This window comes from Myotis daubentonii, chromosome 6 (assembly GCF_963259705.1).
Source record: "Myotis daubentonii chromosome 6, mMyoDau2.1, whole genome shotgun sequence".
Classification (NCBI taxonomy): Eukaryota; Metazoa; Chordata; class Mammalia; order Chiroptera; family Vespertilionidae; genus Myotis; species Myotis daubentonii.
In genome coordinates, this window is record NC_081845.1 from 33,347,364 (window position 1) to 33,491,542 (window position 144,179).

At 38.6% G+C, this 144,179-nt stretch overlaps 1 protein-coding gene across 1 annotated transcript; it reads left to right on the forward strand.

The window, feature by feature from the left end:
* Positions 1 to 228: 228 nt before the first annotated feature.
* FRK (fyn related Src family tyrosine kinase) lies at positions 229 to 92,277 on the forward strand. The gene is made up of 8 exons (XM_059700632.1): positions 229 to 1,106; positions 44,817 to 44,938; positions 72,667 to 72,830; positions 74,548 to 74,716; positions 80,116 to 80,274; positions 86,131 to 86,312; positions 88,332 to 88,497; positions 88,900 to 92,277. The coding sequence occupies exons 1-8, from the start codon at positions 760 to 762 to the stop codon at positions 89,109 to 89,111; spliced, it is 1,521 nt and encodes a 506-aa protein (XP_059556615.1). The 5' UTR covers positions 229 to 759; the 3' UTR covers positions 89,112 to 92,277.
* Positions 92,278 to 144,179: the final 51,902 nt, after the last annotated feature.

A 144,179-nucleotide genomic window follows, 5' to 3' on the forward strand; every position in this document is an offset into this window, starting at 1 on the left:
TGGGCGGGGCAGGGGGAATCTCTGCCCTTAGTTCTGTGCTGGGAACCTAGTGAGACAAAGAGCTTCCTGGCTGGCCCGTGTGTCCGGGAGCAGGGGTTGCGGCAGCTGCTTCCAGAGTTTCACTCCCTGAAGGGGGCGCTGGTCTCTCTTGGGTGTGGGAGAAGGGAGAGGTCAAGAGGACTGGAATGCTCACTTAGATCACCGACCAAAAGAAACCAGGAAGTAAGGAGAGATTATTACAATCTGTCCATAGCTCAGGATGTGAAAGGCAGTAGCCTGGGCTGGTTGGTTATTCATTAGCAAAAAGGAAAGAGCACGGGGTCAGGACTGGTCAAACTGCAAAGACAGGCGGACCTGAAGTAGGGAGAGAGCTCCTGGCAAAGGCAAGATGTGGAGTTAACATCTTCCTCTCCTTCACTTTTTCTTGGGACAAAAGGCAAGGTGACTGTTTTCTGTTCTCAGACGCTTGTCTACGTAGAGCCCTCTTACTTTGATTCTTGTTGTGGGATTCCTAAGCAGACAAGAAGAAAGGGCATCTTGCCACTGAGCAGCTGGCCAGCTGCCACTCGGTGCTGCTGTGGGACAGCAGCTACAAGCAGGCTGGCGGGTCTCTCCAGGAAGCCAGGTGTGCCTGCCCGACAGCCTGGGAACCGGTGCTGATTGCAGAGCTGCCCGAGGAGGAAGAGAAAGTGAATCTGCAGAGACAAAGGGAAGAGGGAGAGAAGCCCCTCTCCCCTCCTCTCCAAAGGGGAGGGCAGCATGGGCAACATCTGCCGGAGGCTCTGGGGGTACTTGAAGCCCTGTCTCCCCTGCTTCAACCAGGAGACAGACAAACAGGTGGCGCCTGAGAACATAGAGAGCCCCTGTCCCGCTGAGGCTCCCCGGCCGCAGGGCTCCTACTTTGTGGCCCTGTTTGACTACCAGGCTCGGACTGCAGAGGACCTGAGCTTCCATGCGGGAGACAAGCTCCAAGTCCTGGATGCTTCCCACGAGGGCTGGTGGTTCGCCAGGCACTTGGAGAAAAGGGGGGCCCTCTCGGGCCAGCAGCTGGAGGGCTATATTCCTTCTAACTATGTGGCCGAGGACAGGAGCCTGCAGGCAGAGCCGTGAGTAGTGCACACACACACTCTCATTCTCCTTTCTCTGAGGGTGGGCAGTGAATTTTCCTACCTGTCTGCAACTCTATCTTTTCCAAAGAGCTGCCTAGAAACTATGAGGAAGTCCCCGCAGGAACCTTCTAATTGAAACACACCTCCCACTTCTAAACGAGAGCGAACTGGGCAGGTTATTGTTGTTGAAATGACTTCTAGTTCAGTGTGTATACCCACAGGCACTGGGTGTGTCTTCGTCAACATCAAAACATGCCTTTAATACCCTACTTTTTCCTTAGCTGTAAAATAAGTCAGGCCCCACTTTAACAACAGAACTGCACTTCTTTTGCAGGTATATTGTAGATCTTCCTTCCTTAAGCCAAATTTTGAAATCTAAAGTCCCCCCCCACGCCAATCTCTCAACATTTAAAGCATTACCTCTAGTCCCAAGTTGAATCGTAATCCTTTTCATTCTGATAGACACAGATAAGTCTAACTGACATAAAGTATCATTTAGAAGATGCTGCTAGTTTTTCACCACATTTTCATGACTAGACATTTTTCTTCGAGTCCTGGATAGGAAGTTATGCTGTGTAAATTATGATATCTTTTGGTATTTCTTATGATTAAAAACCTGCCAGCTACACATATTCAGTAAGTTTTAACCAGAAAATAATGACAAGATTTCCCCAGAGGAGGAGGTAAAGATTTTATTCTTATATTTGAATAAATGTTTTGAATTATGGTGGACCCAAAGAGGAAAATTTCATGAATTATTTCACTTATCCATCCATCAGCCTGGCTATCTATTCATTCATGCAAGTGCTAGGCACAGTAGTGGCATGTGAGTAGGAGAAGGGGAAAGTTATGGTAGTGGTGGTTGAAGATGAAGTAGATAGAACATGGTCTTGACAATGGAAACTTGGGGTATGGTGGGTTAAGAAGCAAGTGGGGTCTGTCATTGGTCCTAACCTCATTTCTGCCTGTTTCCAGTGAAACCCAAGACTGGAATGTCTGTCAGGACTCATTTTATAGAATGGATCCTTAGTAGAGAAGACCTTGGGATTCACTCATTTTCTCATGTTTTTCCCTATGCGAGCTGCAGTGTCCCTCACTGGCCCAGGGGAGAAAATGGTAGGGAAGACCCATGAGTGTTGTTGCTGTTTTCCAAACTCAAATACAAAAGTGTGTTTGGCAATTTTTGAAATTCTTTGCAACACTAAGAGCCTATAAATTTTGAGAAGGGTTTTTATTTTAGGCTCAATAGAGTTGAATTGAAATAGAGACTTTTGCCCTGGCTGGTATGGCTCAGTTGGTTGGAGCATCATCCTGTGAACCAAGAGGTGGCGGGCTGGATTCCAGGTCAGGGCACATACCAGGTTTCAGTTCAATTCCCAGTTGGGCACATGCAGGAGGCAACCAATCTATGTTTCTCTCTCTTCCTCTCTGAAATCAATTTGAAAAAAAATAGACACTTTTGAAGAGTAGAATTGATCAGTTCTCAAATGAGAAAATTACCCGCGTGAATATTTATATGATAATCTATAGGGGATATTATTTATTGAGTGCTTACTTACATGTATTTATATTTCATTACTATGATTTCTGTGGTATTATGTATGTTTTATCCTTATTGTAAGATAGGCCATTAGAATAAACACTAGAATATTAATACTAGTGCCTTGAACCCATAATCTACTACATGTAAATCTGTTCAATTCATTTAACTGCTTAGAGCCTCTGTTTCCTCATCTGTAAGGTCTCTGGAGTCGCCCAGACCTCTGGATTACCTGATGCTTCATGTGTAGTGGTTCAGCCACACTCATACTTGACATACTTCAAGAAAGTGTGTGGAAGACAAGCAATTAAACAATGACAGTGTTCTAAGGTTCAAGCACAGTGTCTTTACTTATTTAGATTCTCCGTAATAAACTGAACAAAAACCAACTCAAACATGGCTACTTTTTGATTCCCAGGGACTATCTATAGCCAAGAATACTTTTTCCCTCTGCACATAAGTCCTGATCCTTCCTCTTGGAATTAGTTCTCAGCAGTGTTCCCACGTGCCATTACTGTCCCAGGTCTTCATGGCGGGCTTCCCTTCGAATCTTCACATCCAGTGGAATAAAAACTTGCTGCTGCTGCTGTGCCTCCTGGCCAGAATGGGCCACTGTTTCCTGCCGGGTCCAGCCCCGGGGGTCCAGGGGTTCCTAAAGGTGTGGACGGAGTTGCGAAGAATGTTTTACACGGAGACAGCGTTCAGAACCCTCTAGCTCTCTTTAGTCTCCGTGGATCTTCCTGTGCCTGGCTGAGGCCACAGAGAAAGATCCCAAGGCAAACTGAGCCTTTATTTTAGTCAGAGGTAAACAGGTAGTGGTTACCAAAGTTACAGTGTTCTTGTGAGTTTCACTTGTTTTTGTTCTTGTTGCACTTTTCTCAGCCCATTAGCTTCCCAGGTAAGATCTAGGGAGCATCATAAGGTCAAGCCTAATTATGCTTAAGAGGACTGTGCCCTCTAAGCTGGGACTTGTTTGTGACTTTGCCAACAGGTCAGTCCGAGGTTTAATCCTATATCGGCTCCCCACAGTTTCCTTCCAAGTGCACATTGTGGCCTTCGCCTGTGAGCCCGGGTTCCTAATGAGGATCTTGCCACCAAAAGGCTAACCTGCTTCATGACTTTTAGTGCAGGTAGCTGTAGGCTCTAGAATACCACTTCACTACAAGCAGAAGTGATTTTATCTTAACAGTCTTCTGAGTGAGGGTGACCAAGTGGCCCACACAGCAACTCAATACCTGGAAATTATACAAAAACGACTTCCTTTAATATCTTTCTTCACTGAGTTTTTCAAACATTTTCTTCATTTGCTTTTCTTATGAATACTGTTTTTGTTTCAATGAATTTATTTAAATGTTTGCTTTGTCTCTAGAGATATATCCTGGTGTTACTTTTTGATGAATAAAAGTCAAGCATCTCATCAAACTGATATTGTCAAAGTAGACACAATGTTCTATATGATAAAGCAGGACTAATTTTTGTTAAGCAACTATTATGTCCTGTTCACTAGGTCTTGATGCTCCTAAAGGGGGAAAAACACACACACACACACCACAAGATTTGCCTCTATTAAGTCTGTCTGGTTAACTCAGAAAATTCCCTTTGGATTTCCTAACTGCTAGTATCACAGTGAGAATCTATATGGTAAATAAAAGTCAGAGCAATCTTTGAGTTTTTCTGGTGGATCTCAACTAGGTTCAAACATTAGCAGTATAGAGTTCTGATTGAAATACAATGCTGGTTGCCCATTATGAATCTGGCTTTGTCGTGACTTAGCTGTGTGACTTTGAGCAAATTATTTGACCCTCTGCCTCAGTTTCTTATCTGTAAAATAGGAATAAAAAGAACACCTTTTTTCATAGGATCATTATGTGACGTAAATGAGATTATTTGCGCCGAAAGTGTGCACTGTAGAGAAACTGACACCTAGTGAGGCCTTAATAATGTTATTTATGATTAGTTGGGCAGCTTCTCCTGCATTTGTCTACATGGACCGTATGCCTCCACTCTAGCCTCAGCTCACATGCTGAGCATCTTTCAGTGTTTCTTCCACCCTTCCCCTCACCTGTGATCTTGGGTGGCTATTCTCAGGCCTGCAAACCTCTCCCTCCTCTTCTTTTTCTGACCAGCTCTCCTATATCCTTTAGGTCTCACCTTGTTTGTTCCTCACTCCCTGCAGCCTTTCCTGACATTCTAGACTACATTAGGTGCTCCTGCTTAGAGCCTTTAACCTCCTTTGTCATTATTGCTTATTTATTCTCTGCATAACTATAAGCTCAGGATGTGATAGGTGGGAAGGGCAGCCATTCATTGCCTTGGACCCCAGAGTTTAGTGTGGTGCCTATGCATAATCAGCACTCATCAGTGATGGTTGGGTAAGTAAATGAGTGATTGCTTATCTACAAATCTCAGGTATTTTAAAGAACAGCTGACAGAGCCATCTCTTTCCTTCAACTGTTCCTCCCTGAGTTGCTTTTTTGCCTACCAAGAAAATCAACTGAGTTTCCTCATTAAAGGCATATGCTTTTTGCATTCTTTTCTCAATGAATTGTTCATGCCTTAACTTTTGGTTAGACTCATAGTCATAATAGTATAATTTCCAGGCTCCCAGAAATTAGTGGCTCTAATCTACCCCTGGAGAAAATACTTAGGGGTCACAGACACATGGGAATATTCTTTGTAATGTAGAATGAACATGGGGCCAGGAATAGATTGTGAATCTCATTGAAGTGGTATCTAAACATATTATACATATTAAACAATACTGTGGTTATATTTAGAGTGAAGGAATTACTGGTGAAAGATTTTAAATGGACAGAAAACCCAAACCCAACTTACAAATTTAATGTTATTGGTCAGACTTGTAAGTTCTGTTTTTGTGCTCAACATGCATAATTTCAAATTATTATGCAAATAAGATAATTTTCAATGTGCATATGTTGAAAGTTTGACTATTTTACTCAATACTGCATGAATAGATTTTTCACTTGTACAGTCTAAAACATTACCAAACAAAATAATTTTATGCTCTTTTTTACTAGTTTTCTTACTAATTAGCTGCTTATTTTTTTTGGTAGCATCTTCTGACTCCCATTTTCAATGGGCATTCTTAGCCCTGGAAGGATTGGGCCAGTTTTTCTGGGGAAGGTAGTTATGCAGATTAATAGCAACTTGAATGACCTGCTTACAGCTATTTTCCTGAAGCCTGCAAATTTAGTATTAGTTTATGTAGGTATTTCTCTGAAGATTAATGTAACAGAAGAATTTTGCTAAAACGCATAGATGCAAATGTAGAACACGTGACCTATATTTCCCACCTTCTTGCTTATTTGGCTTATTTCAAATGCTATAATAAACTATCTCTTGTGTAAGATCTTTTCGTCATGATGCCATTTTTTCTGCAAACTTCTTCAGTTAGATTTTCTCATATTTAAAATGGAATTAACTTAGTTTTAGAATCTTTAATATTTTTATTTCTTATTTTTATTCATGTGGCATATTTTATACTACATTTAAATTCAAACTAGGTTTCTGAGTTAGATATTTTAAAAATCAATACTGTTCCTTTTTTAAGGGTAAAAGGAGAATGCAATTCAAGAAGTACTATTACTGCCCTGCCGGTGTGGTTCAGTAGTTGAGCATGGAGCCATGAACCAGAAGGTCATGGTTCTATTCCCGGTCAGGTCACATGTCCGGATTGGAGGCTTGATCCCCAGTAGGGGGTATCCGGAAGGCAGTCAATCAATGATACTATTTCATTATTGATATTTCTAATCTCTCCTCCCTTTCTCTGAAATCAATAAAAACATATTTAAAAAGAAAGTACTATTATTAAGAATGTTTGCAATTTAAGAAATGTTATTAGTAAGAACTTTTGAACTTTATATTAGCTATCTAATTTGAAAGGCATTTAGAACCTTATATCAAAATAAATATTTCCATTAGCTCAAATGTTGCCTATCACATTGTTGCTGTGTGCTGGATGATTCAGAAGAATCCCATATGGCTCCCATGAAAGGCCAATATTGTTGATAAACTTGAAGTTACTCTAATGCTATTCTGATTCTTCTGTTACTTTTTGCCATTTTTGAATGTTAACTCTTAAGACATACCAAGATTCCCATTACAGGAGGAACATAATCCTATAAGCCTGTGATGCTTGCAAAGTCACTGCCAGGAAGTGATCTTTGGAGGATGCCTGTGTCATTTTTGTGAAGTAAGATTCAGACCACTGTCTCCAAAATCTTTTTGCATTTCCAGTCATTGAAGAAGGTAGAGTCTATGAGATTCCTGTATTCATTCAATACACTTTTTGCATATATTTACTTTATTAAAGGCACTGATTTTTTGTATAGTGGGAGATACCAAAATGAAAAAGACAGTGTGTCTTCTTTAGAGAATTTTACAACCTCTGGAGTTAAGACTGATACCAAAAAATGTATGTCTCTGTCCTTCAGCCACAGACCACCAGGACCCACTGTAGTGGTTTATTATTCATTGCAGGGAGCATGCACTATGGACAACAGCGGAGCATCTCAGTAAGAGTGTGTTAGAAAGGATGCACTATAGCATTTGGGGGTATGATTTTGAGGAGGGTTTAAAGAAGCAAGACTTTGCTGTAGACTGGTTGCTGTCAGGAAGTGGCAATTAATATAAGATTGGATATCTGAGTTTGAGATTAAAGCTATAATTGGTAAAGAAACAGCAGTTATTTGTATTAACCAAGATAAGTGAATGTTTAGGCACTTTTGTGGTTGGATAATGTCCATGTTTTTATGGGTGCTCGGACTGGATTAAGAATGGTCTGATCTTGTCTTTTGATCTGTCATGGTCACAAAGGGTCCTGTGTGATGTTGCTGTTTTGTGAGATTGTTTATGTTCAACAGGGAACAGCAAGGCCTAGCCATAAGTGCCAGGCCAAATCATGAATGTTAGGGGCACTTTTCTCTTTTTCTGGCTAGCAGACGTCAGATGCTGATGAGTGCTGTAAGAGTAGCACAAAGTGTCTGTCATGATGCATGTAGTTAAAAAATTGGTTAATGGATGAATGAAAAAACAAATACATGGATAAATGTGTGCTAAGATAGGAGAGATCAGTTCTGGTTTAGGGAAATCACACCTTTTTTTTTTTAGGGTTCAGCTCACATGACCCTCTTCCAAGAAGCTTTTTCTAAACTTCATAATTCATTCTCATGGTTTTGTGTTTCTTGTAAGTAGAGCCGTTAGTTAATAATGACTGATGTTTACTGAGGGCTTACCATTGGACTACTCACCACACAAATAAGTCCACTTGTATTACCTTATGCTAGTATATTACAGCCTTATGAAGAAGATACCTTTATTATCTGCATTTATCGATGAGGAGACTCCAGCTAGGGTATTTTAAGTAATCGGCTCAAGGCTACACAGCTAATAAATCATGGGACTGACAGTTTGTTTCCAGCCTGCCTCTAGAGCTTGTACTTTTATCATATAATGGCTACTTGTAAGATTTCTATCTTTCACATGAGACTGTGAAGTTTCCTGTATCATGTCTGGAAAACTAAGACAGTGTTTCTGCTCCAGAGAATTTATAATCTCAGGAGGTAAGACCACCAGTTTCCTCCTGAAATTGTCAATTCCCTGTAGTGAAAACACTGTTTTATTCAGTTTTACTAAGTGCTTTTTAATTGGACAGTTCAGTACAAGCTGTTGAATATGGAGGGTGGGAAGTAAAAGTATGTTCAGGGTTTGGTAAATTGCATCGTTAGTTGAAGTATTCATGGAGAGAGCAGTAAAAAATAAATCTGGAAAAAGAGGTGGGGACGAGTATTTGGCAAAGACCATGTGTACTAGGTTGAAGAGTCTGGATTTTGTCTGATAGGAATTACATGGAAAGCAGATCTTTGAAAAGACTGTGATGATGTGGGAATGAATTGGGGAAGTGAGAAGCCAGGCAGGAGTATGGAAGTTCCAAAGGTGCTCGGCATGAGGTTATAAGGGTTTAATTTTGGCCTGTTAAAAAAAGCAAGAATAAAGAAGATCAGGGATTGGAACAATCTCATGAATGAAAATCAGGAAGACTTAGGGAAAGGAAAATAATTAACTTTTTAAAGTACCTTTGATTTGCTAAGCATACAGAAATATATACATGAGCTAAATTAATTTTTATAATAGCCCGGCGAGGCAAGTTTTCATATTACTATTTTAAGGGTGAATAATTGAAACTCAAATGTAAATAAATCCAAGAGTATTTTTATCTGTTAAATAGATGCAGGAAAAGAAAAAGAGAGAGGATTTAAAAAATATGTGACTTGAGACATGGTGAAATATTAAAAGGAATATACATTTCATAAAGTAACTTTTATTGGGGCTTATGGTTGAATAGAAAGACAATACATTCATTTTTCAGAATGTTGAATTACTAGTACTTCATCTCAAAGAAAATGTCCAGGAGAAATTTAGAGATATAAAAAGTGGGGCAAAGAGACAAGTCTATTTTATAAAGGTGGATTTTGGAAGGCATTTACACAGAGGTGTTTATAGATGTTACAGGAATATAAGAACCCCAGAGTATTGTAGACGTCAGAGGACTATAAAAATCATAAAGTGAGAGACAAGAAACAGGAGAAGGGACCAAAGATCAACTCTTTAAAATGCCCATAGTTTAGGTAAGTGGTTTGTGTAGATTGTTCAGACCTCCTTTCATCCATACTCTTTGGTACTCTCCTCTCACACAAACTGTCAGTTTTTCCAAGTGATTTACTTTGGCTAATGGAACAATATTAAATGTGACAAAAACAGAGATTGAAAATCGCTCGCATGTTGGGGCTACCTGTCTAATTGCTCTTAAAGTTACACAACTAGCATGAAAAAACCCAAGCAGATCTGGAGGATAAGAGGCCTTGGAAGGAGAGGCCCTATTTGTCTCAGCTGACTCACCAGCTGACCAGAATCATGGTCGAGCCTAGCTAAGATTAGCAGAGCCCATCCCAATTTGCTTGCCTTTAGATTCATGAATTAACAAAGTAGTTGTTACGAAGCAAAACCTAATTAATGTAGGGAAGACAAAGAGACACTGAAGAAACAATGAAGAAGAATTCATAAAAGTAGAAAAAAACAAAGAACATCGTTTTCAAAAGAAGAAGATAGAATGTTGAGAAAGAGGTTTTAGGTCAAATGCCAGAGAAAGGTCAGAGGATGAGGAAGAGGGAAAGACCATTAGATTTACTGGAAGATTACTGGTGACACTAAAAAGCAGTGTCATAAAGTAATTATGGAGGATGGCATGCAGTGAAGAGATGGAGTTGTAATGGAGGACTTTATATTCTGTTCTGGGGCTGCACTGGGAGTTTTAGGCTAGGTTGAGCCACAGAAAGAGTGTTGTATGATAGGGCGCTACACATAGAACATGGGTCCGTCCCTGAATGAGTGTGAGGTCCAAAGGACTAGGTTTGTTTGGTTGGGTTTACAGAAGGTTTTATCCTCTCTAGGACAGAATTGGGTAGCTTCCAACCTCCTCTGGTGGGTTTGGATATTTGGTATTTGGAGGTTGGGGCAGAGTGAGAATAGGTTGAGGGTTCACCTTTAGCACAGTTTGGCCTCCCCAAAATTGTTAGAAAAATAAATGTTTTTTGCTTGGGTGCTATTCTCCCAAGTTTGGGGGTCATTCATGTGGAAAGATCAAGTTAAGTTCCAGGTATTAAAGTAGAAGCAGCAAATATATGTACCTTTTAAAGAAGTTTGTCTGCAAAGGAGAGAAACTTACTTAGAAATATGGAATCGCTTTGAAAGGTGCTAAAAATACTCAATACTTAATTATATACATGGCATTTACATTTTTAATACTTTTTTCCATGGTATAGTAATCGTACTGTTTTCAAAACAAAAAGAATGCACGCAGGTCCACTTATTCCATTAATGTTTTATACATAAAGCAATACATGGTCCTCTTTGGATTTCCCTAGAAGATAGATGGAGAGTGGGGTAGGTAAGCCCAAATTGCCTTCTATTGTATACTATGGTTATAGGATATTTCTTTGTTTAGTTTCAGGCTATTACAATACAGTGAATACAGTGCTGCTGTTTCAGATAAAAAGAATACAAAATGGACTCAATATCTTGTATCTGTGTATGCAATTGTTGATAAGAAAACAGGCAGATGCAGGTGTTGATGCTGAATCAGCTGGAACTCTCTGCTATCTCTTATCTAAAGCCTAAATTAAGGAAGCATATAAAAATAGAAAGTCATGCTATTTATTTAGTAGGTTCTGGTAAAATGGTAGAAAGCAAAATAGTTACATGATCATTAGTGGAGATAAAAATCCCAACAGATGATTTTACACTTACAATAATTTTTGTGTGTAATGAACCTCCGGATAGCTTTTAAAGCATAATTACCTATTTTCTAAAAATTTTAATATTGCACAATATTCTAGTTTGTCAATGGCTTATTTTAACTTTATTTTTTAAATAAATGTTTGATAAATACAAAAATATCTGCAACTTTAAGATAAGTTTTAAAGCATGATGATCAAGGAATCTATATATATAAAATATGCAAAATGTCCCCTTGGGAGTTCGACCAAGAGACTGGGAGTTCAATTGCTTACTATGACATGTACTGACCACCAGGAGGTGGCGCAAAATGAAGGAAGGCCCTGGCAGGCAGCCAGCAGCTGGGGAAAGAAGGCCCCGGCTAGCAGCCAGAAGGCCCTGATCGGCCCTGATTGCCAGCCAGACCTAGGGACCCTACCTGTGCATGAATTTCATGCACTGGACCTCTAGTATCCATATAACCAGCTAGCCCACGACTTAAAGCATTATCAATAATGGGCTTATAAGTTTCTCCCTTGCCCCATTCCCAGTTTAAAACCTTTTACCTAGAAAATATTGGTAGAAACTCAATTTCTAATAGCAAAAAACTGGAATCAATCCAAATAAGAGAGGGAATAAATTGTGTTTCATTTATTTATGAAATATTATACAATGGTGAAAATGATTGAGATGCATGCAACAGCATTGATAAATTTGGAAGCATAATATTGAGTGAAAAGAAAATTTTAAGAGATTGCATATTGACTCTATTTTATAACATCTACAAATAAAAAAAGCCAAATAATACATTGTTTGAGCATGCATGCTAGTAAAGTGTGAAATAAAGTATGGGAATTATAATACTCATTTGAGCGTTATAGATTCTATACTTCTGTAGACTATTTAAAGATATGATTAGAAGTCACTTATGTCATGAAAAATAAAGGATAGCAAATCTGTTGGCCAAAAGGTCAAATATAGATATTATGATTGGACATATGTAGTTCATGACTCTACCTTCCTCACCTAGGTGTGTTTACTGAATTATCCTTTACTATTATCCTCTTAACATAAGTAAGAACGACATAAAAAGATGCATCTTTGGCAATACCTGTTGTCATTACCCACTATGACTTGCATTGCCCTTCCCCACATACCAATGACAAGGATCCACCTGTAGAGCATGGACTTCTAGTGGCTCCGGAGATAGGCCCGAGACAGTTCATGAGCCCTCTGGAATCGTCCATACTATCTGTGTGATGTATATTTGTGCATTTCTTTAGGGTAAGGGATTATAATATTCTAAAAGAATCATATAAAAAATGTGTAAGAACCCGGGTTATAAAATTAGCATAGGCAAAGTTTGTTTGTTTCCCTTGAAAAATGAATTCACTTCCTTATAGTAGTTAACAAGAATTTATTACATAACCCTTTTTTGTTTGTTTGTTTTTTCATTCTTAGTTACCAGGAAGCTCAGAGTCCACAATAACCATGTATGACCTTCTCTGGCTTATTTTCTTCCTTTTTTTTTTTTTAATTCTCCTTTTTTATTCTTGTACTATAGAACATATATTAATTTAAAAATGTTTTTACTGACTTAGAGAAGGGAGAGAGATATAAAAACACTGATAAGAGAGAAACATCGATTAGCAACCTCCCATATGCCCTCCCACCAGGTATTGAGCCCACAACCTGGGCATGTGCCCTGACAAGGAATTGAACTGGTGACCTCTTGGTGCATGGGTTGATGCTCAACCACTGAGCCACACCAGGCAGGCAAACATATATTAAGTTTTATGGAGGTCTGTTATTATAACCTACTTTAATATATACACAATAATTATCAGCTCATATATATTTTATGCTTTAGAAATTTAAATTATAAAGAAAAATGTTTATATGTTTATATTTAATTTATGTACTAATTAAAAATCACTTTTGAAAATTATCTTTCTGAGCTTGGTTGAGAGACTTAATTGTAAGCCAAACATGAAAAGTTGAATACAATTAATGACTATTGGCCAAGCACCTACCTAGCTACTGCTCCCTTACCTTGCCCCAGTTTGCTTTCCTATCTCTAACAGTGGTTGGAACTCTTTCCCTTGTCTCTTATCTTGTTCATTTTATTTCTTTTCAGTTTCAACCAGGCATACGTTTTTTATCTGCTGGAGAATTCGACACAACCTCCTCCCCTTTCTCCTTGTTTCTGGGATTGTAGTCAGTGTGTGTGTATCTGCGTAAGGTTCCTTCTAGTTATCTCTTGATCTGCAGAGTGAAGCAGTGAAGTGCCCTTAGTAGGGGCTCAACCCTGTGTGAGACTCATGTGCATTAGAGGAGAAACATACAAGGAGACTGAGAAAAAAATAGACACAAAAGGATGGAGGAGACACAATGGTTGAAAATGAACCAACAGAAGATCCCATAAGAAAAAAAAAAAAAAGCGAATGTTTAAGGAAAACAAAGTGAGTGTGTGAGAAGGTAGAGAAATTAAGAAAAGGGATTGATTAGTTGACAGATAATAGTGTGGCTTGGTTTCTAGTTGCCGGAAGACTAGGTAAAGATACTATGCTAAGAATGGACATTGATTAGAAAAATGTGGACATGTAGGGAAGTGCATGATTCTAGGCCTCGATGATTGCAACTTAAAAAAATATCCCTGGAGCTTTTGCATTTGTGTTACATAAGGATTTATACCATGGAGGCTAGAACCAGATGCAACTTTTCAATTCAAGCTTCACTGTTGGGTTCATAGTGAAGAGAATAAAGTGGTAATTTAGTCATTTTCTTCCCTTTTTTTTACCTTCTTTCTACCATCCAAATGATATATTACACTTATTATCACTCACAATGTAAAAGGAAAACAACCCTCCAAATATTCATACCTACTGTACGGAGCGAAGCCAGGTAAGTCACTTCAGGGACCTAAAAATGAGTTGACCTCCTATATTGTGGGCACATTGGCTAAAAGCAACGCAATAGTGATACCAGAAGTCTTTTACATTTGCTACTGGAAATTGGATGTATAGGCAAAGGTGGTCTGTAGGGGATTAGAGGAAGTTAATAGCCTTGCTTGTGACTTAGCATGTGTCACAGAAAAAGTAATGACATATCTGGGTGTGTCTGACATTCTCCATTAGGGAAAACCTGAGGATTTGTTATTCCCTGATTTAATAATCAAAGAAATACCATGTTAATAATAATAAAAACAAAGTTTATTCTGTTAGCATGTTCACATGTAGAATATGAAATTGCTTTTTGAGGAATTAAAAGAATAAATAACTGAACATAGTGTTAGGGTCGCCAAAGGAGGTACACACGGGGTCAAAAGCGGTAAAGAATGATGAATTTATTAGGTCATCTGGAAACCAGATGGGCTGAGTCCCCAAATGGCGCCAGCCCCCAGGGCCGGGGAGTCGGAGATTTTAAAGGACTCTAGGAGGGATTTTTGGCTGGCACTGTCTGGGCCATTCCGGATCCTCGGCAAGTCCGAGAAGAAAGTTACTGGTCGGTTGCAAAATGATCTAAAGGTCAGTTTCCAAGAGGAGAGAGTATCGATTTGATTATTTGATCAGACCTAACATATATCAAGGCAGGTTTACACAAGCTTCTGTATAGTTATGTTGTTGACTATTCCTAGGACAGAGCTCACCTTATCTGTACATTTACATTGGCAGTTAAGTATGATATTTATCCTGCAAACCTATATCATTTATTTAATGGGAAAATACTATATTGTTTTTCTTTTTAAAGGAATATTTTCAGTTTATGTGACTTTGAAAGTCACTTAACAGAAGCCAGTCTTCCAATGCAAAGGAAGAACATCTCTCCCAGGAATCTTTGTTCAACACTTCTGGGAAGATAACATACTTCAAACAACATTTTTAACCTTCTAATTGCATTGTTGCAACTGACGAGATCATTGAACACCCTGAGTGATTTAGTTTTGGACACGGAGTATTACGAGAAAAATAAACCAGCTTGTTTTTTAAACCTATGCTTTTGTCCATTTGACCTATTTAGCAACTTTTGGTTGCTTTAATTTTGTGCCATCATAGAAGAAATAGGAATATAAGTAATGAATGGTTTAGTTTGAGCCAGCAGAAGTAAGTCAGTATATTTGCTAAGGGCAATCCAAAGTAACTGGCAAAGTTCACTGCATTCCTGGGCTTACTTTATCTACTGGATCTCCGCCTGCTGAAAGAGAGGAGCAAATTATCCCAGTGGAAAGAGGCTTTGTCCAAGCAAAGAAGGAAACTTTGTCATTTCTCCTTAGATTGCCGATCTGTTTTCAGAAACAAGGTATTTGGTGAGACAAACTTAACTAAAAAAGAGCTGACAGGTGGCCGGCCTGTTCCCTTTCTGTCCAGATACTTTCCTTAGAATGGAAAACCGAAATGAAATCCTGTTTAATGGGACTTAGAGGTAATGGTCATTGAGAAAGAGAACCAGATGAAGGGAAAGGAATAGATGGAACGAGGACAAGATGGAGGAAGAAAAATGACAGGAATAAGAGAGGAGAAGGCAGTCCTTCCATTTCTCCTACAAAGGACAGTCACAACTGTCAGTCACTGTGAATGTTCTTCTCTACTGTAAACAGAAACCATAGACACAGACATTCACCTGCTTACTCTTTATTCTTGAGTAGTTGTTGCAACATAAAAACTCTGTACCTGTTAGCTTAGCCACCGATATTGGGGGGAAAATAGTAAAGTGGAGAATTAGGACAACATTTCATAATAACTCTATTAGGAGATCAATGAGCTGGAAAGTTTGATTTTAAGTACTACTACATGGATTATATGACAGTTTTCTTAGCTTCATCCTTTTTTTGACTCAGGCATATATTAGCAGTTTATAACCTTGAAAGATACTTTTCAATCAATGTTATTAAGTAGAAGGTTTCTGAAAATATGTTTTTGATGGATGGGTAGGGATGAGTAGTGGTTGTGGTCATGTTGGGAAAGAATTAGCACGTTTAAAATGTTCAGCTGAAATTAAGTATATGGAGAATGATTTCTTATAAAAATTCTTGACCTCTTTTAAGTCCACATTATGATGTAAACTCTACTTACAAATAATTAAATTATTTTTCAGAACTATTTTTCAGCCATACATCAGAAAACAAATAAAATATACATTTTTTTGGTAAAATTTTTTTTATTGATTTCAAAGAGAAGGGAGAGGGAGAGAGAGGTAGAAACACCAATGATGAGAGAGAATTACTAATCAGCTGCCTCCTGCACACCCCCATAGGGGATCAAGCCCACAACCTGGGTATGTGCCCTGACAGGAATTGAACCATGACCTCCTGATTTATAGGTCGATGCTCAACCACTGAGCCACACAGGCTGGGCTAAAATAGACATTCTTAAAAACAACCCTACTCTTCCCCCAACACATTAATCTCTTTTCCTGTACAGCAAACCTTTGAAAACATTGCCGATATTCAGGGTTCTGTCTTTTTCTCCTCTCTTTTTGTTATTATTTTTTCACTATGGAAAATCTCTAACCTTTACAAAAGCATAGAAAACAGTACCCTCGTGTACTGTCATTCAGCTTTAACAATTAATTACTAGCACTCAGTAATCTCATTTCATCCTCATTCTCCTTCTTCTTATCCCTACCCTCACTCTACCACTGGGTTATTTGGAAGTAAATCCTAGAAATCATATAATTTGATCTGTACATTCTTCTATAGGTGTCTTTAAAAGACATGAAGTATCAACAAATAATTATAACGATCACTCCTAAAAAATAAAATAACCTTGATAATATCAAATATCCAGTCAGTGTGAAACTTCCCATAGTCTTATAAACCTTTTTTAATGCTTTGTTTGTTGGAATCTAACTTTTTTGTGTGTGGATTTACTTTGTGGTTTGTTTGTGAATGCAAATAAAATCCCTATATTACAATGGTTGATTTATCTCTTGATCTTTTTTAACATGGATCTCCCCTTCATATTTACTTCCTTTGCCTGTAGAGTTTTCCACAGTCTGGATTTGCTGACTGATTTTCTCTTGAACCCACTGCTATTAGACTGTTTACTCTTACCATTCTGGGAAGCAGCTCTTATCAAAGGTCACCAAGGAAACTCCACATTACAAAATCCATTGGTCAGTTCTTAGTCCTCATTTTAGTGATCTTATCAACACTATTTAACACACTAGATAAGTCCACCATCCTTCATATACTTCCTTGAATTGATCTCCAGGAGAGTCATTCACCTGTTTTCCTCCTACAGCACTGACCCGGATATTTTTTTGCTCTTTCCTTCTCTTCTCCTTGACCATTAAATACCAGAGTGTCTAGTCCTCAACCTGGCCCCTCTTTTCTATCTGCTCTCACTTTCTTGGTCATCTCATCAACTTGAGATATGTATGTTCATATATATGTACTTATCTATTTGATATTACTATATCCAAATGGAAGTTTCCAAATTCCAGACATTTCCAATACTTCTAAAATTGAGTTCCAGCATCAGTAGGTTGGATGTCTCCCCCTGCACTGAAAGGTTGCCAGTTTGGTTCCTTCCTGGTCAGGGCACATGAATGAATTGCGGGCTAGATCCTTGGTAGGAATGTGCAGGAAGCAGCAATCAATGCTTCTCTCTCACATCCATATTTTTCTTTCTCCCCCCCTCTCTAAAAATCCCACAAAGTCTTCCCCCAAGTTCTGTGTGAATGCCTTCAGCTGCTCACTCCAAATATCTTGGAATCACCCTGCCTCTGATTTTTCTCTCATACCTTACTTTTAGTCGATCATTTTGCCTCCATCTTCAACATATGTGCACAATTCAACCATCTCTCACCAGCCCCTTCCACCATCTGGTCTTACCCATCTTGATCTTTCAATCTGGCTTAGTGTGATAGTTTCCTAACCAGTCTCTCTGATTTGACTGATTGTTGCCATAAATATAGTCTATGCTCAACCCAGCAGGCAGAGTGACTTTTGAAATACAAAAACATTAAAATTACTTCTCTGCTCAAAATTCTCCATCAGCTTCCTCTCCCAGAGTTAACTCCCAAGTCTCCTCACCAGGATCCCTGCTCTCCACCATTACCTCGCTGACTTTATTCTTCATTTTTCTCTCTTTGGCTTCTTCTACTTATGCCACAAAACTTTTCTTTTTGGGGGAGGAGTGTAGGTGTAGCTAAAAATGATTTTGTAAAATTTTGTGTAGAACCTGGAATTTGAATTATTATTTGTCAATAGACGTGTAAGAAATAGGGAGGAAATGACTTGCTCTAATAGAACTAAAAAGCTGAAGAACTTTGAGATAAAATACCTGTTCTGCCCTGAACCATTGATCTCTACAAGGTGTGTCCAAATACCCCTAAATTGTTTGTTTTGATATTAAAGAGGAAATGTTTTTCTTGGCTCATGTATACATATGTACATTAGTTTATCCTAAGACTATTGGAGAACATAGCCACTTTCAGGTTTATTGATGGTGTGGAAAAGACTATTACTTTCACTTAGACTTTGGAATTGAAGAGTAGCCTTTTAATTAGCTTGTGCTGAAGTTTTATCTGTGTTTGCCATTTCAAACTGATTCTCATTCTTAAGTGGCAACCTATGTTCCATTGTACAGTTTTGAGAACACAGTCTTCCGTGTTCAAGAATGCTGAGTGCAAGAAGGGAAAATCTGGGAGTTGAACAAAATAGTCTCTTGCACTTCTACTAAAGCCAAGAAAAGGATGTGTTATTAACACTAGATTGCCCAAGGAAGTCATTTTGACTGCTTTTTAATTTCAATTAGAAAAACAATTATGTATATAAGGACACAATGTCTTAGAATTTTGTGACTTTTTGTACAACATATAAATGCGTTTATTAATAATTGTAGTTACCTCCCCCCTCCTTCATTTCTGTTATATATATATGTGTTATACCTATATTGCCCAAAAGCAGTCATTTTGACTGCTTGGGAAATTTTAAATAATCAAATGACTCTTATTATTGAATTGAGTAAATTTTTTATATGACCAGTTCGGCTCTGTATTGAAATAACAGTTTTCATTTTTTTTCGATTACCGTCACATGATAACATACAAGTACCTGATAAATTGTCGATACTTGATAAGTTGTAGTTGCTCAATAAGCTAAACTAGTACTTGTTATTCGAATCTTTATGCAGTGATACTTGTTCTAATAAGTTGTTTATTTTATTTCTTTTGCGCCCTAAATTCATGAAAGAAATGTCGAATAGAAGTGAGTTATTGGAAAAGCTAAGGAACATAAATGAAGAGTGCTCCGATATTATTCTTTCACAATGCAGTCATTTTGACTGCTTTTGGGAAATATAGGTATATACTAAGTTTCAGTCTTTCTAGTGTTAATAAACAGGTATCTATATTTCAGTCCTAGGCACTTCAAAACCCTTTTAAACAATAATTTTTCTTAATGAATTCAATGCAATATGTGTACATATAAAAATAAAACTAAATACACAAAAACAATTTGAGTCAATTCTATGTTATCATCATATAAAATTATTCTCTGTGTCTCAAATATATTTCTCCCTCCATTAAGACATTAAACACAGACATGAAATATAAATGAATATGTGTTTGCTGTAATGTTACCTGACATTTTAGTTGTAATGAAGAGGACTTCTAATATTAACCAACATTAATTAAAAATGTAAAGTGCTTTAAACATGAAGTGGAATAACAATATGGAGTAGAATAGGCACATTCATTAATACATCTCATGCTTATTAAAGATTTCTTTCTGAATGCTGCATTATTAAGCAAGTTTATAATGCCTATTACATGACTGTTGAGTTTTATGCTATACTTGTTCTGTAGATATTACTCCTTTCTTGGGTATTGTGGTGTTGGCAATAGGTTTCATGGTCTATGTCAACAACGTTGAGGAGGTACCACCTCTGGGTGCGAGGTGGATTGAAGGTGTGGTTCAGAGAAGCAAAGCTGCCTACTGTTTTTGATTTTGGCTATGTTAGTATTTGATTTTTTTTCAAAATGGACATGGTTTACTTTTTTCTGATTATGAAAACTAATAAATGCACATGACAAAATGTTTTAGACAACACTGAAAATGTGAAGAAAAATTTCCTCTCATCTGAACATCTAGAGGCAGTAACTGTCCACATTTTTATGTATATCTTTAAAAAAAATTCTTCTCTTATTCCATATGTTCTCTCGCTCTACCCCTTGCTCCTCTTTCTTTCTCTGTCTCTCTCTATATGAATTGCCTACATATTATGTAGGAATTATGTATATCATGTGGGAATTATTTATATATGTACATGTGTGTTTGTATAGGTTTTTATTAAAGAAAAGTGAAATCTTTATGCTGTATATTCTATGTGAACCTTCACCCTTCACCACAATGCTGCACCAGGACTTAATGTTATTTTTCCTTTCCACCTTTGCATTTCTATTAAGTGAAAAATAATATCATCATACTAGTTTACATTTGTAAACATTAGTAGAATTGAACATTTTTAGTTTACTAATTGGTCATTTAAATGTTTTCTTTTTGTAAACTGACATTCAAGTTTTGCTCCTTTTTTTCCTTGGATCTTTTCTTATTCATATATAAGAGAACATTATAAAGAAAGTAAGTCTTTTTCTCTCATATATGTTGCAAATACTCTTTTTCAATTTGTAACTTGCCTTTTGGTGTTGACTATGGCATTTTTTGAAATATAAAGTTTATAATGTTTACATAATATTAACTATTATTAAAAGTCTATAACTTTATGAATTTTACTGTGTTGATTTTCTCAGAAACATATTTATTTTCTTCCATGCGCTCAACACTGTGGGTAAATCTGAGGAATAAGACATAGACCATAGAATTCATTAAGGGATTTAAAAAAATTCTGTCTCTCCCAAGATTCTTTTTATTCTCACTCCATAAGGAAGAAAAATGTATTTTGGGAGTTTCTCCATTATTTTATCTCATATGCCAATTTAGTTATAATTTTAGAATCATAGTGAAGCTCTCTTAGAATGGAGTAATGATAAGTCATTATCTGCAAATCTGGAAAGAATGGAAAGATTGGTAGATTTTAGAGGGTTCAATTTACTACTTTGTTAGACTGACATCTTTTGCTAAATAGTCTATCAGAAGTCGCAGTGAACATATTTCAGGAATTTATATCTGAGATTTTGAGACTTTTTTTTCATATGAATGATCATGACATTTCTTAGAATGAATTTTATTCCTAATCCATTGTGTCAGAATTTGTACATAACTGATTAAAGATAATCATGATGTACTTTTGTGACAGTTTCATCTTCCCAGGTCAAATAGAAAGAAAGCTAACTGAATCTACTACTAGTTGATCTTAATGTTATTTTGATGATTAAAATGGAGATCACATGATTATATGGATCTCTATGGACCCTCATTCTGATTGGCTTAGATGTTCATAGATCTACTGAGTAGATTCCTTCCTTCTCCAAGTTGGGCTGATGTGGAGATTGGAATAGAAATTAAAAGCATTATTCTGAATGTGCTTTTCTTGTTTCTTTGATTTTAAATTAAGGTTCCAATTTAAGTCCACTTGCTACAAATCCCCTCAACTACTATGGCTGGATGTGATTTTTCACATTTGTGAAATTCTCTTAAGTATTTTTGATACTTAATCATATGTTGTCTTGTGTTGACATTTTGAATATTATTTAAAATATTTCCCAAGTGATACACATACACAACAGATACACAAACATACAAATGTCTTTTTAGTTTTCATATGCATATTTTTCTGTATAAAAGTAATCAGTCTACATATTTTTTTACTTCTATTCATTTTATGATACTATATAGTCTTTACATTAGTTTTCTAGTTTCTATAACAGTCTTATCAGTAATTGCTTTATAACTTATTTAACTCTTCTCTTAATAGTTAGCATTTAGGTTTCTCCGCCTCCTTTATTTTTATAGTGTTTTGAATAGCATAGCAATGAATATATTTCTACATAAAGATTTTTACATATTTTGTGTGATTTCTTTAGGATAGATTCCCAGAATCTGAATTGCTAAGCCAAAGGTAATGAACAGTTTTAAGGCTCTTAATGCTTACTGTCAAATTTCTTTCAAAAGAACTCCACTGATACCATATAGAATCATATTCTCTCAAAGCCACTGTCATTTCTGAATATCATCATTTTTCTAACAGGAAATGACAATTTTTTAAAACTTTCTATACTAACAAATTTGAACTTTTGCATATATACTTTTACTAATTATATTTTCCTCTAATGAATTTTTAATTTTTTGACCTTTCAAAAATTAGATCTTATTTTCCCCCTTAACATTGTGTATGGGATCTGTCAAAATAAAACCTTCATTCAGTGTATAAGCTTGTTAGGGCTGCTGTAACAAAGTACCGCGAACAGAAATGTATTGTCTCACAGTTTTCGAGGCTGGAAGTCTGAAATCAGACTTCCTTCTGAGAGTTATGCGGGATAATCCATCTTTTATGTCTCCTAGATTCTGGTGATTTTATGGCAATCTTTGGTTTGGCTTGTAGGTATATTGCCTGGATCTCTGCCATCATGTTCACATGACATTCTTCCTATATGTGTGTCTGAATCTACAGATTTCTGATTTTTATAAGGACATTAGTCATTTTTGATTAGGGGTCCATCCTACTCCAGTGTGATCTCTTAACTAATTATATCTGAAATGAACTTATTGCAAATAAGGTCACATTCTTGAGATGCAGGCAGTTAGGAATTCAACATACGAATTTTAGGGGGACATAATTCAACTCATAATATTCAGTAATTCACTTATCAATATGTTTATTGATATCTGTTGATTATTTAGGCAATGACCATTTATGTAGTGATTCCTACAATGTTAAGTAGAGACGAAAGAGACAGTTCCTGCCCTCATGGAGCTGAAAGTTAAGATGTGGAACCTACTGCTCTATGTTTCATTCATTCGGTTCCAGCTGCACTGGTCTCCTTCATGTTCCGGGGCAGAGTAGGCATAATCCTTCATGACTTTGTATTTTTTCTTTCCTCTGCCTGGAATATTCTTTCACTATATGTCTATGGGGCTTGCTCCTTCCCTCCCCACAATTCTCTGCTCAAATGTAGGTAAGGAAACTGAGAAATAACAAGTCTCAGGGCTGGAATGCATTTCCAGATACTTTAGTCACCCCTTTGCTCTCTGGGGATTCTTCCATTTGACATTATTCTCTTAAAAATAAAAATACTCTATTATAGTCTTAATGTACTCTTTAACCTGATTTTTCTTAAGAAGTTTTAATTTTCTAATTATTTTGTATTTTAAGTTAACTTTATTAATTCCAGATCTTGTTTTCTGACCATTTCAAACAAAGCATTGTGTAAATTCTTACTCTTAAGCTTATTGAATTTCTTGGTGGCATACCATAACCAGTTTTTATTTATGTCACAGACCCTTCTTACTACACTTTATCTTAGCCCAAAGGCCGAGAAGCAATCAGACCATTCTGATAAGAAGTTATAATTTAGATTTGTATGGTATAGCGTTGGTTTTCCCTGCCTTATCATAATGAGCCAGGCACTTCACAGTTCAGCTCCTCTCAAAGAATTTCTCCTAAGTCTCAAAGTGGGAGAGTGGGGGAAGGAGAGAGAATGATCCCTCAGGTGTCCCACAAAATGCTGTTTCTTTTGGTGCGTTATGCCTGGCCATGCTATGGTATTGCTAACTTACTTCCAATGAATCCAAGAACTCAGCCAAAAGCATTCCCTAGGTGATAATGTTTGGGTATTCTGCTCATTTAAAATATCTGTATCATTCATTTTATTTAAGCAACGTGTGGCTAGAATGGCTTTGTGTCTTAGCCAACCATCTTTTCATGACATGACATTGCACAGTTCCTGCTTTGGACACTTTTTATGAATATTATAATGATTTTCAGTTGCCTTTCCTGTAGATATTGGGTGGCTTCCCCCTTGAGACCTGAACCTTCTCTTCTTTGAGATACTATTAGATAAAAACAAAACAGTCCCAAATAAAGACCCTCCACAAAAAAGAGACAAGGAGACACAGTTTTTAAAGTGCTAAATGAGATGATAAATAATCCATATATTAATTAATAGTATATGAGCAGATGAATGATATATAATGAAGAATGAATATAAAGCAGACTAAGTGCCCTAACAGATCATAGAATTTAAGATTTGTTTTAAAACAAATATAACTTTATTTCTTGGATAAAGACATAGAAATGTCAAGGAGGAAACGGGTCAGAATTCATGCAATATCTGAAGTACTCATTTACAGTCACTAAATTGGCAGACTTTGGAATCAAACACAGAGAACTGTTCTTATAAGAGTATTTGCCATCCTGGATTATGGAGCTGATGGTAGATGACTCATAATAACAAAGAATTATGACACACATAAGCTTAGTAATAGTAAGGACATTGTTGAAAAACAGACTATAACAAAGACACATTCACATACCTTGGATGTTTGGGTCTTCTAATATGTCTGGTCTGTTAAAGATCAAAATTATAAGGGTGTGGCTTCAAGCTTTATTATTTCTAAAACGGGCTTTCTTACTTTATGGTCCAGGCATAAATTCAGGATGACTTCACCAGTACCAGTAGGAGTTCCCTTTTAGAACTAAAATGTAAAATAATTTTTATTGTTAAATACAGCATATATATACAGTTTAGTAATTTTCTAATAAAAGTGAAAGCAAACAATACATTTTTAATTTACTTCCCAGTCTTAATATTTCCTCTCTAAAAAAGAAGTGACCATAAACATAATTTTGAATAATATATTGTAGATTAGATATTTACTTTTTTGACTCTGGGCTTTGATCCTCAACTAGTGCTCTGGAAGTTGTGAATATCCATCTTACCTAATAATATACAAACATGTAAATTGACCGTACCATTGCTACACTATCCAGCCAATCAGGAGAGTATGCAAATTAACCCAACAAAGATGGCGGTTAATTTGCATATGTAGGCTCCAAGTGGCAGAGTGAAGCCTGATGGCCCTGGGCCTGGAGCAGCGAAGCCTGACGGCTCCAGGGCCAGCTCCGGCCAGAGTCCGGCCAGAGCGAAGGCCTGGGTCCCGGGTGCCAGAGGCAAGCCGGTGCCAGCAGCCAAGGGAAGGGAAGGCCTATTGCACGAATCTCTTCGTGCAACAGGACTCTAGTACCTTTATAAACAAAGAAACAGAAGGAGTCTCTGTAGTATCATTTAATAGATGATTTGGTGGCTCACTAATCCCAGTTCCTCCTATTCATGAAGTCTGACATTTTTGCTGCCCTTTGAGTTAAAGCCCCCTCTTCAGAAGATCTTTTTCAAAGGGATAGATATCTCACCAGGGAGGCAGATATTAATATCCTCAAGTGACTCACATTCCCATTCCCAGCCCTCAGCTGAGAATAGGACCCTAAGGTGGCAGGAGTGGGGCAGTTATATTCACACAGAGCTGTCTAATACAAGGAGGAGGCAGGGAGGGACATCTCAGGCGCCCATGGAAGGGAGATTTCTGAGGTCAAACTTTCCATTTGAATCTTTTTCACAAATGCCAATCTGGGTATTTTCAAGTCTAACTAAGCAAATGTTTGGATTATAAAAACAACCTAGTATAGTTTCTAAAAAATTAATTTTGTGAAGTATCCTATATATTAAAAGCCTAATATGCTAAGTGCCTGGGCATCTGGTAGGTCATTCAACCAATCAAAGTGTAATATGCTGATTATATGCTAAAGCCATTCAACCTCTTGCTATGACGTGCACTGACCACCAGGGGGCAGACAGTCGACTGGTCAACCAGTCGCTATGATGTGCACTGACCACCAGGGGAAGACACTGCAACTGGTAGGTGAGCTTTCTGCGGAACTGAGTGAGGCGAGCCAGACACACCCAGGAGCCTTCCCGCGGTCCCTCCCTAGCTGGCCAACCTCTCGTGTCCCTCCCTGGCCCTGATCGTGCACCGGTGGGGTACCTTGGCCTGGCCTGTGCCCTCTTGCAATCTGGGACCCACTGGGGGATGTGAGAGAGCTGGTTTGGGCCCGATCCTCCAGGCCAGGCCGAGGGACCCCACTGGTACATGAATTCATGGACCGGACCTCTAGTAGTTTATATAGAGTAAAATGCACAGATCTTAAGCTTATATATTTGGATGAAGTGGGATAAATGTATGCACCTATATACACAACACAACAATTAAGATATAGAACATTCTCACCATCTCAGAAAGTTCCCTTATAATCCCTTTCAGACTCCCCCTTTCCCTTCCCTGGACTAACACTGTTGTGATTTCTATCATCAGAACTTAGTTTTGTTTATTCTGGCACTTTATATAAATACAATCATACAACATTTACTTTTTGTGTCTTCTTCCTTTTGCTCATCATAATAATTTTTGAATGCAACCATGCTGTTACATGTATCATGAGTTTGATTTTTTAGTGCTGAATACTAGTTCATTGTATGGCTATACATTTGAGTTTCTCATTCTGTGGATGGACATTTGGCTCGTTTCCCAGTATTGCCCATTATAAGTGAAACTGCTATCAACATTATTGTGCAAGTCTATTTGAGGACATATGCTTTCACTTTTCTTAAGTAAATACCCAAGAGTGAAATTGCTGTGTCAGAGGGTAAATGTATGCAAATATTGCCAAGTAGTTCTCCAAAGGGTATGTACTTTTTTATACTCTTACAACATGTGAGAGCTGCTTTATTACCTTGCTAATGTTTGGTATAATGAGTGTTTGAGAATTTAGCCATTCTACTGGGTAGGAAATATCTCACTGTGGTTTTAATTTGCCTTTCCTCAATGACTAATGGTGTTGAGCAACTCTTCTCGTGCATGTTGGCCAGTCTTATATCTTCTTTTATGAAGCGTCTGTTCTAGTCTTTTGCCGATTTTCAAACCCAACCTCTAGGCCTACCTGGAATTAATTTCTATTGACTGCAATTTTATTCCTGAGTATGAATCTCACTTTCTTGTGTTTTTTTGCAATATTGCTAATTTTTGGTTGAATACAGGATATTGTCGTAGCTACCCTAGATTTTATCACATTCTTTTGAGAATTATTGGCTTTCTGTTTTAATCAGTAGTAAAGTTGTCTAACTGCAAACTTTGTCTCCTTCAATGTATATTACTGCTTGTACCTCTGATTCATTCTTTTTTCTAATTAAGTCTTTATTGTTCAAATTATTACAGTTGTTCCTCTTTTTTCTCCCCATAGCTCCCCTCCACCCAGTTCCCACCCCACCCCATGCCCTTAATGCCCCCATTGTCCTTGTCCATAGGTGTTTGATTTTTGTCCAGTCTCTTCCCACACCCCACACCCCCTTCTCCTTGAGAATTGTCACTCCCTTTTTATGGCCCTGATTCTATTATATTCAACAGTTTATTCTGTTCATCATATTTTTTATTCACTTGATTTTTAGATTCACTTGTTGATAGATATGTATTTGTTGTCACTTTGTTGTTCATAATTTTTATCGTTACCTTTTCCTTCTTCCTCTTCTTAAAGAACTAGAGGCCCAGTGCATGAAATTTGTGCACAGGAGGGGGGGGTTCCCTCAGCCCAGCCTGCACCCTCTCTAATCCGGGACCCCTCGGACATCCCTCTCACAATCTGGAACCACTGGCTCCTAACTGTTCACCTGCCTGCCTGCCTGATTGCCCCTAATTGCCCCCTGATGGCCTGGTTACCCCCAACTGTCCCCCCTGCCAGCCTTGTTGCCCCCAACTGTTCCCCCCAGTCGGCCTGATCACCCCTAACTGCCACCCCGCTGGCCTGGTCACCCTTTACTGCCCCCCCGCCAGCCTGGTCACCCCTCACTGCCCTCTTCTGCCAGCCTGGTCACCCCTCATGCCCCCCCACCCCCACCTCACTGCCCTCTTCTGCCAGCCTGGTCGCCCCTCACGCCCCGCCCCCCGCCCCCTCCCCCCGGCAGGCCTGGTCAGCCCACCCAGCCTGTTCGGTCATCCATTCGGTTGCGATGGTCACTTAGGCATATATATATATATATATATATATATATATATATATATATATATATACACACACACACACACACACACACACACACACACCCTTCAGCATTTCATATAATACTGGTTTGGCGGTGATGAACTCCTTTAGCTTGTTCTTATCTGTGAAGCTCTTTATCTGACCTTCAATTCTGAATGATAGCTTTGCTGGGTAGAGTAATCTTGGTTATAGGTTCTTGCTATTCATCACTTTGAGTATTTCTTGTGACTCCCTTCTGGCCTGCATAGTTTCTGTTGAGAAAACAGCTGACAGTCATATGGGTACTCTCTTGTCGGTAACTAACAGTTTTTCCCTCGCTGCTTTTAATATTCTCTCTTTTTCTTTTGTCCTTGGCATTTTAATTATGATCTGTCTTGGTGTGGTCCTCTTTGGATTCCTTTTGTTTGGGGTTCATTGTGCATCCTGGACTTGTAAGTCTATTTCTTTCACCAGGTAGGGGAAGTTCTCTGTCATTATTTCTTCAAATACGGTTTCAATATCTTATTCTTTCCCTTCTTCTGGCACCCCTATAATTCGGATGTTGGTACACTTGAAGTTGTCCCAGAGGCTCCTTACACTATCTTCATATTTTTGGATCCTATTTTTCTTTTTGCTTTTCCAGTTGGGTGTTTTTTGCTTCTTCGTATTTCAAATCTTTGACTAGATTCTTGGGATCCTCTACTCTGCTGTTGGATCTCTGTATATTATTCTTTATTTCAGTAAGTGTATGCTTAATTTCTAATTGGTCCTTTTTCATATCCTTGAGAGTCTCACTAAATTTCTTGGAGGTTTCTAGAAGATTCTTGAGTAACCTTATAACCATGGTTTTGAACTCTATATGCAGTAGTTTGCTTTCCTCCATTTCTATCATTTGTGACATGTTTCTTTGTCTCCACATTTTGGCTGCTTCCTTTTGTAGATAGAGTGGCTTTGTGTGTTAGGTGTCCTATAGGGCCCAGTGGCTCAGCCTCCCTAGTCACCTGAGGCGGACACTCTTGGTGCACCCCTTTGTGGGCTGTGTGCACAATCTTGTTGTAATTAAGCCTTGATTGTTGTAGGTATCACTGGGAGGAATTGACCTCCAGACCAATTGGCTGTGAGGACCAGTTGTGTCTACAATGGGAGAACTGCTGTGCTGAAAACACTCTTATGGTGCACGACTTGCTTCAGTGGGGCTTTGATGCTCACTGAGTCTGCCCCCTGAATGTGTTTCTCTTGGATCTGAAGAGTTGTAATCTGGTGTGGTCTCACTCTGACCACTGGGTACACTGGCTCTTGGATCTCCAAGGAGGTGAAAAGTCAGCCCCTACCTGAGGCCACCCAGCAGGAGCTACAGAGAGATCTGCAGATTCCTCCTCTTTGTTTGGGGTTTGGAGGTGCCCAGATGAGGCGCAACTGTGAAGCAATTCAGACTGCTGATGAGCCTTACGCCTTCTTTTGGAAGCTGTGGGGTTCTTTGACCCAGCTGTAGTTTGTTAGGTTTTAGATTGCAAAAGGCCAGGCCATTCATATGCAAAAGCCTCTGCACACAGCTTGGGTGGGGTTGTAAATTGGGTAAGATGGGGTCTCAGGGAATCACAGGGTAGTACAAATAGCAATGGTTGCCCGTGGGCCCTGCCTTGGATAGGTTCCTGGGTCTCTGTGTCCTGAGGCCCCGTGCAGGAACAATGAATGCTGTGAGCACCTCTGAGAGAAAGCTGCCCTCGTATTCTGGCCCGATGCCAGACAGTCTAGTTTCTTCCGGTATGAGTTTGGGTCCCCACAGCCTCGCCCAGAACTGGAATTCAGAGCAGTTGGGAGTTTGTATATCCCTCCCGATTGAAAAAGACACAGAGTACCCAGTTGCCAGTCCATTTTGTGCGCCTCCATACCTCCGCTCTTCTGCACCTCTGCACCTCTACCAGTCTAGGTGAGCTTTTCTCTTTCCCTCTAGTTGTCGACTTTCACTCAGCCAGCCTTCCCATGGTTCTGGATGATATCCGTTTTGTCTTTTAGTTGTAGTTTTGATGTGGTTGTGCGAGGCAGCAAGTTCAAGTGTTTACCTATGCCACCATCTTGGTTCCTCCCCTATCTGATTCGTTCTTATTTCACCATTGAGTATGATGTTAGGTGAAGGGTTTCTGTTGTTGTTGTTGCCCATTTACAGATTGAGGAAATTTTCTTCTTTTTCAAATTTATGAAGTGTTTTTACTTTTAATCAGGATTAGATGTTGAATTTTTCGAAAGTGTTTTCTGCATTTATTGAGCTAATTATATAGTTTTTCATTTTAGTCTATTAACATGGTCAATTACATTGATTTTAAATATAAATCAACTTTCTTCCTGGGATAAACCCTACCTAATTGTGATTTATTTTTTATTTTCTATATTTGTGAATTTGATTTACTAAAATATTTTAAGGATTTTTGCTTCTGTGCATATAAGAGCTATATTCTGTAATTTTATTTTCTTGAAATGTCTTTGATTTTGATATCAGGGTGATTCTGACCTCATAAAATAAATTGGAAAATATTCTGTCTTCTTGGGCAAAGTTTGTGTGTAAGATTTATATTGTTTCTTCCTTAAATTTTGGTGAAACTTACCTGTGAAGCCCAGGGGATATGAAGTTTTCTTTGTGGGATAGTTTTAAGTTATAAATATAATTTTTTAAATAAATGTAAGGTTATTAAGATATTCTATTTTTCCTTATGTTACTTTGGGTATTTAAAGTGACACAATTATTGCTGTAAATTTAATTTCAAGTAATTATATATAATGGGCGTGAAGATTTTAGGCAGCATAGAGATATCATGAGGCATGAAGTCCTTGTTCTTTACTTGTCAAACTAAACTCCTAAAAGTAGCACTTTAATTTGAAGGTGGAAATATGCAGTATATATTGTACTGCATAGGTTTTTTTTTGCATAGTCTCTGCCTTCTCAGACATTATATGTGAAATTTTGTCTGCACCATTGACATATTGACCATACCTGTCAATTATGAATCATTTCTTTTAAAAATATGTTTTTCCAATTACCTGATAACAAAATGATGTATGGTATGGTTAGGCAGTTTATATATTTTGTCTTATTGTACTTTTTATACTGGTGTACATGTATGTTTTTCCAAGTATAATATAAACTTATAAGCAAACATAGTCTGTCTCTTTTATTCCTAGCTTATGGAAGTCTCAATAAATATTTATTTCAATATTTTTCATTTTAGATGTTTCTCAGCATTTAAAACATTTAAAAGTCCATTCTTTAATTTCCAAAGAACAAGAACAATTTCATTTTCTAAAATTTAATTGATCATAAAATATCACTTTTAAAAACTACCATGAAACCATTGAAGTTTTAGTAGCTCTTTTTGTTAACTCCAATTTTCCAAACAAATTTTGGAAACCATTTGTATTTAGATCAATGAAGCATATACTACAAGAAATAAGATTACAAATATATTGATAATTATTGAAGTTGGTTCTTGGGGAAAAGTGGGTCATTATACTATTCTCTCCATTTAGGAATATGTTTGAAAATTTCTATAATGCAAAGTTTTAAAATGTCCAGTATGAGTACATATATGCACTCAAGAAGATGGGGAAATTGTGTCTTGTCATTGAGCATTCCTATGTCAGAAAGTATTTCTGAGCAAGGGTGGATCTATGTTTTCTGGCCTACAGCTAATATAATTTGGAGGGGGAGATTATCTTTTAGAAAATACTGTGTGGACAAAATTTAGTAGGAGGGGGAATATTTATCTAGAGCAGAAGAAGAAATCACTGCTAGCTATTTAAGGAATCTGACAAATAATAAACATTATAACAATAGTAAAATTTTAATGAATTGCCTTCTCTATAAATTTCCCCCTACATTTTTTTACTTTATTTTCTTTGACTTTTTATGTGATAATGATTTTGTAATGCCATTGTCTATAGAAAGAATAAGTGATAACTTTGTTTCATACTTCAAATGTTTGATTAATTTTTAATGATATTTTAGAAAAGCTTTTATTAAGCCTCATAATTCATATTTATAATATCATCTAAAATTTTAGGATAGTTTTACTTATTTAAATATTTATTTAAATCTTATTTGGCTTTCATTTTCAAAATTTGATTCTTATGCAACCAAGCCTACCCCTAAACAACAAACAGGAATTAATATTTAACTTCATAAAAGTATATCTGTGAGAACATTTTTAAAACCTGAAAATTTGACTGTTAGTAAGTTGTAACTATTGAAAGTGATTTATTCTTTGTACTGTATATAATATTTTTTTTAGGCAAAATATCAATGATAATAATGAGTAAATCTCCTCACGTGCCTTTTTTGTTTCTGGAAAATCAGTGAAGAGAAATTTAAAAATTGAAAATGAAAATATATGACCTGTTACACTAGTTCAAACCAATGATTTACCCTGTTTAACATTTTCTCAGGGGGGTATAAAAAAGGTAGCTTATCCACTCACAAATAAAAGTATGTGCCACCAAACATCCCAGTTTTTATTAAGGTCACATTGTGGGGCAGTTTTCTATGAATTTAGGTCTAAATTTTTTCATTTATTTTATTGATTTCAGAGAGGAAGTGGGAGGGAGAGAGAGATAGAAACATTAACAATGAGAGAGAATCATTGATCAGCTGCCTCCTACACACCCTACACTGGGATTGAGCCCACAACCCTGGTATGTGCCCTGACCAGGAATCAAACCGTGACCTCCTGGTTCATAGATTGACACTCAACCACTGAGCCATGCCGGCCAAGCTAGGTGTAAAGTTTTTGATAAGTCTATGACTTTCAACCTGGGGTTCCTCTTTATGCAATGGTTTATTTATATTTCTGACCCACTCTGTAAAATTATGAGTTGAGAACAAGTCCATATTTCCACTCCATTATCTGCACAATTTTAGAGAGGTCACATGGAACTGCTTTGCACATCTGCCAACACACTGTAACTGCTTATTATATGCATGACTTGAGCAAGTCATGCAATTTCTCTCGGCTCTAATTTCTTCCTCCACAAAATGGGGATATTGAAGCACCTTCTCTGACTACTCCAAGATTTGCCATGAGAATAAATGCCATAATGTAGGTAATGACAATGTGAATTATAAAGTGGAAGCCAAATGTTATCTTTACTGTGATTGTTACTGCTGTCACTTCCCTTTATGGCTATGATCACCTGGTTGACTGTGAGGATATTCATGACCAATAACAATTTGATCTTCTTTTGCTCTCTGTTCCAAACCTTCAGACAATTCTCTCTATATTCCTTTCCTGTGTTTTGAAGTTATTCTGACAGCTTTAACTTTTAACTGTAAGACTCACATTCCAAAATAATCATTTAATTCACTACTGTATTCATTTCAAGGTATTTATTGAGAGTATATCTAAAATCAGGTGCTATGCTAGGCTCTGAGAATTGCTGTGATGAGCAAAATTAGGGTTTTGTTCTCTTGGAACTTACAAATATAGTGGGGAAGTAGGAACTAACCACGATACTACTGGAAAAAGGAAACCAAGTCGTGTGAAGGAAGGAACATGGTGCTCCAACTCAGCTGGTCCGGAGAAAGGATTTCCAAGCTCAAGACTTGAGTTGTAATCCAAAGGACGAGTGAGCGGGAAGGAAGTGCTCATGGACTGAATCTACCATCACTTATACTTCAAAAGCCTGTTCCTCAGGCCTTTTTGGGGTCCTAATTCCAGGCTCTAGGATGGTCCTGTCCTGTGTTCTCATTCCAACAGCAGGTCTTTGCAAATCTGTAAGATTCAAAAGGTTCTTTCTGGGTTGCAGCTGATAGGTCAGAACTTACCAAAATCTGTGTATATCATTGAGTTCTTTCTTCAGTTAATCCCAGGTAAAGAAGTTAGTTTGGTGTCTTAGTACCTGGAAAAGTCTTTGAAATTTATGAAATGAAACCTTATTTATTTTCAATTTGCTAATTAGAAAGGTGACCATCCAGGCAGGCTTATTTTCTTAGAACATACACTTGTAATACAACTAGTTGACATGCTATTTACAGATAACATTTATGTTGTGTATCATTATTAGAGTTTATCCTCTTATGAAAGAGCAGATATAAGAAAAATGTGTAATTTTTATAAAACTGCATGATTTGAAGCATGAATATAACTGGAAGAAACTCTGCCCCTTCACTCTTATTCTCGGTGTGAACTTGCCCCTGATAGCAACAGTATTGCAGAATTCCAGTGCTGCCTTCTGCTTGGACAAGGGTGGGAGAGGTGCTCCACCTGAAGATTTGATTCACTAGAGAAAATGCTATTTTCAAAGCTCTGGCTGTTTGTGCTGTTGAGAATCCAGACTTGGCCTTTACTGAGCAGAACAATTTCACTTCTGTCGGAATGTACAGAAGTGATCTAGTTCGGAGTGAGGGTGGGGTGGAGGAGCAAATTGCATTGTGTATAAAAGAAGGGGGCTGGTGGTGGGGGTTGCTGTAAAAGCCTGGTTGGGAGGCATGAGGAAGAAAAGAGGAGTGAGCCTCAGCAACCTGGCAGGGAGCCCTGGGCCTGGGAAAGGATGGGAAATTCCCTCTTTGGGGACAGGGTGTTAAATTTCTGTAAAAAGATTTCTGATATGTGTTTGAACTTGTTTTCTAGTCTAGTTTGTGCTTAAATCTTTGCTCTTCACAAAGTTTACACAAAATTTGGACACAATTTATAATGTTTTGTCTGGGTTGACAAATGAGAGAGTAGCGTCCAGTGTGGGGCAGAGAGGACCAGAAAGAACAAAGGTTTGGGGTGGGTGATAGCCAAGGTGAGAGGAAGTCCCTCCCTCAAAAAACAGGGCTGTGCTTTTCCAAACGCAGTGCCAGGTTCCCTGCCTCAGAATTCTCTGCTGCACCGGGGCCTGCACCTTCCTGGGCTCCACCTGCTACCCGAGCATCTGCCTGGCACACACTCTTCCCGGGGATGCCCAGCAAGCCCTGGAGCGGAGAACTGAGGCCCTAGAGGAAGTTCAGTAGTGCTGGTGTGTGTGTGTGTGTGTGTGTGTGTGTGTGTGTGTGTGTGTGTGTGTGTGTTGGAATGGGATGGGATGGCAGCGGGGCTGGGGGCGGGTACTTTCCCTTTTCTCAGGTAGCCTTTCCCCATAACAGTTCCTGGGAGTGAGGCTGTGATACACCTGCACAACCGCCTTGCCCTCTAATTCTAAAAATCAAGCAGAAAACTAATTTCAGAAAAATCCACCAGGGCTGGCGGAGCCTTTCTTTTGTTTCCTGACAAATAGCTTGTTGACACTGAAAACAAAAGGTGTATTTTCTGGCACTGCTTCTGGCTTTTCCTTTCACCAGAATAACCTGCTTTGTCGATGCGTTCAGCTTCTACCATTTCAAAGTCCAGTGGGTGGCATTTCCGTGGGTTATAAACAATCTCCAGTCATTAATGCTGGCATTTTTATTGGTAAATATTAATGATAGCAATGTTTAGAGGGTCAAGCTTTTTAAAAAACTAGAAAGGAAAAGGAATGGGTGTGTCCATTATGGCTTTTAATAGGCTCTGTGTCTCACCCCTTATCTGCCTGGGGACATCTGCTTCATTCAAACCCCTAAAAAGGCAGTGCAACCAGTACACATCTGTGATGGTAGCTTCAGACAGACACACACACACACACACACACAGACACACAGACACACACACACTCACACACACAGATACACACAGACACACATACCAATGCATCCACATATTCACATCGTGTGTGTGTGTGTGCGTATGGATTAAGATTAGACAATAGAGATTTGTTCTTCATTGTGTTTTCCAAGTGTGAACAGCAATTTCATTTAAACATTTTAAATTTTACATGGATTTAAGAGATACCCATGAAGAAAACCTACCTAAATTATTCCACCGTAATCACAAATTTTATTTCTATTCTATGTATAGTTATTTTTCATCAAACGGTATTCTTCCTGTTAAACAGATTACTCCCTTTCTTTGGCTGAGGAGCCATAGCCCCCTTCTTAGGAGGATACTTATAGCTTCTGGTGTCTTGCATTTCCATAAACATCAGTGATAAAAATGAGTGAGGTTGATGGACATTGTTTATTTCTTAATTAGAAAAAATGCTAATAGGTCTTGGCCAAGCTGCAGTGGAGAAATCTGGATATTGGCTTCAGTCCTAGCGTGGATTATGATTCTCACTTGTGCACGCCTCTCAGTGCTTCTATCCAATCTGTTTCCACAGCTCCATTTATTCTCCTGATTACTTTGACTTTAGAAAAACCTTCTGGAATTCCACCTGGCACTTATCGCTGCTCACTAAGAATGATTTAAAAAGGCACTCTCCCCCTTCCTTACTCTGCTCCATTTTTTCCCTTTGAACTTGTCACCTTTGAACACAGTGTACCATTACTCATTTATTTTGTGTATTGTCTGTCTTTCCCCATTATCTGTGAGCTCCACAAAAGCAGGACATGTTGTCTGTCCCATTTACTGCTATAGTTCTGCAAATGAGATCGGTGCCTGGCACATAGTAGGTGCTCAATGAGTAATTGTTGAATGAAAAATGAATGAGTGGATTAATGTTATGATGGTCGGTTATGGTTATAGCTTCGTCACCAGCTGCTGTGTGAACCTGGAAAAAACACTCAGCCTAATTGAAGGAGATGAGTATTTTCTGTCACGGGCATCATTGGGATGTTAATGAAACACCAGATCCCCCCCCCCGCCCCCCGAAAAATGCATGTTCTCATTACAACACATTTACAATAAGTTTTAGAGATTTACTCATGGACCTTCGTAGAAATGTCTTTCTAGCTCTAAAATGCTCTCATAGAATAATTCTTCCTTGCTTTCACTCTCCACACTTTCACCTCCTAAATTTTTTCATTAGACAATTTTTAAAGAACAAGTCAAATTTTTATGTCATTTTTTGCTGATAAGCCCAGAACTCAAAATCCTCTACTTTGTTAAATCTTAAATGGGATATCTTAATATCCTCTTAATGTACTTTTTAAATTTTGTGAAAGATCTACTTCTCTTATGGAATTAGTAATTTCCACATGGAATTACCTGTAAACCTCAAAGAACTATATTTTCTTGCTTTTTCCTTTAATGACCTCTCTTCCCCCACCATCGCCCACCGTACCAATCTGCTTACAGAGACTTTGTGGTTCTTCACCTTTGACCTTCATTTCTTTGAAATCTTTATTCAGTGTATTTTCTTTAAGAAGGCTTCATTCATCGATACAATGTTCATTGTCCATTTCTCTGACTGCACACCCTTGACAATTCAATGTTCTTTTTGTTGTTTTATCACTTTTATTCCTACCTTGATTCTCTAAGATTCTCAAAAGAAAAGAAATATACTCTTCTTTTGCTCTTTTGCTTTTTAAAGATCTTTTATCCATATAGTTAGTATGAAATAAATGTTACTGATATATTTCAGCATAGAGAGTACATGTACAACCATATCCATATTACTGGGTAGAGTAATATGAGGGTTAAGATACATTTAAGATGTTTACTATTGCTTATTTTGAGATATAGGATTTAATGAAAGTAAGTGATGACATGGCATCATTTAGTGTTAAAATGATTGGTGCCATGCTAAAACATAGACATAAGTTCCTACTTTTGCTGGTGTCTATTGTGAAGAAGGGTACATGTGCTGTGTCAGTCATAAAATATTTTGAATATCATCTCTGGTATAGGGAGAGAGAGAGAGAGAGAGAGAGAGAGAGAGAGAGAGAGAGAGAGAGAGAAGAAGGACCCCCCCCCTTTATTATATTTGCTAGAGAAACCTGGATCTGGGAAACCCAGGATGGGCTGCCTAGTCCAAAGTATGCTATTATTAACCCATCTGGAGCAGGATGCAGGCACACACTACCACCTGATGGAACTCAGCATTTGGTCTTGTTTATTCCATGAAGGTAACCAACAACGAACAAATTATTTTGTACATTTTTAAAAGAACACTCTAGTCCTAGCTGGTTTGGCTCAGAGCCTGTGGACTGAAGGGTCCCGGGTTTGATTCCTGTCAAGGGCACATGCCTGGGTTGTGGGCTCAATCCTCAGCAGGGGGTGTGCAGGAGGTAGTCAATAAAAAAATAAAAAAATAATAACTCTATGCCTAAATACAGCAAGATGAGATAATATCATTCTTTAAGTACATTTAAAAATTGTTTTTGTTTTTCCTTCCTGGGGCTAGAAAGAAAATGATTTATGAAAGGAAATAACATTTTGGGGGGCAAGAAACTAAGTGGTCTGTCACATCTATCTGTGGTGTGTTGTGAAGTTAGGCATTTTTCTAGGTTATAATCAGATTCTTTCACAACCGTGGAACACCTCACACTGGTAAAGTTACCAGGTCATTTACCTTACTTCCTCTTTAAGGAAATTCCTTCAAAATTCCCCTTTTATGATGCTTATAGAGGTGAACAACAGCAACAAAAAAATCTTTATCAAGTGATGCCAGCAAGGAACTTCCTGGTTTCTATGTGACTGTAAGTCGTAGCACAGGTACTTTATTACACATTCTTTACATGTGTGAAGCCCCGATATGCTTGTGTTTTGGAGGATAGGAAAGTCAGTTTCATTTATGATCTTTACATTCATAGCCACGTGTTCTCTTTGGGAGAAGAGAGTGGTCAGATTGGAATCTGTGGTCTGAGGCCAATTAACATTGGAATCTGTGCTGCAGCTGGACAGGAGCATGTAAATTTCCCCCTCAACATTTTGCACTCCAACTGTGTTGCAGGCACAAATAAAAGGTTACGCAAGAACACAGGCACTAGCAACCTTTAGCATTCCATAGAAACAAAAAGACTATATGAAATGCCCATATCCAGGTACAATGTATTAACTGTTTCATCAAAAAGTATTTATTGAATTGCTCCAAAAGATATATGGGACCTAAAGCAGACTCAGTCTTTGTGCTGGGAAGATCTGCTCCGAGTGTGCACAGGGAATAATTTAAAATAAAAAAAATTTTTTTTAATGCAGCACTAGCTTTTGTATGCTACATGCCCAAACAGAGGGGGTAGTCATCGAGTATTGTAGGCATGCTGGGTAGGCAAGTGTCAGTAATGCCACTACAAATAGCATTAAGAATATGAATTTTGCTGGAGCAGAGAGATGATGTAGGGAAGACAATGTTGAAGAAATGGTTGATGTCCAGATGGTGGAGGGCCTAAAATTGTGTTGATTTCCCTAAAATTTGATCCATATCTAAATACTTTAAATGTTGATACTAAGCAACACAACATAAATTCTGGGTGTTTTTTGTTAAAGACTCATTTTGTCTTTTTTGTAAAATAAAAGTTAATGTGCTTCTAGTATATAGCTTCAGCTAGCCTTTTTGGGTTAGTGAAATGGCCTGCTGCCATCTGGTGGTAGCATGTCCTCGTCAAGACTGGCAGGCCAGTCACTTGCAAGGAGACTTTCGGTACAAACTTAGAGAAGTGATCCTGGACATATACCTCATATTCCCCCATGACCTCAAATCCAACATGTTGAAAAACAAATATATCATTTCTCCCTTAGATTAGTTATCTTCAAATAGGTGCTATTGAGCATGGATGTGGATAGCCATCAAGCACATTATGTATTTAATTTTTCTTGACCTCAAAACAAGCCTACAGGGTTGTTATTATTATTCCTACTAACATATGAGGAAATACACAGGCATAGGGAAGTTAAACAAGTTTTCCAAGAAGATGCCAACCATTATTACCATTATTATACTCTGCTTTCTAATATGTTGCCAGGTATACTGCCCTTCAGTCATTCACATTTCATACCCTTGTGTCATGGTTGATCTCCCATCCGTTTCACTGCTCATCCACAATCACTTGCCCATATTCCTTTGAGAGTTTTCTTGTATCTATCAGATCTAACTTCCAAAGTTTATAGTACAAACCTTTAAATCGTAGATTTTTGTAGCATATTCCTGACTGACTTCATTTTTAAAAATATTTAAATAAATTGTAACATGATATAAAGCTGCACCTTATTGTAAATGTCTAAATTATAGAGAATGTCATCATTTCATCATCTCTCACTAAGCTTCGGAGAAATAAGCACATATAAATTTTAGTTTGTTGGTTCTTAAAATATAAATAAAACTATAGTAATCCTGTTACTCTGCAATTTATCCCTTTTCATGAACGATATGTCTTGTAGATCTTTCTCTGTCAGTGCTGCAGAATTTATACACAATGGATACTAGATGAGTGTTTGCAAAATAAATCAAATCTTAGAGTTTAGTTACATGCTTATTGCTCTGTTTTAATCTAATTTAAGCATTTATTTCTCTGAGGTTATAGGTTATTGCAGGTCTCCTCCCTTATTTGGTTCTTAACCAAGATCTCTTTCATGGCAGGTATGGCATAGCAATAAAGATTATGTTCATTAAATATCAATAGTGTGTGTGTGTGTGTGTATGTGTGTGGTGTCATTTTACTGGATAATTTTTCACATGTAATGCCAAACTGTAACTTATTCTCAGTTGTCTTGTGAAATTTTCTGAGATCTTGTTTACTTCTGTACATCAGTAGTTCTGAAACTTTAGAATGCATCAGATTCACTTGGGGATTCATGAAAACTAGGATAGCAGGGGCCCATCCTCAGGCTTTCTGACTCAGTAGGGATGGAGTGAAACCTACACATTTTCATTTCTAACAAGTCTCCATGTGAGACAAATGCTCCTGGCCTAGGAGTTATACTTTCAACCTCCCACAACACCATGAGTCCTTCTGGGCACCCACTGTTTACTGCTCACAAGAACTACAGCTTAACAAGAGCATTGGACGTGATTGTGGCGGGCAGCCAGGCCTGGAATGTACATGTCCTTCCAGAATAGGCTCCAAAAGGCAGAATGGAAGAGGATGACAGTGACTCAAACCACAGATGAAGGAACAAGTTTCACATGTGCAGAGGGTGGAAAGAACTATTTTTTTGCCCGTAAGTCCCTAGAGCAGCACATGCTCTAGTGATTGTAATCGATGGCAGTAGTGTCATCTTTGAATATGAACAATCGCAGTATAATGTCACTACATCCTGACAGAAAACAAAGTTTTATTCATGCTCACTTTCTGATGGGACCCAGCCAAGTAAAATTCCAAGTGTTGAGTGAGCTGATGTATCCAAATACTGCCCATCCATTTGATTGTTATTATGGATTCAGTAATGGTGTGATTTGCCTCGTAATGTCATTGTATTAATCTGTTATACAAGAATATAGAATTGGTGAGTCAGAAAGGATTTTTTAAAGGTTATAGAGTTCCTCTTGACCAATATAGTAAAATTATTATATCTTAGTCATTTGATTTACAAAAGCTGCTTGCTTACACATAAGTTGGGCAGAGAAAATTCATTATTTATAGACTTGATTATCCAAAATACAAATGTAGTGTATGTACATAAAACTTATATAATGGAGTATTTATTCTTGAGAATAATGCACTATGTGAGATATAATAATACTTCTAAGAATTTAATCTGCTAGATAAATAGTAATTCTTGTAAAGTTGTATACATATTTACATATTGATCAAATATCTTAATGCATACTCAATGTACTCAGAATCAGGAAAATGCATAGAATTGATTAGTATATTTGATCCCTGTTGCTTCTTTGCTTGAAATATTTGTGTAAAGAAATCTTGCCATTTCTGGAAATGGAGTCTAAAAAAATGCCTGATTATTTTAACTATTCACTTACCTTTCACTAAGCCTTTATGCATTCATAAAAGTAGATAGTGTTTTTATATGTTTCATAAGCTTGACATAAATGGCATTATGATGCATCATTCAACTTCCTTTTGCATAGACTTGATGCAAATTGCATTATAATGTATCACTCAGCTCCCTTTTGCCTTTCAACAACTTATTTTTAACTGATGTATAGTATTCCATTCTATCTATAAATTTATCTATTTTCATATGATGGACATTTAGGTCATTTTTAATTTTTTAATGCTAGAACTCTTCAGTGGATGTTCTTGTAACATATCTCTTTTAGCATACAGTCTAGAAGTAAAATTGAGTGGTGTATGAATATTCACTTTTACTAGGCATTGACAAATAGCTCTCTGAAATAGTATTGCATAATTATATTGCCACTGGTATGGTATTAAGGTTCTTCTTTCACATTTTCCCACTAACTGATTGAGAATTTTTAATTGTTTGAATGTGAGTTTTAAATTTTGTCTAGCCTGAACAGTGTAAAACTGTATTTCATTGTTTTAATACTTAGTATACCTAATAGTCCTAATTACCAGCACAGATAGAAACTGGACTTTTTAAAAATCGTTGACAGTATCACAGATGTCTCCCATTCTGCCCCCCCCTTTACACCCCTCCACTCAGCCCATACCACTCCCTATGACTTTACCATCCCATTGTCCGTGTCCATCGGCTATATACATAAGTTTATAAGTTCTTTGGTTTATCTCTCCTCATCCTCCCACTCCCACATCGAGGTATGTCAGTCTGTTCCATGCCCCCGTGCTTCAGGTCTTATTTTGTTGGTCAATTTGTTTTGTTCATTAGACTCCACAAATTAGTGAGATCATGTGATACCTGCCTTTTTCAGATTGGCTTATTTCACCTAGCATAATAGTCTCCAGGTCCATCCATGATGTCCCAAAGGGTAGGAGATTCCTCTTTTTTATAGCTGCATAGTATTCCATTGTGTAAATGTCCCATAGCTTTTTATCCACTCATCTACTGCTGGGCACTTGGGCTGTTTCCAAATCCTAGCTATTGTAAATCACGCTGCTATGAACACAGGAGTGCGTATATTCTTTCTGATTGTTGTTTCGGGGTTTTTAGGATATATTCCCAGAAGTGAGATCGCTGGGTGAAATGGCAGTTCCATTTTTAATTTTTTTTTTTTGAGGGAACTCCATACTGTTTTCCATAGTGGCTTCACCAATCTGCATTCCCAACAGCAGTGAACTAGTGTTCCCTTTTCTCCATATCCTTGCTAGCACTTGTTGATTGTTGATTTATTGATGATAGCCATCAGACAGGTGGTAGTCATTAGTGTAGCCTATCAAAAGTTTTGAATTCTCTGACTTATAAGTGGGATTGCACTTTCTATTCCTTTGCATTTTAGCATGATCCTGGGATTTACTTGTCAGTGAGTTCATTCCTGAATAGAAGCTTTAAATAGAAGCTCTAGGAAGCAGCCTGTGATTTGACACATTTTCCAGTCCCACCTTGGCCATCATGGAAGTCTGGCAGTGGACATTCTCCAGTAGACCCGCAGATGGATATAGAGCAGGTCATCCATAGATGACCTTCAGTGGACATGTCGCTGAGTGCAAAACAAATCTTAATTGTCTTAACCCACTGAGATTTTTAGAATTATTTATTACTCCAAAATAATCTGGCATGTCCTCACTGATACAGTTAGTATGTAACTTGCAATTGGATGATTGGGGGAGTGGTAAACAAACACCTTGCATTCGTTAGAAGGTGATATTTATATTTAATGTTTCTTTTTCTTTTCAATATCTTCTCCCTCCTCCTTCCATCTATGTCACACATATTCCCCAATACTCATGACCTGCCAAACCAATTGGGACCAATTTTTGATGGCTTGTATGTACTCTCTCAGCCTGAGGTTCCTCACCCAGCTTGTATAGGGTGTCCCTCAAAAATGTATACATACTTTAATAGCTAGTAGCTCAGTTTTGAAAATGAAATGTATTTTTAATAAACACTGCCTTTATAATTAGTGTATATAAACATTTTGGGGGGGAACACCCTTAATTTCTTCCCTCAAGCCAGGATTTCCTTTCTTGAAGAGTTTACATTTTTAAAGATAGGGATCCCTGAAAAAAAAATCAATGTTTTACCTAAAATCATTACTGATAAAGATCAACTTTATGACCCTGTAGTGAGGGGTCATTAGTGAAAGGGGCTTTCTCAGCTTCCTCTTATTACCACGTTGGTGCCAACTGACTTGATATATATTTCAGACTCGCTCTGACATTAAAATTCATATGCTAATTTTTATATTACTCTGGAGTGGCTCAGTAGATATAATGTTGGTACTATTATGAAGATAAGGAAATAGGTAAATTTGAAATTAACATGTCCATATTTACACAGTAGGTCCATGACTACAGACTCTCAAACCCTTACTTAAATTAAAACAAATGTTAATCATTTGTTGGTTAATCCCATTCTCAAACCTGTGTGTTCGGTATCTGGCTCTTATATTCCCCGAATATTTGTCTTAAAGGATAACCGGCTAAAGATAAGAAGTAGAGGTGGCACTAATAAGATACTTCCCTGGCAGAAGTAGCTTTGTGTTTTTTTTTTGGTTTGTTTTTTTTTACATAATCTCCCTTTGGATGAAAGTTTTCTTCATGTTAATAAGTTCCTCCTAAACATGCAGAATTGTCTCCCATTATGGTGGGGGTGGGGAAATAAGTGAATGAATGTCCAGAGAACTGCATTTTTTTAAATTGTTCGTACCTTGAGATGGAAATGTATGAATCATTTGATTGGAATGCTTGCCTCCTAATACCTAGAAGGTGTTAGGTGAGGCAGAGGACAGTTGGAAAGTGATGGTGAGGAATTTTAGAGCGTGAAGTGCAGAAGGTGTATGTGGTGGACTCATCCAGAGGCTGTGGATTTGACAGAAGGATGTCATACCTGTCAGACAGAATGCAGGTGTGAGAAGGATCTGGGAGCCAGCAGCCACCGAATTCCTGGTTTGTAATTTTTTAAGGACTCCTCTGTGAAGGTTATAGACATCCTGAAAAATCACCTTAAGTGTCGATGCTTCTCTCTCTCTTTCCCTTCCTTTCTCTCTAAAATCAAATTTTAAAAAAAGAATATTAAACAGTTTTGATATAAGAATACTTTCTTGTAACTCCTTGAAAAAAGAATGTTGATTGGTTAATTGCAGTTTACATCTTTCTCTTTTTAGGTGGTTCTTTGGAGCAATCAAGAGAGCGGATGCAGAAAAACAACTATTATACTCAGGAAATCAGACGGGTGCCTTTCTAATCAGAGAAAGTGAAAGTGAGAAAGGAAGCTTCGCCCTTTCAGGTATGGGCATTGTTTTGTGTGATTTACGTAACGGTTTGAGAGTCTATAGTCATGAACCTACTGTGTAAATATGGACATGCTAATTTCAAATTTACTTATTTCCTTATCTTCATAATAGTACCAACATTATATCTACTGAGCCACTCCAGAGTAATATAAAAATTAGCATGAAATTTCTATCTATGGTTAGAAGTCTTCTATAAGCAGTTTCAAAGACATGCACCCTAGATATGAAATAAAAAACATGGGTCTGGCTGTGTTTTCTCACTTGCATTATCAAAGATCCTATCCTTCTAGGGGAATAATAAGCAAGAAGCAAACACTACACTGTTGTCAAAATTGATCTTGGCATATCCATTTTTTTTGCATTTCATTTGTCTTTGCCTGATAAATGGAAAATGAATGGAAGTGCTGAATGCAAATGCATTTAATTAACTCCATGGCATGTAACATTTTGTCAAAGGTAGTTTTTCAGCTCAGAGTCAAGTACATGTGTAGCTTACACTGCTCTAGGAAAGACGCGCAGAGGACCCGAGAAGGACCTTAAGAGTGACAGGTGCGTGCCTGTCTCCGCTTTCAAGAACGTGTGCTTCTTGGTGTATGTTCCAAGGTTGCAGTGTCCTCCTTGGAGATTACTCCAGTCCGTCTCTCCTGTGAGACTTTCTCCTCGCCCTTCTCCGACCTCTGTATTGCCAGTCCTTTGTGTCATTATCCCCTTTAAAGCATGTCTTTTGTTTCACCAACTAGACGTAGCCTTTTGGGAGAAGAGATTTTGCTTCCCTCTATCCCTATTGTCCTGCAACCAGTGTTTATTAAACAGAATGTCCATGGGCCATGCTGTGTCTGCCTGTCTCACCGAGCTGGATGTCAGGACAGCCTGCACAGCCTGATATGGAAATAGGTCCTGAGCCCCATGTACTGGGAACTCTGACTTGACCTGAACCAAGGCCAGACTGTGTGTGTTCGGTATCCATTGTCTTCCTCATACCTGATGGTCCCAATATCAGGGCGGATGGATTAGAGCTGAAGTGAATTAAGGGCAGTGGTACTGAGGCAGGCTTTTCAGGTTTTGTCCTTTGGTTTCTGTCGATTCTGACATCGAGTCAATAGGATATTACAGAATCATATGGATTCAGCCCTTCCCCACCCCCCTACACCCCCAGTGAGAGGGTGCTGCTCTGATTACCATTTTTGAAATGTTCCCAAATATGATGTGACACCGACCTTTCTAATTTTGTTTATACCCAGGGTGATACAATTTGCAGTGACTGACAGGTGATGGGCATTAGCCACTCAGAGCTGATGCCCGACCAGGCTGGGCCTCCACACCAGTCCACACCTGTATATACCCAGGTGACATAGGGAATGTTTTGTTATGTATAATAGCTTTTTCTCTGACTATGAAAGTAATATAAACATTTTTATGGAGACAGAAAAGATTAACGAAGATTAATTTACCATATAACCTTCTGAATATACATTTTAATACTGAAATACCTTCCTGTCAAGCTTTTTCTATGATTAACGTTTAAACATATTAATTTAAACAAACATACACATACCCAGAAAAACACATCCAGAGAAAACAAAATTAAGATCATCTTATAAATAAAAAATATATCCTATCTAATAAAAGAGAAACATGGTAATTGGCGTACGACCGATACCCTTTTCATTGGCTAATCAGCGAGTTATGCAAATTAACTGTCAGCCAAGATGGCGGCCGGCAGCCAGGCAGCTTGAAACTAACATGAGGCTTGGTTGCCTCAGTGACGGAGGAAACCAACGTTCCCCGCCTGCCGCTGCCTCTGAGCTGGCAGTTTAAGAAACTCTGTAACAAATACGCCCAACTTCAGCCAGCAGATTCGCAACATTGTAAGCAAAGGCCAGAAACCTACTTTCAGCCAGAGGCCTAAGAGCTGGAGCCAAGCCTCAAGCTAAAGCTGGCCCAGAATAAAAAAAGAAGAAAAAAGGAGCGGTTGGGAGCTTCAGTCACCCCCAGCCTGAAAACAGCCCTCAGCCCCTCACCCAGACTGGCCAGGCACCCCAGTGGGGACCCCCACCCTGATCCAGGACACCCTTCAGGGCAAACCAGCCGGCCCCACCCGTGCACCAGGCCTCTACCCTATATAGTAAAAGGGTAATATGCCTCCCACCACCGGGATCAGCGTGACAGGGGGCAGCGCCCAAACCCCCTGATCACCCTGCAGCTCTGTGCGTGACAGAGGGCAGCGCCCCAACCTCCTGATTGGCCATGCTCTGTGCGTGACAAGGGGTGGCGCCTCAACCTCCCCATCGACCCTGCCTTGAGTGTGACAGGGGGCAGCGCCCAAACCCCCTGATCGCCCTGCGGCTCTGTGTGTGACAGGGGGCGGGGCCACAACCTCCCTATCCACCCTGCTCTGTGCCTGATAGGGGGGAGCTCCCCCCCCCCCCCACGGGCCCTGCTCTGTGTGTGACGGGGTAGAGCCATAACCTCCCCATCAGCCCTGCCCTGAGTGTGAGAGTGGCGGCGCCCCAACCCCCTGATCCGCCCTGCTCTGTGGGTGATAGAGGGCAGCACCCCAACCCCCTGATGGGCCCTGCTCTGTGCGTGACAGGGTACAGAGCCCCAACCCCCCTGATGGGCCCTGCTCTGTGTGTGACAGGGGGTTGCTCCACAACCTCCCCATCGACCCTGCCTTTAGTGTGACAGGGGGCGGCGCCCCAACTCCCCAATCGGCCCTGCTCTGAGCCTGACCAGGGGCTGCACCTAGGGATTGGGCCTGCCTTCTGCCACCTGGGAGCAGGCCTAAGCCAGCAGGTCGTTATCTCCCGAGGGGTCCCAGACTGGGAGAGGGCACAGGCCAGGCTGAGGGACGCCCCCTCCCCCCCCTAGTGCACAAATTTTTGTGCACCGGGCCTCTAGTAACTATATACATGTATGTGCATATATATGTGTGTATATGTGCATTGTATATATACACATATGTGCATCTATATTTATTTGTGTGTGTGTGTGTGTAATATGGATCTAGGATTCATTTTTCCATCTCTCAGTATCCTGTGAACATTTTTTCATGTTCTGTATTATTTTTCTACATCAGTATATTTAGAAGCTACATAACTTTCCATTGTATGGGTGTGCCACCATTTATTTAACATATTTCATATTTTATACAGTTTCATTATTTCACGTCTTTTGCTATTATAAAATATGACACAGTGGACATCCTTGTAGATAAAATTTTGAAGCTTTAAAGATTTCCACGGGAATACTATATTCAGAAAAAGAAAAACAGTTTTGAAATCTCAATGTCTAATGTTAGGAAGAGCTGTAAGAGAATTTCTTGTATATGTTAAATGCATCCATGGTTGTTATTTGCCTTTGCCAATATATACATATCAACTTAGGTAGTCATTATCTAGGCAAAAGTAAATTAAATGTTTTAGATTGGCATTAAAATATAGAAGAGTAATATTTCCATGAGGAAAACAAACTAAAAGTAGAATTAGCTGAATCATGTCTTTGAATAATGTCCAGGCTACAGTTGACTATTCCGAAAACTCTCTAAGTAGAGTATTATGGGACAAAACAGCTTTTAGGCTTAGAAGAAAATTACAAGGTTATTGGCTGTTATGTGCTGAGAATACTCCAGCACTTGCTTATGGATTTGCTAAGCTTTGTAGGGCCTATGTGGAGACCAGCATATCATTATAGATTCTTTTTCAATAAAGTCAAACAATTTAGAGTCTTTCAAACAAATTATCTGATTGCTGTGTATTCACTGGGGGACAAAGTAAATGCAGACCATTATGTTCTATTCAAAGGGAAATTCTCTTTTTAGCCAGAAGAGGGCTATGCAGAAGAAAAATGGAAAGAAAAAGGTCTTCAGTATATCTACATTACTGTAAAACACACAAACAAACAACCCAATTGCTGACTGTTGACTACCACTAAGGATCTTCAGATAGACCACTCAAGGATTTATTTATTAGTGCAGTTGTCTCCTTAATCAGTCAGAATTGATGGCCTTCAGTATTGCTGACTGCTGTGTTGCTTAAGAAAGGCAGCTATCTCTTTTCTGTCTCTGTCTTTCCCACATCAGTTTTCCTGAGAAGCATTGTCTTTATTCCTTGGGCGGCCATGGCTTGCAGCTGTCAGGAAAAGGCTTATGATTTACTGAGGCTGGGCGGGGGCATTCCCGAACCAGCAGCCCAAAGTTGGGGTGGATGCTAATTGGATTGTGTGGTCCTTGCATGGCTGACGGCTGGCTCATGTGAGGTCTGAGTAGATCTCAGAAGAGAGTTCGGGCTCTGACACCTCTCATAATGGCAAGACACTAATTAGCTGTGAATTACAACCATGCTTTTGGATATTACATATTACATGTGGCAGCTGGAGAATCTGTCTTCATTAGATGCATGACAGGTAGTTTTAGTGGTTCTGCTGTTATTTGTCATTGGTAGAGGATTGTTTTTCTGATGAAAAATATAAAGTTATGACTGCATGTGAGATGGTTTGGCTATTTCTTGACTTCAATCAATTAGCTTAAAGGAAATTATTATTGCTGTTATCATTAATAATAATTTGGTGCTTGGCATCCTATAAGCATTTGTATTATTGTTTAAGGTATACCTTAAGGAAAATGCATTTTGAGGACTAAAATTGAGCTGCAGCTGAGTTTTTCAGAAGAAATTCTACATTGCACATTGTAAGGTTACTTTAGACAACTCTGCAGATTCATCTTCAATGAAACCTCCCCAAAAGTAAATGATAACAGATTGAATATAGTTGAAAAAATGACTACACTGAGGACATGAGGCAAAAAAGCTCATCAGCAATACTCAGGGAGATGCATCTAGGAGTGGAGATCACTTATTTCTATATTTGTGTATTTCTTCAACAAACATGCAAGGGACCTAGTATGTGCCAGTCCTTGATAGGTGAAGGGCAGCAAAGACAGCAAGGCCCAGTCCCTGAACTCAGGCTGCAGGAGGGTTATAACACAGTTGTCTTGCTGTGAGACAAGAGGGGGCAGGCGCCAAATCTCCCAGGGGGAGTCAGGAAGGTTTCACAGAGGAGAAAGCGTTTGGGTTCTGTACCAATTTGTGCTTCAAGGTAGCAGTGTGGGAACGATTAGTTGGGGCAAAGCAAGTGTACACAGGGGATGTCTGGTGTTTGTTGGAAAGAAAGTAGGAAGATAGAGCAGTTGTGTGTGTGTGTGTGTGTGTGTGTGTGTGTGTGTGTGTTCAGGACCTGAGGAATTTGGCCCTTATTCTGTAGAGCGACATCTTAGGCACAAAGTGGCCTGGTGTGACCTTTGACAGCATGATGAGAGATTTATGGATAATAGTCTGAGGAGGGGTGAGGGAGACAAACACAGTGGCATCACTTGCTGCTCTGTGAAATGACAGGTTCAAGACAGCAGAGTTTGTCAGCCTCTGCAGAGAGGGATGGGACCCAAGCTCCATGGGCTGCACCAGGGCTCCGCTCCAGCACAGGGTGTCCCCAGAAGCCAAAGGCCCCTCTGTTGCTCCCTTTTATTTTATGGGGCAAGTGTGGAAGTGGCCATAGGACTAGGAATAAAAGTCCGTGCTTTGGGCCTGGCTGGTGTGGCTCAGTGGTTGAGTATCAACCTATGAACTAGGCGTTCATGGTTTGATTCCTGGTCAGGGCACATGCCAGGGTTGTGGGCTTGATTCCCATTAGGGGGTGAGCAGGAGGCAGCTAAGCAATGATTCTCTCTCATCATTGATGTTTCTATCTCTCTTTCCCTCTCCCTTCTTCTCTGAAATCAATGAAAAAATTTTTTATTTAAAGTCTGTGCTTTGATGCAAAGCAGTGTGAGCTTGGATGTCAAATATTTGCAGCGTTGTTTGGAAATCCAGCACTGATAGGCTTTGGGCATTGTGGGAAATCGTAGCTCCTCCTTCATGGAAGAGGAAACCATGGGACCTGTGGGAAGCTGAGTTCAGGTGTAGCCCCTCTTGCTGGGCATAGTCCAGTGAGCCCAGAAAGAGCTCCGTGGATGATGGCCTGAACCAGGGAAGAGGCGGGGAAAATAGAGAGTAGAGAATGGAGGTGAGGAATACTTAGAAGATATGAACCAACAGGAATTGTTGGCTGATCATAAAGGGAGCAAGATAAAGGAGAAGGAAGCATCTAGGGTGACCCTCAGACCTCTGAATCGAGTGACTGGGCAGATTGGTGGCTCTAGCTGGGCGAGATTTACCAGAGGAGATGATGTACAGGAGAGAGGAACAAAGGAAATATGCTCAGTGGTGTTTGAGGCAATTGCAGGTGGACTTACAAGTAACCAGTGTCATGTTTTTGACTTGTTTCTTCTAATGTTGAGCAGAGTACTTACTCTGATAAATTTCCATTACAGGGAACATGAAGGTCCTATGAAATATGCAGGACTTTCATAATACGTTGTGATTGCTATGAAGTCCCTTACTGAGAATATAAAATATACCTCTGTAGTGACATAACTTAATTTTTAAATAAGTATTCTGGAATTCTCAGTACCAAATAAATGTTTTATCCCTCACAGTAATAGGTTTCCAGTGCTCGAAGTATTGCACAAATGGTAGAAGTGTCTTTATAGAAGAGATATCACTGCATTGTAAAGGCCCTTGGCTGGGGCAATTACATGATGATTAAGGACATCTTTGATGCTTGAAAATGGCCAGAATTATCTGAAGCAACTTTCTGAGTAATCTGAATGATTAACCTAGTGATACCATATATTTTATAACTTTGTAAGTATTTCTGCATGTCTTATAAATTAGTTCTGAGAGCAATTTAAAAAGTAATGAGAAAAGCAGTAGCTTCATTGGGGAAGATGAATAACTTTTTTTGTTGACCTTATGTGTATCCTTCATGTTGAACTTACATATTCAGAGATTCATTTATATTTATAAGTAACTCTCACCACAGGTAGAAAACGTACTTCTAAACTAGATCATAAAGTCCTTGAGCAGAAGAAAGATGCTTTTATTGCTTCTGTTTCATGCTTCTCCTCTATCTCCATAGTTCCCAGTATAGTTTATGCAGGTAGTAGATGCTCTAACACTCACCTCTCTACCCTGTATTCCATCAGGAACAAAGATAAGGCCATCATCACATTCTTAACCTCTGAAGTCTGGACCATGTAATTCTCCTATTTGCCATGTTTCAGAATTGTTTTAGAAAGATGATTTCCCACCTTGAAAGCTTAGTTGTGATCAGGTCATAAAACTATGGTAGAGGAGGCAAAATTGGAAAAGGATGTCAGTTGCAGTGTGGCTCTCTGTGTCTGCCTGGCACAGGGTTCAGACCCAAACTCACTTTCCACCAACCAGTGCCATGCCATTATTGCCCCCACACTTTTGGAGATCTGTTGACTTATGCTAATGTGGTAGTGGCCCAATGGCAAAAAGCTGTTGTTTCATTCTCAGTGCCCTGAGCAAGTCATTCATTCTTCCATTAAACTTAATGTGGACATAGTGGCCACAAGAGTGTGCCAGTAACTCTATTACTATACTGTGAATATAAATACAATTGTATACTAAGTAGGGGCAAATATTAAATGGCTGGAAAAAATTGCTCCTTGAATTTATAATGCAGTGAAACTTCTATGGATTCTGGGAACATTTTCATTTTGGTTAAAATGTTTTGCCTTTTAAAAAGTGCACATGCTGCAAAGAACTTTTTATGTTAATAACTCTAGTATCTCATATAACATGTATTAAATTTTAAACATGTTGGTGCCATCTTACAAAATGCCTTTTAATTAAAGTCATAATTTAGTTGTGTTCAGCTTAATTGCAAATATCATTGCCTATAATAGCAAGTGGCTTTTTTCATGAGTTATGGTATATCCCGTCTTTTCTTAACATTGCTACTGATATAATTTATAATTTAAATACCCTATAAAGTTAAATTAACATTTTATTATATGGTACATATATTTGTGTGTGTGTGTGTGTGTGTGTGCATGTGTGTGTGTGTGTGTGCATAAGCACAGATGCAAAGACAAAGAATCTTTCACTCTAGGGCACTGGATCATGAAGAAATCATCTATCTTATTGAAAATCCATGACTATTTCAGCCAGCGTGACTCAGTGGTTGAGCATCAGCATATGAAGCAGGGAAGTCACTGTTCGATTCCCGGTCAGGGCACATGCCCACATAGTGGGCTCGATCCCCAATGAGGGGCATACAGGAGGCAGCTGATCAATGATACTCTCTCATCATTGATGCATCTATCTCTCCCTCCCTTTCCTTTCCTCTCTAAAATAAATAAAAACATATTTTTAAAAAAGAATAACTACTCCCCTACAAAAGACTGTGGTTAAAAAAAAAATCTATGACTAGCATTTCTAGAGGCCAGAGTATTTTTTAAGATGGTTGTATTCTGATTTTTTTTTTCTTCTCCACTTATCTGTGAACACTACAAATTGACTCAATTGACTCATCTAAATTTCCTCTTTTGGCTTTGCTTACCTGGTTTGCTTATTTTAAAATTTTTTTCCCCTGCATGAGTCTTTTGAGCTACTTGGAAGGAAGCATAGCAAAGAAAATATCCATATTATTGCCCTTTGAATATAACTGTATGGTAAGCAATTCCAGATATAAAATAAATAAGTGGGATGTTGATAAGCCATATGGTGGTCGGTGAAATTGCTACCTTTTTGTAAGTCATGACATATTCTATACTGTTATTTCTTCCACTTTATTAGTTGCCAAATTAAATTGATCCTTTATTTGCTTTTTGTCCCATGTTATACTTCCGTATGAAGATAATAATCATTTGAGTTAGCATCCCTCTACTTTCTATTCTAGAATATACATAAGATATACAGAAGCAGAGGAGCCCTTTAAACTGAGTCTATCAATCAAGGATTTTTTAGACTCTGGGTAATACTCTTCTAACTTCAGGGTAAATGTAGGTCAACTGAAAAGTGGCTGAGCAGACTTTGACTTTTGCATCAGATCAGGGATATTCATGAAGGTGGGAGGACGCTTGGACCCATGACCAGAGTGTCCCCCTGTCTTAGAGAGGCAGGACATGCAGCTCCCAGGCACCCAGGCAGCCACTGCCCTCCTGTGTGGAACCGACTCAGTGATTTGAGCCTTCCCTAGGCATCCATCTGCAGCCCCCTCCTTTTCTACATCCAGTGGGACAGCAGCTTGCGGCACAGAAAATATTTTCAGGGTGGAAGGTGACCTGTGATGATAGTGTGTTGCAAACTGGGTGAAGTTAACCTTGTAGAAAGAAGGAAACAAGAACTCTGCTCTCTAGTGATGTGCTTTTCACACATTCTTCTAGTTAAACAAACAACTCGGTATTATTGTCTTTGTCAGTTTATACTGCTCTAACATGATCGGAGAGACTGGGTAGCTTAAAACAGCAAACATTTATTTCTCGCCCTTATGGAGGCTGGGAAGTCCAAGATCAAGGTACCAGGAGAGGTGAGGACTCTCTTCCTGGTTTGCAGATGGCTGCCTTCTTGCTCGGAGATAGAGGAAGAGATGGAGATAGAGATAGAGATAGAGATAGAAAATATATATATATCACATGCTCTTGGTCTGGTCTCTTCGTATAAGAGCACTAATCTCATTATGAGGATTCCACAATTATGACCTCCTAAACCTAATTACCTCCCAAAGGCCATCACACATCACATTGGGGATTAGAGCTTCAACAAATGAATTTGTGGGGGAAACAAACATTCAGTTCATAGCAGTAAGAATTCTGTTTCTTTCTGTGAGCAGACATGCTAGCAGATGAGAAGATCCACCCCTCCTCTAGCAAAGCCATGAGGACTGAACATTTGCTGGACAGTGGCAGTGTGTTTAGATGGTTGGTGCACTAACAGCCCTGCTGTGAGTGTGCTAAGAAGGGGAAACATACACCCAACTAAGTGGATGGACAGGAGGACAGTGCATAAATTCCCCCCCCCACCCAAATGCCAAGTTTCTTTTCATTTAATGATGACTATAATGAAAAAAAAAGAAAGAGAAGTTATGAAATTCTGCATACTCAATAACATTTTCCCACTTATGTTTTAGAACATAAATTCTTTGATAAGCCAAAGTGTTTCAAAGAACAGAGGTTTCAGGAGTTAAATGCATTTGAAGAACACCTCATATTACATCCTCTCTACCTTGACTTGACAAAGCACATTAAAGTCTCAGATGTCTTAAAGAAAAAATTTAATTTTTCAACCCAGAGTTTCCTGAACTAATTGATCACAGAACCTTGCCCCGCCCCCTATAAAACATGGTTTGGGAAAAAATAAAAGTATAAGGGATGATAAATAATAATCTTCAGAGAAGATTTACACTTTTGAGTCATATTCACTAAAAGAAACAGAAGAAAAATTTGAAAGCATTTAATTGAAATATAAGAAAACACTACTTCTGTGAAATTAGGCATAAAAACAATCTGAAAAGGCAACACATGGGAGATATCAAACAACAAAATTGTTACTTTAGAGATGTAAAGAGAAAACTTGAGATGCTTTCTGGAAAGAAAAATAGATGAAAATTTATGAGGGCTGATAATGCACAAAAAGGAGGCATTTCTTTGAAATTTATTAGAATAATTAAATACAACCAACAGTTAAATATGTAGTGGAAGAAAACTTTCCTGAGTCCAAAAAAGAAATCTGTGCTTATAGATTAAAAGGACTCAAAGTTGTTCCAAGCAAAATAAGTGAAAAAATGCATACCTAATCCATCTTTTCAAAATACTTTAATATCAAGAATAAGTAAAAAATTCTCTGAGCATTGTAGAAAAAATAATTACACAAGCGTAAGAATTGAGTTGGCCTCAGAATTTTTATCCACACCATTAAATATCAAAACTCAATGTAAACATTTAGAATTTTTTCCTTCTTTTCTGCACTAACTTTATTGATAAAAGTTGAAAAGTTAACTATGTGCCTTCACCTAATTCATGAATTGTTAACACTCTGTGACATTTACTTTCTCTCTCCATCATACATATGCCGGTATAGTATGTCTCTCTCTATAGATATACATATATGTTAGTTGCAGATACCATGTCACTTCACCTTTAAACACTTGGTATTAGTATGTATATCCTAGGATAGGGAGACTCTCTCTACATTACCACAATGCTATTATCACACCCAGACATTCCACACTGATACAATGATATTGACTGCTATACAGTACATACTCAGATCTCTCCAAATGGCCTTGCTAGCTCTTTATTTATTTGCTTTTTGATGCAATAAAGGAATATGCATTGCTTTTGGTTATTGCATCTCATTTGTCTCTTTTATCTAGAGAAATCAAAAGCCTTTAATAACTTTCCTTTGCAAACCACATAAATTCTTACCTATTTCTACATTTCAGCTCTTCATAGTCTTGCTGAAACCGGTTTCCAGCCTAACATTCATTCTCCCTTAAGTCAAACTATACTTTTTGCAAGATAAACACCAGCTATTACGTGATCATGCCTTGTACTCCCCTTCTTGTAAGTGTTGTTTTTACTTTCTTTGAGCAAGGTACTCAGGACTTAGCACAGTGTCTTACATGTAGAAAAAAAAATTGGGATCAATATTTGTTTACTGAAGGTTAAATTGTTTTAATAGTTTGCTACTGATTCTTTTCCTTGTCTCACTGTCTTTATATAGAAAAGAAATTTTCAGAAACATTGGGAGGAATATTTTGAACAATTTTTTTAACCATTCATTTGTTCATTGATTCATTCATTTGCCCATTCATTATAGAACTTTCATTTGTGTCTGTGATGTGGCAAAATTGTGTAAACAACTAACTAGTTCATGCTATAATAAGCATTTACCATGCAGACAGAGCACTTATATGCACAGTATTTTAAGAACCCAGAAAAGTTAACAATTATTTTCTGAAAGAGATTAATAAGGGAAGGCAGTACAGGCAAATGCGACAATCAACTCTATACCTAATAGTGAGTAAAAAAGTAAATGAAATATAGTGTGCATGAAATGTACTTTTCTGTTCAGATAATGCCTTTTCTTCAGAACTTTTTTTTACTTTGAAAGAGCAGATGATGCTCCTTAGATTAAAAATGAGGAATTATTTTCTGTGATGCGCTCTTGAACCCTTTAACAAGTAAAATGGAGATCTGAAATTGTTCCTCCATTACACTAATGTGCTTGAATAGCTTACAAGGTAATAGATTATAAATACTATAAATGTGATCATGATACATTCAATATGGGGTATATTTTTGAATAGCAAGATCGTGCCAAAGCTGCGATTTGAACCCAGGTTTCTCTGGACCTTGGGCCCTGATAACATATAAATTTAATAATTTCAAACTAGGAAAAAAGAAAATGATTAAAAGAAGAGTTGAGCAGTGGAAGACAGCGGGAGGCAAATTGAAGAAGGAAGAACATTTGGGAAGTCTTGGGGCTGAGTTTTAGATTGAACAGGAAATTAAAACATGTTGGCTCCAGGAATGAAAATTGGTGACTTACAGGCCTTCCGGTTCCTCCTTTGCACTGGCCTTGCACAGTTTAGTTCAGTGTATACTTCAGGGAAATAACAACTAAATAAAGATTTTCTTCTCAAGGCTGCCTCATTCTTAAATAAATTATCTAAACAACTTCTTTTTGTTACTCTAAGAGGCAAAATATGTTACTGAAAAAATGCTGTAAAATTAATCCTAACCAGAGTATTTCATATAGTGTTTGTACAAACAGGGACATTATCTATAATGTGAATACTATATGTGTGCATTTATTCTAGAACCGAAACACCGACTGGCTTCAACTTTCTGCTCCCCACACAGTGGTTCTCAACCTGTGGGTTGCGACCCCTTTGGGGTCGAACGACCCTTTCACAGGGGTTGCCTAAATATATCCTGCATATCAGATATTTACATTATGATTCATAACAGTAGCAAAATTACAGTTATGAAGTAGCAACAAAAATAATTTTATGGTTGGGGGTCAGGGTCACAGCATAAGGAAGGTTGAGAACCACTGCAACTTCTAGCCACTGGAGGGCTTTCAATCAAACATGTGCTTTCTCTTGTGACTGGTCAGGGAATAACATGCCAGTATCAAAACAGTACAGCAGGGCTTTGTTTTGTTTTCAGTTTTCATGTCCCATGAATATATAGAAAGGAGAAGAATATCTGCTTTTAGTTGAAAACAAATTTATAATTTTAAAATATCTCTAGCAACTTGTTCTACAAATGAAAACATACCTGACTGGCAGTAATTTTACTTGATTAATGTCAAAAGCTTGACCAAGGTTTAAATTTTCTTAATGATTTAGGTATAGAGTTTCTATGTGGTGATAGTTACACAAAATGTGTTCATTATGTAAAAAGTGAGTGAAATGAATACAGTTCAATTTAATAAGTTAGTGGCTCTAATTTTAAACTATATATTTAAAATGATATATGCATATTATCTACTTTATAACCATCAGCATCATATCAATCATGAAGTTACTTCTAATGCACCTTAGAAACGTGTTTTGCATTGTTACTAGACACTTTGGCACAAGAACTGCAATCTGAGAAAGTATTTTGTTGTCTGTTGTCTTAAAAGCCTGTGAGTGGCAAGGACTAAATTTATTTCCCTATTTGTTTCAGTAGGGTAGGGACTTCTTTAAGCTCCCTCTTTCTGCAGAAATATCTTCTCATCACCTGCAGGCACTTTTAAAAGTGTTTTTCTGGAAGTAAACTATGGAGGAGGCAAAACATAAAAAAAAGCAATATGGAAAAATTATATTCCTATTTTCATGTAATTTTAGTGCGCATAATTTTCTGCCATTTATGTGTATGATTCCAAACAAAAGAATGACCCAGGCCTTAACGCCTTAAAGAACTTGTGGTTCCTTCCTTCCTTCCTTCCCTCCTTCCTTCCTTCCCTCCTTCCTTCCTTCCTTCCTTCCTTCCTTCCTTCCTTCCTTCCTTCCTTCCTTCCTTCCTTCCTTCCTCCCCTCCTTCATCAAATATGTATTTAATGCCTACAGTGTACAATTAGTATTGAGAAGGCTAGGCTACAGTGGCAAACAAGGCAGTCTCTGCCCTCATGAAATGTACATTCTACGTGGCAGTGGAGGGGAGAATCCAACTAAATAAAAAAGACACATTCATATACCAACAATATCTATTTATTTGTGGTGTTACTATTTTTTTTTAAAGAGTAACCAAATAGTTCAAATCAAGGAAAACACTGCTTTTCTCTAGAGAATAATAATGGGTTGGATGGAGTAGAAATGAGGACTGCTTTCTTACATTGGAAATTTGAAAGCTATCTGGAGGCAGAATTGTATGTTAAGGTTATCTAGGTTGGGAAGATGAGCCAACCTGAGCTTCAGCTGGAGTTTCCCATTTAATGGCATTGCAGTTTACAGTTGATAATAAACTGCAGCCTGCTTGCTTGGGTTTGGGTTCTTCCTCTTACTTGTGCTGTGTCATTGGGCAAATCATTTAGCCACTCTGTGTCTCAGTTTTCTCGTCTGCAAAATAAAGATGAAAAATAGTATCTACTTCTTTATGGTATTGTTTGGTTTAGATGGGAAAAGTAGAAAAGCACTTAGAACATTGCCAGGAACAAAGCAAACAATATAAGTAGTTGCTGTTGTGATTAGCATTCAAACTTGAGCAATAATGAACTGTAGGAGCTCGTTCCATGACCCTAGCTTGGTGTCATGGCATGACGAAGAGACTGAAAGTATGGTCATGGCTTTGTGCAATGGGAGGAAAAAGACACTGGCTTTGTCCTTTCCTCTTTGAAATTGGTGGTGTAGCTTTTTTTTTGGAATATTTAGCTTGCAAAATGAGAGTTAGGCATGCTAATGGAGCTGCTATTGGAGTGGGAGGAATGCCCAGTGAACGGAACAGAATTCCAAGTGTCAAGCACATTGCTCCATGTATAACCCACCATGTTTCCAGGGATGTGCGCTTGTCACAATCATGACTCTCCAGAATTTTCAGGTTTCAACAAATGTAGAAAAGCACCAATAGGTTTCATCAAATGTTTAAGTTCATGTCTTCATTTTCTCTTTTAGAAAGTAGAAATCATAACTTTTCTCTACCACATTTGACGATATTTCTGTAAAGCTCCTTACTAGAGAGGTAGAATTAGAGAATTTGAACCAGAAGGGAGTGTCAGATCATCTAGTCAAAAACACTATTTTTATAATTGAAGCAATCGGAGGCCAGAGAGGGTAGGTTACTCATCCAAAATAACACAACTAGTATGAGTAAAGATAGCTTCAAAATTGAATCTTTTGTCATCTTTTAAATATTATTTAGGAGTCATGCAGCTTTCTTTAAAATGTTCTCTATTAGTCATTTTTTGCCCCTAAATCTCAGTGGTTTACTCTTGTTGCATGAGAGCTGGTGGTGGTGGTTGGCTGGGTGCTGTCTGGGGTAGCAGGCCTCAGTTCATTTCCATGAATCTTTCATTCCAGGACTCAGGCCACAGGAGCAGCTTCTGTCTCGGGTATGGCACGCTCATGGTAGAGGCAGAAGATTGGAGGCCGGGGAAGTTCTAGACTATGTTATGCCATATGTTATGTTTGCCCCCACTTCAAAGCAAGTCACATATCCACATCCCAAGTCAGTGGGATGTGGAAGGATGTTCTGCCTATTGGGTGCTATGGCCAAGGCCAAGAGAAAATGGTTTATTGACTTCATGTCTTGTATAAATAAATGCAATCAAATGGCTCAAAATCCAGTAGGTACAGTGTAAATATATGGGAGCAATACTGTGGCATGAATTCGGTAGCAGAAGTTGTACAGTGGGATATGAAGGATCAAGGGAGCTGCTCTTCTTGCTGAAACCAGGAGGCACAGAGGAGGAGATGCCTGAGCTGAGCCTTGAAAATTGAATTTGCAATTAATATGTAAACAGCATACATTTCCAGTTAGAATTAACAGTTTGTGACAATCACAGAAACAGGATAGAGCATGGTACAGTCAAGAAACTACAAGTAAGTGTTTATACTTGAGGACAGGACGCCACAGAGAACTCTGTTAAGGCATCTGAACTCTAGGCAATGGAAGAGCTTTAAAAAGAAGAACAAGTTCAGATTTACATCTTAAAAGCCTCTTCTGGTGACTGTGGAAGATGCATGTGGTGCTAGAGATGGGAAAGCAGCATATGAGCTTACTGCAGTAGTCCAGGAAAGAGAAATGGAGGGGACCCTCCACAAGGTGAGGGCGGGGAGTAGTACATATGGTAGGACACAATGCTTAGTCAGAGATGAGATGTCAAGAAGAAAGAGGAATAGAGGGGTGCCCTCAACTCTCTCACTTTACTGACTGGATTTCAGGATGGTAGTTTCATTCACTGAGACATTGTATTTAAGCTGGGAGGAAAACTCAGGGAATAAGGTAATGTGAATTAAAATTTTGGCTTGGGCCCTAGCCAGTTTGGCTCAGCGCAGAGAGCTCTGGCTTGCGGACCAAAGGGCCCTGGGTTTGATTCTGGTCAAGGGCACATTCCTTGATTGCAGGCTCCTCCCCAGCCTGGGCCCTTGGGGCTCGTGCAGGAAGCAACCAATCCGTGTGTGATGTGTTTCTATCACATCAATATTTCTATCTTTCCCTCTCTCTTCCATTTTCTCTAAAAAATCAATGGAAAAAATATCCTCGGGTGAGGATTAAAAACACACACAAAACTTTGACTTGGTCCCTCTGAGGTAGGTGCCTGCAGGGATGTAGAAGGCAAGAGTGAGGGCTGCATTGCAGACAGAGGCTGGGAGTCATCCCCCATTCATTACAGTCATCGGAATCTGGCAATACAGCCAGTAACAGTTGTAAGAGATTATGATTTCCCAGGTCAGAACCAATACGGAAGGAGCAGACGGAGGTGGAAAAGCCTGAGAAGTAGTAAGAAGAAAAGTAGAATAATGGTATTAGATGGAGTCAAATGTTTCCAGGAGGGAGTGTTCAACCTCTGTTTCCCTTTAAAAGGAGTCAGTTGCAGGAACAGCTTTGTCTGCTATTAATCATCACTTTATTATGAAACTAGAGGCCTGATGCATGAAATTCGTGCAAGAGTAGGCCTTCCTTCCCCCAGCGGCTGGCACCGGCTTCCCTCTGGCATCTGGGACCTGGACTTTCCTTGCAGCCCTGGCTTTTTCTGGAATGTCGTCCCGAAGGATGTCCAGTCTAATTAGCATATTGTGCTTTTATTATTATAGATAGTAGCAATAAGTTGACTTGCTTCCAGAGCTGTGATCAGTGCCCTGTGAGAGCTGCCTAAAACTATTTGCTGTTCGGCAATAGAAGGAGCCACTGGGTGGAAGGATTGAGAGTGTGGGATTCTGAGTCTCATTGCCTGGTTTTGAATCATAGCACTAATATTTAACTGCTTTGTATCCAGGGACAAATGACTTAATCTCTCTACACATTTTAGTTTCTCCTCTGTAAAATGATGAAAATAATATCCATATCCCATAGGGTTATTATGAGGATTAAAGAAAATATCACATAAAAAAGCACTTAGCACAGGGCTTGCTTAAGGCAGGGGCTCAATAAAAATCCAATTGCTTTTATATTATTTCATAAAGAATGCTTACCTTTTGCATAGACAGTTAGAGGTGTTGGCCCATCTTGCACTGGAACATGTGCTTTGAACTGTTTTTCTGGGAGTAGTGATGGATCATGCTGAGTATTCACAGTTGTTCACCTGATTCACCCCTGAACTAATAAGAGTCATTAGGAAGAGGATTGGCCAGCCTTTGAAGTATAGGCTGGGCCTAAGAGATGGTTTGTCTTTATGTAAAGTGTTTACTTGAACATGACCTGAACTATATTTTCACTGAGTGATAATGAAACTTATTCTAAACAGACAGAGGTTGCCCTGTATAACCTTCATTTAATATTTGTCTGAAATAAAAAGTAGGAACATATCTCATATCATGGGTTCTTATTCAATATGAAGAAATTTCAAAGAATAAGAGCTATCTGCTTTTGGAAATACAAATGAATAATGAGCAAATTACCAATAGTTGTCTTGCATATGTAAGAGACAATGAAAAACATGGAAGGAGACTATATTCTGCTAGGAATATAAATTACCTAATACACAAAAAGTCCTTTGTATTTTCATAGGAAGATAAAGATAGATTTCAAGGTATTTTAATTATAATACACTAGGGGCCCGGTGCACGAAATTCGTGCACTGGGTGTGTGTGGGGGGGAGTGTCCCTCAGCCCAGCCTGCCCACTCTCACATACTGGGAGCCCTCAGGCGTTGACCCCCATCACCCTCCAATCGCAGGATTGGCCCCTTGCCCAGGCCTGATGCCTCTGGCTGAGGCATCCGGCCCGGGCAGCGGGGACCCGCAGCTGCAGCGGCCCCACGATCGTGGGCTCTGCTTTAGGCCCAGGCAAGGGACCCCTAGCTCCTGGGACTGCCAGCTTCGACCGTGCCCAGTTCCCATCGCTGGCTCCACCTCTACTTCCTGCTATCACTGGCCAGGGCTGCAAAGGCGCCTGATTCTCCGATCATGGCTGGGGGGCAGGGCAAAGGTGGCCCCAGGGCCGCCTTTACCCTGCCCCCCAGCTCTTAGCTCCCCCCTGGGTTTCCGATCACTGTCAGTGGCAGGGGGCTTCTTCCTGCTTTCCCTTTTGCCTCCCTGCATTGTGCCTACATATGCAAATTAACCGCCATCTTGTTGGCAGTTAACTGCCAATCTTAGTTGGCAGTTAATTTGCATATAGCCCTGATTAGCCAATGAAAAGGGTAGCTCGTACGCCAATTACCATTTTTCTCTTTTATTAGTGTTGATTACATTTCTCAATGATGTCCATGTTCACTCTGTTTAACAAGCCTACTAATTACTAAAACTAGGAGGGGAGATGGAGAGGAATTCAGGGGAGCCTTTTTGAGAGTTAGGGGAGAAATTTTAGAGGGAGAGGAAGATGGCATTCAGACATCTACCAAGAAATTAGTAAATTTCTGTAAAAAACAGAAAAGAGGAAATAAGTAGTCAAAGGTTTCTATTGTTCCTACTGTCATTCATATGACACCCTAGATGGCTGGACGGGGATTCCAGACCTGCAAGCAACCAGCAATTTTAGTTCAGACCTCTATGCTTTGATTTTCTCATCAGTAAAAGCAGGATTTAGACTAAATTATCTTTAAACTTCCTGATCATTCACATATCATATTCTTGACAAAAGAGTAGAATTTGCAAAGACTGTTAGTCTACAATTGCTTTTTCTGAGGACTTTTTCCAAATTTGAAGCTCCTGAGAGGAGTGTCAAACCTCCCGCAAACAGAAACCCCAGAGGCGGTTCCACTGTTGGGTTCATTTCATTAGAAATTCTTTTTATGCTTAGTAGATGTGTCATTTCACTTGATTACTTACTTCATTTGTGCATGTGTTTATTTATTCTACAAAAGATTTTAGGTTGGCTTACATTGCTGAAAGAGTATAAAATAAAGGTAAACATAAAAAAAAGACAAAACCAATAAAAAAGAACTGAGAAATTGATCTTGCTAAGCCTGTAATAGGAGGTAATTATCACAGTTTAGAAGTCAGGTTAGCTGGGGTTCTCTGCCAGACAAGGCGAAAAGGGAAACAGTGTGTCTCATGGGCTAATGTAAGAGATGCATTGTGATTTCAAAGAGAAATGAGTTCATGGGAGCTTTCCATAAGGACTGTCAAGTATCATAATAGTGTGGACATTGTCTCAGGTGGTTAATTCTTTTTTAAAAAATATATTTTATTGATTTTTTACAGAGAGGAAGGGAGATGGAGAGGGATAGAGAGTTAGAAACATCTTTGAGAGAAAAACATCGATTCAGCTGCCTCCTGCACACTCCCTACTGGGAATGTGCTCGCAACCAAGGTACATGCCCTTGGCTGGAATCAAACCTAGGACCCTTCAGTCCGCAGGCTGACGTACTATCCACTGAGCCAAACCAGTTCAGGTGGTTAATTCTTATGTTTCCTCTCTAAACAAAGCTAGACGCAGTATGCATGCATTCTTATTTTAAAGTCACTATACTTTTATCACAATTGTTTTGGAAAACAGAGAGTAAAATACTCACAAATCTGCCAATCTAACACAGCTATTTTCATGTTAGCAAATGTAATCATCTTTGCCCTTACGCTGTTATATTTTTACAAGCAATCTCAGCTTGTGAGCTCAGGACATGTGAGCTGCCAGATGTATCCTCATGTTTGCAATTCTATTATTCTCTTAATTCTGTATCCCACTTATTTCATTTAACACATTATGTGGTTTTTTCTTGTTATTCCATAATTTTATGATTATATTTCTAACTACCAATTTTCAGATTTGTTATAATTTAACAGTCATTTAAAGCTATAAAAATACTGCAGTGAACATCTTTATACATATGGCTTTTCCTATTTTGGATGATTAACTCTGTTTAGTTTCCCATACAAATGCTTTCCTTAATTTTTTGTTGTTGGAAATGAGCCACATTAATGGACATTATAAGGACCAGCCCTTTGCAGTGTGTAGGTATAGTTAGAATGTTGATGACGGTATTTCTCAGTGCATTTTCTGTTTCTTTATGAGGACCTACATGAGAAATGTTTTTCTCATTTCAATACCAGGAAGAGTGTTGCTGCTTTTTTTTTCTTTTCCTTTCTTTTTTTTTTTTTTTTTGAGTAACAGTTTGTTAATATTTTTCTTCAGGGAATCAGGGAACTGAATGTGTTTCCCTCATGGCTATGAGCTCCAGAATAGCAGAGAGCCAAATCTTTGGCCCACATCTAGCAAACATGATTGGAATTTAAAGAATACCTCACCTGAAGCACACCAGTCATATTCCTGGAGTCATCATGCTCTCCTTCCCTTTTGTCCCAGTTCCTTCACCCACTTATTTAAATTTTTAAAAATATTTGATAATTTATGCAAGTCTCTGGATCTTGTTGGAACAAAGCAGGGAAATAACTAAATAAATGCATGTAAATATTTAGAATATTCCCTTAGGGTAAGTTTTGAAAAGTAGAAGCACTGGCTCTCATGTCGCATTAAATGTTAACCCAGTGAAAGATTTTCTGCAGGAAACTGAGCTAATATATAGTAATATAATCCAAGTGAGTAAATTCCTGGTGATTTATTGTAGGTCTAATATTGAGTGAGAAGTTAGAATCCTGAGAGAAATAAAGAGTCAAATTGTTTCTCAGGGACTTTCTCTGCAATAGCAGATGCTGCAATGGCAATTTTCCTGTGATACTGTGGGAGACACTTTTCTATTAAATTATCTGACAAAATACTGATGTACAATTATGTATTGTTAAAGAGATACTCCTCTTCTTAAGCTCTCATATATAGACAATACAGTTGAAATTCGAGTCTGAAAATTTAAGAACCAGCTTTCATATGGGTTTGTTCTGTTTTTATAATGATTTTTTAGACATTTTCCTCAAAAATATCATTACTATTTGCATAGATATATGGATAAAACTCATGATGTCTATGCTATATAATATCCAGAAGAGATAGTCTATTTTTGTGTGTGATATCTAGAAGAGATCGTCTATTTTTGTGTATAAAACCTTCATCTTTGACTGTGAAGGTCTCCTAGATCACTAATAATCCTGGAAGACCTCAGGTCATGAGAGCTATCAGATGTTTCCTCAAAGAGCTTTTTTTTTTTTTTTTCCTTTTTCCTTTTTCTTTTTTATTTATTTATTTTTTATTTATTTATTTATTTTTTATTGCTTAAAGTATTACAAAGGGTATTACATATGTGTCCATTTTATTCAAAGAGCTTTTTAAGTAAATTTTTTGACTCACCTAACATAGACCTTCTCTTAATAGTCTTCACATCACTCAACCTACCAGTTTAATAGTCAAGCTTACTGACTGATGTCCACAGCACACTGAATATACCTAGTGGGGAGGCAGGAGCTCTAAGGACTCACTAATTGAGTTGTATGCATAAAAAGAGTTAGTTCTGTTTGTTCCCTTTGGTTTTAGTGAATTTCTTTTTTTCCCCAGAAAAGGAGAGAACAACTCTTCAACCTTCAATATTTTAAGACAGATGTACTTTCTTCTTTCAAAACTGCTCAGACTAGCATCCTGCTCTATGTGCTACAGAATGAAATGCATGACATGTGTGTGCCTTGAATTCTGTTTTAAGGGGAGATGCAATATAAAAACTCAATTAAATGTTATTTACTTATGGGCATAGACCCACCCTAACATGATTTCTGAAGCAGTGGTATGGTAGGAGTTATCATGATTATTTTTGTAGTAGTTTTAAAAAGTACAAACAAGCCAGTGTTGCTCAATGGTTGAGCGTTGACCTGTGAACCAGGAGGTCATAGTTTGATTTTCTGTCAGGGCACATTCCCAGGTTGCGGGCTAATTTACCCAGCAGCCTATCTATGATTCTGTCTCATCATTGATGTTCTATCTCTCTCTTCCTCTCCCTTCCTCTCTTAAATCAATAAAAAAAGTAAGTACAAATAAACCTTCCAGAGGAGGTAAGTGCAGAAGTTCTCTTACACAGAATTAATAGTAATTTCTTCACTTCGCATGTTTGGTGGCTACTCTGTTATGTAGCCATTATTGTTCATCAGAGTGGAGACTTTTACTTTGGCTCTGGCTCTCTTTTGATGACAGTGCTATTTGATAATGCTGATATTCCAATGTAGCACTCACACAGTGGACACTTAGATATACCTATCATCCTTTGTGAATGATGACTTCAAACTGTCCCTGGGGGATATGTAGATAAGATCATTAGTCTCATTCTCTAGATAAGGAAACTGAAATGAAATTTCTTGCCTAAGGTCAAAGAACAAATCCCTGGCAGACAAGACTAGGGCAGTAAATTCTTGATTTTCAACACTTTGCTCAATCATCTAAGTCAAATTGTTTTACTCAGTATAGGACCAGGTTATTATCAGTTAGTAGGAATACAGCTATGCCCAAATGATGCCAGAGGACTAGTCAGAAAATGAAAACTAGCTCAGTTAACCATTTGTTTATCTATAAAATGCCAAACTCCTTGTTATATTGATATTTTTCATTGAGTGTACTAGGTTGTCTTTGAGTGATTCAGACACAGACTCTATACATATTGTATTCAAAAATTAATTTCTGGAAGTTCTGTTTTAAAAAAAATCTAAGTTTGGAATATATTGGATTTTATAATGATTTAATATTTTCTGAATAATATGTTAGTGGTATGGTAGAATGAGGACAGGACTTCGAAATTTCTATTTGATGAAATCTCACAGCACTCCTTTGTGTAGTGGTAGACAAACCCGTTTCTACCATGAGAGACAATGTAACATAAGATCTCACCATTAGGAGAAAGCTGGGCTTCTATGTCAACCTTTGACTACTTGAAAAAGCATTTGCATATGAAAATTGGACTGAAATCTCAACACTCTATTGATAACACATGAATTCCCCCAGAAGCAGTTGCTCTGGATAATCAGGTGACTTGGGTCTGGGTCCTTGTAGAAGTTTATGAGCAGAAATAGTTGATTTATTTAAACATTCAACAAACTTTTATTGTACTCTTCTTGGATATGTTCAGGTAAATTAATCAGTTGACAGGTGAAACATTTACTCCTAGGTCAAACAGCATAAATGAGTCAAGAAGCAAACTCAGGGTGTTTGGCCTTTTAGCTCAGTTCATTCAATCATGATTCTACTGTGTTTTTGATGGGTGATTCCATTATGTTTTATAGTTAGCCTTATATTTTTTGCAGTTGAGCTACTAAAATGCTTAACTAATTTGAACCCATAGTAATTCACAATAAGAATGACACAAGTATTATTATTCACTTCTGGTCTCTAGAACTTGGAGTAGGTTGGTTCAATAATAAAGATTACAGTGAACCAAAAAAGGAATAGAAAATTTATTTCTCCCTAGTTCTGAGACCCCTGAATTCAATCTTTATTTGGAATGTCAATGCAAATGTGTGGATTCACTACTAACAAATTAAAACCACTTTTAAAAAACAATCATATAATTTGGATTTGATTACTCAGGAATACAATATTAAAAGTGCCTCCATCCCGACGACTCTGTATTGAATTTTCTTGATATAGCTTCTGTGGTCTAATTTTTAAATTACATAAACCTTTCAATCTTGTTTAGATTGAAAACTTGAATGAACCACATAGAAATACCCTCACTGTCGATAACAGATGAAACAGTTATTTCTGTGTTATGTTGCAAAAAATTAAGAAATTGGCTATAACCATGAATGATTGTACTCTAATAGTTTTTATATCCTGGAGCTGAGTTCATTTTCCTCCCTTTAAAAATAAAATTCCAAGGAAATCCTGTCCTGAAAGTATTTGTGTAATTACCTATTTAATTTTTCAGCTGACATTTCAAAAGCTTATATTTCACTTCAAATCCAAGAGTCAGTGACATCATTCATGCATCTAGCAAATGTTTATGTTAGTTGTTACTCTATGCCAAGCTCTGGATTAAGACAGCAGAGCCTCTGCCCTTCACGGAACCACCTCTACTGAGGTGAATACCATAACAGGTTATTATAAATATATATATGCCATTAAGGAGCTGGGAGGGGTATATTCCATAAGGTGGGTGGGGAAGGCTGGTTCTGGGGATTTAAATTGAAACCTATGGGAAGATGTGTAGGAAAAGCTTTCAAGTGGTGTTCAAGGCTCCAAAGTGAGAACTAAGTATTGTGAAAGGGGATAAAAAAAGAAATAGGAATTTAGAGAGAAGAAGCAACAGCCATTAGTATGGTGTGGAGGGGGTCAATGGGAAAAAAAAAAAAAACCACAAGTAAACAAAGGGGACATCTGTAATACTTTCAACAATAAAGATAAATTAAAAAAAATGTTGGAACACTAAGGTGGAAACATTTGGAAATGTGGAGATTTCTCAAAGCCTGCTCTTGACGAAGAAGCTAAGGACCAGCGAGACTGACATGTTTTGGTCATATAAAGTTAAATTGTAATATGGGTCTCCCATCTCCCCATCTTTTTGGTTAAACACAATTACTTTTATTGTGCTTGACAACTCTGGATGTATTAGACAGAACTGGTTTTTACAACAGAGAGTTTAAATCTTTATCTGCAAATAGTTGGCAAACATTTATTAGGCTTTCTTTATAATCAATATCAATCATTGTGATTTGCATCCCTTTTTAAGAATATCACAAGGAGTATTTTGACTCTTCAGTCATCTATTGGCGTTAGTCTCTAGCTTGGAAATCATTAGGTCTTCAGTGGTGCACTAGAAAGGAATTCCTAAGCTTATGCTTAACTCCCATGTAGTCAATTTGGAACCAGATATTGTTCATCTTGTTTAAATATGGGGATTTTTTTATTGCTTTTTATCATTTCTAATTATAGACCTATTGGCTAGCTAGACATCTCAAGTATAATTTGCTCACTTTTCTTTCGATGGATGGCAAAGTTTGAATATTCAGAGCAATAATTTATATAAACTGCAGATATATTTTATATTTAGCTGCCTTTCTACTGGTAATATTTTTATTACTTTGTGGAGAAATAAGTTTGGGCTAATATTGTTTACCGCTCTCTTTTGATATATTGTTAACCTTTTAGTCCATACATAGGAATCTGCTACATACTTAGCTCTGTATCTTAATAAAATTCTTTTATTTAGTGATGATTTTACAGGCCAATTAACATTGTCCCAAAGTCATAATCAGTGGGAATGGTAATTTGACACAGAGAGTACAAGTAAGTGTTCCAGATACCTAAATATTGTAATTTAAGAAGTTTGTATTGTTTTTGGAGGCGCTAAATATACTCTTGCCCTCTGTATTTAAAAAAAAAAAGTTTAGTCTGGTATACATTCACAAAATGAATATACTCATGTACCCAGTACCCAGTCAAGAAATAGAATGTGACTAATACCCCAGTCTGACTCTTAATATCAACAGTTTTGCTCTTTTTACATTTTTAAATAATGGAACCACAATTTTGTGTTTGTGAGACTCATTCATGTTATTGTTATCTGTATATTTACATATCTTTATAGTATTCCACTGGACAAATATAAACAATTCATATTAGTCCATTCTATAGTTGATGGACATTTAGATTGTTTCCAGCTTTAGGTTCTGACAAAAATGCCACTAAAAACATTCTTATATATGCGTTTTTGATGAATATATTGTGTATTTTTGTTTATTATATACTTAAGAGTGGAATTATTACATTACAGGTCTGGTTATGTTGAACTTTAATAGATCATGATGAATAGTTTTCCAAAATGATTGTAAAAATTACAGTTTTATCCACTGTGTGGAGAGAGATAATTCTAGTTATTCGCTTCCTTGTCAATGCTTGACATTGTCTTTTTTAAAAAAATTATAGCTCTTCTGGTGTACACCAACAACTTTCCTAGGGAAATATTGTCCAAGCCTTTGACATACCCTCAGTAAACTTCTGTACTTGAATTGAGATGTCTTCTCAGTCTCCTTTCCATTCATGAAAGCATTGCTCCAACTTGACTGATTAATAAAGCAAGCGTTTCAATATTTAGCAAGGAATTCAGAATATCTCTATTCCTGGTAAATGCTGCTCAATACTTACCAACAACTTTGCTAAGTGAATGGGTCGCTATGAAGAGCTTCAGTAAATATTTTTAATACAAGTGCAGAAAACCAGATTCAAACTAGTTTAAAACAAAAATTAGGAAGTTAATTGACTCTTATAGCTGACAAGCCAGGCTTGGCTGGCCCCAGGGGTCAAGCTTCACATTTCCTATCAAGACTCTGTCTTTCCACTTCAACAGCTTATCTTCTTAGGCAACTCACCTCTTTCCCTGGAGGGGGAAGAATTTTTCTGAGAGTTCCAAACTCCCAGCAGTTAAACAGAAACAGCAACAAGACAACAACGGTAACAAATTTCTTCCTGTATTTCTAGAGCTCTCTCATACAAGTTCTGGAATTCAGTCTTCTTGGCTCTGACTGCCTTCCTTGGCTTAGGGTGGGCACCAGGTCCCCTTGGACCACATGCTCTTAGAGGAGCATTGATTCTTCAGGGAATATTGGGGTGCCATTGCTAGAAGAGAGGACAATGGTTAGTGGAAAGCAAAAGCAACAGAATATCCACTGCAAGTCGGATGACTTCAAAAGGGCAAGTGGTCTATTCCGCAATGCTATAGGACTTATCCCTGAGATAAGCAAAACGGCTGGAAAATTGAATACATAGACTATGTCATTTTAGGCCCCGGGGAACTGCTTTTATTGAAATGTGCTAGGGCATATCAGCCTGTATTGAGAGACAGAGAATGAATGGCCCTGCAAAATTTTGTATATTATTGTCTGATAGTACTGAGGACACTGATTAGTTTATTTCAGTGTCCATGTTATAGGATTTCATGGGAGAAAATTCTTCCTGGTCTTTGTATCAAGAAGAGTGGAACTATTTTCAAACACCTTTTATGATTTTATCTTATAAATGGTGCAATTTCTGAAACAGATAATGTTTCCTCTTCGCATTGCTAGGATGATAGAATCAATTGTACGGCATGTTTTAGTCAAATATATTACGCTGCAGTGTGCAGTTTTCTAGGGCTAGCCTCACTCTGTTATTTTTATCCTATATTTCCTTTAAATTATGATTTCACAACTCTTTTTTTCTGCTGTATGTCCTTTGTAAATAATTTGAAGTATTTTCTGAAACAAAGTTGACAAATAAGTAGAATTTGTGAAAATGTTATTCCATACATTCAAACTATCATCACAAAATAAGTAAATCTGCTTGGCTTTGGCAAGAAGTTACTAATGGGACTTATTTTGGGTTCCAGTTTTAGTTGAAAGGGTCGTGAAACACTACAAAATCAGAAGACTGGATGAAGGGGGCTTTTGCCTTACTCGGATAAGAACCTTTACCACGCTGAATGAATTTGTTAGACACTACACCAAGACAAGCGATGGCCTGTGTGTCAAGCTGGGGAAACCATGCTTAAAGGTAAATGCTTTAAAGCTGTGTTCATTTATTTTTGAAGTTAACTTTTCCCCTTAAGATACTGAATATTTTTCATGTGATTCATCAGTTCAGAAAAAAAAAAAAAAAGGTCATTTGGTTACCTAAGGCATGGATAGGTAGACTATGGCCCATGTGCCAATACTGTCTCACACTCACTTTTGTTAGTGAATTTTATGGGAACATAGACATGATCATTTACTTACAAATTCTCTTTGCTTTTTTACTGTAATAGCAGAGTTTAGTAATTGCAATAGAGACTGTATGACCCACAAAGCCTAAAATATTTACTATATTATTCTTTTCAGAAAAAAGTTTGCTAACCCTTGACCTAGAGCAATCACTGAAGACAGAAAATATTCATCCTTTGCACTAAGAAATTAATATGGTATCCTGCCATTGGAGCACTTAATGATATGGCTGGAGAGAAAAAAGTGCCAGAATATAATTCCTACTTAGATCTGCATTCAGGAATATTAATATGAAATTAGTAGGTTCATTATCTGGATGAGTTGTCTACATATAGATATCATTAAACTAATTGTTCTAACAGTTTGATTGTTTGACCTAAGCTGTTTGGTGGGAGGAGATAACACTTATAGACTTGTCTACATCCATCATCATTTAGTTGTTGGCTTGTTTTACCTAAATGTATTTAAAGTTATGCAGTGGTCATGTGCTGTGGCGGGGCAAGCCCTCAGCTTCTCCTCAGAGCCCAGGTCTCACGTACTGTCAGTGGGGTAGCCAGCACTGTGGTTTATACCTGGATGACTGATGAAAGCATGGTGACACCTGATCAGAATTTTATGGACAGTAGAAGCTGAAGAATTTTATGTAGTATGTATAGAATACGTTGAGTTAAATTCTGCCAAGTTAATATGCAATTTTGGTGTAAGTGGGTACATCTTAGATAGTATAGGAATGACCCCACAATAGTATCTAAGGCACATGCTAAGAAAAGCTTCCAAAGATACAGCTTATATCCAAAACATACAAAGATATAGCTTATAAAATACTCAATATATAGCTTATACCCAAAGATATAGCTTACAAAATACTCAGTTTGACTAATATTGTTAAATCCAGTGGGGAAAAGGGTTTATGGAGAAGCACCGGGTGGTAGAAGGTAAACTAGACTATGGACTCTAGGAGAGCAGTGGCCTGGCCTTTTTGGTTACAGAATGGAACCTAGCTGAAATATTTATTTATTAAGTGGACAAGTAAATGGATGAATGAACAAATAAATGAATTTCAAAAAAGATGAAAATTTTAATTATGCAAAGATATGTGATACATATAGTAAATGCTATAGGCCAAAGAGTTTGGGAAGTAATTGTGAATGAAGTGGAAACTTCAATTTGGCCTTAAAATTTAGCTAGGCAAAGAGGCAAAGGGAAATCATTCCAGACCCATGTGAGGGAGGAATTGGGGGTGGGGTGGGACAGATGGACAGCAGGTGCCTGAGTTAGGAGGATATGGGGGTGGGGGACGGCGGACATCAGCTTGAAGAAGTAATTACTACTATATAGATTCTGCCACAACTGCTTTTTATTTTAAAGCAATTAGAATACAATTTATAATATTTTGTGTGTTTTTTTTTATTAAAATGGTCTTTTTAAAAAAGGACATGGACTATTACTTTCATTCAAAAAATTGTTAAATCTTTTTTTCTTACAAATATTCTTATTATTCCATGACACAGATACAAGTGCCAGCTCCTTTTGATTTGTCATATAAAACTGTGGACCAGTGGGAGATAGACCGCAAGTCTGTGCAGCTTCTGAAGCGATTAGGATCCGGTCAGTTTGGCGAAGTGTGGGAAGGCCTCTGGAACAATACTACTCCAGTAGCAGTAAAAACGTTAAAACCAGGTACGAAAATGAGAACGTCAAAGGTTCAATGGCATATGTTGATTTTTATAAGTTCAACTTGCCGCTGTCCAAGAGGTCACAGGGCGGCCCATGCAGACATCAAGCAAGTGCTGTAATCACCCTCTGGCCCAGGTGACCGTAACCTGGGGCCAAGGCTTAGGGCAGTGATGGCGAACCTATGACACGTGTGTCAGAGGTGACACGCGAACTCATTTTTTTTGGTTGATTTTTCTTTGTTAAATGGCATTTAAATATATAAAATAAATATCAAAAATATATGTCTTCGTTTTACTATCGTTGCAAATATCAAAAAATTTCTATATGTGACACGGCACCAGAGCTAAGTTAGGGTTTTTCAAAATGCTGACACGCCGAGCTCAAAAGGTTCGCCATCACTGCTGTAGGGCAAGACCATGCTCCCTGGATCAGCTAAGTCTTAATATGTCCCCCATGTAAGATTTCAATAGGCATCTTTTCTCTAGGGTTAGGGTCCAACCCTCCAGTGTTCCTCCTCCCCTTTTCTCCTAGGTGTAGTTAAAAATGCTCATTTATGGAATATACTTAAATCAGTGGAAACTTGGAGTTATTTCAGGGAATGATTATTTTCTTATACACTGGTTGCGTATGGTCAAAAGACAAAATGGTCCATCTAAAGAGCTTGTATTTGAAAATGTAGGAACTATTTTTTCCTCTATCTTCTTTTTCCCTGTAGTGAAAATTGAAAGTATACTAAAATCAGTATTTATCCAGTCAGACATCATTTTCTTTATTTTAAAAATGAGGTAGGAGAATTGAGACAGATTAAATAACTTTCCTAAGACTTACTTGTCATACAACATTAAGGAAATTTTTTTCATTTCTTTCTCTTAATTGATTAAGGTATTACATATGTGTCCTTATTGCCCTCTTGCCCCCCCCCCCATGCTCTCACCCCCTTGTTGTCTGTGTCCATTGGTTAGGCTTATGTGCATGCATACAAGTCCTTTGGTTGACTCTCTCCCTTCCCCCGCCCTCTCCTGCCTTCCCTCTGAGGTTTGACGGTCTGATCATTGCTTCTCTGTCTCTAGATCTGTTTTTGTTCATTAGTTTATGTTGTCATTCTATCCCACAAATGAGTGAGATCATGTGATATTTATCTTTCTCTGACTGGCTTATTTCGCTTAGCATAATGCTCTCCAGTTCCATCCATGCTGTTGCAAATGGTAAGAATTTCTTCTTTTTTACTACAGCATAGTATTCCATTGTGTAGATGTATCACAGTTTTTTAATTCACTCATCTGCTGATGGGCACTTCGGCTGTTTCCAAATCTTAGCTATGGTGAATTGTGCTGCTATGAACATAGGGGTGCATATATCCTTTCTGATTGGTGTTTCTAGTTTCTTGGGATATATTCCTAGAAGTGGGGTCACTGGGTCAAATGGGAGTAACATTTTTAGTTTTATGAGGAAACTCCATACTGTTCTCCACAGTGGCTGGACCAGTCTGCATTCCCACCAGGAACACCCCGAGGGTTCCTTTTTTATTGAGGAAATTTTTAAACTATTCCATGCCTCAGTGTTATCATTTGCAAAATAGAGTTAATAGAGTTAAGGTCAAACTAGCAGGGTTGCTATGAAGATTAAATTAAGTCATTAGTGGCAATGCTTTACATATTGTCTAATTTATAGTACGCAACCAATCAAAACTATAATAATAATAAAACTATAATAATAACAAAGTCAGTAAAAGGAAGCTAGAATTTGAACTCATGTCTACTCCTATTGCATCACACCCCAAGGAAGTGACATTCTATGAAAGTGAAATGTTGCTGTAGTAGCTGCATATCTACTTCTAATAACGGGAAAGAATAGTAACCAAAAGCTAGAATATAATTCTCTGGGGGACCTCCATTATTTACCTGTCCAGAATTCTTAGAAGTTTAGAAAGCCACCAGGTGGCAGCACTTGAGCACCTGGGTGCTGCTGGCTAGCAGTCTTGTAAACACTATCGTTCCAAACTGACCAAGGATTGGATTTAAAAGTTTTGAGGTGAACATCTCAAATACTGCACAAACTGCTACACCGTAAGATAATTTGCAGCTTCAGCATTAGATAATGTTATATTCCTTTTGCTGACATCAAACCAGGTTTTTGGTGTTTGCTGTGATCAAATGCAAGATCCACACAAAAATCAATGTGGAACAGGATATGTAGGTGGCAGTGTTTTATCTGCTTCCAAGAACTGAGAAATTGTGCACTGCCCAGTAGTTGCATGCATTCCTTTAGTAATTAATTGTAGTTAAGAATACAATTTTAAAAATTAATTTTGTTAGGATACAAGTACATCTTAAGTTGTTTGCATGTAACTGAGTAATTAATAGGACAGTTAGGTATTCATTTTGGCTTAGGAGCCTTGTGAAAAATGTACTGAGACAGCGAGTGTGCCATGAACTGAGTAAGTGTGAGACCCTCTGTTATAATAGTTAAGAACATAAAGTTTGGTGTAGGACACACCTGAGCCCTAACGTGGCTCTGCCCTCTATGAGTTTGGACAATTTATTCAACTTTTTGAACCTCCTCATCTGAAGTGGAAATTATGTCAGTTCCTACTTCATAGGATTTTATAAGAACAAATTGAGTAAATTTACATCAAATATTTGCAGTGAGTTCTTAGTAAATGTTAGCTTCAATGTCCACTGGTGTACAAATTCGCCAGTGCAGAAGCCCAGCCTTGCCACTTACCCCTGCCAACAGAGAACAATGCAGAAGCACTTTTAAGTGGCCAGATGCCATGCCAGTACTCTAGGTGAGGGAGGGCGACCTGTTCCAGCACCTGAGATTTTTCAAAGTCACTGTGTGTTGATGATTTTGAATCCTAATTTGGTTGATAATTGACAGTAAACTTTGATGTCCAATCTAATGCTTTTCCAAAAAGAAGCAGCTAGCTATCCATCCTAACATTGCTCTTCAAGGGAGACCTCCTAGAGGTCAAAAAAGAACAAAAAATCAGATTTCTTATATCAAAAAATGTGCCGCAATAGTTTTCTCTCCAACAGGAATAATTATTATTGATTTACAGTGTAATAGCAGCAAACAGCTTTGGTGATTGGTTAAATGTCTTCACTTCACTGGGGCCATTAATCAATCTCAGCAGCTATTTATTGCTTAGCAGACTTCTATGCAATAAAGACGAGCCTGAAATCAACTCCCACAGTAGCTTTGACAGGCAGAAATTAATATTTAATGTTGCATTACAAGCGGAGTTGAGATCGGGTCTCCTTTGCTGTGCAGCTGGTCAGCCATAACCAGTGCAGCCAGCCCTCGCCTGCAGGGGCTCCTGACATACAGTGGTTTCAGCTATTGTGGACAGTCTGTTTTGGCACTGATTTGGGTGTTCTGTATTCCATGAATCTGATGCCCAACCAAAGCATCAGCATAGAAGCACATTGTATATCTAAGTTGGATGAATGATGATCATAATTTCTGCTATCACTGGAAACTCCATAAATCAGATTAATTTTGGGGGGTGGGAAGTATCCCACTATATCTGTATCTGATCATAGGCCAATCTAGTTGTAACAACCAAGAACAAAGTCCTTTATTATGGTTTGAGTGTCTCTTTTATATTCAGCTTCATTTTGCCACTATGATTCAAGATTTTAATAGTACTTGATTATATAGGGCAAGCAAATGGTGTGGATGAAATTGAGGAAGCTCAGCTAAATGTGATGGAAAAGAGAATAGGTCATTTCCCCTATCTTCCTTCTTTAAGTTTTTACCCCTTCCCCTCCTCAGCCTGAGTAAAATACATACAGTTGATTTGGTAAGTTTACCCCAGTGTATGCTATTTCTAATCATACAAGTAATGGTCAAGAGTCGTTCAATACATACTAGTATGTGTCAGGCATTGTTATTATCCTGATAATCATTTTATGATGTCAGTGAGATTATTAGCCACATTTTACAGATGGAGAAACTGAAGTTCAGAGATGTTTGGTAACTTTCTAAAGATCACACAGTGAGCCAGGATTTGTTCAGAATTGAGTTTAATTGAGCCTGGGTTCTGAACTTCTGGACTTTCAAAGGGCATATCAAAGGATAGATGGCCTAAATGCTTTATGTGAAATGATCTGCCGGTCACATGTAACTCTTCTTAACTTCACATTAGTAAACAGGTCAGAGTATTTATTACCTTAGAATGTCAGAGCTTCTCCATGCCTCAGTTCAAATATCAGTTGTGAAATCTTCAACATGAGACAATGATGAGTGGAACGGTCTGTTTGAGCAACAGTGGAATATTTGCACTATCCATAGTGAATACTGAGGTGTGAAATTATAGTGTTTATTCACTTACAGTAATCCATCTGAAACATCATATCCCACAAGAAGTTAAAGATTTAAAAGTTACTGATGAAATGTAAACTCCAGATATCCTCTTCCTCTCAGATTTTAGTTGATGGTAGCTACTTGGTACTTTGCATGGTGAGTCAGAGTTGAGCCATTTAAATGCAATTAATTGTAGATGAGTCTTCAGAATAGGCCCCAATACTGTATCCCTTATCATATGATCAAGCTATTAAGACTCTGTGGAAATATTAATATAGAAGAAAATGTTGAATATCAGTTTCAACTTAGACACAAATGACTGATGGAAAAAATACTAAATTTTGAGAGTGGCCTTTGAATATTTTCTACTTGGTCTATACCAGGGGTCCTCAAACTACGGCCTGTGGGCCACATGCAAATAAAAATATTGTATTTGTTCCCGTTTTGTTTTTTTACTGCAAAATAAGATATGTGCAGTGTGCATAGGAATTTGTTCATAGTTTTTTTTTTAAAACTATAGTCCGGCCCTCCAACGGTCTGAGGGACAGTGAACTGGCCCCCTGTTTAAAAAGTTTGAGGACCCCTGGTCTATACCATATGTTCCTACAGAAATAAAGACATAAATACAGCCAAATGTCATTGCTTTAGGATTGTTAACCACCTGTTCCTATAATGGGTACCAAGGACAGGGAAGCTATCAGTCTTCCCTGGATCCTGGGCCAAAAATATTCAGTGTTCTCCAGTATTCATGTTAACAGAATGTTTTCTCTTTGTGTTCTGAAGATGCCTGCCTTGTTTTATCCATCAGACTGTCAGTCTCTCCTTTTTTCTTTATTTTTCACATGGACCTGAATCAACCTTTCTTCAGCTACAGGTCATAACACATAAACTGCACACCCTGATGCACCAATACATCCAGCACTAGGTTGCTCTGGCTGAACTGAATCTCTTCTTTGATAAATCTGAAGATTTGTGACACCAATGCTCTTACCTTACTGAGGGGCAGGAAGCAATCTTGGTGATTCCCACTAGGCTGCTGGGAGGATAGGGAAGCTTCAATAACTTAAAGTGATTTTCCCCTCTTCTTGTTTCAGATTCAATGGATCCAAATGACTTCCTGAGGGAGGCTCAGATAATGAAGAACCTAAGACATCCAAAGCTTATCCAGCTTTATGCTGTTTGCACTCTAGAAGATCCAATTTATATTATTACAGAGTTGATGAGACATGGAAGTCTGCTAGAATATCTCCAAAGTAAGCTAAAGACTTAATAAAAGGAAAAAAGAGCGTAATTTCGTTTAGCAAGTCCTATAAATGTCAATTTAGCAAGCTTTCTATAACCCAAAGGATATTTACTATGTGTATATCGGTGAGAATGAATGTCTTCACATTGAATTGCCCAACTATTCTTTAATAGGATATATACTGTGTACTCAAAGGAAGGAAAATATTTATGTAGTGGGAGAACAAAGTGTTCACAATAGACACATCAAAGTACTTAAATGTAATGTGGAAAATTGAAGAATAGATGTTTTGCATCATCCTTTGTTTCCTATAATAACTAATTGAACATTATCAGTCATGGACCAAGATTTTCTATGGCTCAGAATTAGGGGATATAAAATATTTTCAGAGAAAGAGAGGGAGAAGTAGCCTCATTTTTTTTTTTCTTTGCCATTGTTTGATTAAGTTGTAGTTGTTGGTGTTTAAAATACTTTCACTGTTAGGCAATATTATAATTTTTGTACTAAAAAGCAGAAATATGCTATTGCTTTATTTTTACATCTGCTTCCTATAGTCAGAGAAGACTTAAGGGCATTGTAAAACTTGGATGTTTATTAATGAAAACTTTCGTAAGCAACAATATAGTAAGCCTTAAAATGAGATGTTCAAAGTAGTTGAGCTCAAGAACTGAGAGAATACAGTTGTCTCTTGAACAATGTGTGGTTATGGTGCTGACTCCCCACACAATTGAAAATCCGTGTATAATTTTTGACCCCCTCGGAGTTAATTATTATAATTATCCCTCAGTAGCCATAGAAGCTTGGTTTTAGGACCCCATGCAGAAATAAGAATTCATGGATGCTTAAGTCCCCCATATAAAATGGCATAGATCAGCCGTGGGCAAACTACGGCCCGCGGGCTGGATCCGGCCCATTTGAAATGAATAAAACTAAAAAAAAAAAAAAAAAAAAAAGACCGTACCCTTTTATGTAATGATGTTTACTTTGAATTTATATTAGTTCACACAAACACTCCATCCATGCTTTTGTTCCGGCCCTCCGGTCCAGTTTAAGAACCCATTGTGGCCCTCGAGTCAAAAAGTTTGCCCACCCCTGGCATAGATCAATGCATCCAGTTGGCCCTCTGCATCTGTGGACTCCCTACTGCAGATCAAAAACAGTACAGGTATTTACTGGGAAAACAACAACAAAAACTCAGGGATTTGTGCAGTTTAAACCCATGTTGTTCAAGGGTCAACTGTAATTCATACTTAAAAAAAGAATTTTCTATACTTTTTGAAATGTTAGAGTGGGATTGATATAATGTATAAAGAGGTAAAGGGAGATGAGAATAATATGATGAAGATAACAGAAAGATACAAGTATTCTCTTATTTCAGGTGAAGCTGGTAATATTAAATTGCAAAACTAGATTAGAAGAACCAAGAACGTAAGGCCTGTTAAATGCTATTACAAGCAAAAACATGCTAGCTCCCTTGAATAAATATATAAAATTTAACAGCATCAGAATATGTTGTGCACTATAGAAAGACTAAGTTTAACCAATGAACCGTTTTCCTTATTCCCAGGGACAAACATACGGAAGCCATTTTGGTTCATCGTTAACAAAAATACTTTGTCAAGGTCACTTATAACATTCACAGTGTTAAGTCTAACAGCCAGTTTCTAGTCCTCAGACTAATTATCAGCACTTTCTTTGGTGGACACTGTCTCCTCTGGAAGCACTTCCTTCAGACACTTCACTCAATGGCTTTTCCTCCTATGCTTCTTGCTGGTTCTTCTCAATTTATATGATCTCTCTCATGTCTTCTCAAAATCTTAGAACTTTTCACAATTCTTTTGCCATATCCCTTGCTAATCCCAGCCAGTTGCATTATTTAGTAACATTTATATATGAAAAATTCCCCAATATATATCTCTTCATTACTTCAGAATCATATATCCAACTGCCTTCTTAACTTCTCTACCTAACTGCAGTGCCAGTCTGAATAATGTAGGTATGACGCAGTAAGGAGCACCCTTCAAGTCCCACAGACTTAACAAGTGTTTCTTTTGCCTATAATACATGTACAAAATAGACTGACTGGTGCCTCGGCTCTTTTGATCACCTTGCCAGGGGCAGGGGATAGGACTAATCTTATTCTGGCTCTTAAAGTTTTTGACCCTGAGTGACAGAGGTGACTTTTCGTGCCCTCTTCACTTGGCCTAATCAAGTCAAATAGAGTAGGGGAGTGTGATTATCTAAGGTGTTTGAATGGAGACAAAAATAAATGTATGTGAACAGCCCTACTACCTATGTCTATTAGACATTTTTAAACACGTCCCAAACTGATCTTCTTGTATTATTCCCAGTAATCTGCTACTCTTGTGATTTTTCTTTCTTTGACAATGTAAACAATTGGACCTAATTTCTTGGACACATTTCTACTTCTTCTCACATCCCATGTCTAACAATCCAGTAAATTCTATTGTCTTGCTTTCCAAATATGTCCAGAATATTACTACTTCTCAATATTCCCACTCTGGTCCAAGCCATCATCAATTCTCTCCTGGGTTCTGTAGTAGCTTCTTCACTGGACTCCCTCTTTTGGTTCTTGAACCCTTCATCTCTTTTCAATATAGTAGCTGGAGAAGTCCTGTTCTGATGTAAATCAGATCATGTTCCTCCTCAGCTCAAAATTTTCAGTGACTCCTATTGGTTCTACTCTCTATAACCCATAACGTACTGAGTGACCTGGTTCACCATTGCCTCTCTGCCCACATCTCCCACAACTTGCCCCTTGTTCACTCTGTGTCAGCTACACTGCCCTTCTCTGCTAATCTTCCAATCTTCCAGATGTGCTTTGTTTCAGGTGCTTCACACTTGCTGTTTTTTTAGATCTGAAATTGTTTCCCATTACCTGTCCACATAGTCCACTTCCTTCCTTTCTGAAAATCTTCCTGAAAGATCTTCAGACGTCCCCATTATGGTGAGTCCTTCACCAATCACCCTGTACATTCTAAAATTTAATCTCCATCTATTGACTCTTTATATTCCTCTTTCCCACTTTTTGTTTTTTTCGTTTAGCTGTTAACTATACCGCATGACACTTATGTAGCTTATTTTTAGTATCTTCTAAAGTATAACTCCATGGGAACAGAGACTTTTATTTGTTTTAGTGCTAGAACAACTGCATATAAATCGTGTGCACTACTTAATGTACAGACTGACTGAATGGATAAATTCATGGATAGATTAAGTTGGGGCTATTCTGAACCTAATAAGATTGACTTGGGGTCAAACTTGTTTTGAGGCTCTTAGTATCAGCTTGAAAAGACCCACTTATTACCCTGCAGACTCCCTTGGCATTGAAAATTTCTGTGGCATGTTAATGTGTCTTACTCGGGGCTAAGCATAAACCCTGTTGGGACATGAGGTCAAGTTTACCAAGGCTGCCATTCACCAGGGTAGTTAACAGCAAGGAGGGGTAGTGAAGATATGCTTATTATAGATAATCCCTTCCCAATCAAGAGGACTTAATTTGACAAGTGATCTTATAATGAAATTTCTACTCTTAAATAGCCTATAATGATAAATATTAAGATGAGAGACTCCTGAGTGAAGGAACATAATTGAAAATATTTTCTTGCTACAGATGCAAATTGTCACATGTCTGTGAACATTTATATCAGTTTTGACATCTGGCCATTTTATTTGAAGTGTGTTCTGAGGTTGAGTTAGGCCGTTCTAGGCCACTATACTTTTTCAGGGTAGGAAATTTGTTATTACTCAATTTCCTTCTCTATTGTGCCTGTCAGTGAAAACCTTTTTATGTCCACTGTAATAGGATTAGATGTTGTATTTGATAGTTGAAATAACATACGCATTTTTCTATAGAGCCATCTTTATAATCCCTAAGCTTAGCTGAATATTTTTGCAATAAATTTTTCCAAAATGGGAGAGGCTTGTCAAAAGACTTCAGCATTGAGGATAATTGATGCAGGTGTTTCTTACTGAAATTTTGAAGAGGATAACTATCTGCATTATTTCCTAGTTTAGTTGGGCTTGTTTTCTTTGCAATAATACTTATAGATCGGACATATGTTAGATTGTTTTCTTAAAAAAAATAAATCAAATCTTAGCACGTTGCTCATCATTTCATTGACAGTTCACTAAGTGGACTGAAGGAGACAGGAATGTTTTCACTTAGATATCCTTTAACTGAATACAACTTGTTGCTGTTTGTGTGAATGGAAGTTTCTCTGGAGTCCCTGACTTTAGGGTGCTCAAGAGGGATGTCACCATGTCCTCAGCTCCCATCCAGCTCTCAATCCCTTATACTCCATCTCCAGTGAAACAGCTTTTCCTGCCACCAAAGTCACCAATGACTCCCCTAGTTATTATATTTAGCAAAGGATGTTTAGTCCCTATTTTGCTGGACTTATTTGTAGACTTTGACAATGGTGATGACTCTTTCACACCCTAAATGTTGCTGTTTCTCATGTTGCTTTCAAGCAATTTTTTTATTTTTAATGTTTCACTTGTAATGTTTAACTCTGACACATGAACTGTGACTGTTAAATCATTATCTCTAGTTGCCTGCTCTCCCCAGAACTCTAAACTGATATGCTTGTTTTCTTTTAGGCGTTTAAATTTGGGTAATCCACATGCACCTCTAGCTTTACAAATGCTAAACTCTTTAATTCTGATTAGGCAGCAGCAATGATAACAAGAATAGGTGGGGTTTTCTGAGTTCTTTCTAGGTGCCAGGCATGGTTTTAAGTGCTTTACATGTCTTAACTCATTTTAATTCTCATTTTAACAACAGTTATCGCTATGTAGTTGAGAGATGAGGCACAGGAGTGTGAAGCAGCTTACCCACGGGCAGGAAAGAAATGTGAGGTAGAGCCCTCATCCAAATGCTGGCATTCTGGCTTCACACCAGTCTTTTAAACCCCTGCACTATAGTTGCCTCTCAAGTCAGGAGCTGTGCCTAAGACTCTGGACCATGAATCCCACACATTTTTCACAATATTTGGCTTATTCAGTCAGGGATAATGATGGTTTAGATTTATATGACAGTTTGTAAATTATTCAGAAAGCTGAACACATCTACTAAGAGTGTGGCAGCTAAATACTACCCAGGGATGGCTGGTCCCATTTCACAAAGTCATCACAAAATAACACTAACCTCTATTAGTGATCAAACTGACCCTACTACATGAATTTCCTCTATTTAGTAGTACAGACCTTGAGCAGTAGGAGAAACAAGGTCTATCAAAGGGATGCCCAATGACAGGCTAAAAAAGGGAAATTACAAAACGTATCAAACGGAATGGAGTGCAAGTTTAATATATACATTTTATAACTACTGGTAGACCCTTAATTTCTGTTAGTGAGCTAGTTCTTGAGTACAATGTGATGAAAGAATGCGAGCTTTTCATCAGCCTAGCCATTCAAATTAGCATTGTTTTACAGGTTTAAAGACGAAAACAAACTATGCAATATTTGAAAGACATCCTGAGGTGACCAAGTAACAATTTCCATGAGGAGATGAGACAGTGATGTGAAGTATGGAAAATGGCAAAACTTGGACTCTTTCAGATATTTATAGCTGCTTGGATCATGTGATATTATTGCTTCTTTCTCTGTGTAACATTCAGGGAAGAGCAGACTGCAGCCTTGGATTGCGTTTGGATTCTGAAAATTATTGCCTTATTAACCGGTTACAGGAAATAAAAACTTTTATATGATTATATATATTTTTGCTCAACAGATCAGTGCTATGGTACTTAATCCCATGGAGAGCTCATTTCATCAAGATTCTCAGAATTTACTTCAATTGTTTAAATGTTTCCCAAAATAAATCTTTTTTCTTATTGCCTAGATGATGGTGGATCAAAAATCAATCTGACTCAACAGGTCGACATGGCGGCACAAGTTGCCTCTGGAATGGCCTATCTGGAGTCCCAGAACTACATCCATAGAGACCTGGCTGCCAGAAATGTCCTTGTGGGTGAACATAATATCTACAAAGTGGCAGATTTTGGACTTGCAAGAGTTTTTAAGGTGAATTTGCTTTTGTTTTAATTAGTTTTTTTGTAATGGGTCAAAATCCTAACAGACCAGTAGACTAATAGGTTTACTGTTATTCTTTTTTTTAAAAAATACTCACCTGAGGAGTGAGGATATTTTGTCCATTGATTTTTAGAGAGAGTGGAAGGGAAGTGGTGGGGGGAGAGAGAGAGAGAGAAAGAGAGAGAGAGAGAGAGAGAGAGAGAGAGAGAGAGAGAGAGAGAGAGAGAGAGAAGCATTGATTGGTTGGTTCCCGCTCATGTTGAACCTGGGTCAGGGATTGAACCTGAAATCGAGGACTGAAAATCGACCTTTCAACCCTTCGGTCTGTGGGCTGATGCTCTAACCACCAGCCAGGGATGTTATTCTTTAAGACAGTGTTTCTCCAAGTTTCTCTGTGGTCCATAGAACACTTTAATAGCCTAGGGTAGTGATGGCGAACCTATGAACTCATTTTTTTGGAAGATTTTTCTTTGTTAAATGGCATTTAGATATATAAAATAAATATCAAAAATATAAATCTTTGTTTTACTATGGCTGCAAATATCAAAAAAATTCTATATGTGACACGGTACCAGAGTTAAGTTAGGGTTTTTCAAAATGCTGACACGTCAAGCTCAAAAGGTTCACCATCACTGGCCTAGGGCCTTACAGACAAACTACCTCCTGTTTATAATCCTTCACCAAGGAGAAAGAAATAGAGGAAATAATGATTAACCAGATGGGAGAGTATATAATTAAGTTTGTAGTTGAATTAATGATCTATTTTTCAGTACCAGTAGCCTTTGTTTGTCTGCGTCTATTTCCCTTATTAAGAGCAGCACACTTGGTACAGTTACCTGACCTACTTTTGCTCACTTTATGCCAGAGTAATATTCACGCTTCCAGCAATCATGGTCTTTTTAATTCCTGGTCCAAAAGACATTGATATAGACTATATACTATTCGGTGTTGTTTTTCTCCTTCTCCTTCTCCTTCTCCTTCTCCTTCTCCTTCTCCTTCTCCTTCTCCTTCTCCTTCTCCTTCTCCTTCTCCTTCTCCTTCTCCTTCTCCTTCTCCTTCTCCTTCTCCTTCTCCTTCTCCTTCTCCTTCTCCTTCTCCTTCTCCTTCTCCTTCTCCTTCTCCTTCTCCTTCTCCTTCTCCTTCTCCTTCTCCTCCTCCTCCTCCTCCTCCTCCTCCTCCTCCTCCTCCTCCTCCTCCTCCTCCTCCTCCTTCTTCTTCTTCCTCTTCTTCTTCTTCTTTATAATGTTTTATTATTATTATTATTGATTTCAGAGAGGAAGGGAAAGGGAGAGAGAGAAACAGCAATGATGAATCATTGATTGGCTGCCTCCTGCATGCCCCACACTGGGGATCGAGCCCGCAATCTGGGCATATGCCCCGACCAGGAATTGAACCGTGACCTACTGGTTCATAGGTCGATGCTCAACCATTGAATTATGCCAGCCAGGCTAGGTGATTTTCTCTAAATTTAATTTTTTATTTCTACATTGTACCCTAAAATTATAGGTATAGGGCATGAAACATAATAAATAAATGATTCTCTTTTGATCTTCATGAATTCATCATTTCTTTTTGTAAATTAATTAGGATCCCAGTGAGTTAATATATTAATTTAATTCATTTGGATCCCACTTTTCAGTGTTAGAATGTAATTATCAAAGTCAGTTAATGCCAGCAGTAAATAATAAACAGACAGGCTTTGCTTTAATTTTTTAAAAAGAATTTGCTAAAGACAAGATGTAAAGCCAGTATTATCACACACAAATTCTCCCATATGCAGTAGAATGCTTTCAGTGCTATTTTTAGCACACAGTAGGCTTTCAAGTATTATTTTATTAATAACTTCTCACAGATTTTTTTTTAGGCTTGTATCTCAGCTTTGGAATTTGCTACTATGCTCATTTTGAATCTTTTCCCTCTAAATTTTAATGCGAAGCAGGTTATAGATGAATGAGGGTGGCAAAAATATACATCACTTTAACTTAGCTTGATTTCTTAATGCGTTAACAGGTAGATAATGAAGACATTTATGAAGCTAAACATGAAATAAAGCTGCCAGTGAAGTGGACTGCACCTGAAGCCATTCGTACTAATAAGTTCAGCATTAAGTCCGATGTGTGGTCATTTGGAATCCTTCTTTTTGAAATCATTACTTATGGCCAAACACCTTATAGTGGTGAGTAATTAATTCTGAAGTAGGCCTTTCTGCTGCAGATCCCTTATTTAGTTGTGACTTTAACAGCTTCACCCAGACTTAGAGGGCAGAGTGGTGAGGATGACCACCTCACCTGTCTTTGGGAGCATAAGAGGTAAAATCTGATGATGATGATTTGCATTAACGATGTGGTTTATTGCCTCCTCCTCCTCCTTTGCTCTTGAATTGCAGTCTTATAGACATTACTTGCCACAGGAATTAGTTTAACCTCTGCAACCTGGGAAGAGGATGGTAGACCTCATATATTCACCGTCAAGGAAATCAATTTGCTTTGTAATCTAGAGAGTATAAGTGTCCATTAACTTAATAACCTTATCTTTAACTTGTTTTATTTTTGTTGTTGATTTTATTCAACATTTTTAGGAATGGCAGGTGCTCAGGTAATCCAGAAGTTGCTTCTTAACTATAGACTCCCTCAACCATCTAACTGTCCACTGCCATTCTACAACATCATGTTGGAGTGCTGGAATGCAGAGCCTAAGGAACGGCCAACATTTGAGGAACTGTATTTGAAACTTGAGGACTATATTGAAGCACACTCCTCATATTCAGATACAAATAGCTTTGTAAGATGAACAGTAAAGAAGAGAATCAAATAATGAAGTAGAAATGAAGTTCAATAATCAGTCCAGAGATACAACCTTATTAACCAGCTGCAAAATGAGTTTATCTTGACATACTCAAGTGAAAGATCAATTCGGCCATGTATTATTAAAAAAAAAAATTACTTGCACATTTTATTGACTGGACAACACTACAGGACAGTCTAAGATGGCCTATCATTTTCTCACTGCCTGAAAAAATCAAACACACTAAACAAAGTTATTTTTCTTTTTAAAAGATACTTACATTTCTATTTATTGTTTGAAATGCCGATCAACAGGATCAACAAATGATAGTCAATTTTTACTCAGTGACTGTTGTAGCATTTTCCTGTTTACTGATTAAAGTGGTTATTCATTATTCGTCAGATTGCTGAATCCCATCAGACTGTTATTATGAAGGAATTTGATTGCTTTGCTGCACAGCAGGACCCGTGCTTTGAGATTTTTCCCCTCTTTTTAAATATCCTGCAACTACAATGATGGTAAAGCCATGTTAAATGACTTGATTGTACTTGGAGTAATTGCCCATATTTTTTCCTGTGCATAAAAAATGAAGCAGCTGTTGAGAAAAAGAATTAAAATTTCTCTCATTTTGTAGAAGGAAATGATGGAATTTTCTATACCTCAGTATGTGTCATCTGAGAATCATCTACATTAGTTTTAATCTCTTAATGTTAAGAATCAGATTGCAAAGCTGATGAGTTATTATCTGTGGAAATATGCAAGAAACATCTATTAGCCTGAATATCTGAGAAGTAAGTATCAAAATAGTTTAGAAAAACAAGAGGAGAGCCGTAGGATTGCCATGGCCTACAATTTCTGAAGAATTAAAAAAACAACAACAACTTACCTTTGACCTATAGACCAGAGTTTAAAATTGACTACGAAACAGGTCAAGCTCTGAATAATGTCTGACCTTGGTTATGAAACTATATTTTTTGTCTGGTAAGATAAGAGGGTTTTTAATCATCTTAAATGTGTATTAACTTTGGTAAGAATATTACTATCTTCTTAAGCAATGGGTGTATTAAATTTTGTTCTTCATTAGGTGGTTTGGGACAGTGCTAAAAGGTAGTTGCAAAATCAAATGCATATTCAAAGATTTTCTGATGTAAAGATTAATATGAACAAAACAAGCCAGGAGAAAACAGAAGTGTATTCTGTCACTTCTTTTAAAGGGGAAGAAGAACACATCAAAGAGTTACAGAAACCCCAATTCAAAGTGGATTAAACAATCACTAAACTTGTAAATTTTCTAACTGGAACACAGGAGGTAGGGACGACTCTAGGCAGAATGCCATTAGCTGCAGTTCAATGATCTTAACTAAAACCCAAGTCCTTTCCCACTCTTCCCTCTGCCACCAGCATTGTCCGAATTCTCACAGTCACGGGTTGCTGCCAGTAGCAGCTGAAGCTCCCTGTTCTCTTCTCATTTGGTAAGAGAGAATGGGAAACTGCTATCTCTGCATTTTCATCTTACATAAGAAGCATTCCTTTTCTGTCCAGAGAAATTGGGGTCATATGCCCAGCCCTGGACCAATAATAGGCTTAATGTGAATGCTAAGTGCCAGTTGGTTGGAAATGTGGTCATCTTTTCTGGAGACAAGTTGGGAGGTTAGCTTATCTGAATAAAATTAGAAAATATTAGATGCTGGATATTATTAATTAAAGAGAAAATTCCCTGAGAACTTTATATAGCTGATATATATATATATATATATATATATATATATATATATATATATATATATATATATAAAGTAGGTGTGTGTACATTAACTCAAATTTTTCTGAAACTAAAGTGGGTCATGTGGAGTTAACTATTATAGATCCCCTTGATGCTTTTATGAAGAGAAATTATTTATAAAATCAGGTAACCACTGATATTTTTAATCAGTTGACTATGTATAGGACAAGTTCAATTATTGAAAGTCATCCTGTCTAATTGTGAACAATGAAATACTATATAACTTATCTTTTTGTAGCAGCTAATAATAATACATTTTTTAGTAAGATCTGATTTTTTAAATGTATAAAGATGATCCTTTCTTGTTTTAATACCACCTGAAATCCATTTAACTTTCTACATTTGATTCTTGGAGATGTTTATGTTCATGGTTCTGTCCAAGCAATGTATTATTCTTGTTTTTACCTGATTGATCGCTGAGAAAAATAATGGATTCAGTTATGAGAAGCAGTAATAGATTTTTTTAAAAACTGACATAAATTTCTTTTTCTGTATAGAATAAAAGGATCAGGAAAAGATAAGTTGAATTTTCCTACAATGAAGCCAGCTCTTGTTAAATTTACCACCCATAAATTGTAGCAAAGCACTTTCTATGTAATGTTTTATTTATGTGATTCAGTTACTTGGAGGTGGTGGTGAGGGATGTGAGTACATAATTTCAATATGGTATTTCAAATATCTTTTGACAAAAACTTAAGAATTTTTGTAATAGAAAAATTCCAAATTCCGTTAAACCTCTTTTAAGAAGGTTAGGAAGGAAATAGGTTTACCTTACATAAGGTCAAACGAGGCACAGGCACAGACTGGACTCCTAATAGTTGTGGAACCTGAATATTGTGTCATTGAAAAACAAAGGTAAAGTCAAAGTGACCAGCAATCTCCAAACTGGGTTGGAGAATGGGTTTTATAATAATGTTATGGTCATAAGGAAACCCCTCTGATGTGTGGAAATAATTATTGTGTGAAATAATTAATGTGTGAACTGTTTGCTGTGTGAAGACCCCAATACTCTGTAACTTCCAAAATGTGGTGAACGCCCCACTATCTTGATGTGAATGCCCTAAGCCCTTAAAACATAAACACCCTGCTCCTAGCACAAGGCACACCATCTGGCCCACACTGATAAGACACAAGTTGTTTACCACCGGCTATATAAGCAACAGATTTTCTTCAGTGGACATCTCCTGCCTGATGAGAGGAGGACTCCATGTCACTCCGTGAGACAAGCCCCTGATTGACTGCTCTGCCGTGCGAGCCTGAACCAACTGTGGCCACCTGTCTGTCTCCATCTTTGTCGTCCGTCTTTTGGTGTGCATCGCTGGGTGGCCTTTGCTGGAGCCTAGGACCCACTAGGAATAGGTAAATAAACCCTGTGTGATTGCATACTAATTCTGTCTTGTGTGTTCATGTGTTCCAGTTTGGCTCAGCTGTCTAGACATTGAAGTACCAGGGGATAGGCTGTTATTGCTGACTCCTGGTCACCTGCGTTTGTCCCACTAAGTCTAAACAGATAATTAATTAGTTGGTGCATAATTGGGATAATGGGAATGCTTGAAGGACGCCAAAGAACACACCATGAAGGAAATATCAGGCTTGGCCCATTCATAACATCTACCTATAACATGTGTCTGCATGATGATCACATGGTCTGTCTGAGCCTTAAATGACCCATACTCGTTTGATTCTCTGATGACCCAAAGGGAACCATTGCCATTGGAAAGATGCCATTCTGTCACCCAGCTGGAGCTTCCTGGAAGAAGCAGGGCCCAGATGGTGATCCATGGCTTTGCCAAGCATATGCTCTACCTGTAGTAATGTTTTCTATGGTCTAGTTGAACATATGGTTTCTAGACCTGACAGCCTGATGGGTAATGTGCCTGTAGTAACTTTTCAGGATTTTTTGAAAAGATATATTATGTGAACCAGAGTGGTGGTAATTTAGACACTTACTTAAATTGTGTCACTGTATTCATCCATTGAGGAAAGCTACTCTTAAAAAGAGTAGATGAGGTTTGTATACATGGGTATTGGAATTGCCTGTGGGCTCGTCTGGAAATGTTTAGTTTTTATATTTCCCAGCATCATTACAGAGAAGTTTTGGTCTAAAATCTTCAACATGATTAAAATTAAAAAAATAAATAAAATCTTCAACATGATTAAAAAGTTCAGTGTCATAGGAAAATAAAGAAAGCTGGGAAGTTTGGGGGAGAATACTTACACATCTTTTAAATCCATGACCCCAACAATATTTTAATGTTCATAGTCATTCTTTCACTGCCTATATTGTCCCATTATATTCCTTTAGAGTTTTCCTTTTTTATATTAAGGGTGTGATAGCAAATCTTTTAAATTATTTAATACACTAAGAAATATTAAGAAATAAACTGGAGAATAAAAAAGGTATGCAAACCCTGAATTTCAGAATCTTTAACCAGCTTAGCTTCAATCTGTACTCAGATGGTACTATTCACATAGGAGTTCTAAGATTAAGTCATAAGGAATGAGACATCCAATTATTTCCATTTACTCTTCTTGCTTGGGTTTATCCATTGGTCATCTAAAGAAACAGACTTCACGTAATGTCTTTTTTATCCTCATGGAAAACAATCCACTCTTTCAGAAAAGGGTAGCAAACATCAAACATGCCTTAAGTATCTCATATGTGTATTGTTGTGCAGGGGTCTCAAGTCATATGACATAATAACCACAAAATCATAGGGAAAAATGGTTAAAAGCAACTAAAATTGATCCGTTTGGAAGAAGTTAAACATTTTCTAGTAATAGCTTCCTGAAATTTAAAAATGGAGGCTTTGATTGCACTATTTTTGAAACATAAAGTAGCTTATTAACCAAATTATGTTTAAAGTATATGACCCACATGTTTTTCAGAATAAAATATATTATAGCTTTTTTGAAATCTATTTTTAAATCTTTTTAAAATATACATTTAATTATAAATTCAAACAGTGAGAAACAAAGCCAATTAGCTAGATTAGTATACTTTGAAGTTACACGGTGAGATTTTTGTCTCTAAAATATGTGTTTCTATATTGCACCCTTTAATAATATTTATTGTATTACTGTATGCAATAATTGTATAATTACATGTGAAAATATATTACATATGATTAATTATATGTAGCAAAAAAGGATTAAAAAACCCTCTTTTAATTGTGCCACTTGTTATAATGCTATTACTTACCATGGCTCAAATGCAACTATTTAATTTTCAAAATGTTGTCTATTTCTGCATTCTTTACAATACTCAGAAAAGGACTTTCCATGAAAATATATTTTACCATAAGAGTTCTATCTTTATTCACATGGAATTTGGTCATCATGCTAGTTATCTCAGACTACCCTCAGATTCCCCCAAACCATCTAGAAGTCCTCCCATTTTGTCTCCTCACATCTCAGAATAGGGCTCTACCAACATCTAATGCAGTGATGGCGAACCTTTTGAGCTCGGCGTGTCAGCATTTTGAAAAACCCTAACTTAACTCTGGTGCCATGTCACATATAGAAATTTTTTGATATTTGCAACCATAGTAAAACAAAGATTTATATTTTTGATATTTATTTTATATATTTAAATGCCATTTAACAAAGAAAAATCAACCAAAAAATGAGTTCGCGTGTCACCTCTGACACGCGTGTCATAGGCTCGCCATCACTGATCTAATGCATCCCATTGGCTCTGTTCTTCCCCTGTCTTGGAATGGTTAGTCTTCCAGGCTGGTATGTTGGGTGGGATGAACTGCATGGCTGATGACTGTATATTAAAGTTTTGGATTTTAAAACTCAAGAGACAAGAATTTGACTGTTGTTTATCTATTTTTTACTGTAATTATCACCCCTTTATATGCCTCATGGTCTGGTAGCCTGATGTGGGGGAACCAAAGCATAACAACTATCTGGGGGGAAATCAATGAATATCTTAAACTATCCAATCACACATGGAAATTAAACAAAAATTACACAAATAATTACTTAACTATGTTTGTGTTGAGTGTTACCATTGTAAAGAAGAAATATGGGATGCTATGGGAGTGCTATAATGAGTACCCATAACCAGGTCCAGGGAGTTGAGAGGAGTGCAGAAAGTAATGTTTAACTGTGGTCTGAAGGAAGAAGAAGTGTTCACTAGCTCCTGGGAGATGATAGGCACAGCAAAGACAAAGACTCTGCATTGACAAAGAGCATGGCACCACTGAAGAACTGAAAGAAAATCAGTTTTCCTGCTGTGTATGGAGCGAGGAGGAAAGGTACAAGTTAGGGCGGGCTGGGCAAGCCCTGTCTCAATCATGGGGATTGTGTAGTAATATTCTAAATCCTCATGGGCAGATATAGAAAGCTTTTAAACTGGTAGCATGACCTGATTTGAATTTTTGAAATATTATTTTCACTAATATATGGAGAATGGATATGAGGAGACAATTTACTAGAAGGACCAATTGTCAGGGGGAGAGATGATGGTCAGGTGAATGGAGGGCAGAAGACAGAGAAAACAATAAACACGTGTGAGACTTTGGAGGTGGAATGAGCAGCACCTGATCACTGTTTGGAATGGAATAGTTAGGAATCAAGGATGACTTCACATGTCCTCTAGGAGCAACAAAATATGGAAAGACAAAGAAGAAGCAGGTAAGGGGGATGGCGATCCTAGGAGCTAGTTAGCTGGTTAGTTATTACGAAACATCCAACTTGAGATGTTAATTAAGGAGTTGTATATTTGTACCTGGAGCTCAGAAGAAAAAAGTATGAAGCCAACCATAAGGTAAGGAGGAGTTTGCGTAAGAAAACCACGTGAGGGAAGGAGACCACTGAGGGAGAGAGTGGAGAATGAGAAACATTTGCCTCTGAAGAGATGAGGCATTAAAAGTTAGGTGGAAAAGACGAAGCCAGAGAAGAGGTGGGAAGTCAGGAGAGCAAAAGTTTTCCGCTAGCTTTTGGCAACTTGGCAACCCTTTGGATGTGCACTTTCACTGGAGAAGTGGGATCTACAGGGAAACTGAGGTGGACTGAGGCACAAGCTAAAGGTGAGAGGGTGCAGCATCTATGGCCCTGGTGGCTTTTCCCATATGTGGTTGTGAATATAAGAGAAGACAGGCAGAAACTAATAGTGACTGTGGGATTCAGAGCGGAGTGTGTGTGTTCCTAAAACTCAGAGAGACTAGATCTTGTTTGAAAGCTGTTAGTATGGTTGTTGGAAGTTATTTCAGCAGGAGCAGAGAACATAGGGTAGGAACATTTTGCAACTCACATACTGAAAGAATAACTGCTGTTCTGCTTATTGAATGTGTATGGGTTTTATAATATGGATATTTAGTTGTTAAATGAAATATTGTTTTAGGGGGATTAAAGCCAGGAATGTAGCAAAAACTTATTTTGGATAATACACCTCTTATTGCAGGATTATTTGTTTATGGTTTACTTTCTTACCTGTTTTCCCAAGGTTGATCTTGTTTGCTACTATTCTGTGTGTAGATTGGTAGCTTTTCTTTAGAAATGTGTTGCCTGGCAGGTGTGGCTCAGTTGATTGAGCAGCGTCCCAGGCATTGATCTCCAGGGGCTTGCAGGAGGCAGCCAATCAATATTTTTCTCCCTCCTTCTGTTTCTAAAATCAATAAAAACATACTTTCTTAAAAAATGAAGTCTTATCTGGATTATAGAAACAGGAATAAAAAGGGAAAATTCAAGTAATTCTGAGTAAAATATCGATTAATTTTCCTTGAATATGGGTGTCAGGCCTAATTGTTTAAAATGAAATAATATGGCTCATTGCAGATGAATGATGAAACCCATTTAAGAGCATGCTAGAATAGTGCCAAGGAGGTGGTAAGAAGCTGAGGTTTTAATATTTCAGGAGGAATACATTTGAACCACCACGAAGAATATAATTATAAGAAAAAGTAAGAGGGGGAAAAGGAAAATAAAACAACAAAAAAAGCAAGTCTATTTTAAGAAAATGTATCTTCAAAGTCTTAGGAGAAATGTTTTTAGGAGATAAAGAAATCTGGTTAATCAATTTATGCATAATGCAGAAACATTCTTATTTGACTTTAAAATATCCTTAGTTCAAACCTTAAGTTGTAAGACCTGAGTCAGACGGAAGTGATTTTGCAATAAAATCTTTCTTGGGCATTATCTTCATCAATCTGTTTTCACAGAAGGACAGACTTTTAGAGCTGGTAGGAACCTTGGAGATCATATAGTCAGTCTCTCAGGAATTCCTCCCCTTCTTTTGGAGCAAAACTCAGAAGCCAAAATAATAAAAGGCAAGAGATATTTAGTCATTTGAGAGATTTTTTTTTTCAAATAAAACTGCTTGTTAGACTCTTTAAATCCTTGCAGAATTGTTTGCAAATCTTCAAGAAAAGGCTTGGCATAAATAAGATTGCCTCAAGTTAATTGTCTTTTCCTTGTATTTTAGAGAAACTTGTGGCACTTAATTTAGAGGATGGCAAAGAGAAAATTCAAGACTTGATTTTGTGGCTGCACATTAAAAATATTTTAAAGCATGCAAGATATGCAATGCTGTGCAAATAGGAATGCCTGTAATGAAGATATTGATTATAGATTACAATACAATACTCCAGCTTTAGAGAAATACAAAATTGCATAGTTCACTTCTCACTGAATCCTAATTATCTACGTAATATTGAGTGCTCCTTACCAAAGTATAGCTAAGGGCACATAGCTCTCATGAATGTTACTTTTTTTTGATATATGGATATATATGTATTTTTATAATGCACACTGAATATCTTCCCATATACCCAATTATATTTCAAAAGAACTGAAAAACTTTTTATATATCTTTGCTTGCTTTCTTCGGTTATTCACTCTTTTAACAAAGAAGTGTGAATAGACGTCTGTATAATTAATTTATTAAAATTATAGGCATTTAGATTGTTATTAATAGAAAATATTAAAACATTTTCAATACTAACTCAAAAAAGTGACAACTAATCATAGTTCATTTTTTCAATCAGGATAGTTATTATCATACCAGTGAAAAGTTGTGCAATTTCTTCCCACGGTACTTTAGAATTTTTAGGTCAGTGAAACTGATACGTTGTTTGTGGCATTAATTCTACTTAATTTGGAACCTTAGAATAATTTTATTTTTTCTTATTAAATTTTAATGCATTTTCAGCATAAACTTTAAATATATTAATATGTCAAATGTTGATTTTCTGTTAACATTTTAAGGCTATCTAAATCACACTGATACTTTTTGGTGGCTCTGAAAACCAGTTGATCTTTACATTATTATCTGTTCAATATTATGATTTGAAGTTAATTTGTTGACTAAAGAATACTTATATCTTTCAGGTTTATTCTATTATGATAATTAGGTTTCTAATACTGTGAAGAAGACTTAGAAAGATTTATTTAATGATACAATTATATTTTCTTTTTCATTTTTGACATCACTTGTTTATATTCTGACTGTATCTTACATAGTGAGAAGGTTTTAATAAAGGACAGCATTACTTGGTTAATACTGGAAAAATATCAATGGAAGGTTGACTTTACATTTTGTTGGTCTTATTGTTTTGGGGTTAAGATGGATGAAAAAGTATAGAATGTTAGAATCCTGGGATAGTTCTGACAGACGGCTGTGCTAAGAAAGTTTTTGCCTTTGGGCCCATTTAAGAAAACACTCGATTTACCTACAGAGTAAGCTTTAAGAGACATGATTATAACTACTAAGTAGTTCCAGGAAAAAGGTGAATGTTCTCTGAGGGATTTAGGATTTTTCTTCTTTATGCATCCTACAGGGGTTGTCCTATTCTTCCTACTTCATAGTCCTTATGTGTGGCAGAGGGTGGGAATGTGAGCACAGGAAAAATATAAAAAAAGAACTAGAAAGAAGAAAAATGTAGGTAAGCAGCAAGATGGTGAGCTAGTCTGAGAAAATGAGTTCTTCCCTCTTGAGACTACATGGTCAGATTTATAGCCTCTATTTCAGTCTTAGCTAGAGATTTACTGATAGATCTTTGCCAAGTTAAATCACTTAATTCTATAAGCCTTTATTTTGCTCTTGGTAAAATATTATTGTTAGTATTTATGAATTGCAATGAGGGTTTCATAAACATAAAGCCATGAATATTTCATGAAGATCTTGAGATATTTGGAGCTAAGTATGTGTTAGCAAAGACAGCCGACTCTCAAATAGCACTCAATGGGGTATGTGTGGAGAACTTAGTTCTGGACTGCTATCCCCTTGCCACATCATATATTTCTGAGCTGTCTCCCTTCACAAGTTAGTCAGGGTGTAGTTAAGGAAAGCAATCTAATTTAATTTTAAGTTGGCAATCAATCTCCTGCTATGAAGGTTGAGATATAAGGCGGTAGGGGAGTGGTAAAGGAGGAACTGCTTTGAGCTTTCATTCAATCATCAGTCCAACACTTATTTAGCATCTGTTTCTTATAGGGATCAGGCTAGAGCTTGGGAATAAGAATATGAATAATAGAGGAGGCCCTGTGTGGTTACATGATAAGGCTTTGGATCTAGACTCACTGGATCTGAATTCTAGATTTAGTTACTGGTTGTCAGCCTTGAGCATGTTACTTAATCTCTTGCTTGTTACCTGTTTTCTTATGTGAAAAATAAGAGACTACAGACTTGTTTTTAGAATCAAGTGAGAAAAAGCATTTTAAAAAATTTAAACAGTACCTGGCATATGGCTATATACATGCAATACATATTAACTATGAGGATCCAGTCTTTGTCCTCTACGACAGTCAGTCATCTATGGGGAATATTGAAAAGTAACTAATGACTTTAGCATAGTGTATGTAGCAAGTATTTTTACCCAGACATACATAGGCTCTTATGGCTTAGGAGACACACTGAAATCAGACAGTAAGAAGAGGATGTCAAATACCAGGTTTTGAAGGGAAATTGCATGCTAAACCGAGGACCCTCTTTTCTGGCCTGAAAAAATATTGTATACAATGTACAGGCTTCTAGTCTGAATTTTGGGCTCAAGAGATCTATGTGCCAGAAGTTCTAATTAGGGTTTTCTACCCGTGACCCCTCTCTTAAGACATGAAAGAACTTAGTTTCACATTTTTAGCTTTTAACCTTTTTAGTCTATCAAATATTTAGTTTAGTTCATAGGGATCCCTTTATCTCATCAAAAATTTAAAAGTTAGTTTTATGTTTAATATATTTTTATCTACCTTCATTAGCTATTTTCTCAAATTATTATACTTTCTGAATTTTATTGCTCTTTTAAAATTTAATCTATTTCTTTAGAGAATTTCTTGGCCCTCATAAAATATGTTTACTTGCCTCATTTTTCCCCTTCAAATCTGGCATGTAATGTGGAAGAGAAAATGCTGATTTAGGAGAGCCAGTTCTAAGGTAGTAAATGCAGCAGAATGGGGCTTGGTAGGGAGAACTCAGTATGTGGAGGAGGCCTGTTTCCTAACTCCATTATCTTGAGCTGACCGAATCACTCTACCTGATTTTTAAAATTTTCTAAAATAGGAGAATCACATGGAAGAGCAAATATGGAAGTGGCTGGCACACAGAAAGTTCTGAACGATACAAGTTGAATCTAGTTCATGCTCATGAACAGACTACCTTGCAGTTTGCGATGGTTTCCTCGTCCTAGATAGAGCTAGCCTCACATCACGGATGCCCAACTTGTAGCATAGTGTGGGCACATAGTAGGCGACCAATACATATTACCTGCTTGAATAAATGAAAGTGAGGCAAACCTCCACAACTAAAATTACAGCTTTTGGTTTCTCAGCAGATGGTGAGTTAAACATTCCTTGAAGGGAATACTAAAGACGCTGTCATTTGCTTATAACCAGATCTGCTGGTGTAACTTTCTGTCTCCAGTTAAGACATCAGAGTAAATGTGAAGAATGTAGCCTGAAAGCCAAATCAAAAGATGATTTCCATTAGTCATCTACTCACAACTCTATTTCTACAAAATAATCAGATGGTGTTGAATCTTCCTTTGAAATCTTTCCTACAGGGAAGGACAGGATAGAGTTCCTGACTCATCCTTTAGAATACCTGCTTCCGGGGTAAATAAAAACATACGGATTAAATTCATTTTCCTTCAGGACTGAATATTTTGAGGAATCTTTATCTCCATTCCCTGCCCGTAATGTGAAATCAAAGAAGTTACCTGTGGTTGGAATCAATAGAGACAGAATTTAGTGTGAAGATGGATCATTTCACTTACATAAGCTAGATGAAAGAAGAACTCTTGTTATCTCAAATTTCATCCATGCTAAGAATAAAATTAAGTACACATGAAGCCTGCTATTGATGTCAGGATAGAAATGGTCTATTGAATGTTAAACTGAGTAGTTTCCACACTATGAGCTGCTTCTATAGGCAGATCTTCCTGAACCATAAAGGAAATTTTCAGGTCAAACACATTTATTATTATAACCTAATTCAGTTACCCTCAGGCTAAGTTTTCACTCAAGGTCTGAGGATGATTCACTATTAATTCTTCCCCATTTCAGGGATGGATGTTGTAGAGCAAGTTAAGTGATCATTCATTCAATTTTCAATCAAGATCTATGTATTGAGTGCTTTTTATGTGCCAAGTATTTTCTAGGCTTTGAGGATAATGGGGCAAACAAAAGTTTCTGCACCATATTCTAAGGGTGATTCATCTCTTAACCTTACTCTGACCCAGTATTCCTGCCTGAGTCCTGCACTTTCTACAACCAAAAGGACAATACCATGGGCATGTAAAGGTGAAACGGAGCTAAAATGTCTGTAATTATGTAGTTAATCTTCTAAGTTCTAAAAGACTCTAAATGTCTATTTACACTGCTGTGTGGCTGAGTTTTTTCTCAAACCAAATTCCAAGGGCTTCATTGTTTCAAATCGGTCTCAACATCCCTATGCCTAGAAAACACACTTGACACTCCCATCTTCTGGTTAAATAAAGATTACCAGATTTTTTTTTCTTCCTAAAAAAATTCCAGATACATTTATAAAATGATCTAAGTGCCTATGGTTATTATTTTTTTAAAAAAATGTAATGCATCAAAGCTTAGATTATCATAGTTTATATTAAGGGAACTACTGTAGGGCACTGTGGGCAAGTTATAGGTCTTATAAAAGAGAAACTAAAATACCAACCCTGTTGATGTCTGGACAAGCATTTCACTCAGTTCTACTCTGAGGATGGATCTAGCTGAGTTTTTTCAATTGCAGTGTTTGTGTGGTTCTAACCACCGCCACAACAACAAACCTCTGTGATCTTTTAAACATCTAATCAGTAGACCTAAGCTGAGAAGGGCCTTATGAAACTTCTTGCTGCCAAACAACTTAGAGCCTGTCTTGGATTGTGCATCTCCAACACTTTGCAGACACCCCCCATATGGGGATTGTACTCTAGACAGCAATTGTGCTGCATATAGGTACGTGTGACTCTCCTAGAATTACTCAGTGTACAGCCCACTCCATCTCCCAGTAGAAATGGGTCTCTAAAATCTTCAGGTTTAAAATTGACCTCCTTTTGTCTGTTATGTTTTTCATTCCTCAACTTTTCTGACTTCTCTGATAAAGCAGGATATTTAGATATTTGTTTAATTCACCCTTTCCCAAGTTTGTCTTTAAAACTAGTGAGACTCATTTGCTTAACCATATAGTGATCACTATCAAATGATTTCCCCCCTTTTTATTATATTTATCTTTTTTTTTTTTTTACCGTGGACTCAAAGGCAGATCTCTACCTCCTAATAAAGTCAAATGAACAGCTTAAGCCTCAAAATGGATGAGAAATTTGTTTCAAGTGAAATGTGGGCGAGGAAAGTGGGTTATTGAAAATATTCACTAGTAAAATTATGGAATTGGCACATAAAAATAGTAATAAAAATGGGGCGGCGCTCAGCAAATGTCATGTTCCTTCTATCAAACCTCTTTTTCTTTTTTTGTTCCATAAAAGTGGGTATTTTTTAAGATTTGCTCCCGTGTTTTCTGTTTGGACTTTCTGTTCATCTCTAAAATCACTTCTGCTAAAGTTCTGGTCCAGGGTTTGGCTTGAAATATCATCTGTATCTAGATTCAATAACTAGGAGTGTCCACCAGATACTTCACCGGTTAATCTCTGCTTGCCATCAGGGTCTCCCTCCCCTGCTTTGTGCCGGAGGAAGCTGCATCACCCTGGCTCATTGCTTTGGCCTCTGGTTAAACAATGGAAGGATGGGAGGAAAGTGAGTTGGGGTAATGATTTCTCTTCCCTCTCACGGCTGAACCAGGATTCAGGCTTCAGCTCCTGCTGGCCTACACCTTCTCTACCACCATAGCTTTCAATGGGTTCTGGGAACACCACTTCTTCCTCCTGCTTCTTTGTATCTGCAGCTTCCTTCTGTTGCTAGTTTGTGTGACTCTCTATTCCTTCTGAGTCCCTTAATCCTGCCTACACTCTGGATCCAGACAGAGGCAACTTCTCACTGGGTACCAAGAATCATGTTAAGTGTTAGAGATTCAGTGTTGAACAAAACAGGTAATTTTTTTAGTCCTAGTGTGTGGGTATGATCAATAAACTAGTAAACTAAGAGTAAAAACAACAATTACCATTTGTGGTGAGATTTATGGTAGCAATAGGCATATAAAGGACAGGCAGATGTGGGGATTGGATGGTGAGCTAATTTAGACAAGGATATATGTTCCTGTGGGGATAACAAATGTGGTAAGACATCAATGATTATAAGCTAGACATTTGAAGGACAGTAGGAAAAAATCAGCAAATACAAAGGGCCTGAGGCAGGAGTTGGTGATACTTCAATCTGTATCTGAAAAGGCCTCATATTTAAATTCTCTTCTTACATCTGAAATCTTTCATAGATAAATATTTATTTATGGGACGAAGAGTCAGATCATGCTTGCCATGTACTAGACACCGTTGTAAATATTTCACATGATCTCATTTAATCCTCATTAAAATCTTTTAAAAAAGACGCTATTTTCTCCACTTGATAGAGGAGGAAACTGGCACAGAGAACCAGTGTCCTATTGTCATCTCAGACTTGGCAGACCCAGGGCTAATTGTATTCTGTCTAATTCTATCAGCGTTATTACACCAATGGGATTTTTGCTATCTCAGTCACACAGCATAGGAACTTTGATATTGCACTTGGTTTTTAAAATCTCCCCTTTATCAGGCATGGATTCTTGTCAATCGTCCCTTCAATACATCTCATATATGTCACTGTCTGTTTATTCATATCCTAGTGCAAGCCCACTTTCTCTGACCTGGATCATTGGGTTACTGTCCTCCCTGCCTCAGAAGGTGAAAATCTGAAGAAGCTGCCAGATTGTTTCTTTCTAGAAAACCTTTTATAAAACCATTAAAGTCCTCACAATTCTGACCCAGAGGACACGATTAGAGTGCTTTGCAATCTGGCTCTGTTCTCTTTGTCCTTAATCTCCTGTTTTTTCAACTTGGGTCTTCAGTACCTGATTTTCTGATTTCTCTACTATTTTATGCACATGGAGCATTCAGAAATTTCATGTGTATCATTGACATCAACTATAAGTTAGGTGAACATATTAGTTGTAGGGGGGAAACCTTGTTAATTTAGAAATCTGTTAATATTTGGAAAATTTAATTAATATATTTACAAACTGATTATGCACATGTGACTAAGAACACATTTATAAATATGAGAACTGACTCACTCTTCCTGTACCCACAATGTTGATTATAACAAGGAAGTGTGTTGTGTGTGTGTGTGATTATCATGATTTTATTTTCTCTAGTCATCAGCCCTTTTGCTAACTTGAATGCTGTGTTCAACTGTGAAAAATATATATAAGGGAATTAAATCCATTCATGTAATATATGTTAATTGAGCCATTATTATGTGAAAATCCTGTCTTAAGAGCTATGTGGATTAGAATAATATGATATGCCTCCCCCCCCCAAAGCAACTTAGAATCTACTAGAGTCAAAATGAAGCATATCAAAGTTCATCTGAAGTGTTACTGGTGAATAGTGGGAGGAGGCATTAGAGGAACCTAGGTGCCCAGATAGGTAGAAACCATTGATTAATTGATTCAGTACTTGTATTGAACACTTTGAAATGGAGTTTGAATTTCTTTCCCGTTAGCCCAAAGCTGCTCTCTGGTTCAGTGCTTAATCTTTACTTATACCTCTTAGCATTAAGAAACAGCCAATATTTATCTGAAATTAAGGATTGAGAAATCAATGTTTTAAAAATGTGCATAGTAACCAATCTCTTAGGGTATTTATTTGCTTTCAGAATCACTTCTATTTCAGTCAATGCAAAAGCTCTAGGATTTATTATCCTTTCTCAAGATCTATTTCCTTTTCCCCAACATAACATGTTCTTGTGGCTGCATTACTTAGTCTAGAGTTCCCCAGGAGTTCCAGGAACACAGTCTGGGGCGGCTTTTGTTTCTCTCTGCACCTCAGGATAGTCAGAGGACAGGAGAAGGAGCTTGGTATTTCAAATCCTTTAGAACTAATTGGGGTGGCCTTGTGCACCTTGGTTTTAGTTCTCCTTTGAGGTCTTTCCATCAATTTAATGTATGTATATGCCTCTTAGTTTTTCTCATTGTCTAAAATAATCACTATTGGAAGGTGTGCGTGCATGCGCACACACACACACACACACACACACACACACACACACACACACACACCCTTCCCAAAGACCAACATTAGCTTTCATAGGCAATACAGCTTAAACTAATGTGTCTCAAATTGAAATGTGTGCTGAGGCAAGCCAGAAAAATTAAGTGAATGTTGGGGATTGTGACAACCTCTACCCATCTCCATCCTTTTGTTACTCCATGGGAAGGAGTTTCCAGTGTTGCCATACAAATTAAATGATGCCAAGAAAAGTCAGAAATCCATATTTAAAAAAATAAAAATAAATAAACTTTAAGTACTGTGATGGTTAATTTTATGTGTCAACTTCACTGGGTCGTGGGGTGCCCAGACAATTGGTTAAACATTAACCTGAGTGTGTTTTTAAGAGCATTTTTGAATACTCAGACATTTGAATCAGTAGACTGAGTAAGGCAGACTGCCCTCCTTAATGTGGGTGGGCCCCATCCAATCAGTTGACAACCTGAATAGAACGAAAATACTGAGTAAGAGGAATTCTTTTTGTGTGATGGTTGAGCTGAGACATTTATCTTCTCAAGCCTTTGGATTTGAACTAAAAAACGGGCTTTTCTTGGGTCTCAAACCTGTTGGCTCTCAGACTGAAACCTAGACTATGGGCTATTCTGCTTTTCAGGCCTTTAAACTGGACTGGAACTGCACCATTGGCTCTCTTGGGTCTCCATTGTCTTCATTATTGTGTGCACATCAATTCTTTTCTCCTCTCTCTCTCTTTTCCATCTCTTGAGAGAGAGAGAGAGAGAGAGAGCGAGAGAGAGAGCGATCCTTCATGGCATGCCTAAAGGTCAGTTCCATCATTTCATACTTTACATTAAATATCCATAAAAGAACAGATAAAACGTTTTCCTAGCTGCTTCATACTTTTCAAAGTTCATTGTATTTCACAATAAAAATATGATTTTTCAAATTAAAATGTAGAGCAGTGTCAGTGCCCTTTCTTTATCCTGCCTCCCCTTTAGTGATCATTCTAGGGCCTCTGGCAATATGAATCACTCAGTTACCAGGCCATGCATTTCTCAGTGGTTGCTCCCTTAGCTTCATAAACTCCCTGCCAAGGCCTGTTGGGACTGGTACATTTTTAGACCAGAGGCCTTTTTCTCCTCAGTTCCCTTAATAGGTGTCATTGGGAAGTTGGGGGTGGTAGTTTTATGATTCCAGTTAAGTAAGTAAAGAGACTTTATTTTTAAACAAACCAAACAATATACATTAAAAGGGTTGTTGATCTTCAAGCTAGTTTCTTGTAAAAAAAAAAACTATGCTACTCAAATAATATTTTTTTTTTATAATTGCTCTCTAAAGCAATTTTGCAAGGTAATTTTTTTACAATGTAAATTAGTTACTCTCTCTTTTCTTTCTTTTTTTAAATCACTGAAAGCATGATTAGCAAATTAAAATACCCACCTTTTCAAATAACTTTGGTTTAAAATATGAATTTAAATATTCCATTCAAGAAAGAAAGATTTGCTATGACTAAAATTAAACAGAATAGACAGATGGCTAAAATATTTTAGGCAATGGCCATACATCGGAACAAATGCATATTATGAAACAATGACGATTCTGAAGGGCTCATGTGGTGTGGCTTTGGTGTATTTGTTTAGAAAAGCCTTGTTAGCTTCAAAGAAGGGTCACAAACTCATTGAATGGCACAGGTTGGGAGTAAGACAACGGGAACTGTGGTGAGAATAAGAATGCGGCTCTGCCAGGAGCAGGCAGCTGCTATTCAGCAACAGCAAGATGTTGTCAGGGGAGCTTTTGAGGCCCATGTGGACAAATTGCTGATAACTCAACATCAGTAGAGAATGCAAATTGTACATTGGAGAAGTTTACCTGTGAAAGGAAGAAAATAAATTAGGATGTTAGCAAGGTCCAGGGAATTGTCTTTAAGGTGGAAATAAGGGGGGAGGATAATTCTGAAGTTAGGATATGAATAACATAAGTGGAGCAGGAACAGAGAAGATGTGGAGAGGACAGGACTGAGTAACATGGAACCAGGAAACCAGGAAGAAGGAAAAGTTGTAGAAATGAGGAAGGGAAATCTTATCCTTTGGGAAAGAGATTTATTGTGATAAAGTGAGATCAATTATTTGGATAAAAATAGAAAACACTCATCGAATTTGTGCATGCTACCAATCTGGGAGGAGTAGCTAATATGATTGATAATGGAATTAAGATTCAAGAAGTTATGTTGGAATGTGGGGATGATTAACTGAAACAAACAGAATGAAGTTAGTGGTGATAGATACAAAATTTTTCTTTTATACTAAGATAAATCATTTAAAGTACAGATGGAAGAAAAATTACTTAATACAATTTCATGTGGAAAAGATTAGCATCTCTTACTTGATAAAAAGCTTATGTATTAATGATGCCAGGGCATATGAAATCTCTAAAATTGGGGCAGAGAGACTAGTCCATAATTGGAGCATTAATTAAACTATGATACATTCTCAAAATTGGGAAAGATTTTCAGGAGATATAGGGTGTCCCAAAAATGTATAAACACACTTTGAATAGTTATAAAGGCAGTGTTTATTAAAATACATTTTATTTTCAACATTGAACTATCAGCTGTTAAAGTGTATATACATTTTTTGGGACACCCTTGTATTATTAAGCAAAAAAATGAAGTACACATACTATACATAGAATGCTACCTTTTATTTATGAAATGGAAGAAACAAGGAAATAATAAATATATAATCATATTTATTTTTATTTATACATACAAATTCCAAAATAATAAAGAATAATAAAAAGATGTGGGTATTCATATCAGGCAGATTGGAGATGGAATAGACCGGGGCAGGGTATGAATGAAGTTTCTTAAAGTTTATTTGACCATGTGAATGTATTACCAAATTAAAAACATATTTTTTTAGAAATGAGACTGGTGAGATGGGTGGTTGAAATTTACAGCAGAGAAGATAAGATCCAGGGACACTCTCATAATTATGTTCTTCTTAACAATAGAGTTTGCATTTAATTTATGTGTTCTTTTCATAATATCTTCAATAATTGTCACATAGAATACTATCCATAGAATATTTGCTTATCAAATGAACAAATTAATGAATACAGGAATGATATGACATGAACTGATATCTCATCAAATGTACTAATGACTCTTATGTCAAAAGGAATTAGCCCTGTTTCAGTTCTCTGTGATCAAAGTAGAATGAATGAATGAATGAATGAATGAATGAATGAATTAATGAATGACAGATGCAAGAAGGGAAAGAAAGTTTGTTCTTTCAACTAGTATTTTAAAAAGATTATTTTGTAGCAGGTACTGGGATTATCAAGTAGAATTAGACAGGCTTAAACTTTCAAGACGTTCACAGTTTTGAATCAGGGTGTCACAGAGATAATCATAGTATAATGGAACGGTCACAAGACTAGAGACCAAAATAGGAAGTTTGGAGAATGCTGAACAAACCTAGGATGAAGGTGTATGTGTAGATCTGAGTGGCCATAGCTTTTTCCTGGAGAATGGCCTATCTGAGCTAAATTTGAAAATAAAGAAGGGAAAGGAATAGGGGGAAAGAAGGACTAATCCAAAGTGAGGGAGGGCAAGAGCAGAGCAGAGACTCAGGTGAGAGAAGTAGATGTTGTGAGGAACATCAAGCGTATCCTCTAGGTGGCAGCATTGAGGTCAGAGCAGCACTGCAACCCTGAGCTCAGTATCAGATGTTTCCAGCAGGCTGCCTGATCTGAAGAGGGAATGGGCCTTTCACATTCCAGCCCAGGCTGGCTGCCTGATTATGGCACATCGCTGTGGAGAATAAAAGGGAATGCAGACTTATACTCTATATACATAAGGAAAAAAACATTTAAAATACCAGAGTCCCTCCCCTGCCCATTTGCAATTTCACTTTCCATTGTTTCTGTTACCCACAATCAACCAAAGACTGAAAATATTAAATAGAAACTTCCAGAAATAAACAATTCATAGGTTCTAAATTATGTGCCATTCTGAGTAGTGTGATAAAATCTCATGGTCTGGGGATTTCCCTGGCCCAACCTAGGACCTGAGTCAGCGTATCCACGCTGCAAAAGTTCCTGCCTATTCATTACCAGCTTGGTTATCAGATCTACTGTACTGTCGTGGTCTCTTAGTGCTTGTGTGCAAGTCACCCTTATTTTACTTGCTAATGGCCCCAAAGCGCAAGAGTAGTGATGCTGGCAGTCCCAATTTGCCAAAGAGAAGCAGTAAAGTGCTTTTTATGTGTCATAAAGTCCATAGTAGCCTAATACTACTATGTCCTAAGGCCTGTCATTGATCTCTGCACATAGGTGTTTCATCTCACAGCATCACAGGACCAAGGGTGAGTACAGTATCATAAGATCAATATACTGTTGTAATTGTTTTATTTTATTATTAGTCATCGTTGTTAATCTCTTACTGTGCCTAATTTCTTTTTTTTAAATTAAATCTTTATTGTTCAGATTATTACATTTGTTCCTCTTTTTCCCCCCCATAACTCCCCTCCTCCCAGTTCCCGCCCCACCCTACGCCCTCACTCCCCACCCACTGTCCTCATCCATAGGTGCACGATTTTTGTCCAGTCTCTTCCTGCATCTCCCACACCCCTTTCCCCCCCAAGAATAGTCAGTCCATTCCCTTTCTATGTCCCTGATTCTATTATGATCACCAGATTATTTATTCACTTGATTCTTAGATTCACTTGTTGATAGATGCATATTTGTTGTTCATAATATGTATCTTTACCTTTTTCTTCTTCTTCCTCTTCTTAAAGGATACCTTTCAGCATTTCATATAATCCTGGTTTGGTGGTGATGAACTCCTTTAGCTTTTCCTTATCTGTGAAGCTCTTTATCTGACCTTCAGTTCTGAATGATAGCTTTGCTGGATAAAGTAATCTTGGTTGTAGGTTCTTGGTATTCATCACTTTGAATATTTCTTGCCACTCCCTTCTGGCCTGCAAAGTTTCTGTTGAGAAATCAGCTGAGAGTCGTATGGGTATTCCCTTGTAGGTAACTGGGTTTCTTTCTCTTGCTGCTTTTAAGATTCTCTCTTTGTCTTTTGCTCTTGGCATTTTAATTATGATGTGTCTTGGTGTGGGCCTCTTTGGATTCCTTTTGTTTGGGGTTCTCTGCGCTTCCTGGACCTGTAAGTCTATTTCTTTCACCAGGTGGGGGAAGTTTTCTGTCATTATTTCTTCAAATAGGTTTTCAATATCTTGCTCTCTCTCATCTTCTGGCACCCCTATAATTCTGATGTTGGTACGCTTGAAGCTGTCCCAGAGGCTCCTTACACTATCTTCGTATTTTCGGATTCTTTTTTCATTTTGCTTTTCCGGTTGGGTGTTTTTTGCTTCTTCGCATTTCAAATCTTTGACTTGATTCTTGCGCTCCTCTGGTCTGCTGTTGGGTGTCTGTATAATATTCTTTATTTCAGTCAGTGTATGCTTAATTTCTAGTTGGTTCTTTACCACATTTTTTTATCTTTTCTTGGTGCACCCCCTAGTGGTCTTTGTGGGCAGTCTTGTTGTAGTTAAGCCTTGATTGTCGGCAATACCAGGGGTGATTTGACCTCCAGGCTAACTGGCTATGAGATTCAGCTGTGTCTGCAGTGGGAGAGCTTCTGTGCTGGATCTCTAGTGTGGTGCTAATCTAGCCTTTGCCTGAGGCTATCTGGCAAATGGCTCTGGGCAGGGCTTGGGCAGGGCGGGTCCCTGGGGATCTACAAGGCGGGTGGAACAAGCAGTTATGGCTGCTCTCAGTCCCGTCCGCAGAGGCTCTGCCTCTCAGAGTCCCAGCAACCGCTGCAAACCTCGGAGAGAAAGCTGCCTTCGAGTTCCGACCGAAGCCAGACAGTCCCACTTCTCCCATTTGAGTCTGGGTCCCCAGACTCGCCCAGATCTGGAGCTCAGAGTCTGAAACTCCCTCCCGATTGAAAACAACAACCTCGCCCTCCGCCGCCAGCCCGCTCCGCGCACGCACTCCGCACCTGAGTATTTCACTTCAGCACTGTGCCTCCTCTGAGTCTGGGTATGATATTCTCTTTCCTCCTAGTTGTAGAATTTCCACTCAGACAGCCTTCCTGTGGTTCTGGATGATGTCTGTTCTGTCCTTTAGTTATATCTCTGCAGTGGTTGTTCGAGGCAGCAATCTCCGGCGTTAACCTATGCCGCCATCTTGGTTTCTCTCCCTCCTGCATTCCTTTCACTTCCCTCACTCCCTAATTTCTAAATTAAACTTTATCATAGGTATGTATGGTATAGGAAAAAGCATAGTATGTAAAGGGTTTGTTACTATCTGAGGTTTCAGACATCCACCAGGAGTCTTGGAACAAATCCCCTGTGGATAAGCGGGGAGGAGGGGGGCTACCGTAGAACTTAGTCTTTTAAAAGAACCATATTCCAGGGAAAACAGAGGGTGGAGACCATTGCATCCGAGTTCCCTGGCTCATCAAAACTGCAGGTTTTCTTTCATACAAGTGCGACTTAAGATCACTTCCCATAGCCTGCTGGTTAGCAGTGCAGGGAGGCGCATCACTCAGGAAAAGGAGAGGAGAACTCAGGATACAAAGCATAGGGAAGCTGGACTTGAAGTGAGTAAACTTGAAAAAGGCCATATGCCAAGGGTGTGATCACATACATTTAAAAAGGGCCTTGCAATCAGGAAGCAACTATCATTTTGTTGATGCCTGGACTTTCTCAAAGGGCAATTATATAGAGCTGTCTTCTTATGGGGAGGGGGAACTTTTATTTGCTTCAGGAAGAAAGTGAAAAGAAGGAATCTAAGCACAGTGTAATTGTAAGGGGTAAACTCACAGTCGTGTGTGATCTTTACAATCTTGAGTTCAGTAACATGTTAAAACCTGACTTAGAGCTGTTCTAGCCTCATTTCACCCCTATAGAAAGAATCCCTGACAGGAAGGAGGGTCTTGTTTGCCTTTTCTCTCCAGGACTTCATTCAGGTGCTTGCTACCTAGTAGGGACATTAATTAAGTTCTTTTTGTGAACAAATGAGGTAGAGGATTACCAATAATCTTTTATATTTATACCAATAAATGATAGTTTTTTCTGTTAACTAGCTTCTATGAATCTTTTAATAGACACACACACACACACACACACACACACACACACACACACACACACCCCTTTTATAGACACAAAGCTGAGGAGCAGTGAGATTCAGTAAATAACTTCCCCGAGAACACATAGCTAGTCAATAACGCAACACACAAGACTTTCTAACTCACTAGCTCATGATCATGGACTACTGTACTGAGAGCTTTATTTGGCTTCTTCTATTATTCATTCTCTTTCTACCTATTTTATTTTTAAAAGCTGCACTGAGGAAACAAGGTAGGTTTTCCCCCTTTAAATTAAGCCCTAAGGTCCTTGTGCTTGTTAAGAAGGAATCTCAGGGTAGCAGCCTGCATTTCCCATGGGAAGCCCAGATCTGCTTTAGAGATTTGTTCTATAATTTGGAGACCTGGTTGAAGCTGACAGGGTAGTGAAAAGGGTACAATCAACTTCTTGACATGAAAAGAAAGACCGTGAAGAGGTCAACTCCCCAGAACCCCTGGATGCCAACTGTGGGACAGAGCTAACAACTTCCAGAGGGAGTTGGGCCTGCCTTTCCGCTCCAGATGGCTCCTTGCAGGATGGAGAGCCCAACAGTGGGGGGTGTGGAAGTGGCTGTCCTGGAGGCAGGAACAAGCCACAACAATGAGGGTCCCTTCCAATACCAACTGGGGCACACCATCCCTAAAAAGAAGGATCCAAACTACTGTCAGCTCACAGTGGGATGCTGTCTCTCACACTGCTCCGCTGGGCTCACACAGGCACTCCTTTGATGTGAAGAATTGTGAATGCAATAAACACAGTCTTGCATATGTTCATTCTTTGGCAAAAGTGTGTATACTGATCGCTAGCATTCTAAGGTGTGTCATGATAGTTAAACACTCAAGGTGAATGCTTTTTTTTTTTTACATTATAAGAGAAGCTCCAACACGGTGCACACAGGGTACTGTGTTAATGAGCTGCCAAAAATGTAATTTAACCAATTTTGGCTGTTTTCCTATTATGTATGTTATTTTTTCCACATTTTACCTAAGGGATCATGCTTATAAATTCTGCAGTAACACTGTAGCCATCATTTCTTGAACTTCTCATACAAAGAAGGAAAAACAAATATAAAACCCACAAAGTTGGTTTTACTTCACAAGCTACCATCTTCTGTTATCTATCTTCCTTCTACACAGAAAACTTAAGAGAAACATATTACTTTTCAAAAACATTTACTTTAGTTTTTCTAAGATTATAATTATGGTAACATTCTGTTTTATCTTTTGTTGTATTACTAACCTCAAAGACCTTACACAATTGCTAAGACGTAACATATTCAAAAGCCGCTATTTGACTTATCATTTCATTATTGCTAATTTGTCAAAATGCTATAACATTATATTCTGTTAAAAGAGTTTTTAAAACAAGTTATTTCGTCATTGAAATAACTTGTCCTACTTTAGAGCCAAACTCTTTCCTCAGGGAGGTTGAGTGACTTGCAGGTTGGCAGGTGTAGAGTGGACTATCAGCTCCACAGGCCCCAGACTCTTCGTCTATGGCTTTAATCATTGTGTTATCTTGTTTCTCCGAGGGGGGAAATCTAGTTCCCTTACTAGGAACCCATATAAGGCCACTTTCCTCCCTATTTAAGACTACTCCCTCTACAGCAAGCATGTCAAACTCATGGCCTGCAGGCCACATGCCTCATTTATATGACCCCTGTTGTTAGCCTTTGAGTTTGACATGCTTGCTGTGCAGCGATTTAAAACAGGAGGAGAAGAGGAATGAAATAAGTTAGTGGAGGTGGGAATAGACGAGCCCCTGAAGGGGCTGGTCCTTGACCGATTTCTTCTTCTTGGGAATATCCCTCTGGTGGCTGCTGTGAGCTGGAAGCACCGTTTCTCTCAGAGTTGTCTCCTCTGGCTCCTCTAGAAGAAATGAGAAGGGTCAGGGGAAGCCAAGAGGCCAAACAACCCACCTCCTGAAGAAAGTGGGGATGTGACAAGAAAACTTCATTCAATCCTCCAGAAAGTCCTCCTTGTAGCTAGAAATGACATAGAAAACAATCCTGAATGAAAACCATGGTCTATTGGTATCTGTAATTTGTAAACAATTCTATTTATGTATCCTTATGAAAGAGAAGAGAAAACATGAAAAATAAGTAAGTCCACATCAAGTCTAAGTAAGTTAAATAATTTTGGATTCTTAATAAGTAATTTAAGGAAGGCAAAGCTATTTGAAGTCAATATCAGTGACATTTTTGAAGTTGATTCCTATGTAACAATCATATCTCCCATGAATCTATCTTGATGTCACTCTCAGAAAAGTGTACTAAAATGGAGGAGCCATGAATCTAATTGAGTTGATCAATTTTATGTGTTTTTTTTTTAGACTAAATGAGCTTATAAAAAACTTCAAAAAAGAAAATTAAAATGTTCTCTGTAGAATGTTAGCATTTAGTATCATATCTGTTACTAATTTGTAATTTGCTTCCTCCTTTGGCTTACCTTTCATATTTGTATACGAAGAATTTGAAGAGTCGTATTATGCCTCATTGCTCATTTTTATGCCGTTGTGGCAAAATATTTGTCTGCAAAATTGTTTCAGCATGTCTTGAAGTTTTTTTGTTTTTGTTTCTCAACAAATGCCCCCATTTTGTATTTTATAGGCATTATTCTAGAGGAAGATATTCTAGCATTAATAAAACTTTTCTTTAAGAAAGTATAATATGGTTGGGTTTGTATATAGTTATATGAAAATGGGCCTAGGGACCCCTGAATTCGCACTCAGAGCACTGTGGTATGTTTACCACAACCAATATGCTATCATTAAAGATGGGGACTTTTTAGAACTTCAGTGCCTACATCCAGAGACATGATTCTGGATTTTAGGGGTGATCATTTGGTGGAAGACATGTTCTCTGGCAGACGGTCCTTTGCCAGGATCCTTCATGATGGCTCCCATGCCAGCAACACTGACACTGCCTACAAGCCAGTGCTAGGGAAAATCCTTATTAGGAAAAGGAATGATCATTTTTTACCAGCTGAGGAAACTAATACTTTTTATCCTTTATTCCCCTCTACCCATTATGGATAAACATGTTAAACCACTGTGTACAAAGGACATGCAGCTCAACTGTTTGCTAGAGGCATGCATTCCATACTGAGCATGGGTTAGGTGACGGGGCATCTTTCTTTCTTGAGAAAGTAAAGGGAGATAAAAAGCACTAGGCGCTTCTGATCCTGCCTGTTCCTATTCTAGCGAACAATCAAGTTTAATTCATTTCAGCGTCTGGCTTTACCTTTTCATGTTTTCTTCTGTTTTCAGTGAGAGCTGGTGTGCAGACCAGCCATAGTGCTTGCTTGTTCTTTTTAAATCGGAACAAATGTCTCCATTCCCACCAAAAGGCTTGTGTATTTTTACCCTTTCTCTTCCGAATGATCTGTCAAAACTCAGAAAGTCATGTGAATGTTTTATGGTCAGACTATCCCAGCTACTTCGGGAATGGCGGCACCACTTCACTCATTCACGATGCGTTTCCGCTCTACTTTTGCCGGAGTCTGTAGCGTTTCCGCAGTGAAAACCCAGACAGCAATAGAGCTTCCGGCAGCATAGCAATCTCTAGAGCTTTGTCCACTTCTAATCCTGCATTTCCCCCCTTTACATGAAAAAGTCAATCAATTTCCGTTTTCCAGTGCGAGTGGGAACCATCAATCCCTTCTCACACCGAGGCTAGGTTTCAAGTTCATTTCATGGTTCAACTTTCACACTTGTTTTTACCTATCGGGTTTATTGACCTTGTTTATAATTAGCAGCTTATTTTATATTAACTTGATTATTAAGGATTCCACTCATAAACGTCTTGTTTCTTTACCTTGATAATAATGTGCTGGCTGACAAGAGAGTGCATACTTCCTCTGTCAGTTTACCATAATCTTATACAATCTGCACGTTAAAGACTCAAGTATTTAAGTTTCTAAATATCATCATGAACAAAATTTGCCTTCATTTAAATGTGATGGGGTGGAAAGAAGGAACGGTTGGCAGCCAAGAGGCCTTGAATTGTGTCTCATTTTTGCCCCTGCCCTTTTTTGAAATGATAGTCAAGGATTTCATTCTTCATCTACAGGGCAAAAATCCTAATGCTGTCTGACATCTCACAGGATGTGTGTGAGGATAAAAGGGGATGCAGGGTGTAAATGTCTCATAAATAGAAGCTCTTTGCCGGATCCTCACAGACTGTAAATGACTCTCGAGCTCTTGCACATTGTGGCCTCCGCATCAGCCTTTCCAGGCCCTCGTGCTCTGAGTGAGCAGAAGTCTACCTGGCAGTGCCTTGTTAGAAGCAACTCAACCCCGTGACCCTGGAAGTGCTAACACACCTCCCAAGCAAGGGAGCTCAGCAGGGCAGGTGCAGTTTGGTGCAATCTTGTGTCAGAAAGTGTGAAAAGGATTATGTAAGAGAAAACCAAAGGATGTCCTACACCGAGCCTTGTCATCTTTTTCTAAACTTTCTCATTCTGAGGCAGTAAAAAGCATATAAATTTTTTGAAGAACCTTAAATTTATAGATCTTTCGGTAAATATTTTTTAAAATAAAAAGGCATATACTTTTATTTTTATTTTATTTTATTTTCCCCACCCCCACTGATTTTTAGACAGAGTGGAAGGGAGGGAAGAGGGGGAGAGAGAGAAACATCGATGTGAGAGAGACACTTCTATTGGTTGTCTCCCACTTGTGTCCTGACTGGGGCTGGGGATCAAACCCGCAAATGAGGTAAATGCCCTTGACCAGGAATTGAACCCTTGACTCTCTGGTCTTTGGGCTGATGCTCTAACCACTAAGAAAAACAGGCCAGGGCTACACTTTTCTTTAGGTATAACTTTCCAGGGCAGATTCACTTCTATGCATAATTTAAAGCCTTGGGGTTTATAAAACAAAAATCTAGCATTTACCAACAGGAGCATGTTTTCCATGTTGAAAATGGATATTTGAAATTTTCCTTTACATATTATTTTTATATGTGGCACTAACTATATTGGAACCACTGTATATACTTGATTATCTTATAATTTATTTATTTAATTGATCCGAATCTAAATGGTTTGTATATAACAGTGTCAGAGATTTCCCTGCTTTATTTCTTGCATTCTATTTTCTCCTTTACCAAATGTGTTATTGCTTTGATGTAGCGGTGGTAATTAGTGAAGATCTAACTTACATACATCTTGTGTTTGCTTGCAGTCTGTTTATATTATGGTCACTTTTGGGCTTATCTCTCCTTTGATGCAAGAGACTCAATCATGTTTTCCTAAAACACATAATTACTTGAACATAGTAGTTGCTCAATAAATACCCATGGAAGGAATGAATTACTAACTGTACTATGTACTGTCCTGAAGACTGATTTTTCTAAATTATTTTTATAATATTTTCCTCTTAGCTATTTATTGTGACATAGCTTAAACAGTCCCAGCTCCTGGGCCTGCTCGGTGTGAATTCATGAAGCAAGTGATTTCATGTATGGGTGTCAGTGTCCTCACCTGTAAAATGAAGATGCTGATATAGGAAATTACCATGTTTTCATAAAGTGATCCCTTTGTCTTTATCATCACTCAACTCAGTGCCAGATGCCTGCTTTGTATGCTGTTATTACTACATGGAATCTCTCACGTACATCAGCGTGCACACACAGTCATGTGGAATTAATGATATTCTCATTCTACCTGTATATAATTTCCCTAGGATTTCCTTATACTTCCAAAGTAGAAATTAGGTGGAAGCAGGATGCGTGTGTGCGTGTGTGTGCATATACTAATGGAAACATGTTTCTAAAAATAGCACTCGTTATCTGTAGGTGGACTGATTGTTCTTATTTAACTGAAGAAAAGGAAATCAGTTCATTGCACCAGCGAAGGATGATTTGCAGAGTTCTGGAGAACTCTCCAACCATCTTCAAATTAGGATGCTGAGACATGGGAGACCCACAGTATCTTGGAGAAGATAGTTGCAGAGAATAGGGAAGGAACCTATCTATATCTTGGGCAGAAGATATTCTTCAAAATATGTGATGCAAACAACAAGGAGATGACTTGTATTAGCTTAACCTAAATAATGGTACTAAGCAGGTGCAAGTGCCATAACTTTAACATTTCTGTAATGGACTATATAAGATTGTAGACAGAGTTTATTATTTCTCACTGATGGTAGTTTGTTGCTCATGGAGTCCATGGTGATGTCGTACAGCACACGCTCCTGCCCACAGTGTGGTGGGAGGGAAGCACCCCGGCAGCCGGGGCAGGATGCTTAGCCTGCAGGGTGAGTGCCAAGGCTCTGTGCCTCAGGGTTCCCGCTGTTCACGCTCAATCTTGGTCTTGGTTCAGGAAGGGCCACCCCTCATCTGCTGCTTGCAGGAGAAAAAGAACTGCTTACCATTGCTTAACGTAAAATAACCTATTTGGTTTTCTACACTGTGATTTATTGAAGAAGCAAGCAAACAAGAGACTCTGCCTTTCCAGAGGGAAATAAAGTGAATAGAGTTAGCAATTGAGGTAACTGTTATAATTTTTTTAAAAACAAAACAAAACACAACACCTCGATGAAGAATATCAATGGTCAGAGTTATAGAAAGTAGGTTATAAATATTGGGTATCGAGGACTGCTAGGAATATAATTGTGACATCTCCCTCTTGAAGGAGGCTGGGCACTGAGAAACGTGCTAGGCTTTTGGCAGAAAGTCGCTGGCTCAGTCACTGTGTGGTTTGGTCCCAGCTGCAGGTTGATTGATGGCACCGCATTGGAGAGCATCTTAGGGGAGCTGTTTACCCCCGTCTTCCATCTGGAGCTGCTGGGATATAGTTCACTGTGATGATGGCTACTGAATGAGCTGCACTGGCAGGACCTCCGCGACAAGGAAAGATGGTGGCTGGGGAGCCAGGCCAGAATCAAAGGATGTCAGGGAAATGAATGGAGCGAAGCACAAAACAGCCAACTCTTCTCAAACAGGATGGGGAGGCAGTTCAGAAAGAAAGATGGTGCACAGCTTCTAAAATGACAAAACAGGGAAATACTATGTTCCTTTGTTCTTTCACTTACAGAGGTTGCTTTCTAGAGATTTAGTTCTGATCAAGGAAACATGCTACTTATAATTGAAATATAATGAATTTGCTACATCTACCTATTGTGTAAAATATGTTTGACCACATTAGATTATAACCTCTTTTAGGGAAGGCATCCAATATTTATTTGGGCACAATAACAACCAATATAGTTAAGTGCGTACTTGATCCATAGCTTCCCTAGGAACCTGCAATTATTATGTATTAGGAAAATGACAAGAAACAAGAGATATCTATCTATATCATCTCTCTCTCTTTCTCTCTCTCTCTCTCTCTCTCTCTCTCTCTCTCTCTCTCTCTCTCATCTCTATCTCTATCCTGTTCTCTTTCTCTTTCTCTTTCTCTCTCTCTCTTTCTCTTCTCATTCTTTATATCTATATCATCTATCTCTACCTCTACCTCTACATCTACCTGTATTCATATCCATATCCATATCTAATTCATATCCATATCTAATTCGTATCCATATCCATATCCATATCTATGCCTATCTATATCCAGCGATCACCAACCAGTAGTCTATGGACCACTGGTGGTCTGTGATGTCCTAAAGGTTGGTGACCACTGGTTTAAGGAAACCTTTGGAGCAGCAGTTGCCAACCAGTGGTCCGCAGGCAACTGGTGGTCCATGAGGTCTGAAAGGTTGGCAACTGCTCTCTATCTCTATCTATCTCTATCTATCTATATCTATAATCTATTTCTATCTATCTCTATATACATATTAATATATATATGTATATAGAGATAGATAGATAGATAGATATATAGATAGATAGATAGATAAATATATATATATATATAAAACCCTAAGAGACCAGATGACCAGATGACCGGCTGGTAGCTATGATGTGCACTGACCACCAGGGGGCAGACACTCAACGCAGGAGCTGCCCCCTGGTGGTCAGTGCACTCCCACAGCAGGAGCACTGCTCAGCTGAACAACGGGTGCCAGATTCTGTGCTCACTTCTGGCAAGTGCAGCTGTGGCAGCACGAGCCTCTCCCATGAATACTCCCCCTGCACACCCCCGACAAGCTGGCAGATAAGGCTGGGCTATGGTGGTGCAGAGTTCCATTGATCCCCACAGGCCAGGCCGAGGGACCCCACCAGTGCACGAATCTGTGCACCTGGCCTCTAGTTATCTATATATGTAAAAGCCTAAGTGACCGTTCGACTGTTCAACCATTCGACCGGTAGCTATGACGTGCACTGATCACCAGGGGGCAGACGCTCAATGCATAGGCATGAAAACATGGAACAGACTGATGAATCTCAGAGGGACGAGGGGGTGGGAGGGTGGGAAGAGATTAACCAATGATCTCATGCATACTAGTGGCCCGATGCATGTACAGGTTTGTGCACCAGTGGGGTCCCTTGGCCTGGCCTGAGGGCATCGGGCTAAAACCAGCAGTCCGATATCCCCCAAAGGGTCCCAGATTGTGAGAGGGTGCAGGCCTGGCCAAGGGAGCCCTCCAGTGCACAAATCTGTGCACCAGGCTTCTAGTATATGTATATGTGTACATATACAAAATGGTTATATAATGTATAAAATTATATATAATATATAAAGTTATATATAATATATATTTTTAGTTTTTCCTATTTTATGGGAGATAGTACAGAAAAGCACCTGCAAGTGATGAACACTTGTAAGCACACAATCTGCCAACCACACATGTAGCCAGTGTAAGTCCTCAGTATCGCAGGGGTGGTGGGAGGCTCCTGTAGAAAGGGGAGCATGTCTGGGAATGAAGCCAGCAGGAGAGTGTCTAAACAATCTCCTGTGGAAGGGAGTTGTGAGCAGAGCTTGAAAGGGGGAAGAGATGTTATTTTCTGTTTTGTATTGGGGGCGGGTTTCTTCTGCTGCCTATGCATTATCAGTTTGGTACTCTAGTTTTGCACTGTGTTATTATAAAATTTTATTTTTTTTAAAAACAATAAAATCCAGTTCCTAAACTATGCTGATAGTTACAGAGCATGGCATATAAATATCCCAGAGATGAAAAAAAAGAAAAAAAAGCACAACTTTTAAGAAGATTGGCTACTTAGGCTAGGTCCTTAGTTGGGTTAGAATTGGGCAGTTTGATTGGTGGAATAAACTCTGTGAGCCTTACTAGTAATTTGATAGATGAAATTATTGCAGCAATCAGGTGCAAATGATAGTTAAGAAAGGTGCATGGCATTCCTCAGGATTGTTTAGGGAAAGGAAATATAAAGGAGGGAGAAGTGAAGTAGCAAGAACTCAGCTAGAGTATTTACACACCTTGGTTCTAATGCAAGTGAGGAAAAGACCCACCTGAGATAATATATATGTACTAGAGGCCCAATGCACGAAATTTGTGCAAGGGCCTTGGCCCCGCCCACCACTGACACAGGGTGGGGCCTCTGCCACCTCTGTCTGGGCCCCCACCTGCTGCAGCTTTGTCCAGAAGGAAGGACGTCCGGTCTAATTAGCATATTACACTTTTATTATTGTAGATTATTATTATAGATGTTATCGCACTCTTTTCTGAAAGTCTTGTTCATTTTGCTATATGGAGTTTATAGATTGATTCCATGATTCTCACTACCCAAGTTATGCCATGTATTATCACTTGCTCCCTATTCTTGCACAAAGTTAATTTAATACTGTATTTTTTTGCAATAAAATACATTCTTAAAACTATGCTGATTAGGTAAAAAGTAGGTCTTATTTTGCTAGCACAATTGCACTGTGTATTCTTTTGCTTTATAGGCAATATTTTTTAAGGCTTGCACTGATAAGACACTAAGATTCTCATTAACTGAAGCAAGTGCAAACAAGCTTGAAATAATTAACACTTGAAAATCAGTAGAAGGTACCAACTAGGCTCCCAATTTGTGTCCATTGCTTTGTATTTGCTTGCTCTTTCTTTAATCGCTCCACCACAATACCATGATGCAGAAATGAAAGTTGATTAAATAACTTGCCTGAGGCTATATAGTTAATACCAGGGTGAGCAGAGATTTGCACTCGGCTCTCTGTGGAAGCCCATCCTCTTCCCATTACTCAAATATGCTTGAGTTTTTCCTATGCTTGATTATTTAAACTTGAGTTCTCAGTTCTTTGACATTCTCCTAGATTCTTGTTAGCTACCTACCCCAGGGAAAGTGAAAGAAGGTAGAATGTAAAATTTATCAATCTTGTTACTTAGTATAGTTTTTGTAAAAGTTTTGCTGATGAGGACATTGAAACAAATGCCTAAAATTAGAAGTGTGATTAATAATTATAATTTTTATTTTTAAAATCTCTAATGTAGAGAATTGTGACTTGAAAGCAGGAGACATTATGTAAAACCCATGCATTTAAAGTTACCAGGTTAAGGAAGAGGGTTTTTTTTATTCTTCCTTAGGCTCTCATAGAGTGTGACTGATACTATTTTATTAGCTACAAGTATTGCTTGGTATATTAAACATTTTAAAGCATTACAATGTGTTAGTTGACTAAAATGTGTGTTTTTTAAAGAGTTATTTTTTATTTGTGACCCAATATGTGGTCTATTTTTGAAGATGTCCCATGAGCACTTGAGAAGAACGTATATTTTGTGGCTTTGGGGTGAAGTGTTCTGAAGATGTCAATTAAGTCCATCTGATCTAATGAGTCATTTAGGATTGCTGTTTCTTTGCAGAGTTTTTGTCTAGCGGATTTATCCAGTGATGTCAGTGGTGTATTAAAGTCCCCTACTATGATTGTATTGTTGTTGATCTCTCCCCTGATATCTTCCAGGAGTTTTCTTATGTATGTGGGTGCTCCTGCATTGGGTGCATATATGTTTATCAGGGTTATATCCTCTTGTTGTATTGATCCCTTTAGTATTATGAAGTGGCCTTTCTTATCTCTTGTTATGGCCTTCACTTTGAGGTATCTTTTGTCTGATATAAGTATTGCTACCCCGGCTTTTTTTTTTTAATTTCCATTTGCCTGGAAGATATTTTTCCATCCCTTCACTTTCAGTCTGTGTGAGTCCCTTCTAATGAGGTGGGTCTCTTGTAGACAGCAAATATATGGGTCATGTTTTTTTATCCATTCAGCCACTCGATGTCTTTTGATTGGACCATTTAGTCCATTTACATTTAAAGTTATTATTGAAAGGTACTTGTTTGTAGCCATTTCTATTTTTTTTTTTTTGTGGCTGTTTTCTTTCTGGGCTTTTTAGTTCTTCTTTTTACACCAGTCCCTTTAGCATTTCTTGCATTGTTGGCTTGGTGATGATAAACTCCCTTAGCCTTTTTTGTCTGTGAAGCTTCTTATTTCCCCTTCAATTATGAATGATAGCCTTGCTGGATAGAGTATTCTTGGATTCAGTCCTTTGCTTTGCATCACTTTGTAAATTTCTGTCCATTCTTTTCTGGCCTGAGGCCACATTGAGCGCTGACAACACTGACTCTGAGCGAGCCTGGTTCCCACCAACCCACAACAACCACACATCTTAGTGTCAGAGCTCTTCAGTGACACTAGGGTGGTGGGAGGCTCCCACTGCACACAGCCCAGGCCAATGAATTCGACGTTTGAACCATCGGGAGATAATCAGAATGAAGAGACAAAACAACACCCAGAGGAAAGACAATGAGGAGTCACCAAGAAAGGACATTAATGAAGTTGAAGCATGCAGCATGACAGAAAAAGAATTCAGAATAATGCTTGTACAATTCATTCACCGGATGGATGAGAAAATCAACAACCTATGCAAGAATCAGGAAGAAATGAAGAGTGATATAGCTACAATCAAAAACACCATGGAAAGTTTCAACAGCAGACTAGAAGAAGCAGAGGACCGAATTAGTGAATTAGAAGATAAGGCAAAGAAACAAGCTCAATCTGAACAGCAACTGGAGAAAAAAATTAAAAAGCAGGAGGAGAGCCTAAGGGAGCTTCGGGACAACATGAAATGAAGTAACATATGCATAATAGGGCTGCAAGAAGGACAAGAAGAGCAGCAAGGTTTAGAAAATCTATTTGAAGAAATAATGTCAGAAAACTTCCCAGATATGGGGAAGAAAAAAGCTACACAGGTACAGAGAGTCCCAAGCAAGATGAACCCCAAAAGACCCACACCAAGACACGTCATAATAACGATGGCAAATGTACAAGACAAAGACAGAATCTTAAAGGCTGCAAGAGAGAAACAGAGAGTTACCTACAAAGGCTCCCCCATCAGATTATCAAATGATTTCTCAACATAAACACAAGAGTTATTTTTTAGATGAGCTGCTGTTTTAATTTATTATTAACTTCTGAAATGTTATGGAAAATTATTTTCTGAAAAAAATTCTGGAAGCGTTTTAATTTGGGGTCTATTTAGTATATTTGAGTCACATGTTGTGGGTGGAATTGTGCACTCCCAAATATGTTAATGTCATAAATCCCAGGACCTGTGAATGTCACTTTATTCGGAAACAGGGTTATTGCACATGGAATACACTAAGATGAGGTCACACTGGATTATGGTGGGTCCCCATCCAATGATTGTTGTCCTTATAAGAAAAGGGAAATTTGGTCACAGACTCAAAGTGACTCACATGGGAGAATGCCATGTGAGGATAGAGGAAGAGATTAGCATGCTATGTCTACAAGCCAAGAAACACTAAGGATTACTAGCAATTACCGAATCTAGGAGAGAAGCATGGAACAGATACACCCTGAGAGCCAACAGTGGCACCCACGCATGTTGACACCTTGTGGGTTTTTTTGGGGGGGGAGGTGGGGGGTAGAAGAAGACATTATTCCAGCCTAAAAGATCTTTGCAAAGAAAATATGAATTACTTCAAAGGTTCCTGGGAATGCAATTGAATTATTGTGTTATTCTTAGTTCAGTGTTTACTATTTTTCACAAGGCAGAAGCAGTGGTCTTTCTCTCTAAAAGTATTTGTCCTTCACAAAGCATAATATAGTGAGATAACTAGAAGATAGATGGATTTTCCTTCTGTTCATCACAGAGCCTCCAAATTCAAAACTTAGCATTGTTAAGACTGATCAGATTTCTCTTGAACCTCACCTATACAAGTGGCAAGATTTCTTAGGGAAGAACCATCCAAAATCTCAAAATCTAGGCTGGCTGATACACATTCAGTTTTCTCCTAGTTGATGACATAGCCAACAACAGGACAATGGAAGGAAAAGTCATTTTTTTAAAAAAAATTGAAGAATAATTGGCATATAGCATTGTATTAGTTTCAAGTGTATAACATAACAAATCAATATTTTAATATATTGCAAAGTAATCACCACAATAAACTTAGTTAACATCTATCAACATATATAATTACAGAATATTTCTTTCTGTATAAAATTGAATTTATTGGGTGACATCCTGTCTAATAAAAGAGAAACATGGTAATTAGCGTATGACCGCTACCCTTCCCATTGGCTAGTCAGGGCGATGTGCAAATTAACTGCTAGCCAAGATGGCGGCCGGCAGCCAGGCAGTTTGAAACTAACATGAGGCTTGCTTGCTTCAGTGACGGAGGAAACCAACGTTCCCCGCCTGCCTTGCTGGCCTCTGAGACTGTAGTTTGAAACATTGTAACAAATACAGAAGCTAAACAAAACCCCAGAAACTTGCTTTCAGCGAGCTGGAATCTCAGAGCTGGAGTTATACATTGTTTCGATTATAGAACCCAAACAAACCAGATACCTGCTTTCAGCAGCGGAGGCCTCAGAGCTGGAGCCAGGGCTAAAGCTGGCCCAGAATAAAAAAGAAAAAGAAAAAAAGGAGCAGTTGGGAGCTTCAGTCACCCACCAGCCTGAAAACAGCCCTCAGTCCCTCACCCAGACTGGCCAGGCACCCCAGTGGGGACTCACACCCTGATGAGGGTGTGACCAGCTGCAAACAGCCATCATCCCCTCACCCAGGCTGGCCAGGAACCCCATTGGGGACCCCCACCCTGATCCAGGACACCCTTCAGGGCAAACCAGCCGGCCCCCACCCATGCACCAGGGCTCTATCCTATATAGTAAAAGGGTAATATGCCTCCCAGCACCGGGATCAGCGGAGCCGAGAGGCCTCCTGGCACCAGGATCAAAGTGACAGGGGGCAGCGCCCAAACCCCCTGATCACCTTGTGGCTCTGTGTGTGACAGGGGGCGGGGCCACAACCTCCCTATCCGCCCTGCTCTGTTCGTGACAGGGGAAGGCGCCCCAACCTCCTGATCAGCCTTGCTCTGTGCCTGATAGGGGGAGCTCCCCAACCCCCTGATCGCCCTGCGGCTCTGTGTGTGACAGGGTGCAGCCCCCCAACTCCCCCCCCCCCACGGGCCCTGCTCTGTGTGTGATAGGGTAGAGCCATAACCTCCCCATCAGTCCTGCCCTGAGTGTGACAGTGGCAGCTCCCCAACCCCCTGATCGGCCCTGCTCTGTGGGTGATAGAGGGCGGCGCCCCAACCCCCTGATCCGCCCTGCTCTGTGTGTGACAGGGGGCGGTGCCCCAACTCCCCTATTGGCCCTACTCCAAGCCTGACCAGGGGCTGCACCTAGGGATTGGGCCTGCCCTTTACCACCCGGGAGCAGGCCTAAGCCAGCAGGGCGTTATCTCCCAAGGGGTCCCAGACTGCGAGAGGGCACAGGCCAGGATGAGGGCCCCCCCCTTCCCCCCAAGTGCACAAATTTTTGTGCACCGGTCCTCTAGTTGGTTAATAAAATTATATAGGTTTCAGGTATACAATTCTATAAATACATCATCTGTATATTGTATTGTATGTTCACTACTCCAAGTCAAATCTCCTTCCATCACCATTTACCGCACCCCCTGTAATCTCTCATAACTCCCCCACCCCCTTTCCCTCTGGTAATCACCAAACTATGGTCTGTGTTTATGAGTTTGCCTTGTTTTTGTTTTGTTTTGTTTTTTGCTTAATCCCTTCATATTTTTTACCCAGCTCTCCAACCCCCTCCCCTCTGAGAGCTGTCTGTTCTTTGTATCTATGAGTCTATTTCTATTTTGTTAGTTTGTTTTGTTCATTAGATTCCACATATAAGTGAAACTGTATAATACTGGTCTTTCTCTAACTGGCTTATTTTACTTAGCATGATACTCTCCAGGTCCGTCCATGCTGTTGCAAAAGGTAAGATTTCCTTTTTTAATGGCCAAGTAGTATTCCATTGTATAAAAATGTACCACATCTTTTATATCTACTCATCTACTGATGGGCACTTGGGCTGCTTCCAAATCTTGACTGTTGTAAATAGTGCTGCAATAAACATAGAGGTACATGTATTCATTTGAATTAGTGTTTTGGGTTTCTTGGGATATGTTCCCAGAAGTGGAATTGCTGGGACATAAGGCAGTTCCATTTTTAACTTTTTTGAAGTAACTCCATACAGCTTTCCATAGTGGCTGCACCAATCTACATTACCAACAAAAGTTCACTTGGGTTCCTTTTTTTTCTATATCCTTGCCAATACTTGTTGCTTGTTGACTTAGTGATGATAGCCATCTAACAGGTGTGAGGTGATATCTCATTGTGGTTTAAAATTGCATCTCTCTGATGATTAGTGACATTGAGTATCTTTTTATCTGTCTATTGGCCAGCTGTATGTCCTCTTTGGAGAAGTGTCTATTCAGGTCCTTTGCCCACTTTTAATTGGATTATTTGTCTTTTTTTGATGTTGAGTTGTATAAGTTCTTTATAAAATTTGGATATTAAACCTTTATCAGATGTATCATTGGCAAATATGTTCTCTTCATTTGGTGGGTTGTCTTTTCAATTTGTTGATGGTTTTTCATTGCTGCACAAAACTTTTTTAGGTTGATGTAGTCCCATTTGTTTATTTTGCTTGTTGCCCTTCCCTGAGGAGATATATAGAAACAAAATAAGGCTACATGAAATGTTCGAGATTTTACTGCCTATGTTTTCTTCTAGGATTTTTATGGTCTTGAGTCTTACATTTAAGTCTTTAATCCATTTGAGTTTATTATTGTTTATGGTGTATGAAGGTAGTCTAGTTTCATTTAATTTTGCACATATCTGTCTGATATTCCAAACATCATTTATTGAATAGACTACCCCATGGCATGTTCTGGCCTTCTTTGTCAAATATTAATTGACCATAAAGGTGTGGGTTTATATCTTGTCTTTTTATTCTGTTGCATTGATCTTGATTTCAGACTTCCAGCCCAGAACTGTGAGACTATAAATTTCTGTTATTTTATGCTATCCAATTTGTGGTACTTTTTTTCCTGAAACCCTTGGAAACAAACACATTTGTAAAATATCAACAGCAAAAAGTGCATCTTTCACCTCTAATGGCTATTTTCTCTTTCCAGTTCCCAATATTACCATATGGATATTGATATACTCCTAAGAGAGAACAACACGGTGATATAAATAAACAGCTTAATTTTTTTTAAGACAAAACATTTCCAAGTATAAAGGCATGTAAAACTTCATAGTTCTGAGTCCATCTGGAATACAGTTTTTAATTACAATCTTTTTCTGTGATGAGAACTTTTAAGATTTTTGTCTTTTATCAAATTTCAAATATGCAATAGAGTGCTATTGACTATAATGACCACACTATACACTATATTTTTATTTAGGGAAGGCAAGGAAAGATTTCCTGGTTCAAGATAAAAGAATTCAAACAATTTCTGTGGATTCTTGGGCATCAAATAACGTCTATACAATAGAACGTAGCATATGTTATGAACCAATGTGTGGTCCTATTTCTGAGAAAACAGTAATGTGTTGCAAAAGAGATGGTGGGCACACACCAGCAAAGAGACACATTCATTTTGAAAAGCCTAAGTGCCTGCATTGAATCCACTTTGCTCATGTTTTGCCATTTATAACTGGGAAAAATATTCTTCACTTTAATAGCTTTTTGTTGAACAACAAAAAAACAAGTACAGAGAGGGATCCAGATGGCAGTGGAATAGGTGGAAGGTACATTCCCTTACTCCCAGGACCAAAGTAGAATTACAACTAAAATATAGAGCAAGCAACCTGAATAACCAACTGAAGAGTAGCTAAAGAGAATTCTTATAACCAAGGATTTACAGAAGAAGCCACATCGAGACTGGGAGAAAGGGTAGAGACTAAGAAAGGGCTGGCCCTGCTCCTACTGGTGGTGGCTGGGTTCTGAAGGGATATCTCAGCTGCTAAGCTTCCCCTGAGAAGCATGGAGTCCCAACTCCATACTGGGCTCCAGAACCCAAAACACCACGTCTGGGAAGAGGTGCCCACATAACATCTGGCTGTGAAAATCAGCAAGGACTCTGCCTGTTAGGGAGAATGGGGATTCTGCTAAAGACACAGGCACCCTATTAAAGGGCCAAAGCACAAAATCTTCTTCTCAGCCCCTCAGCCTGGTGGAGGGAGGGTGGAGTGGACTAGCCTATGGTCCTGTGAAGAGAGATTGGAGTTTGTAACTCTGGGGAGAGAGCTGAAGGGACAGCCACCAGGATCCCAGTGCTGTCACTCTCCGACACTGCAGATGCCACCTTTCTTGGGTGGAGCACTCCCTTCCATATGGCATCAGCCTGGAGGAATGCAATAGCCCTGAACCTCTGGACTCCCTCTCAGTACATCCTGCTGAGCTTGCACCCTGCTGATGAGTCAGCTGCCTGGGCTGGGGTGTAGAAGTCCGGACAGACTCAGGAAGGGTCAGTGACTGAATTGTGTCTCTAAGGCAGGGGCGATTCCCTCCACTTTTCCCTGAACTTGACTGGTGTCTCCCCTCATGGGAGACCCACTAACCTCCCTCTCTGGGCTCCTGATGGTCCAACCCTCCCGACTCCTAGTAGCTCTGTGCTGATGAAGTCTGGGAAGAATCTGGGACAGACTGAGTTGTGTGGCTCTGAAGCAGGGGCCACTCCTCCCACTTTCCCCTGAGCCAAATCTTGGTCTGTTTGGGCCTGATAAACTCTGCTGGCATCCCCCTGACAACTCCCTGAGACCTCGCCCATCCACAAAGGTATGTGAGCACACAGCCCATGGCAGCTAGACTTGGTATACATGGGGCATTTGCTGAGTGACCTCAGACCCTGCACTGGCATTGAGTTTGAACCTGTATTGATCTGGTGAACACCACTTTTCCCTACCTGGTGACTCACTGAGAACCTACCTAATGTAACTTGAGTACCACCTGAGGCTTTTTCAGTGACTGATGGAGGCAGGCAGAGGCAGAATACAGGGTGATTTGGAACTTTCGCTGACCTGCCCTGGGCCCAGTGCTGGTAAAAGCAGGCCTGGTGTGCAGCTTGGCCCTTCCTGGCAGAGGCAGCCACACATGTGGATGGCTTTGTAGCTTCAAACAGGTTGCCCAAGGCCAGTCACAGGCAGTGTCTGACATTGGTCTGTACCAGAGAATCTCCCAAAAGGCCCAGAACCAACACACCTAGTGGCCAGTTAAAAAAAAATCAGAGGAGGATAGAATGGGTTAATGACTAGATGAACACACAATACAATATATAGATGATATATTATGGAATTGTACACCTGAAACCTATATAATCTTATTAACCAATGTAACCCAAGGAAATTCAGTTAAAAAACGAAATGGGGATAAAAGTACAAATAAAACTCAAGATAACTATTAAAAAAGAGAAAGTCACAAAAATCATTTAGAAAACTAAACACTAAGTGGGTATTATATACTAGATGCATTTGCATATGTGATCTTGTTAATCCTTCAGTAAACCTCATGGGATATAAGATCATGGACAATTTCCCCTATTTTTTCAGTCAAGAAAAACAGCATCGGGGCTGTTTAATGACTTGGTGGAGGCTACACAGTTTGTCATTTGCAGGATCAGGACCCAACCTTCCAATCCACATCTGACTTAAGTATTAACCAGTTGTCCCTCTTACGCTGTACTGCATTGAAATGACCTCCTGTCCACCTATCTAGAATATAAAATGAGTTATTAAACACATCCAGACTTAAATAAAACTCAGTAAAAGGGATGCAGAAATGGTTTCTTACTTGGAGAACAGAAGCTTGACTCTGAAGAGTCAGATCAAGTCTATGTGATTCAGACATCTATACCTATCAACTTGAACATTTGATAAAAGGATCTTTTTTGAGTGCTTGAACCTACATTCACTAAGGAGAAGTAGAAACAATCCACAGACATATAAACTGAACAAACATGCAGTGGGTTTGACATCAATATTTAGCTTTTACTCACGAAGGCATTGCTGGTAATGTTTTACTCATGGCTGAGATTTGTCTGCAGCTGGTCCTGTGGGAACCTCTACATTGAGCCCCGGTGATGTTCTCCCTTGGCAGCATGGACTGCATTGCTTCAGAGCATTTTACTTAGTCTCAGTATTGACTTTGGCAATGGACCCAGCAACAGAGAATTAAGTCCTGGGTCTTCACCAATTGACTCCCACAAAACGAACTTATTCTCTGTCATGTCCTAAATTGTGTAAGTTTATGTTCACAAATGCCCTTCTACCCTGTACCCAAGACAGAATGATTTACAGACCTCTTCTCTTCTCATCTTGTCTGTGAATGCTTTCATTCCCTAACAAAAACAAAGTTCACCTGGGATCTTTGCCCTGGCAAAGATAGAGTGATATACAAAAATACCTTTCTTTCCTCTCTTCTTTCTTTTTCTCAGAGCCTTTTTGACTTACTTGTGCTACAATAGACTTTTCCTGGCTTTGACTTTGACCCTGTCTCTACAGGAAGGCTATTTCTGGTTACTGAAGTCTGACTGTGCTGCCAAAGCTACCTCTGGAGGCTCTGATTGGGTCATTACGGCTGAGGAGAGATTCCTCCAGCCGTTCTGAAGCCAGTTTGCTTTTTTATAATATTATATTATATATAATTCCAAGCCCATCCTAGACACTCCATTTGTTTTTTATTCAGCCTTCAACTGAGGATATATTTGCCCTTAAAGAACTTTTTATTCTCATGAAATGTGCAAAATTTTAAAATCCCATATATTACAATTGAAGGTAAAATAAAAACTAAAAAGAAATACGTTTTCCCAGCTCCTCAAAGTTATAGCATAGAGAGTACCACTGGAGGGTGTCATTGAGCTGTTATGGTGTGATCTGACCTGCTTCCACGGAGGTTTATTGCCTGGCAGTCTTGTCTCTCTGTGATGGATAACGTGGATATGGGTATGCAAGGGAGGAAGCAGTGATGCTTCATGGATTCCTAAGGTCCTATATATGCAAATGGGAAAAAAAGAGAGGTTTTGTGTTTATTTTAACATGTGATGAACAAACTCACAAGATACACTGTTCTTTTTTTTTTATTTTTTTTATTTTTATTTTTATTTTTTAAAATTAAATCTTTATTGTTCATATTATTACATTTGTTCCTTTTTTTTCCCCCCCATAACTCCCCTCCTCCCAGTTCCCGCCCCACCCTCCGCCCTCACTCCCCACCCACTGTCCTCATCCATAGGTGCACGATTTTTGTCCAGTCTCTTCCCACATCTCCCACACCCCTTTCCCCCCCAAGAATAATCAGTCCATTCCCTTTCTATGTCCCTGATTCTATTATAATCAACAGTCCATTCTGTTCATCAGATTATTTATTCACTTGATTCTTAGATTCACTTGTTGATAGATGCATATTTGTTGTTCTTAATTTGTATCTTTACCTTTTTCTTCCTCTTCCTCTTCTTAAAGGATACCTTTCAGCATTTCATATAATCCTGGTTTGGTGGTGATGAACTCCTTTAGCTTTTCCTTATCTGTGAAGCTCTTTATCTGACCTTCAATTCTGAATGATAGCTTTGCTGGATAAAGTAATCTTGGTTGTAGGTTCTTGGTATTCATCACTTTGAATATTTCTTGCCACTCCCTTCTGGCCTGCAAAGTTTCTGTTGAGAAATCAGCTGACAGTCGTATGGGTATTCCCTTGTAGGTAACTGAGTTACTTTCTCTTGCTGTTTTTAAGATTCTCTCTTTATCTTTTGCTCTTGGCATTTTAATTATGATGTGTCTTGGTGTGGTCCTCTTTGGATTCCTTTTGTTTGGGGTTCTCCGCGCTTCTTGGACCTGTAAGTCCATTTCTTTCACCAGGTGGGGGAAGTTTTCTGTCATTATTTCTTCAAATAGGTTTTCAATATCTTGCTCTCTCTCATCTTCTGGCACCCCTATAATTCTGATGTTGGTACGCTTGAAGCTGTCCCAGAGGCTCCTTACACTATCCTCACATTTTTGGATTCTTTTTTCATTTTGCTTTTCCGGTTGGATGTTTTTTGCTTCCTCGCATTTCAAATCATTGACTTGATTCTTGCGCTCCTCTGGTCTGCTGTCGGGCGTCTGTATAATATTCGTTATTTCAGTCTGTGTGTGCTTAATTTCTAGTTGGTTCCCCAATATAAGATCGAGGGTCTTATTAGTTTTCGTGTAGATCTCATTAAGTTTATCAGCAGCTTCTAAACAGTTCTTGAGAGACCTTAAAAGTGTGGTTCTGAACTCTATTTCTTCCATTGACAATTTTGTCCTGTTTCTTTGTCTCCGCATTTTGTTATGCTTCCTTGGTGCACCCCCTAGTGGTCTTTGTTCACAGTCTTATAGATAAATCTTGATTGTTGTAGCTAATTCCAGGGAGGGTTTGACCTCCAGGCCAAGTGGCTATGAGAATCAGCTGTGTCAGCTGTGAGAGAACTTCTGTCCTCTAGGGAGGTGCTAATCTAGCCTTTGCCTGAGGCTATCTGGCAAAGGCCTCTGTGCAGGGCTTGGGCGGGGTGGGTCGCACAGGATCAACAGGGTGGGCCGGAGAGAGCAGTTATGGCGGCTCTCAGTCCTGTCCCAAGGGGCTCTGCCTCTCTGAGTCCCAGCACCCGCTGCAAAGCTCGGAGAGAAAGCTGCACTCGCTCTGACCGAAGCCAGACAGTCCCGCTTCTCCCGTTTGAGTCTGGGTCCCTAAAGACTCGCCCGGATCTGGTGCTCAGAGTCTGCGACTCCCCCCCCCCCGATTGAAAACAACAACCGCGCCCTCCGCCACCAGCCCGCTCCGCGCACTCCGCACCTCAGAATTTGACTTCAGCACTGCGCCTCCTCTGAGTGTCCGTATGCGTTTCTCTTTCCTCCTAGTTGTAGGACTTCCACTCAGCCAGCGTTCCTGTGGCTCTGGGTGATGTCCCTTCCGTTTTTTGGTTTCACTTTTGAAGTAGTTGTTCAAAGCAGCAAACTCCGGCGTTAACCTATGCCGCCATCTTGGTTCTCCTCCACACAGATCGTCAAGATACACTGTTCTTTACAAATAAGCACACGCAGGTACACGCGTACTCTCTCTAAAACAAAATTGCACAAAAAACCTAAAGATACTTGGATTTAGTAGAAATACTGTTTTTTTTCTAGTGATCAATGAATCTAAGTACTGCTTTTGGCCACAGAGATCAATACATTTTTTTAAAAAAACCAGGAAGTTTCATGGAATGAAAAGTTTTCCCAAGCTTTACTGTGTGTTACTTCCTATCACCTCTAATTATTAGGTTTGATTATAAAAATTTCATTCTAGGTGAGCAACAGTATAAAATTAGATTAACACTCACTGGACACCAATACCATACGAACATTATCATAGGCTCTTTAAATGTTCACATTTAAGAGGCCAGTTTGTTATTCTTCTTTTAATCTTCGAGGGCTGTAAAAGTTTATAATACTTCAGTGTCAATACAGTTTTTCAGTTGCTAGCCTGAGCCCCTGTAGGCATTTTAGCATGCTTTATTTCATTAGAGTTTCAAATAAAATGAAATAAGCAATGTTCTTAATGGTGAAAGACTGTCATTAAAAACAATCCAGGTTTTTATAGTCTTTCCTTATAGAGGTCACTTTCAAATTCTTCATCAATCACATTTTCTAGTGTTCCATGTCAGTTGCTTGGTTTGGGTTTTCAAAGCAACCATTCTGATTGGTTATTGCACATTTTATTAAAAGAAAATTCTCACAAGTGTTGGTCTGGCCTGCAATGTGGCCCTTTGGATCAGGCTGTATAAGTGAAGTCTTTGCTTGTTCCTGCTTTTACCATGTAGAGATACCTATTAAATACTAAGATGACCTTAGAGAAAAATAATGAAATTAACCCCCCACAGTTATCCCTTCAGTTGATTCTAAGGGCTTATAACTTTTCATATCCACCCTTAGCTTTCAAGGAAATCTTTTTGCAATTCATGTTCCTTAAATCCTCCTATCACCACTCAGAGTTTAGTAATAATTTTAATTAATCTTGTTGAACGTTATTTAAAATAATGTCCTCTCTTTTCTATGGCTTCGGTTATCTTTATATCGTAGTCTTCAATGTACAGTGGTTCTCAATCTTTTGTATTTCAGATGTCCCCTTTTTAGCTCCCATTGCCCCCTCCAACTCCCTTCCCATCCCCCCTGTGCTCCAGGCCTTCACAGCCCTATTGTCTGTGTCCCTGGTTTATGCATATATTGCGTATAATTTCGTTGGTTGACCTCTTCCCACCCCTCCTCACCCCACCTTCCCTCTGAGATTCAATGTTTTTCAGTAACTCTTTATACTCTTAAAAATTATTGAGAACTTCAAGAGCATTTTTTCATATCTGCTGATATTTATTGCATTAAATATAGAAAGTGAGAAGGTTCTAGAACATATTTAAAATAACATCTTAGATTTCTTTTCAAACTTCTTCAATACTATATGAAATCTTAACCAGAAGTCATTTAAAAAGAGTAGTTGAGCACAGCTGGTATGGCTCAGTGGTTGAGCCTCGACCAATGAGCCAGGAGATCACAGTTCGATTCCTGGTCAGGGCACATACCCAGGTTTTGGGCTCAATTCCCACTGTGGGATGTGCAGGAGGCAGCCAATCAATGATTCTCTCTCATCATTGATGTTTCTCTCTCTCTTTCCCCCACCCTTCCTCTCTGAAATCAATATATATATATATATATATATATATATATATATATATATAGTGATATACAATATCACACAATATCATGACCAATGGATTTTGATGTAATAGAGCATGATTGTACTATCATGTATCGGTCATTTGGAAAGTATTGATTCCTTAAGTTATGCACATTTCCCAATGTTCACACATTTTGTTATACAATATTAAAAAATCACATTTGTTAACATAACCACTGATCTCATCAGAAAAATGTTTAAGTATTTGAAAGCTTCCAGGCTCATAGTAGTGAATGCAATTTTTATAAAGTTTGAATTTTTGTTTTGTAATCTCAAATTTTATCTTTGGTGACAAATAATTTCTCTTAATATTGACAGACTTACTTAGCTTATTTTTGAGAAAATGTCTACCAAACATCCACAACTGAATAAGCATACTTAATCTTTTGGTTTTTCTTCAAGAAAGAAGAAAATGCTATTCTATAAAAAGGGAGCTATGTCAGCTCACAACTCAATCACACATTTCTCCTTTAAACAATAGCTGTTGTACTTCAATCTACAGCAGAAATGCTATATTGTACTTCTTACTTGTAACTCTAAATATTCTAAAGATTTATGCGCGGGGGTTGAAATTTAATAAAATAATTTTTACTGCTTTCACATTATTAAGAAAAACTAATATTTTAAATAAATTCAGGTGTGTGGTGGTAGAGAAAAGTATGACTACTACCACAGTTTTGGTGCCACCACTTAACTGTGTACTATGGTGCCAGTAGTTTTGCCCACCATTGCTTTTGCATCATCAGTACAAATACCAATACATTGCAAAAGGCAAATATGTTTGTATCTTATTGCTATTATTTAAATAGTTTCGACCTTGTGAATTTCCCGAAAGTGTCTCAGAGAACACCCTCTGTCTATGGACTCACTTTGAGAAGTTCTGTACTAATTCAAAACCCTTTCCTGAATTCTAGACCCATGTATTCAGTGGTCTACTAGGTCTCCTATAGGTACTGTGAACTCAGGCCTAGGGCAGGGGGCAGGATGGGAGCGGCTGGAAGAAGTTAATAGGGAAAAAAGGAGGACCTATGTAACACTTTCAACAATAACGATAAAAAAACAAAACAGAATTTTAGTTGGATACTGGTCACATTTCCTTCTTTTCTTCCAAGCTGCTTTTCTTTCATTTTCCATCTTAGATGTCTTTAGTCTCCAATTCATTCACACCAGAAACTTAGGAGTCACTCTTGATTTTTATTTATTTATTTATTTATTTATTTATTTATTAACCCCTTTTGCCTAATTAGTCACTAAATTCAATCTCTCAAATATACTTCCTGTCCAACTCTGTCAAGATTGAGTTAGTTCAAGGTTTCAGAGCTCAGATGATTGCCTGTAATTTGTGATCCCTTCCCCTCCAAGTCTCTCTCTTCTGTTCAACCTCTACAAGCCTTCAGGGAGTGCTTTTGAAAAAGCTAATCTAAATCATGCAGAAGGGACCTTGGTTCTTTGTGTTAGAGCATTTTCACTGTAAAAAATTGTAAAACAATTTTTAAATAAAATCATTTAATGCATTTGGCTGAGAAGATAGATGAATCACAGGGCCAGGCATATAGCAAATTCTTAATAAATGTTTATAATTTTTTATTAATTCTTACCCTAGAGTCCTCACCATTATATTGTGTTAGGTGATACATTAGAGTTACAGTTTCTAACTTATTTTTTCATTTAATTCCCAGGGCATAGCACAATGTCTAAAACATAATTGATGCTTAATAATAATTACTGGTTGAATGATGAAAAGTTTAATCTGAATTACCTAAAAATATAGACATTATTAGTTTTACTAGTGTCCTGGTGCATGAAATTCATGCAGGGGGGGAGGTGTCCCTCAGCCTGGCCTGCACCCTCTCCAATCTGGGACCCCTTGGGGGATGTCCAACTGCCGGTTTAGGAACACAGAAATCGGGCCTAAACGGGCAGTCGGACATCCCTCTCACAATCTGAGACTGCTGGCTCCTAACCGCTCACCTCCCTGCCTGCCTGATCACCCCTAACCACTCTGCATGCCAGCCTGCTAGCCCCCAACTGCCCCCTCACCTGCCTGATTGCCCCCAACTGCCCCCTGCCATCCTCACCCTCTACTGTCCCCCCACCAGCCTGCTCAGCCCCAACTGCCCCCCCCCATCAGCCTGTTCACCCCCAACTGCACCCCCTGCCGGCATGCTTGCCTTAAACTGCCCCTCCTGCTGGCCCGATCATGCCCAACTGCCCCCCACTGCTGGCCTGCTTGCCACCAACTGGTCCCCCCTGCCAGCCTGCTCACCCCCCTACTTCCCCTACCACCAGTCTGATCACCTCCAACTGCCCTCCCCTCCTGGCCTGATCTCCCCTAAGCACCTCTGCCTTGGCCTGCCACTATGGCTTTGTCTGGGCAGTGGCCACGGAGCCCGGCTTGGCTTCTTGGTTCACTGGGTCAACCCAGGAAGCCAAGCCAAGCCTCCCATTTGCTCTCTGGCTGGCTTGGCTGGTTCCATGGCTCTGGCTGGTGCGGCCATCCTTGTTGTGCCAATTTGCATATTCCCTCCTTATTGGCTGTGGGTGCTGCCATCTTTCTCGTGAAGTGATGGTTAATTTGCATATTACTCTTTTATTAGGTAGGATTATAGTTTACATTTTTCAGTATCTTAATTCTTGAAGATTCTATTAATTACCAGGTGAAAATATACTGTTAATAGTTTAACATATATTACCTAAAATGTATAAAAACATAAATTTGTGAACATATTACCCTCAAATTAGTAAAATCATTGCCCATTTTTAATAGCACATTTCTTCTCAGAAAGAGCAAAGTTTTAACCTGCCTCTGAATGGGCATGACGAGGGGTTGGCAAAGTTCCTGAGACTCCTGAAATTATTAACAGTATTTAGTGGTGTCCCCTGTGCAATTTTTTGGGTGGAAGGGGTAAGGAGGAGAAGATCCACAGCTTTGGTCAGATTCTCAAAAGAGACCTGTGACCCAGACCATAAGGTGGCAGGCAGCATAGTACCAGGGGTTGCCAGGTCCTATGACAGACCAGTAGGGAGAATTTTTTAGCAGGGAACGTTTTAGGAACATGTCAAATTATACAATGAAGGCAATTGTCCTAAACTTAGGACCAAACTTTGAAAACAAATGATCTGAAGTCCATGACCTTGAACTCAAGTACCTGACCAATGAACCAGAGCCAGTACTTAGAATCATGAACTCACAGTCCCTATATTATTCATGTTTCTTTAGAGTGTCCCTTGGGTTTGTTGCCAACACTGCTGGGGCTCACACAGAGCCTGTCACGATTATAACCTTGGGTTTCATTTCTTCGGTGTAAGTCTCCTGACTTTTTCTTTCATCCTTTACATGTTCTCAATGTGATGCCTTTTATTTTTTATTTTTAGAACTGACATCAGAATAGATCTAAAAGCAGAACATTGTGGCTTCTCCTTTTTAAAAAACCTGAGCAGAGAGAAAAAAAGAGCTGTTCTTTGACGTTAGGATATCTTCTGAAAACATGTTTGTTACTAAAATTTTTTATTATCCTCCTTTTGAACTTTGAATTGGCTATGTGGATAGTCTAACTAAAACTTAGTAACAAATTCACAGATTTACTTGGATGAAATATACGATCTAAATGTAAGACCATATCCAGATAGGACAGGAATATGGAGCCTAGAAACAGTGAGGTGAATGCCTGGATTACCCAGAGCAGGAGTTTTAACTTGCACCTTTCCTCTGAAATTTCAAATGCATTGTTTGTAAGTATTGGGCTAGGTTAGGATCTAGGGTGACCATATGTCTCCATTTGCCTAAGACAATCCTCATTTATACCCATTGCCCTAGGATCTTTTTGGTTCCATTTTCACCTTAAAAGTATTTCAGTTTGGCCCTGGCCAGTGTGGCTCACTTGGCTGGGTGTCATTCCATGCACCCAAAGGTTAACAGTTCAATTCCTGGTCATGGCAATTGCCTGGGTTGCAGGCTTGATCCTTAATAGGGAGTGTGCAGGATGCAGCCAGATAATGTTTCACTCTCATATAGCTCTCTCTCTCTCTCTCTCTCTCTCTCTCTCTCCCCCCATCTCTTTCTCTCCCTCTAAAAAGCAATACAAAATCTTTAAGAAAAGTATTTCAGTTTCGATAGCAAATTACATGGACATGCTCTCTGCCACTAACAATGTTATGAGTCCACGGATGCTTCAAGAATTAGGTAAATATGCACTGACGATTAGAACCAAAAGAGAAAGTGAGATATTGAGATGGGCAGGCATTGTGCTGTTTTTTTCAGATGCATAAACTTGTAGCCTAGGGAAAAGGCCACAGACTGCGTTGCCTTGAGGATTTAGCATTGTAGCAGGTACACGAAGCATGACTGCATAGAATAACCTGACCTCATCATTCAGTGTGTTCTTGGTGGACAGCATTTGGTTCAGTGGTCTGTGCAAAGGGATTATGATCAAGGTCTTGTCAACAGAAAATGGAGAAATGCCTCACTAGATACCATGGCCAGGCTTTCTTCTTGAGATGTATGTCATTACCGCATGAGTGCAAGTCTGCTGCATTAACCTACAAGGACTGACTCTGTGAGGAGGATTTGGGATCACAGGTGCCTCCTGGTGTTCCAGGCATCTGATTGATAAGAAAGGCGCTTTCATCTGAATTCCTGATTATCCATCCTCCCCCATTGGTAGCTTGCAGTTTGGACCCTTTCTGAGTCTTTATTGTCAATTTTCTCCATCTTCTCCCTCTTCTGCATTTATGGCTTCAAAGAGAATCATGGGGCTTCTTTCTTTCTCAATTGCTCGCTTATTACCCTCTACCGAGGCCCAGGTTTGTGAACGCCCTTGGTTCCACGCACTGTGATAACATGTGTGCCTTAGCCACTCCTGACACAGGAGGCAGACATGTGGGTGAGGGAGAAGGAGGTGGTTCCTCCCTTGCTAGTAACTCCTTCTTAGACACACTTTATTATTGTTTCTCCTGTGAAACTAAGAGCAAAATTGGTTCAGTTCATTTCAGTGGAATTCTACCTCAGTCTCAGAATTTTCACTCTAAGTTCTCTTCCTTCCCTTTTCTCTCCTTTGAAGAAAGAAATATCACCCAACTTTTAACGCGTTTTTGTTTCTCTTTACTGTAGTTGGACTTCATGTGCATTGAAATTTAAGTTCTTTGCAATGAATCTTAGTCACAGACTCTTTTCAGAAACAAACTACTTTTTGACACAGAGCTTTTGGTTATAAGGACTGGATTTTAAAAAGAGCTTTAAAAATGGCTTGATTTAAATATGGGCTTTGGACAGACTTAATGCTGTTTTATGATAAAATACTTTGTTTTCTTTAGGTATTCTGTCCCGGCTTCACATTCTAGCAACAGCCAGGAATATATCCCTTTCTTTTCTTTTGCTTTTGCCCCACTAACTCATCCCAGTCAGTATGTAATGGCTGTAAAACTTGCGCCTTAGCAATGTCCACATATACAAGTGTTTCAGGAATAGAGGGATATTCAGGAAAAGAACAATGAAAGGTGGGGAACATCACGTGACACCAATTTATGTGTGCTCTGTTAGCGAAAGGCTGGCTGGCAGGCATTGGGAAGACACTGCATCGTGTACCCTAGCATATTTGCCCATAGGAATGTTACCTATAGGCTATTTCTTGGTTTTTAATATTCATGGTAGAGATTTTTTGGGAAATGCTGTGCTTGTCCTATGGAGTGAAAACAGGTGTGATTTCGTATGTGTGAATACCTCTGCATGTATCAGTATGTGGCTGTGTGTGTGTTCATGCATGCATGTATCTATCTATAACAAATGTCTGGCTGTGGGAGGCCCTATTCTAGCGGCACCCCATCTGTCTGTGCGGATTGACGCCTGCATGAGGGATGTGCCTGTCACTCCACGGGTGAGTGTGCAGGTAGGTGTCGATGAATATACTTTATGTCGGTAGTTCCTGTGTAAGACAAGGTGAGAATCAGTTTTCAGCATGACTGGTTTCGGGCCAGCCTAAGATGGTGACTGGCACTAAGCCAAGATTACTATTTCCTTACCAAATTACATGTACCGATCTGCTGGCATAAAGGACTTACACTTAAAAAAAAATTGCGAGAAAGTGAACTGTGAGCTTAGAGTGGAAATTGGAGCTGTGCTGAAAGGAACATATGTAATTGAAGTGCCAGGGCCTCCAGGACCGTGGGTAATTGTAGCTTCATTGCTTAACGCACATGAGCTCTGTATAGACGAAGGGCAGAATTATTCCTATTTATGTATTCGCTTTTGTGTATACTGGGCTATGACACACTAATGATCGCTCTTCAGATCCCTTAGTGTTGCAATTACCATTCGCTCCAAAGCGCGTGCTTGTATTTTCAGTGCCTAGATCAGAGGGTAGCTTGGAATATTATGCGTGGCTGATGGCTAAGAGCTCTCCCCCACTCTGCCCTTTGATAACAGCGCTGCCCTCATTGTATGCTTTAGGACATGAATAAAGATACCAAACTGCTTCTAAGGGGAAGCAAGTAAGTTATTTGACGAAAGGGCTTGCAGGGCCTCATCCCTGGTGAAATCTCAGCGTCCGCCTGTACTTAGAACTCCTTCGGGTCTGTGACAGATTGTATAATCACCGCGGAGTCCCGGGAGGAGCGCTTCCTGGATGATCAGCGTTTTAAACGCAGATCTATGTCACAAAGGAGGCAGAGTTAAAGTGACCCGAGTGGAAGCTGACAGGTCGTGAAGGTGAATTAGCCACTGTGGTGTCACTGGGTGCAAATCACGGCGGGGGGCAGTGACGGGGGGGGGGGGGGCGGAAAGGTCTCTTCTGGGTTAGCTGCTGGGCAAATTAGGTGCCAGTGGCTGCAGGGAACCGTTCTCTTGGCGGCGTTAGAGGCCCGCTGAGATCAGCGTTAGTAGGATTGCAAGGATGAGCATTTTGTCATGATAAGGAAACAGTAGACACTTTTTAACCTCCTCTTTTTACAACGTGCTGCAAAAGCACACAAGAGCTTGCCTGTCGATGAAAGTTTTACTTTCCTAAGGACCTTTGCCTTCATTAAAAACAAAATGTTTCACCTCTTCACTATTTCATCTCTGTGTCTTTTCTTGCTTTTACCGTTACCCTATTCAGCAGCGTGTAATTCAGATATGCCCTTGAAAGACTGGCCTTAAAGCATCTGGTTTTGGAAGATAGTTTCCACTCTTAGAATATTGACTATGAGTTCCTCGCAGTGGTTCTCAACCTTCCTAATGCCGCGACCCTTTAATACAGTTCCTCATGTTGTGGTGACCCCCCCAACCATAAAATTATTTTCATTGCTACTTCATAACTGTAATTTTGCTACTGTTATGAATCGTAATGTAAATATCTGATATACAGGATGTATTTTCATTGTTCGCGACCCACAGGCTGAGAACCGCTGCTCTAGGGAATCATTTCTAATCATAAAGAAATGTAAGTGTGTTTAAAATTTGGCAAACCTATGCTAAAATCACACATTTTAAAATGCAGGTCAATTATTTTATTTTATTAAAGTAATTATTCAAATAAAATAGTAATTATGATGCCACAAATATGTTCACAATGAAACACAATATGTGAAGTAAAATGTCTAGTATTTACCATATGATAAGATTTTGTAAC

Coding starts and splice junctions, on each gene's coding strand:
- FRK (XM_059700632.1), top strand. CDS start 760: ATGGGCAACATCTGCCGGAGGCTCTGGGGGTACTTGAAGCCCTGTCTC. Junction 44,939..72,666: donor AGGAAGCTTCGCCCTTTCAG/GTATGGGCATTG, acceptor TTTGGGTTCCAG/TTTTAGTTGAAAGGGTCGTG. Junction 72,831..74,547: donor TGGGGAAACCATGCTTAAAG/GTAAATGCTTTA, acceptor TCCATGACACAG/ATACAAGTGCCAGCTCCTTT.